The 121,896-nt window shown below is 36.9% G+C and overlaps 3 protein-coding genes, 2 long non-coding RNA genes, 1 other non-coding gene and 4 pseudogenes across 57 annotated transcripts; 9 read left to right on the forward strand and 1 right to left on the reverse strand.

The window, feature by feature from the left end:
- The first annotated feature begins 3,566 nt into the window (after positions 1-3,566).
- LOC125144542 lies at positions 3,567-3,675 on the forward strand (annotated as a pseudogene).
- Positions 3,676-3,872: 197 nt separating this feature from the next.
- LOC125144600 lies at positions 3,873-3,981 on the forward strand (annotated as a pseudogene).
- A 201-nt stretch (positions 3,982-4,182) lies between these two features.
- Positions 4,183-4,291, forward strand: LOC125144601 (annotated as a pseudogene).
- Positions 4,292-4,492: 201 nt separating this feature from the next.
- LOC125144397 lies at positions 4,493-4,601 on the forward strand (annotated as a pseudogene).
- Positions 4,602-4,781: 180 nt separating this feature from the next.
- Positions 4,782-4,900, forward strand: LOC125141567. The gene has a single exon (XR_007140992.1). It is a non-coding gene; the product is annotated as a 5S ribosomal RNA (ribosomal RNA).
- A 36,217-nt stretch (positions 4,901-41,117) lies between these two features.
- On the forward strand, positions 41,118-45,072 carry LOC113646239. Its single transcript, XR_003441387.2, has 4 exons — positions 41,118-41,340; positions 41,821-42,008; positions 42,817-42,944; positions 43,025-45,072. It is a non-coding gene; the product is annotated as an uncharacterized LOC113646239 (long non-coding RNA).
- Positions 45,073-51,677: 6,605 nt separating this feature from the next.
- Positions 51,678-75,918, forward strand: rpe (ribulose-5-phosphate-3-epimerase). 2 transcript variants are annotated; one of them, XM_027152368.2, is made up of 6 exons: positions 51,678-51,884; positions 54,412-54,491; positions 61,777-61,916; positions 72,874-73,008; positions 74,378-74,464; positions 75,454-75,918. In XM_027152368.2, the coding sequence occupies exons 1-6, from the start codon at positions 51,763-51,765 to the stop codon at positions 75,574-75,576; spliced, it is 687 nt and encodes a 228-aa protein (XP_027008169.1). In that variant the 5' UTR covers positions 51,678-51,762; the 3' UTR covers positions 75,577-75,918. The 2 variants fall into 2 exon arrangements, with proteins under 2 accessions (XP_027008169.1, XP_027008170.1); XM_027152369.2 differs by lacking the exon at positions 54,412-54,491 and having other exon boundaries at positions 51,747-51,884.
- Positions 66,726-68,216, forward strand: LOC113646226. Its single transcript, XM_027152367.2, has 2 exons — positions 66,726-67,443; positions 67,563-68,216. The coding sequence occupies exons 1-2, from the start codon at positions 67,258-67,260 to the stop codon at positions 68,109-68,111; spliced, it is 735 nt and encodes a 244-aa protein (XP_027008168.1). The 5' UTR covers positions 66,726-67,257; the 3' UTR covers positions 68,112-68,216.
- Positions 75,919-76,015: 97 nt separating the features above from the next.
- Positions 76,016-79,773, reverse strand: LOC125141397. 2 transcript variants are annotated; one of them, XR_007140759.1, is made up of 2 exons: positions 79,311-79,773; positions 76,016-76,223 (listed from the first exon to the last, which is right to left on the reverse strand). It is a non-coding gene; the product is annotated as an uncharacterized LOC125141397 (long non-coding RNA). The 2 variants fall into 2 exon arrangements; XR_007140760.1 differs by having other exon boundaries at positions 79,340-79,770.
- Positions 79,774-79,776: 3 nt separating this feature from the next.
- lrrfip1a (leucine rich repeat (in FLII) interacting protein 1a) lies at positions 79,777-121,526 on the forward strand. 50 transcript variants are annotated; one of them, XM_047814713.1, is made up of 25 exons: positions 79,777-80,299; positions 85,333-85,419; positions 91,872-91,889; positions 92,851-92,907; positions 93,697-93,741; positions 94,242-94,292; positions 95,756-95,788; positions 97,346-97,423; positions 97,547-97,588; positions 103,581-103,637; positions 105,022-105,099; positions 105,482-105,580; positions 107,315-107,350; positions 107,448-107,573; positions 109,256-109,327; positions 109,997-110,167; positions 111,194-111,286; positions 111,425-111,517; positions 111,761-111,853; positions 112,028-112,136; positions 117,177-117,226; positions 117,981-118,102; positions 118,618-118,696; positions 120,082-120,186; positions 120,347-121,526. In XM_047814713.1, exons 1-25 carry the CDS (start codon positions 80,210-80,212, stop codon positions 120,452-120,454), a joined length of 1,992 nt encoding a protein of 663 aa, XP_047670669.1. In that variant the 5' UTR covers positions 79,777-80,209; the 3' UTR covers positions 120,455-121,526. The 50 variants fall into 50 exon arrangements, with proteins under 50 accessions (XP_047670669.1, XP_047670649.1, XP_047670657.1 ...); XM_047814693.1 differs by lacking the exons at positions 117,177-117,226; positions 117,981-118,102; positions 118,618-118,696; positions 120,082-120,186; positions 120,347-121,526 and adding exons at positions 113,421-115,698; positions 115,762-116,546 and having other exon boundaries at positions 79,793-80,299; positions 92,851-92,943; XM_047814688.1 differs by lacking the exons at positions 117,177-117,226; positions 117,981-118,102; positions 118,618-118,696; positions 120,082-120,186; positions 120,347-121,526 and adding an exon at positions 113,421-116,546 and having other exon boundaries at positions 79,795-80,299; positions 92,851-92,943.
- Positions 121,527-121,896: the final 370 nt, after the last annotated feature.

Genomic DNA, 121,896 nt, shown 5'->3' on the forward strand with positions numbered 1-121,896 from the left:
TTATAGAAAATATTAAGTATGAGGACACAAGTTTTAGCGATCACAAGTTTTTATCTTTTACATTGGATTGGAGTAAAGTGCAAAGAGGGCCGGGAGTATGGATTTTAAATACACAGATTTTAAAGAATGAAGACTATGTTTTAAAGGTTAAGGAGATTATAGAAAATGAGAGGCAAAATGAAATGTATAAAGAGGATAAGAGAATATGGTGGGAGAACGTAAAGTTTTTAATCAAGAAATTCTCAATCGAGTATTGTAGTTTAATACAGAAATGGAAAAGATTCAATGAAAGAGAAATAAAAGAAAGCTTGGAAATGGAATTGAATAAAGAAAATAAAGACATACAAAAGATAAAGAAAATGGAAGACAAACTGAAAGAAATGGAAGAAAAAGAATATGAGGGCGCGAGGTTAAGGAGCAAAGCTAAATATGTGGTGGAGGGAGAAAAATGTACAAAGTTCTTTTTTGATTTGGAAAAAAAGAAAGGCAAAGCTGAAACGATAAAAGGAATAAGAGGGAAAGATGGGGAAATTGTAGAAGGGAATGAAAAGATTTTAGAAGAAGTAAAGAATTTTTATGAGGATCTGTTCAGTACAAGGGGTGTGGAAGAGGAGGAGAAAAATAAACTGTTGAATCTGATAAAAGCTAAAGTGAGGGAAGAAGATAAAAAAGAGTGTGACCAAGAAATCAGAGAAGAGGAGATTGAAAGAGCGATAAATCAACTGAATATAAGGAAAAGTCCAGGAATAGATGGTTTGGGAAGTGAGTTTTATGTGTGTTTTAAAGGAGTTTTAACAAAGATTTTAAATGGGGTTTTTAAAGAAACATTTGAAAAGGAAGAAATTAATGAAAGAACAAGGATGGGGTTAATGAAACTGATATATAAAAAGAAAGGAGAAAAAGTAGATTTAAAGAATTACAGACCAATTACAATGTTAAACACGGATCTTAAGATTTTAGCGAAAGTTTTAGCGAATAGGTTGACGGAGGTAATGCCAAGTATAATCGAAACAAACCAAGCGTACGGAGTTAAAGGAAGAGATATAGCGGATATAACAATGAGTATAAGAGACACGATATGGTACATGAAGGAGGAAAATGATGATGGATATGTAATTAGTTTGGATTTCGATAAAGCTTTTGATAGGGTCGAGCATGGGTATTTATTTCAGGTTTTAAGGAGTTTTGGTTTTGGGGAGAATTTTATTACATGGATTGAGATTTTATATAGAGGCGCGTTAACAAAGATAAAATGTAATGGGTTTTTAACAGATTGTTTTAAAATTACTAGGTCTCTAAGACGGGTGTCCGCTTTCAGCGTTATTGTACTCGCTTGTATCAGAACCATTAGGATTGGCTATAAAACAAAAGGAAGGAATAGTAGGGATAGAAATTGAGGAAAAGAAGGCAGAAGGGAAGGTGTTTCAATATGCAGATGATACAACAATAATTGTTAAAGGAAAGGAAAGTGTTATAGAAGTTATGAATGTTGTAAAAGTATATTGTAAAGGATCGGGTAGTAAAGTAAATGAAGATAAGACAGTATATATGAGATTTGGCAGAGCTATGGTTTTAAGGGATTGTTTTAAATTTAAAGAAGTGGAAGAAATGAGGATTTTAGGGATTTTAATGGGGAAGAATGAGAAGAAGGTAAGAGATGAAATGTGGGAGGATCTAGTAACAGAGATAGAGAGAAGGTTAAATTTTTGGAAACTGAGGACACTAAATTTGAAGGGGAAGGTTTTAATATTGAATGTTTTAATGGTTTCTAAGCTGTGGTATGTTTTATATGTGTGTGAGATGCCATTGTGGTCAGGAAAAAGGTTGAAAAAATGTTTTCTTGATTTTTTATGGAAGGGGAAACCAGCAAGGATAGCACACAACACGATTGTAGGGGCGGTAGAGAAGGGGGGCTTAGGGTTAATGGATGTGGAACAGAGGAAAAAAGCTTTGAGAGTAAAAGTAGTTAAGAAATATTTAGAAGAAGAGAACAAAAATGAGTGGCAAAAAACTATGAAATATTTTTTAAATAAATGTGGGGATTTTAACATGGGGGATGGAATTTTATGGATGAAAACGAAAATTTGGATGACTGACGGATTACCTGAATTCTATAGGGGACTTTTAAGTGCTTGGGGAAACTTTTTAAAGAAAATTGAGTATGATCCACATGGGAGAGAAAACATTTTAAATCAACCTCTGTTCTTAAATGGCAATATTTTAGAACAGGGGAGGGAAATATTTTTTAAGAAATGGATGGAAGTGGGGATAACAAGTGTGAGAGATGTTTTGTATGAGTTTAAAGACGGGTTTTTACCAACACAGTTTATTGTGGATGCAATGGAAGTGGCAAAAGAAGAATACAGTAAACAAGAAATAACAAACAAATATGAAATTATCAAGAACGCAATACCAAAAGAGTGGATTAAAAGAATAGAGTGTATGGAAGAGCGGAAAGAGAGAAATATGTATGTGAAACTGGGTGAGAAAATGTATGATTTTAAAGAATGTACTGTAAAAATGTATTATTGTGTTTTTAGGGATGGAGTTTTTAAAGAGCCGATTGTAAACAAGTACTGGGTGGAGAAATTTAAAGATTTAAAAGAAGAGTGTATATGGAGAAACATGAGGGGGAGATGTGTGGAAACAAAGTTGGAATGTTTGGAGTATTTTATAAAACATAAAGTGTTTTTTACGGAGTCTATTTTAGCCAAAATTGGTTTAGAACAAAGTGCGGTGTGTAAAGTGTGTCAGGAAAAGGAAGAGGGGATTTTACATATGTTTTTATATTGTAAAGAATTGGGGGAATTTTTAAGGAAATGTAAATGTGTGATTAAAGATTTGACAGTGGACTGGGATGAAAATGTATTGGAATGGAACAGAGTGGTGATATTTGGTTGGGAAAAGGAGTGTCGAAACAAAAGTTTATAAACCTGCGGTTAATGTTAATGAAAAGTGCAATATGGGAGAGAAGAATTGTGGCCAAAAAGGAAAAATTTGTGTTGGATGTTTGGACTGGGTTTAGGAGGAAAACAGAAGTGTATATGGAGAGACTGTATGTGTATTTTAAATATGAAAATAAGTTGGATGCTTTTTATAATGTCTTTACTTCACATGTTTGTTGTGTTTTAAAAGATTTAATGTGGAAGCTGCCAGGGAGTGAAGGAGAGGTGTGAACTAATGTTTTTGTAAATGTATATGATGTATGACATTTTTAAAATTTGATGTAAATGTGATTGTATAAGGAAAACTTACATTTTTATTGTATTAAAAAAAAAAAAAAAAGAATGCCCGATCTCGTCTGATCTCGGAAGCTAAGCAGAGGCGGGCCTGGTTAGTACTTGGGAAGGCGACTGCCTGAGAATACCAGGTGCTGTAAGCTTTTGACATAGGCATTCATTTACTTTACTATTTAAATTCTCCAACAACAACAACATCTGAATATTCATACCCTGTAGGTAAAGTTTTGATAGAAAACAACAATTACAATAAATAAAGAAATAAAGAAATAGGGAAAAAGAAAAAACAAACAACTTATAAATGGGTTCCATTCCAACTTTCCTCTGGCTTACGGCCATTCCACTCTGAGAATGCCCGATCTCGGAAGCTAAGCAGATTCGGGCCTGGTTAGTACTTGGATAGGCGACTGCCTGGGAATACCAGGTGCTGTAAGCTTTTGACATAGGCATTCATTTACTTTACTATTTGAATTCTCTAACAACAACATCTTAATATTCATACCCTGTAGCTAATGTTTTGATTGATTGATTGATTGATAGAAAACAATCAATCAATCAATCAATCAATAAATAAATAAATAAATAAGACAAAAAAAACAATTTTTAAATGGGTTCCATTCCACCTTTCCTCTAGCTTACGGCCATTCCACTCTGAGAATTTCTGATCTCGGAAGCTAAGCAGAGTCGGGCCTGGTTAGTACTTGGGTAGGCGACTGCCTGGGAATACCAGGTGCTGTAAGCTTTTGACATAGGCATTCATTTACTTTACTATTTGAATTCTCTAACAACAACATCTTAATATTCATACCCTGTAGCTAATGTTTTGATAGAAAACAACAATTACAATAAATAAAGAAATAGGGAAAAAGAAATAGGGAAAAAGAAATAGGGAAAAAGAAAAAACAAACAATTTTTAAATGGGTTCCATTCCACCTTTCCTCTAGCTTACGGCCATTCCACTCTGAGAATTTCTGATCTCGGAAGCTAAGCAGAGTCGGGCCTGGTTAGTACTTGGGTAGGCGACTGCCTGGGAATACCAGGTGCTGTAAGCTTTTGACATAGGCATTCATTTACTTTACTATTTGAATTCTCTAACAACAACATCTTAATATTCATACCCTGTAGCTAATGTTTTGATAGAAAACAACAATTACAATAAATAAAGAAATAGGGAAAAAGAAATAGGGAAAAAGAAATAGGGAAAAAGAAAAAACAAACAATTTTTAAATGGGTTCCATTCCAACTTTCCTCTAGCTTACGGCCATTCCACTCTGAGAATGCCCGATCTCGGAAGTTAAGCAGAGTCGGGCCTGGTTAGTACTTGGATAGGCGACTGCCGGGGAATTCCAGGTGCTGTAAGCTGTTGACATAGGCATTCATTTACTTTACTATTTGAATTCTCTAACAACAACATCTTAATATTCATACCCTGTAGGTAATGTTTGATAGAAAACAACAATTACAATAAATAAATAAAGAAAGAAATAGGGAAAAAGAAAAAACAAACAATTTATAAATGGGTTCCATTCCAACTTTCCTCTGGCTTATGGCCATTCCACTCTGAGAATGCCCGATCTCGTCTGATCTCGGCAGCTAAGCAGAGTCGGGCCTGGTTAGTACTTGGGTAGGCGACTGCCTGGGAATACCAGGTGCTGTAAGCTTTTGACATAGGCATTCATTTACTTTATTATTTGAATTCTCTAACAACATCAACATCTTAATATTCATACCCTGTAGCTAATGTTTTGATAGAAATCAATCAATCAATCAATAAAGAAATAAAGAAATAAATAAAAAGAAAAAACAAACAATTTTTAAATGGGATCCATTCCAACTTTACTCTAGCTTACGGCCATTCCACTCTGAGAATTTTTCCTGTCTTCCTTCCTTCAATTACTCCTTCCAATAGCAATGAAATGGGCCGGGACCTCTACAGCTGTTTAGCCAATAAGCAGACGATTCCAACGGTATGCGGCATGCCGTATGTTCTTTGCCTGTGTCTGCGTGAACTGGATGCGCAGAAGAATTCTTGCGTAATCCTTGACCTTTTGTCCCTCTCACAGCTCAGGGTGTCAAGTTACAGGCCTTTTTTCACACCAGAGTGATAGAGAGAGAGTCTAGGCTTGTTTTAGGCCTTTCAGACTGAGCATGCAGCCTTTTATTTCAAAGTTATATAGTAAACAAGTACACAAAAACGCTGCACCAGACGACCATGTCCGTAGAAACATATTTTTATTGAAGCCATTTTTGGGTCTTTTGACTTGTCTTGAAAGCCAAGACATGTGGCTATGACCCTCAGTTGTTATTTGGTCCCTAGCATGTTCCAGAAAAATGAGATTAATCAGTTTATCAGGTAAACAACCCAGGCGGAAATGAAAACCTTCCATTCTAGCCCCTGTAACTTTGTGCCAGTTTGTGCCTGGAATCAATCTGAAACTAGTTTCTGAAACGAGAGAATCTCTTCTTTCCAATGTGACCAGGCTCACCCCTGTTGGGTAGGTCATGTAGGCGAAAAACCTGCAAAAGGGGGGCGTGGCATAAAGGGGTTAGGGTTCTGTTTGTGGAAGCCGAATAAAAGCAAAACAGTTTTACGAACGTTAACGTTAATTGTAGCTTCACCTTCCTTCACCTTACTGTCTAGGGGCTTGCAAGTTAGACTGGCAAAGCCTAACGGTACATTAACGCAGGGACGTCGTTAGGCCTATTTTAGGGGGGCTGAAGCTAACTTATCCCAAATGTTCCTAAGCCCTCCGAAATGATAACAAGCACAACATTGTTTAATGTAGGAGTTATTTAGCTCAGACCTTTTTTTGAGTCCACTTAAGTTTGCTTTCATAAATTTGTCATTTTGTGGATAAAGCAACCAAATTTCAGAAGCTTTCCTAGCTCAAATTTTTGTTTTTGTTAAAAAAAAAATATTCTGAAGAAAGACACGTAAATGAAGAAGAAAGGCAAAATATTAGGCTACATGATGGATGTATATTTACTGAGGTTTTTTAAAATGGGTCAAAATGACAATTTTCACCTGAGATTTGAAGTCAGATTACAGGGGGGTTAAAATGACTTAAGAACTGCATCATTATATTACTTTTACACAGAGATTGTTAGGTCTATTTAGCTAAATCGTTTGACTTTAGCCATCTTTGTTTTACTGTAGCTACTGTATGCCAACGGCCGTGACGACATTAATAAAATGTGGGAAAAGCGCTACTTTTGTTTTGTTTTTTTTGCCCAAAGTTTGCATGCCTGCAACTCGTATTAAAAATATCTTAATGTCCTTCAATCCCATATATATAACTTGTTGAATTTTACCCATTTTCAATATACACCAACAGATATTACTGTATCATCAACCTCTATTCAAAACAATAAATGTAAAAGGTGTATTTTTGTGATTATTGGACAATTACTTTTTTCCAACATGCTTACAATTTATCTTTTTAATTCCTGCTTATTTTTATTTCTGTTGCAGGTTATTCTCATATCTGATTGTCTTAGTGTGATGTAGACCCCAAACCTAATTCTTTGGGGAGCTCATATTGTTTTAGTAAGTGCATTTAACATACATCTTAACAGCTATACAGAGCATAGCTTTATGTAATCAAAGTTGATGCGGATCACCATGCCCCGGATGGGACTGTTATGACCATCACTTATGTTTGATGTGGTTTGTCTAGTTTTTTTTAACCGAGATTTCTGACATAAATACTAACATGCCTAACATGTTTCATGGAAACAAGGTGAAAGAGCCCTTTTCAAGCTTGTCAGATGTGTGCTTACATAAGGTTTCTCGAAAAAACGGCGCACTGAGACTGCCGCAAACGAGTTTTCAGCTCCTTAGAAGCACTTTTGCACATGCATGCAGGGATTCACTCTAAACACATGCTGATACCTAAGATTGCATTACAGTGATCATACCACACACAAACCATCAGATTTTCGAATATAAATCATATTTTTATCAAGATATTGGCCTATAATATGAACTATTGTATTTTATATTATTTAGCATAAAATAATGTAAAAAAGCTTTTTCTCCGAGATTTCTGACATAAACACACTGTGTCCTACCATATTTCATAGAAACAAGCTGAAAGAACCATTTTCAAGCTTTTCAGATGTGTGCTTACATAAGGTTTCTCGAAAAAACATGAAAGGACGGCGCACTGAGACTGCCGCAAACGAGTTTTCAGCTCCTTTGAAGCACTTTTGCACATGCATGCAGGGATTCACACAAAACACATGCTGATACCTACACTGAAAAAAATGATTCTGACCCCTTGTAAATGTTACATGTTTTTATCTGGTTAATTTCACTGATTTTAATATGTTATTTAATCCAACTTATTTTTTATTAGTAATTTTCAAACTGACTGCACACGTTTAAAACAAGCTAATTTCATTCAGTTAAAAATAACTAGAAAAAATACGTTGGATTTAATTTCCATATACTGTCCTACACAAAAACAACACATTTTGTTCTGAAGGCGCCAAGGCGGGGGGATTGTACCTGACGCACTCTTTTGAATGCTCCAGCTCTGCATTTTCGGTAAGCAAGCAATTTATTGGTGTGTTATATTTGTTACTTAAACAGGGTTCTGTTTACACTTTAAAACATTTGATAGAAATGTGTTTAGCTTATGCTAAGTTTGTGGGTATTTAAAAAAAATTACAAGGTTAACGCGACTAGCTTAACGTGAGTTGTGTAAGGTTAGTAAGTTATTTTAGCTTAAGTGTAAATACGTGGTGAATTCAGTGTTTGTCTTGTTAGACTTATTTATTAGTTTGTGGAAGCCGACTAAAAGCAAAACAGTTTTACGAATGTTAACGTTAATTGTAGCTTCACCTTCCTGTTTAAAACAAGTTAATTTCATTCAATTAAAAGTGACTAGTTAAATATAACTAGAAAAAAATACGTTGAATTTAATTTACATATACTGTCCGGTCTGCGCATGTGCAGACACATTTTGTTCTGAAGGCGCCAAGGCGGGGGGGATTGTACCTGGTGCACTCTTTTGAATGCTGTATCCATCCATCCATCCATCCATCCATCCACCCACCCATCCATCCATCCATCTCTTCTACCGCTTGCATTTTCGGTAAGAAAGCAATTTATAATCATCGGTGTGTTGTATTTGTTACGGGTCGCCGTGCCGTGCAGTCAAAGTGGCCACTAGGGGATGACCCAGAAACAAGCTTCAATTCAACTTTAAAGCATCAAATCCTCCAAAAACACGAAAAAACCTATTTACCTATTAAAGTTTATACTCTCAATAATTTTTTAAGCCCACACACAAAGCACAATATGATTCACAGCCTTCATACAATTAAAAAAAAAATTTGGACAAAACTGACCTAGGTGGCGCTATACCGTTTTTTCCCTTACCTTTAGACGCGTCTCTTTCTTCCCTGGGGTAATATATTCCAACACAAATAATCCACAAAAATCCACACAGGTCCAAGGAATTGAAATATGTAAGCCTTTTAATCCAAAACGCTCTGGTCGCGCCGCAAATATTCCGTTAGTGTTCTGAAAACTGGAAACAGAAGTGCGCCATCATCTCGTTTTGCCGCTCTAACTTCTCATTGGGATATTCAAAGTCTACGTCATATTTATAGCCCAGGTCCTAACGAATCAAATAAGCCCTCATTTGAGCCAATCGGTGCTTGTATGGCAGAGATAGACGGCTGGGAAGCCAATGGTGGCATGACCTCATTTTTGGGAACCCGCCTTTGACTGACAATTACTCCCTCCAATAGCAATGAAATGGGCTGGGACCTATACAGCTGTTTAGCCAATAAGCAGACGATTCCAACGGTATGCGGCATGCCGTATGTTCTTTGCCTGTGTCTGCGTGAACTGGATGCGCAGAAGAATTCTTGCGTAATCCTTGACCTTTTGTCCCTCTCACAGCTCAGGGTGTCAAGTTACAGGCCTTTTTTCACACCAGAGTGATAGAGAGAGAGTCTAGGCTTATTTTAGGCCTTTCAGACAGCATGCAGCCTTTTATTTCAAAGTTATATAGTAAACAAGTACACAAAAACGCTGCACCAGACGACCATGTCCGTAGAAAAATATTTTTATTGAAGCCATTTTTGGGTCTTTTGACTTGAAATTTTTTTTTTGGGGAAAGCCAAGACATGTGGCGATGACCCTCAGTTGTTATTTGGTCCCTAGCATGTTCCAGAAAAATAAGATTAATCAGTTTATCAGGTAAACAACCCAGGCGGAAATGAAAACCTTCCATTCTAGCCCCTGTAACTTTGTGGCAGTTTGTGCCTAGAATCAATCTGAAACTAGTTTCTGAAACTAGAGATCAGGCTCACCCCTGTGTGTCAAAGTATGTGGGAGCTGTACCACTTTTTGTTGGGTAGGTCGTGTAGGCGAAAAACCTGCAAGGGGGGGGGCGTGGCATAAAGGGGTTAGGGTTCTGTTTGTGGAAGCCGAATAAAAGCAAAACAGTTTTACGAACGTTAACGTTAATTGTAGCTTCACCTTCCTTGCTGTCTAGGGGCTTGCAAGTTAGACTGGCAAAGCCTAACGGTACATTAACGCAGGGACGTCGTTAGGCCTATTTTAGGGGGGTCTGAAGCTAACTTATCCCAAATGTTCCTAAGCCCTCCGAAATGATAACAAGCACAACATTGTTTAATGTAGGAGTTATTTAGCTCAGCTTTTTTTGAGTCCACTTAAGTTTGCTTTGTAACTCGTATTAAAAATATCTTAATGTCCTTCAATCCCATATATATAACTTGTTGAATTTTACCCATTTTCAATATACACCAACAGATATTACTGTATATAAATACTAACATGCCTAACATGTTTCATGGAAACAAGCTGAAAGAGCCCTTTTCAAGCTTGTCAGATGTGTGCTTACATAAGGTTTCTCGAAAAAACATGAATGGAAGGCGCTAGAGCACTGAGACTGCCGCAAACGAGTTTTCAGCTCCTTAGAAGCACTTTTGCACATGCATGCAGGGATTCACTCTAAACACATGCTGATACCTAAGATTGCATTACAGTGATCATACCACACACACAAACCATCAGATTTTCGAGTATAAATCATATTTTTATCAACATATTGGCCTTTGATATGAACTATTATATTTTATATTATCTAGCATAAAATAATGTAAAAGAGCTTTTTACCGAGATTTCTGACATAAACACACTGTGTCCTACCATATTTCATAGAAACAAGCTGAAAGAACCATTTTCAAGCTTTTCAGATGTGTGCTTACATAAGGTTTCTCGAAAAAACATGAAAGGACGGCGCACTGAGAATGCCGCAAACGAGTTTTCAGCTCCTTTGAAGCACTTTTGCACATGCATGCAGGGATTCACTCTAAACACATGCTGATACCTAAGATTGCATTACAGTGATCATACCACACACACAAACCATCAGATTTTCGAGTATAAATCATATTTTTATCAAGATATTGACCTATAATATGAACTATTATATTTTATATTATTTAGCATAAAATAATGTATTAAAGCTTTTTCTCCGAAATTTCTGACATAAACACACTGTCCCATCATTTTTCATGGAAACAAGGTGAAAGAACCATTTTCAAGCTTGTCAGATGTGTGCTTACATAAGGTTTCTCGAAAAACCATGAAAGGACGGCGCACTGAGACTGCCGCAAACAAGTTTTCAGCGCCTTAGAAGCACTTTTGCACATGCATGCAGGGATTCACTCTAAACACATGCTGATACCTAAGATTGCATTACAGTGATCATACCACACACACAAACCATCAGATTTTCGAGTATAAATCATATTTTTATCAACATATTGGCCTATAATATGAACTATTGTAATTTATGTTATCTAGCATAAAATAATGTATTAAAGCTTTTTCTTCGAGATTTCTGACATAAACACACTGTCCTATCATTTTTCATGGAAACAAGGTGAAAGAACCATTTTCAAGCTTGTCAGATGTGTGCTTACATAAGGTTTCACGAAAAACCATGAAAGGACGGCGCACTGAGACTGCCGCAAACGAGTTTTCAGCACCTTAGAAGCACTTTTGCACATGCATGCAGGGATTCACTCTAAACACATGCTGATACCTAAGATTGCATTACAGTGATCATACCACACACACAAACCATCAGATTTTCGAGTATAAATCATATTTTTATCAACATATTGGCCTATAATATGAACTATTGTAATTTATGTTATCTAGCATAAAATAATGTATTAAAGCTTTTTCTTCGAGATTTCTGACATAAACACACTGTCCTATCATTTTTCATGGAAACAAGGTGAAAGAACCATTTTCAAGCTTGTCAGATGTGTGCTTACATAAGGTTTCACGAAAAACCATGAAAGGACGGCGCACTGAGACTGCCGCAAACGAGTTTTCAGCACCTTAGAAGCACTTTTGCACATGCATGCAGGGATTCACTCTAAACACATGCTGATACCTAAGATTACATTACAGTGATCATACCACACACACAAACCATCAGATTTTCGAGTATAAATCATATTTTTATCAACATATTGGCCTATAATATGAACTATTGTAATTTATGTTATCTAGCATAAAATAATGTAAAAAAAAGCTTTTTCTCCGAGATTTCTTTCAGAAACACACTGTGTCCTACCATATTTCATAGAAACAAGCTGAAAGAACCATTTTCAAGCTTGTCAGATGTGTGCTTACATAAGGTTTCTCGAAAAAACGGCGCACTGAGACTGCCGCAAACGAGTTTTCAGCTCCTTTGAAGCACTTTTGCACATGCATGCAGGGATTCACTCTAAACACATGCTGATACCGAAGATTGCATTACAGTGATCATACCACACACACAAACCATCAGATTTTCGAGTATAAATCATATTTTTATCAACATATTGGCCTTTGATATGAACTATTATATTTTATATTATCTAGCATAAAATAATGTATTAAAGCTTTTTCTGCGAGATTTCTGACATAAACACACTGTCCCATCATTTTTCATGGAAACAAGGTGAAAGAACCATTTTCAAGCTTGTCAGATGTGTGCTTACATAAGGTTTCTCGAAAAACCATGAAAGGACGGCGCACTGAGACTGCCGCAAACGAGTTTTCAGCACCTTAGAAGCACTTTTGCACATGCATGCAGGGATTCACTCTAAACACATGCTGATACCTAAGATTGCATTACAGTGATCATACCACACACACAAACCATCAGATTTTCGAGTATAAATCATATTTTTATCAACATATTGGCCTATAATATGAACTATTATATTTTATATTATCTAGCATAAAATAATGTAAAAGAGCTTTTTACCGAGATTTCTGACATAAACACACTGTGTCCTACCATATAACATAGAAACAAGCTGAAAGAACCATTTTCAAGCTTTTCAGATGTGTGCTTACATAAGGTTTCTCGAAAAAACATGAAAGGACGGCGCACTGAGACTGCCGCAAACGAGTTTTCAGCGCCTTAGAAGCACTTTTGCACATGCATGCAGGGATTCACTCTAAACACATGCTGATACCTAAGATTGCATTACAGTGATCATACCACACACACAAACCATCAGATTTTCGAGTATAAATCATATTTTTATCAACATATTGGCCTTTGATATGAACTATTATATTTTATATTATCTAGCATAAAATAATGTAAAAGAGCTTTTTACCGAGATTTCTGACATAAACACACTGTGTCCTACCATATTTCATAGAAACAAGCTGAAAGAACCATTTTCAAGCTTTTCAGATGTGTGCTTACATAAGGTTTCTCGAAAAAACATGAAAGGACGGCGCACTGAGACTGCCGCAAACGAGTTTTCAGCGCCTTAGAAGCACTTTTGCACATGCATGCAGGGATTCACTCTAAACACATGCTGATACCTAAGATTGCATTACAGTGATCATACCACACACACAAACCATCAGATTTTCGAGTATAAATCATATTTTTATCAACATATTGGCCTTTGATATGAACTATTATATTTTATATTATCTAGCATAAAATAATGTAAAAGAGCTTTTTACCGAGATTTCTGACATAAACACACTGTGTCCTACCATATTTCATAGAAACAAGCTGAAAGAACCATTTTCAAGCTTTTCAGATGTGTGCTTACATAAGGTTTCTCGAAAAAACATGAAAGGACGGCGCACTGAGACTGCCGCAAACGAGTTTTCAGCGCCTTAGAAACACTTTTGCACATGCATGCAGGGATTCACTCTAAACACATGCTGATACCTAAGATTGCATTACAGTGATCATACCACACACACAAACCATCAGATTTTCGAGTATAAATCATATTTTTATCAACATATTGGCCTATAATATGAACTATTGTAATTTATGTTATCTAGCATAAAATAATGTAAAAAAAAGCTTTTTCTCCGAGATTTCTTTCAGAAACACACTGTGTCCTACCATATTTCATAGAAACAAGCTGAAAGAACCATTTTCAAGCTTGTCAGATGTGTGCTTACATAAGGTTTCTCGAAAAAACGGCGCACTGAGACTGCCGCAAACGAGTTTTCAGCTCCTTTGAAGCACTTTTGCACATGCATGCAGGGATTCACTCTAAACACATGCTGATACCTAAGATTGCATTACAGTGATCATACCACACACACAACCCATCAGATTTTCGAGTATAAATCATATTTTTATCAACATATTGGCCTTTGATATGAACTATTATATTTTATATTATCTAGCATAAAATAATGTATTAAAGCTTTTTCTGCGAGATTTCTGACATAAACACACTGTCCCATCATTTTTCATGGAAACAAGGTGAAAGAACCATTTTCAAGCTTGTCAGATGTGTGCTTACATAAGGTTTCTCGAAAAACCATGAAAGGACGGCGCACTGAGACTGCCGCAAACGAGTTTTCAGCACCTTAGAAGCACTTTTGCACATGCATGCAGGGATTCACTCTAAACACATGCTGATACCTAAGATTGCATTACAGTGATCATACCACACACACAAACCATCAGATTTTCGAGTATAAATCATATTTTTATCAACATATTGGCCTTTGATATGAACTATTATATTTTATATTATTTAGCATAAAATAATGTATTAAAGCTTTTTCTTCGAGATTTCTGACATAAACACACTGTCCTATCATTTTTCATGGAAACAAGGTGAAAGAACCATTTTCAAGCTTGTCAGATGTGTGCTTACATAAGGTTTCTCGAAAAACCATGAAAGGACGGCGCACTGAGACTGCCCAAACGAGTTTTCAGCGCCTTAGAAGCACTTTTGCACATGCATGCAGGGATTCACTCTAAACACATGCTGATACCTAAGATTGCATTACAGTGATCATACCACACACACAAACCATCAGATTTTCGAGTATAAATCATATTTTTATCAACATATTGGCCTATAATATGAACTATTGTAATTTATGTTATCTAGCATAAAATAATGTAAAAAAAAGCTTTTTCTCCGAGATTTCTTTCAGAAACACACTGTGTCCTACCATATTTCATAGAAACAAGCTGAAAGAACCATTTTCAAGCTTGTCAGATGTGTGCTTACATAAGGTTTCTCGAAAAAACGGCGCACTGAGACTGCCGCAAACGAGTTTTCAGCTCCTTTGAAGCACTTTTGCACATGCATGCAGGGATTCACTCTAAACACATGCTGATACCTAAGATTGCATTACAGTGATCATACCACACACACAAACCATCAGATTTTCGAGTATAAATCATATTTTTATCAACATATTGGCCTTTGATATGAACTATTATATTTTATATTATTTAGCATAAAATAATGTATTAAAGCTTTTTCTTCGAGATTTCTGACATAAACACACTGTCCTATCATTTTTCATGGAAACAAGGTGAAAGAACCATTTTCAAGCTTGTCAGATGTGTGCTTACATAAGGTTTCTCGAAAAAACATGAAAGGACGGCGCACTGAGACTGCCGCAAACGAGTTTTCAGCGCCTTAGAAGCACTTTTGCACATGCATGCAGGGATTCACTCTAAACACATGCTGATACCTAAGATTGCATTACAGTGATCATACCACACACACAAACCATCAGATTTTCGAGTATAAATCATATTTTTATCAACATATTGGCCTTTGATATGAACTATTATATTTTATATTATCTAGCATAAAATAATGTAAAAGAGCTTTTTACCGAGATTTCTGACATAAACACACTGTGTCCTACCATATAACAGAAACAAGCTGAAAGAACCATTTTCAAGCTTTTCAGATGTGTGCTTACATAAGGTTTCTCGAAAAAACATGAAAGGACGGCGCACTGAGACTGCCGCAAACGAGTTTTCAGCGCCTTAGAAGCACTTTTGCACATGCATGCAGGGATTCACTCTAAACACATGCTGATACCTAAGATTGCATTACAGTGATCATACCACACACACAAACCATCAGATTTTCGAGTATAAATCATATTTTTATCAACATATTGGCCTATAATATGAACTATTGTAATTTATGTTATCTAGCAAAAATTAATGTAAAAAAAAGCTTTTTCTCCGAGATTTCTTTCAGAAACACACTGTGTCCTACCATATTTCATAGAAACAAGCTGAAAGAACCATTTTCAAGCTTGTCAGATGTGTGCTTACATAAGGTTTCTCGAAAAAACGGCGCACTGAGACTGCCGCAAACGAGTTTTCAGCTCCTTTGAAGCACTTTTGCACATGCATGCAGGGATTCACTCTAAACACATGCTGATACCTAAGATTGCATTACAGTGATCATACCACACACACAAACCATCAGATTTTCGAGTATAAATCATATTTTTATCAACATATTGGCCTATAATATGAACTATTATATTTTATATTATCTAGCATAAAATAATGTAAAAGAGCTTTTTACCGAGATTTCTGACATAAACACACTGTGTCCTACCATATAACATAGAAACAAGCTGAAAGAACCATTTTCAAGCTTTTCAGATGTGTGCTTACATAAGGTTTCTCGAAAAAACATGAAAGGACGGCGCACTGAGACTGCCGCAAACGAGTTTTCAGCGCCTTAGAAGCACTTTTGCACATGCATGCAGGGATTCACTCTAAACACATGCTGATACCTAAGATTGCATTACAGTGATCATACCACACACACAAACCATCAGATTTTCGAGTATAAATCATATTTTTATCAACATATTGGCCTTTGATATGAACTATTATATTTTATATTATCTAGCATAAAATAATGTAAAAGAGCTTTTTACCGAGATTTCTGACATAAACACACTGTGTCCTACCATATTTCATAGAAACAAGCTGAAAGAACCATTTTCAAGCTTTTCAGATGTGTGCTTACATAAGGTTTCTCGAAAAAACATGAAAGGACGGCGCACTGAGACTGCCGCAAACGAGTTTTCAGCGCCTTAGAAGCACTTTTGCACATGCATGCAGGGATTCACTCTAAACACATGCTGATACCTAAGATTGCATTACAGTGATCATACCACACACACAAACCATCAGATTTTCGAGTATAAATCATATTTTTATCAACATATTGGCCTTTGATATGAACTATTATATTTTATATTATCTAGCATAAAATAATGTAAAAGAGCTTTTTACCGAGATTTCTGACATAAACACACTGTGTCCTACCATATTTCATAGAAACAAGCTGAAAGAACCATTTTCAAGCTTTTCAGATGTGTGCTTACATAAGGTTTCTCGAAAAAACATGAAAGGACGGCGCACTGAGACTGCCGCAAACGAGTTTTCAGCGCCTTAGAAACACTTTTGCACATGCATGCAGGGATTCACTCTAAACACATGCTGATACCTAAGATTGCATTACAGTGATCATACCACACACACAAACCATCAGATTTTCGAGTATAAATCATATTTTTATCAACATATTGGCCTATAATATGAACTATTGTAATTTATGTTATCTAGCATAAAATAATGTAAAAAAAAGCTTTTTCTCCGAGATTTCTTTCAGAAACACACTGTGTCCTACCATATTTCATAGAAACAAGCTGAAAGAACCATTTTCAAGCTTGTCAGATGTGTGCTTACATAAGGTTTCTCGAAAAAACGGCGCACTGAGACTGCCGCAAACGAGTTTTCAGCTCCTTTGAAGCACTTTTGCACATGCATGCAGGGATTCACTCTAAACACATGCTGATACCTAAGATTGCATTACAGTGATCATACCACACACACAACCCATCAGATTTTCGAGTATAAATCATATTTTTATCAACATATTGGCCTTTGATATGAACTATTATATTTTATATTATCTAGCATAAAATAATGTATTAAAGCTTTTTCTGCGAGATTTCTGACATAAACACACTGTCCCATCATTTTTCATGGAAACAAGGTGAAAGAACCATTTTCAAGCTTGTCAGATGTGTGCTTACATAAGGTTTCTCGAAAAACCATGAAAGGACGGCGCACTGAGACTGCCGCAAACGAGTTTTCAGCACCTTAGAAGCACTTTTGCACATGCATGCAGGGATTCACTCTAAACACATGCTGATACCTAAGATTGCATTACAGTGATCATACCACACACACAAACCATCAGATTTTCGAGTATAAATCATATTTTTATCAACATATTGGCCTTTGATATGAACTATTATATTTTATATTATTTAGCATAAAATAATGTATTAAAGCTTTTTCTTCGAGATTTCTGACATAAACACACTGTCCTATCATTTTTCATGGAAACAAGGTGAAAGAACCATTTTCAAGCTTGTCAGATGTGTGCTTACATAAGGTTTCTCGAAAAACCATGAAAGGACGGCGCACTGAGACTGCCCAAACGAGTTTTCAGCGCCTTAGAAGCACTTTTGCACATGCATGCAGGGATTCACTCTAAACACATGCTGATACCTAAGATTGCATTACAGTGATCATACCACACACACAAACCATCAGATTTTCGAGTATAAATCATATTTTTATCAACATATTGGCCTATAATATGAACTATTGTAATTTATGTTATCTAGCATAAAATAATGTAAAAAAAAGCTTTTTCTCCGAGATTTCTTTCAGAAACACACTGTGTCCTACCATATTTCATAGAAACAAGCTGAAAGAACCATTTTCAAGCTTGTCAGATGTGTGCTTACATAAGGTTTCTCGAAAAAACGGCGCACTGAGACTGCCGCAAACGAGTTTTCAGCTCCTTTGAAGCACTTTTGCACATGCATGCAGGGATTCACTCTAAACACATGCTGATACCTAAGATTGCATTACAGTGATCATACCACACACACAAACCATCAGATTTTCGAGTATAAATCATATTTTTATCAACATATTGGCCTTTGATATGAACTATTATATTTTATATTATTTAGCATAAAATAATGTATTAAAGCTTTTTCTTCGAGATTTCTGACATAAACACACTGTCCTATCATTTTTCATGGAAACAAGGTGAAAGAACCATTTTCAAGCTTGTCAGATGTGTGCTTACATAAGGTTTCTCGAAAAAACATGAAAGGACGGCGCACTGAGACTGCCGCAAACGAGTTTTCAGCGCCTTAGAAGCACTTTTGCACATGCATGCAGGGATTCACTCTAAACACATGCTGATACCTAAGATTGCATTACAGTGATCATACCACACACACAAACCATCAGATTTTCGAGTATAAATCATATTTTTATCAACATATTGGCCTTTGATATGAACTATTATATTTTATATTATCTAGCATAAAATAATGTAAAAGAGCTTTTTACCGAGATTTCTGACATAAACACACTGTGTCCTACCATATAACAGAAACAAGCTGAAAGAACCATTTTCAAGCTTTTCAGATGTGTGCTTACATAAGGTTTCTCGAAAAAACATGAAAGGACGGCGCACTGAGACTGCCGCAAACGAGTTTTCAGCGCCTTAGAAGCACTTTTGCACATGCATGCAGGGATTCACTCTAAACACATGCTGATACCTAAGATTGCATTACAGTGATCATACCACACACACAAACCATCAGATTTTCGAGTATAAATCATATTTTTATCAACATATTGGCCTATAATATGAACTATTGTAATTTATGTTATCTAGCAAAAATTAATGTAAAAAAAAGCTTTTTCTCCGAGATTTCTTTCAGAAACACACTGTGTCCTACCATATTTCATAGAAACAAGCTGAAAGAACCATTTTCAAGCTTGTCAGATGTGTGCTTACATAAGGTTTCTCGAAAAAACGGCGCACTGAGACTGCCGCAAACGAGTTTTCAGCTCCTTTGAAGCACTTTTGCACATGCATGCAGGGATTCACTCTAAACACATGCTGATACCTAAGATTGCATTACAGTGATCATACCACACACACAAACCATCAGATTTTCGAGTATAAATCATATTTTTATCAACATATTGGCCTTTGATATGAACTATTATATTTTATATTATCTAGCATAAAATAATGTATTAAAGCTTTTTCTGCGAGATTTCTGACATAAACACACTGTCCCATCATTTTTCATGGAAACAAGGTGAAAGAACCATTTTCAAGCTTGTCAGATGTGTGCTTACATAAGGTTTCTCGAAAAACCATGAAAGGACGGCGCACTGAGACTGCCGCAAACGAGTTTTCAGCACCTTAGAAGCACTTTTGCACATGCATGCAGGGATTCACTCTAAACACATGCTGATACCTAAGATTGCATTACAGTGATCATACCACACACACAAACCATCAGATTTTCGAGTATAAATCATATTTTTATCAACATATTGGCCTATAATATGAACTATTGTAATTTATGTTATCTAGCAAAAATTAATGTAAAAAAAAGCTTTTTCTCCGAGATTTCTTTCAGAAACACACTGTGTCCTACCATATTTCATAGAAACAAGCTGAAAGAACCATTTTCAAGCTTGTCAGATGTGTGCTTACATAAGGTTTCTCGAAAAAACGGCGCACTGAGACTGCCGCAAACGAGTTTTCAGCTCCTTTGAAGCACTTTTGCACATGCATGCAGGGATTCACTCTAAACACATGCTGATACCTAAGATTGCATTACAGTGATCATACCACACACACAAACCATCAGATTTTCGAGTATAAATCATATTTTTATCAACATATTGGCCTATAATATGAACTATTGTATTTTATATTATCTAGCATAAAATAATGTAAAAAAAAAAGCTTTCTGCGAGATTTCTGACATAAACACACTGTCCCATCATTTTTCATGGAAACAAGGTGAAAGAACCATTTTCAAGCTTGTCAGATGTGTGCTTACATAAGGTTTCTCGAAAAAACGGCGCACTGAGACTGCCGCAAACGAGTTTTCAGCGCCTTAGAAGCACTTTTGCACATGCATGCAGGGATTCACTCTAAACACATGCTGATACCTAAGATTGCATTACAGTGATCATACCACACACACAAACCATCAGATTTTCGAGTATAAATCATATTTTTATCAACATATTGGCCTTTGATATGAACTATTATATTTTATATTATTTAGCATAAAATAATGTATTAAAGCTTTTTCTTCGAGATTTCTGACATAAACACACTCTCCTATCATTTTTCATGGAAACAAGGTGAAAGAACCATTTTCAAGCTTGTCAGATGTGTGCTTACATAAGGTTTCTCGAAAAACCATGAAAGGACGGCGCACTGAGACTGCCGCAAACGAGTTTTCAGCGCCTTAGAAGCACTTTTGCACATGCATGCAGGGATTCACTCTAAACACATGCTGATACCTAAGATTGCATTACAGTGATCATACCACACACACAAACCATCAGATTTTCGAGTATAAATCATATTTTTATCAACATATTGGCCTATAATATGAACTATTGTATTTTATATTATCTAGCATAAAATAATGTAAAAAAAAAAGCTTTTTCTGCGAGATTTCTGACATAAACACACTGTCCCATCATTTTTCATGGAAACAAGGTGAAAGAACCATTTTCAAGCTTGTCAGATGTGTGCTTACATAAGGTTTCTCGAAAAAACGGCGCACTGAGACTGCCGCAAACGAGTTTTCAGCGCCTTAGAAGCACTTTTGCACATGCATGCAGGGATTCACTCTAAACACATGCTGATACCTAAGATTGCATTACAGTGATCATACCACACACACAAACCATCAGATTTTCGAGTATAAATCATATTTTTATCAACATATTGGCCTATAATATGAACTATTGTAATTTATGTTATCTAGCAAAAATTAATGTAAAAAAAAGCTTTTTCTCCGAGATTTCTTTCAGAAACACACTGTGTCCTACCATATTTCATAGAAACAAGCTGAAAGAACCATTTTCAAGCTTGTCAGATGTGTGCTTACATAAGGTTTCTCGAAAAAACGGCGCACTGAGACTGCCGCAAACGAGTTTTCAGCTCCTTTGAAGCACTTTTGCACATGCATGCAGGGATTCACTCTAAACACATGCTGATACCTAAGATTGCATTACAGTGATCATACCACACACACAAACCATCAGATTTTCGAGTATAAATCATATTTTTATCAACATATTGGCCTTTGATATGAACTATTATATTTTATATTATTTAGCATAAAATAATGTATTAAAGCTTTTTCTTCGAGATTTCTGACATAAACACACTGTCCTATCATTTTTCATGGAAACAAGGTGAAAGAACCATTTTCAAGCTTGTCAGATGTGTGCTTACATAAGGTTTCTCGAAAAAACATGAAAGGACGGCGCACTGAGACTGCCGCAAACGAGTTTTCAGCGCCTTAGAAGCACTTTTGCACATGCATGCAGGGATTCACTCTAAACACATGCTGATACCTAAGATTGCATTACAGTGATCATACCACACACACAAACCATCAGATTTTCGAGTATAAATCATATTTTTATCAACATATTGGCCTTTGATATGAACTATTATATTTTATATTATCTAGCATAAAATAATGTAAAAGAGCTTTTTACCGAGATTTCTGACATAAACACACTGTGTCCTACCATATAACAGAAACAAGCTGAAAGAACCATTTTCAAGCTTTTCAGATGTGTGCTTACATAAGGTTTCTCGAAAAAACATGAAAGGACGGCGCACTGAGACTGCCGCAAACGAGTTTTCAGCGCCTTAGAAGCACTTTTGCACATGCATGCAGGGATTCACTCTAAACACATGCTGATACCTAAGATTGCATTACAGTGATCATACCACACACACAAACCATCAGATTTTCGAGTATAAATCATATTTTTATCAACATATTGGCCTATAATATGAACTATTGTAATTTATGTTATCTAGCAAAAATTAATGTAAAAAAAAGCTTTTTCTCCGAGATTTCTTTCAGAAACACACTGTGTCCTACCATATTTCATAGAAACAAGCTGAAAGAACCATTTTCAAGCTTGTCAGATGTGTGCTTACATAAGGTTTCTCGAAAAAACGGCGCACTGAGACTGCCGCAAACGAGTTTTCAGCTCCTTTGAAGCACTTTTGCACATGCATGCAGGGATTCACTCTAAACACATGCTGATACCTAAGATTGCATTACAGTGATCATACCACACACACAAACCATCAGATTTTCGAGTATAAATCATATTTTTATCAACATATTGGCCTTTGATATGAACTATTATATTTTATATTATCTAGCATAAAATAATGTATTAAAGCTTTTTCTGCGAGATTTCTGACATAAACACACTGTCCCATCATTTTTCATGGAAACAAGGTGAAAGAACCATTTTCAAGCTTGTCAGATGTGTGCTTACATAAGGTTTCTCGAAAAACCATGAAAGGACGGCGCACTGAGACTGCCGCAAACGAGTTTTCAGCACCTTAGAAGCACTTTTGCACATGCATGCAGGGATTCACTCTAAACACATGCTGATACCTAAGATTGCATTACAGTGATCATACCACACACACAAACCATCAGATTTTCGAGTATAAATCATATTTTTATCAACATATTGGCCTATAATATGAACTATTGTATTTTATATTATCTAGCATAAAATAATGTAAAAAAAAGCTTTTTCTCCGAGATTTCTTTCAGAAACACACTGTGTCCTACCATATTTCATAGAAACAAGCTGAAAGAACCATTTTCAAGCTTGTCAGATGTGTGCTTACATAAGGTTTCTCGAAAAAACGGCGCACTGAGACTGCCGCAAACGAGTTTTCAGCTCCTTTGAAGCACTTTTGCACATGCATGCAGGGATTCACTCTAAACACATGCTGATACCTAAGATTGCATTACAGTGATCATACCACACACACAAACCATCAGATTTTCGAGTATAAATCATATTTTTATCAACATATTGGCCTTTGATATGAACTATTATATTATCTAGCATAAAATAATGTAAAAGAGCTTTTTACCGAGATTTCTGACATAAACACACTGTGTCCTACCATATAACATAGAAACAAGCTGAAAGAACCATTTTCAAGCTTTTCAGATGTGTGCTTACATAAGGTTTCTCGAAAAAACATGAAAGGACGGCGCACTGAGACTGCCGCAAACGAGTTTTCAGCGCCTTAGAAGCACTTTTGCACATGCATGCAGGGATTCACTCTAAACACATGCTGATACCTAAGATTGCATTACAGTGATCATACCACACACACAAACCATCAGATTTTCGAGTATAAATCATATTTTTATCAACATATTGGCCTTTGATATGAACTATTATATTTTATATTATCTAGCATAAAATAATGTAAAAGAGCTTTTTACCGAGATTTCTGACATAAACACACTGTGTCCTACCATATAACATAGAAACAAGCTGAAAGAACCATTTTCAAGCTTTTCAGATGTGTGCTTACATAAGGTTTCTCGAAAAAACATGAAAGGACGGCGCACTGAGACTGCCGCAAACGAGTTTTCAGCGCCTTAGAAGCACTTTTGCACATGCATGCAGGGATTCACTCTAAACACATGCTGATACCTAAGATTGCATTACAGTGATCATACCACACACACAAACCATCAGATTTTCGAGTATAAATCATATTTTTATCAACATATTGGCCTATAATATGAACTATTGTAATTTATGTTATCTAGCAAAAATTAATGTAAAAAAAAGCTTTTTCTCCGAGATTTCTTTCAGAAACACACTGTGTCCTACCATATTTCATAGAAACAAGCTGAAAGAACCATTTTCAAGCTTGTCAGATGTGTGCTTACATAAGGTTTCTCGAAAAAACGGCGCACTGAGACTGCCGCAAACGAGTTTTCAGCTCCTTTGAAGCACTTTTGCACATGCATGCAGGGATTCACTCTAAACACATGCTGATACCTAAGATTGCATTACAGTGATCATACCACACACACAAACCATCAGATTTTCGAGTATAAATCATATTTTTATCAACATATTGGCCTATAATATGAACTATTGTAATTTATGTTATCTAGCAAAAATTAATGTAAAAAAAAGCTTTTTCTCCGAGATTTCTTTCAGAAACAGACTGTGTCCTACCATATTTCATAGAAACAAGCTGAAAGAACCATTTTCAAGCTTGTCAGATGTGTGCTTACATAAGGTTTCTCGAAAAAACGGCGCACTGAGACTGCCGCAAACGAGTTTTCAGCTCCTTTGAAGCACTTTTGCACATGCATGCAGGGATTCACTCTAAACACATGCTGATACCTAAGATTGCATTACAGTGATCATACCACACACACAAACCATCAGATTTTCGAGTATAAATCATATTTTTATCAACATATTGGCCTTTGATATGAACTATTATATTTTATATTATCTAGCATAAAATAATGTATTAAAGCTTTTTCTGCGAGATTTCTGACATAAACACACTGTCCCATCATTTTTCATGGAAACAAGGTGAAAGAACCATTTTCAAGCTTGTCAGATGTGTGCTTACATAAGGTTTCTCGAAAAACCATGAAAGGACGGCGCACTGAGACTGCCGCAAACGAGTTTTCAGCACCTTAGAAGCACTTTTGCACATGCATGCAGGGATTCACTCTAAACACATGCTGATACCTAAGATTGCATTACAGTGATCATACCACACACACAAACCATCAGATTTTCGAGTATAAATCATATTTTTATCAACATATTGGCCTATAATATGAACTATTGTAATTTATGTTATCTAGCAAAAATTAATGTAAAAAAAAGCTTTTTCTCCGAGATTTCTTTCAGAAACACACTGTGTCCTACCATATTTCATAGAAACAAGCTGAAAGAACCATTTTCAAGCTTGTCAGATGTGTGCTTACATAAGGTTTCTCGAAAAAACGGCGCACTGAGACTGCCGCAAACGAGTTTTCAGCTCCTTTGAAGCACTTTTGCACATGCATGCAGGGATTCACTCTAAACACATGCTGATACCTAAGATTGCATTACAGTGATCATACCACACACACAAACCATCAGATTTTCGAGTATAAATCATATTTTTATCAACATATTGGCCTATAATATGAACTATTGTATTTTATATTATCTAGCATAAAATAATGTAAAAAAAAAGCTTTTCCTGCGAGATTTCTGACATAAACACACTGTCCCATCATTTTTCATGGAAACAAGGTGAAAGAACCATTTTCAAGCTTGTCAGATGTGTGCTTACATAAGGTTTCTCGAAAAAACGGCGCACTGAGACTGCCGCAAACGAGTTTTCAGCGCCTTAGAAGCACTTTTGCACATGCATGCAGGGATTCACTCTAAACACATGCTGATACCTAAGATTGCATTACAGTGATCATACCACACACACAAACCATCAGATTTTCGAGTATAAATCATATTTTTATCAACATATTGGCCTTTGATATGAACTATTATATTTTATATTATCTAGCATAAAATAATGTAAAAGAGCTTTTTACCGAGATTTCTGACATAAACACACTGTGTCCTACCATATTTCATAGAAACAAGCTGAAAGAACCATTTTCAAGCTTTTCAGATGTGTGCTTACATAAGGTTTCTCGAAAAAACATGAAAGGACGGCGCACTGAGACTGCCGCAAACGAGTTTTCAGCGCCTTAGAAGCACTTTTGCACATGCATGCAGGGATTCACTCTAAACACATGCTGATACCTAAGATTGCATTACAGTGATCATACCACACACACAAACCATCAGATTTTCGAGTATAAATCATATTTTTATCAAGATATTGGCCTATAATATGAACTATTGTAATTTATGTTATCTAGCATAAAATAATGTAAAAAAAAGCTTTTTCTCCGAGATTTCTTTCAGAAACACACTGTGTCCTACCATATTTCATAGAAACAAGCTGAAAGAACCATTTTCAAGCTTGTCAGATGTGTGCTTACATAAGGTTTCTCGAAAAAACGGCGCACTGAGACTGCCGCAAACGAGTTTTCAGCTCCTTTGAAGCACTTTTGCACATGCATGCAGGGATTCACTCTAAACACATGCTGATACCTAAGATTGCATTACAGTGATCATACCACACACACAAACCATCAGATTTTCGAGTATAAATCATATTTTTATCAACATATTGGCCTTTGATATGAACTATTATATTTTATATTATCTAGCATAAAATAATGTAAAAGAGCTTTTTACCGAGATTTCTGACATAAACACACTGTGTCCTACCATATTTCATAGAAACAAGCTGAAAGAACCATTTTCAAGCTTTTCAGATGTGTGCTTACATAAGGTTTCTCGAAAAACCATGAAAGGACGGCGCACTGAGACTGCCGCAAACGAGTTTTCAGCGCCTTAGAAGCACTTTTGCACATGCATGCAGGGATTCACTCTAAACACATGCTGATACCTAAGATTGCATTACAGTGATCATACCACACACACAAACCATCAGATTTTCGAGTATAAATCATATTTTTATCAACATATTGGCCTTTGATATGAACTATTATATTTTATATTATTTAGCATAAAATAATGTATTAAAGCTTTTTCTTCGAGATTTCTGACATAAACACACTGTCCCATCATTTTTCATGGAAACAAGGTGAAAGAACCATTTTCAAGCTTGTCAGATGTGTGCTTACATAAGGTTTCTCGAAAAACCATGAAAGGACGGCGCACTGAGACTGCCGCAAACGAGTTTTCAGCACCTTAGAAGCACTTTTGCACATGCATGCAGGGATTCACTCTAAACACATGCTGATACCTAAGATTGCATTACAGTGATCATACCACACACACAAACCATCAGATTTTCGAGTATAAATCATATTTTTATCAACATATTGGCCTTTGATATGAACTATTATATTTTATATTATTTAGCATAAAATAATGTATTAAAGCTTTTTCTTCGAGATTTCTGACATAAACACACTCTCCTATCATTTTTCATGGAAACAAGGTGAAAGAACCATTTTCAAGCTTGTCAGATGTGTGCTTACATAAGGTTTCTCGAAAAACCATGAAAGGACGGCGCACTGAGACTGCCGCAAACGAGTTTTCAGCGCCTTAGAAGCACTTTTGCACATGCATGCAGGGATTCACTCTAAACACATGCTGATACCTAAGATTGCATTACAGTGATCATACCACACACACAAACCATCAGATTTTCGAGTATAAATCATATTTTTATCAACATATTGGCCTATAATATGAACTATTGTAATTTATGTTATCTAGCATAAAATAATGTAAAAAAAAGCTTTTTCTCCGAGATTTCTTTCAGAAACACACTGTGTCCTACCATATTTCATAGAAACAAGCTGAAAGAACCATTTTCAAGCTTGTCAGATGTGTGCTTACATAAGGTTTCTCGAAAAAAACGGCGCACTGAGACTGCCGCAAACGAGTTTTCAGCTCCTTTGAAGCACTTTTGCACATGCATGCAGGGATTCACTCTAAACACATGCTGATACCTAAGATTGCATTACAGTGATCATACCACACACACAAACCATCAGATTTTCGAGTATAAATCATATTTTTATCAACATATTGGCCTATAATATGAACTATTGTATTTTATATTATCTAGCATAAAATAATGTATAAAGAGCTTTTTCTTCGAGATTTCTGACATAAACACACTGTGTCCTACCATATTTCATAGAAACAAGCTGAAAGAACCATTTTCAAGCTTGTCAGATGTGTGCTTACATAAGGTTTCTCGAAAAAACATGAAAGGACGGCGCACTGAGACTGCCGCAAACGAGTTTTCAGCGCCTTAGAAGCACTTTTGCACATGCATGCAGGGATTCACTCTAAACACATGCTGATACCTAAGATTGCATTACAGTGATCATACCACACACACAAACCATCAGATTTTCGAGTATAAATCATATTTTTATCAACATATTGGCCTTTGATATGAACTATTATATTTTATATTATCTAGCATAAAATAATGTAAAAGAGCTTTTTACCGAGATTTCTGACATAAACACACTGTGTCCTACCATATTTCATAGAAACAAGCTGAAAGAACCATTTTCAAGCTTTTCAGATGTGTGCTTACATAAGGTTTCTCGAAAAAACATGAAAGGACGGCGCACTGAGACTGCCGCAAACGAGTTTTCAGCGCCTTAGAAGCACTTTTGCACATGCATGCAGGGATTCACTCTAAACACATGCTGATACCTAAGATTGCATTACAGTGATCATACCACACACACAAACCATCAGATTTTCGAGTATAAATCATATTTTTATCAACATATTGGCCTTTGATATGAACTATTATATTTTATATTATCTAGCATAAAATAATGTAAGAGCGCTTTTTACCGAGATTTCTGACATAAACACACTGTGTCCTACCATATTTCATAGAAACAAGCTGAAAGAACCATTTTCAAGCTTGTCAGATGTGTGCTTACATAAGGTTTCTCGAAAAAACGGCGCACTGAGACTGCCGCAAACGAGTTTTCAGCTCCTTTGAAGCACTTTTGCACATGCATGCAGGGATTCACTCTAAACACATGCTGATACCTAAGATTGCATTACAGTGATCATACCACACACACAAACCATCAGATTTTCGAGTATAAATCATATTTTTATCAACATATTGGCCTATAATATGAACTATTGTAATTTATGTTATCTAGCATAAAATAATGTAAAAAAAAGCTTTTTCTCCGAGATTTCTTTCAGAAACACACTGTGTCCTACCATATTTCATAGAAACAAGCTGAAAGAACCATTTTCAAGCTTGTCAGATGTGTGCTTACATAAGGTTTCTCGAAAAAAACGGCGCACTGAGACTGCCGCAAACGAGTTTTCAGCTCCTTTGAAGCACTTTTGCACATGCATGCAGGGATTCACTCTAAACACATGCTGATACCTAAGATTGCATTACAGTGATCATACCACACACACAAACCATCAGATTTTCGAGTATAAATCATATTTTTATCAACATATTGGCCTTTGATATGAACTATTATATTTTATATTATCTAGCATAAAATAATGTATTAAAGCTTTTTCTGCGAGATTTCTGACATAAACACACTGTCCCATCATTTTTCATGGAAACAAGGTGAAAGAACCATTTTCAAGCTTGTCAGATGTGTGCTTACATAAGGTTTCTCGAAAAACCATGAAAGGACGGCGCACTGAGACTGCCGCAAACGAGTTTTCAGCGCCTTAGAAGCACTTTTGCACATGCATGCAGGGATTCACTCTAAACACATGCTGATACCTAAGATTGCATTACAGTGATCATACCACACACACAAACCATCAGATTTTCGAGTATAAATCATATTTTTATCAACATATTGGCCTTTGATATGAACTATTATATTTTATATTATCTAGCATAAAATAATGTAAAAGAGCTTTTTACCGAGATTTCTGACATAAACACACTGTGTCCTACCATATTTCATAGAAACAAGCTGAAAGAACCATTTTCAAGCTTTTCAGATGTGTGCTTACATAAGGTTTCTCGAAAAAACATGAAAGGACGGCGCACTGAGACTGCCGCAAACGAGTTTTCAGCGCCTTAGAAGCACTTTTGCACATGCATGCAGGGATTCACTCTAAACACATGCTGATACCTAAGATTGCATTACAGTGATCATACCACACACACAAACCATCAGATTTTCGAGTATAAATCATATTTTTATCAACATATTGGCCTATAATATGAACTATTGTAATTTATGTTATCTAGCAAAAATTAATGTAAAAAAAAGCTTTTTCTCCGAGATTTCTTTCAGAAACACACTGTGTCCTACCATATTTCATAGAAACAAGCTGAAAGAACCATTTTCAAGCTTGTCAGATGTGTGCTTACATAAGGTTTCTCGAAAAAAACGGCGCACTGAGACTGCCGCAAACGAGTTTTCAGCTCCTTTGAAGCACTTTTGCACATGCATGCAGGGATTCACTCTAAACACATGCTGATACCTAAGATTGCATTACAGTGATCATACCACACACACAAACCATCAGATTTTCGAGTATAAATCATATTTTTATCAACATATTGGCCTATGATATGAACTATTGTGATTTATATTATCTAGCATAAAATAATGTATTAAAGCTTTTTCTTCGAGATTTCTGACATAAACACACTGTCCTATCATTTTTCATGGAAACAAGGTGAAAGAACCATTTTCAAGCTTGTCAGATGTGTGCTTACATAAGGTTTCTCGAAAAAACATGAAAGGACGGCGCACTGAGACTGCCGCAAACGAGTTTTCAGCGCCTTAGAAGCACTTTTGCACATGCATGCAGGGATTCACTCTAAACACATGCTGATACCTAAGATTGCATTACAGTGATCATACCACACACACAAACCATCAGATTTTCGAGTATAAATCATATTTTTATCAACATATTGGCCTTTGATATGAACTATTATATTTTATATTATCTAGCATAAAATAATGTAAAAGAGCTTTTTACCGAGATTTCTGACATAAACACACTGTGTCCTACCATATAACAGAAACAAGCTGAAAGAACCATTTTCAAGCTTTTCAGATGTGTGCTTACATAAGGTTTCTCGAAAAAACATGAAAGGACGGCGCACTGAGACTGCCGCAAACGAGTTTTCAGCGCCTTAGAAGCACTTTTGCACATGCATGCAGGGATTCACTCTAAACACATGCTGATACCTAAGATTGCATTACAGTGATCATACCACACACACAAACCATCAGATTTTCGAGTATAAATCATATTTTTATCAACATATTGGCCTATAATATGAACTATTGTAATTTATGTTATCTAGCAAAAATTAATGTAAAAAAAAGCTTTTTCTCCGAGATTTCTTTCAGAAACACACTGTGTCCTACCATATTTCATAGAAACAAGCTGAAAGAACCATTTTCAAGCTTGTCAGATGTGTGCTTACATAAGGTTTCTCGAAAAAAACGGCGCACTGAGACTGCCGCAAACGAGTTTTCAGCTCCTTTGAAGCACTTTTGCACATGCATGCAGGGATTCACTCTAAACACATGCTGATACCTAAGATTGCATTACAGTGATCATACCACACACACAAACCATCAGATTTTCGAGTATAAATCATATTTTTATCAACATATTGGCCTTTGATATGAACTATTATATTTTATATTATCTAGCATAAAATAATGTAATAAAGCTTTTTCTTCGAGATTTCTGACATAAACACACTGTCCTATCATTTTCATGGAAACAAGGTGAAAGAACCATTTTCAAGCTTGTCAGATGTGTGCTTACATAAGGTTTCTCGAAAAACCATGAAAGGACGGCGCACTGAGACTGCCGCAAACGAGTTTTCAGCGCCTTAGAAGCACTTTTGCACATGCATGCAGGGATTCACTCTAAACACATGCTGATACCTAAGATTGCATTACAGTGATCATACCACACACACAAACCATCAGATTTTCGAGTATAAATCATATTTTTATCAACATATTGGCCTATAATATGAACTATTGTAATTTTATATTATCTAGCATAAAATAATGTAAAAAAAGCTTTTTCTCCGAGACTTCTGACATAAACACCCAGTGTCCGACCATATTTCATAGAAACAAGCTGAAAGAACCATTTTCAAGCTTGTCAGATGTGTGCTTACATAAGGTTTCTCGAAAAAACGGCGCACTGAGACTGCCGCAAACGAGTTTTCAGCGCCTTAGAAGCACTTTTGCACATGCATGCAGGGATTCACTCTAAACACATGCTGATACCTAAGATTGCATTACAGTGATCATACCACACACACAAACCATCAGATTTTCGAGTATAAATCATATTTTTATCAACATATTGGCCTATAATATGAACTATTGTATTTTATATTATCTAGCATAAAATAATGTAAAAAAAAAGCTTTTCCTGCGAGATTTCTTTCAGAAACCCACTGTGTCCTACCATATTTCATAGAAACAAGCTGAAAGAACCATTTTCAAGCTTGTCAGATGTGTGCTTACATAAGGTTTCTCGAAAAAACGGCGCACTGAGACTGCCGCAAACGAGTTTTCAGCGCCTTAGAAGCACTTTTGCACATGCATGCAGGGATTCACTCTAAACACATGCTGATACCTAAGATTGCATTACAGTGATCATACCACACACACAAACCATCAGATTTTCGAGTATAAATCATATTTTTATCAACATATTGGCCTTTGATATGAACTATTATATTTTATATTATCTAGCATAAAATAATGTATAAAATCTTTTTCTCCGAGATTTCTGACATAAACACACTGTGTCCTACCATATTTCATAGAAACAAGCTGAAAGAACCATTTTCAAGCTTGTCAGATGTGTGCTTACATAAGGTTTCTCGAAAAACATGAAAGGACGGCGCACTGAGACTGCCGCAAACGAGTTTTCAGCGCCTTAGAAGCACTTTTGCACATGCATGCAGGGATTCACTCTAAACACATGCTGATACCTAAGATTGCATTACAGTGATCATACCACACACACAAACCATCAGATTTTCGAGTATAAATCATATTTTTATCAACATATTGGCCTTTGATATGAACTATTATATTTTATATTATCTAGCATAAAATAATGTATAAAGAGCTTTTTACCGAGATTTCTGACATAAACACACTGTGTCCTACCATATTTCATAGAAACAAGGCTGAAAGAACCATTTTCAAGCTTGTCAGATGTGTGCTTACATAAGGTTTCTCGAAAAAACATGAAAGGACGGCGCACTGAGACTGCCGCAAACGAGTTTTCAGCGCCTTAGAAGCACTTTTGCACATGCATGCAGGGATTCACTCTAAACACATGCTGATACCTAAGATTGCATTACAGTGATCATACCACACACACAAACCATCAGATTTTCGAGTATAAATCATATTTTTATCAACATATTGGCCTATAATATGAACTATTGTAATTTATGTTATCTAGCATAAAATAATGTAAAAAAAGCTTTTTCTCCGAGATTTCTTTCAGAAACACACTGTGTCCTACCATATTTCATAGAAACAAGCTGAAAGAACCATTTTCAAGCTTGTCAGATGTGTGCTTACATAAGGTTTCTCGAAAAAAACGGCGCACTGAGACTGCCGCAAACGAGTTTTCAGCTCCTTTGAAGCACTTTTGCACATGCATGCAGGGATTCACTCTAAACACATGCTGATACCTAAGATTGCATTACAGTGATCATACCACACACACAAACCATCAGATTTTCGAGTATAAATCATATTTTTATCAACATATTGGCCTTTGATATGAACTATTATATTTTATATTATCTAGCATAAAATAATGTATAAAGAGCTTTTTACTCGAGATTTCTGACATAAACACACTGTCCTATCCATATTTCATAGGAAACAAGCTGAAAGAACCATTTTCAAGCTTGTCAGATGTGTGCTTACATAAGGTTTCTCGAAAAAACATGAAAGGACGGCGCACTGAGACTGCCGCAAACGAGTTTTCAGCGCCTTAGAAGCACTTTTGCACATGCATGCAGGGATTCACTCTAAACACATGCTGATACCTAAGATTGCATTACAGTGATCATACCACACACACAAACCATCAGATTTTCGAGTATAAATCATATTTTTATCAACATATTGGCCTTTGATATGAACTATTATATTTTATATTATCTAGCATAAAATAATGTAAAAGAGCTTTTTACCGAGATTTCTGACATAAACACACTGTGTCCTACCATATTACATAGAAACAAGCTGAAAGAACCATTTTCAAGCTTTTCAGATGTGTGCTTACATAAGGTTTCTCGAAAAAACATGAAAGGACGGCGCACTGAGACTGCCGCAAACGAGTTTTCAGCGCCTTAGAAGCACTTTTGCACATGCATGCAGGGATTCACTCTAAACACATGCTGATACCTAAGATTGCATTACAGTGATCATACCACACACACAAACCATCAGATTTTCGAGTATAAATCATATTTTTATCAACATATTGGCCTATAATATGAACTATTGTAATTTATGTTATCTAGCATAAAATTAATGTAAAAAAAAGCTTTTTCTCCGAGATTTCTTTCAGAAACACACTGTGTCCTACCATATTTCATAGAAACAAGCTGAAAGAACCATTTTCAAGCTTGTCAGATGTGTGCTTACATAAGGTTTCTCGAAAAAACGGCGCACTGAGACTGCCGCAAACGAGTTTTCAGCTCCTTTGAAGCACTTTTGCACATGCATGCAGGGATTCACTCTAAACACATGCTGATACCTAAGATTGCATTACAGTGATCATACCACACACACAAACCATCAGATTTTCGAGTATAAATCATATTTTTATCAACATATTGGCCTTTGATATGAACTATTATATTTTATATTATTTAGCATAAAATAATGTATTAAAGCTTTTTCTTCGAGATTTCTGACATAAACACACTGTCCCATCATTTTTCATGGAAACAAGGTGAAAGAACCATTTTCAAGCTTGTCAGATGTGTGCTTACATAAGGTTTCTCGAAAAACCATGAAAGGACGGCGCACTGAGACTGCCGCAAACGAGTTTTCAGCGCCTTAGAAGCACTTTTGCACATGCATGCAGGGATTCACTCTAAACACATGCTGATACCTAAGATTGCATTACAGTGATCATACCACACACACAAACCATCAGATTTTCGAGTATAAATCATATTTTTATCAACATATTGGCCTATAATATGAACTATTGTAATTTATGTTATCTAGCATAAAATAATGTAAAAAAAAGCTTTTTCTCCGAGATTTCTTTCAGAAACACACTGTGTCCTACCATATTTCATAGAAACAAGCTGAAAGAACCATTTTCAAGCTTGTCAGATGTGTGCTTACATAAGGTTTCTCGAAAAACCATGAAAGGACGGCGCACTGAGACTGCCGCAAACGAGTTTTCAGCGCCTTAGAAGCACTTTTGCACATGCATGCAAGGATTCACTCTAAACACATGCTGATACCTAAGATTGCATTACAGTGATCATACCACACACAAACCATTAGATTTTCGAGTATAAATCATATTTTTATCAAGATATTGGCCTATAATATGAACTATTGTATTTATATTATCTAGCATAAAATAATGTATTAAAGCTTTTTCTCCGAGATTTCTTTCAGAAACACACTGTGTCCTACCATATTTCATAGAAACAAGCTGAAAGAACCATTTTCAAGCTTGTCAGATGTGTGCTTACATAAGGTTTCTCGAAAAACCATGAAAGGACGGCGCACTGAGACTGCCGCAAACGAGTTTTCAGCGCCTTAGAAGCACTTTTGCACATGCATGCAAGGATTCACTCTAAACACATGCTGATACCTAAGATTGCATTACAGTGATCATACCACACACAAACCATTAGATTTTCGAGTATAAATCATATTTTTATCAACATATTGGCCTATAATATGAACTATTGTGATTTATATTATCTAGCATAAAATAGTGTATTAAAGCTTTTTCTGCGAGATTTCTGACATAAACACACTGTCCTATCATTTTTCATGGAAACAAGGTAAAAGAGCCCTTTTCAAGCTTGTCAGATGTGTGCTTACATAAGGTTTCACGAAAAACCATGAAAGGACGGCGCACTGAGACTGCCGCAAACGAGTTTTCAGCACCTTAGAAGCACTTTTGCACATGCATGCAAGGATTCACTCTAAACACATGCTGATACCTAAGATTGCATTACAGTGATCATACCACACACAAACCATCAGATTTTCGAGTATAAATCATATTTTTATCAACATATTGGCCTATAATATGAACTATTGTATTTTATATTATCTAGCATAAAATAATGTATTAAAGCTTTTTCTCCGAGATTTCTGACATAAACACACTGTCCTATCATTTTTCATGGAAACAAGGTGAAAGAACCATTTTCAAGCTTGTCAGATGTGTGCTTACATAAGGTTCCTCGAAAAACCATGAAAGGACGGCGCACTGAGACTGCCGCAAACGAGTTTTCAGCGCCTTTGAAGCACTTTTGCACATGCATGCAAGGATTCACTCTAAACACATGGTGATACCTAAGATTGCATTACAGTGATCATACCACACACACAAACCATCAGATTTTCGAGTATAAATCATATTTTTATCAACATATTGGCCTATAATATGAACTATTGTATTTTATATTATCTAGCATAAAATAATGTAAAAAAAAAGCTTTTTCTCCGAGATTTCTGACAAAAACACACTGTGTCCTATCATTTTTCATGGAAACAAGGTGAAAGAACCATTTTCAAGCTTGTCAGATGTGTGCTTACATAAGGTTTCTCGAAAAAACGGCGCACTGAGACTGCCGCAAACGAGTTTTCAGCGCCTTAGAAGCACTTTTGCACATGCATGCAGGGATTCACTCTAAACACATGCTGATACCTAAGATTGCATTACAGTGATCATACCACACACACAAACCATCAGATTTTCGAGTATAAATCATATTTTTATCAACATATTGGCCTATAATATGAACTATTGTATTTTATATTATCTAGCATAAAATAATGTAAAAAAAAAGCTTTTTCTCCGAGATTTCTGACAAAAACACACTGTGTCCTATCATTTTTCATGGAAACAAGGTGAAAGAACCATTTTCAAGCTTGTCAGATGTGTGCTTACATAAGGTTTCTCGAAAAAACGGCGCACTGAGACTGCCGCAAACGAGTTTTCAGCGCCTTAGAAGCACTTTTGCACATGCATGCAGGGATTCACTCTAAACACATGCTGATACCTAAGATTGCATTACAGTGATCATACCACACACACAAACCATCAGATTTTCGAGTATAAATCAAATTATCAACATATTGGCCTATAATATGAACTATTGTAATTTATGTTATCTAGCATAAAATAATGTAAAAAAAAGCTTTTTCTCCGAGATTTCTTTCAGAAACACACTGTGTCCTACCATATTTCATAGAAACAAGCTGAAAGAACCATTTTCAAGCTTGTCAGATGTGTGCTTACATAAGGTTTCTCGAAAAAACGGCGCACTGAGACTGCCGCAAACGAGTTTTCAGCTCCTTTGAAGCACTTTTGCACATGCATGCAGGGATTCACACAAAACACACTGACCCCTTGTAAATGTTACATGTTTTTATCTGGTTAATTTCACTGATTTTAATGTGTTATTTAATCCAACTTATTTTTTATTAGTAATTTTCAAACTGACTGCACTCGTTTAAAACAAGCTAATTTATTCAGTTAAAAATAACTAGAAAAAAATACGTTGGATTTAATTTCCATATACTGTCCTACACAAAAACACAAAAAGAACACATTTTGTTCTGAAGGCGCCAAGGCGGGGGGATTGTACCTGACGCACTCTTTTGAATGCTCCAGCTCTGCATTTTCGGTAAGCAAGCAATTTATTGGCGTGTTATATTTGTTACTTAAACAGGGTTCTGTTTACACTTTAAAACATTTGATAGAAATGTGTTTAGCTAATGCTAAGTTTGTGGGTATTTAAAAAAAATTACAAGGTTACAGCGACTAGCTTAACGTGAGTTGTGTAAGGTTAGTAAGTTATTTTAGCTTAAGTTGTACCTGGTGCACTCTTTTGAATGCTGTATCCATCCATCCATCCATCCACCCATCCATCCATCCATCCATCTCTTCTACCGCTTGCATTTTCGGTAAGAAAGCAATTTATAATCATTGGTGTGTTGTATTTGTTACGGGTCGCCGTGCCGTGCAGTCAAAGTGGCCACTAGGGGATGACCCAGAAACAAGCTTCAATTCAACTTTAAAGCATCAAATCCTCCAAAAACACGAAAAAACCTATTTACCTATTAAAGTTTATACTCTCAATAATTTTTAAGCCCACACACAAAGCACAATATGATTCACAGCCTTCATACAATTAGAAAAAAATTTGGACAAAACTGACCTAGGTGGCGCTATACCGGTTTTTCCCTTACCTTTAGACGCGTCTCTTTCTTCACTGGGGTAATATATTCCAACACAAATAATCCACAAAAATCCACACAGGTCCGAGGAATTGAGTGCGCCATCATCTGGTTTTGCCGCTCTAACTTCTCATTGGGATATTCAAAAATTCAAAGTCTACGTCATATTTATAGCCCAGGTCCTAACGAATCAAATAAGCCCTCATTTGAGCCAATCGGTGCTTGTATGGCAGAGATAGACGGCTGGGAAGCCAATGGTGGCATGACCTAATTTTTGGGAACCCGCGTTTGACTGACAATTACTCCCTCCAATAGCAATGAAATGGGCTGGGACCTATACAGCTGTTTAGCCAATAAGCAGACGATTCCAACGGTATGCGGCATGCCGTATGTTCTTTGCCTGTGTCTGCGTGAACTGGATGCGCAGAAGAATTCTTGCGTAATCCTTGACCTTTTGTCCCTCTCACAGCTCAGGGTGTCAAGTTACAGGCCTTTTTTCACACCAGAGTGATAGAGAGAGAGTCTAGGCTTATTTATGGCCTTTCAGACAGCATGCAGCCTTTTATTTCAAAGTTATATAGTAAACAAGTACACAAAAACGCTGCACCAGACGACCATGTCCGTAGAAAAATATTTTTATTGAAGCCATTTTTGGGTCTTTTGACTTGAATTTTTTTTTTGGTGAAAGCCAAGACATGTGGCTATGACCCTGCATGGTCCCTAGCATGTTCCAGAAAAATAAGATTAATCAGTTTATCAGGTAAACAACCCAGGCGGAAATGAAAACCTTCCATTCTAGCCCCTGTAACCTTGTGGCAGTTTGTGCCTAGAATCAATCTGAAACTAGTTTCTGAAACTAGAGAATCTCTTCTTTCCAATGAGATCAGACTCACCCCTGTGTGTCAAAGTATGTGGGAGCTGTACCACTTTTTGTTGGGTAGGTCATGTAGGCGAAAAACCTGCAGGGGGGGGGGGGGGGCGTGGCATAAAGGGGTTAGGGTTCTGTTTGTGGAAGCCGAATAAAAGCAAAACAGTTTTACGAACGTTAACGTCAATTGTAGCTTCACCTTCCTTGCTGTCTGGGGGCTTGCAAGTTAGACTGGCAAAGCCTAACGGTACATTAACGCAGGGACGTCGTTAGGCCTATTTTAGGGGGGTCTGAAGCTAACTTATCCCAAATGTTCCTAAGCCCTCCGAAATGATAACAAGCACAACATTGTTTAATGTAGGAGTTATTTAGCTCAGCTTTTTTTGAGTCCACTTAAGTTTGCTTTTATAAATTTGTCATTTTGTGGATAAAGCAACCAAATTTCAGAAGCTTTCCTGGCTCAAATTTTTGTTTTTGTTAAAAAAAATAGTATTTTTGTGATTATTGGACAATTACTTTTTTCCAACATGCTTACAATTTATCTTTTTAATTCCTGCTTATTTTTATTTCTGTTGCAGGTTATTCTCATATCTGATTGTCTTAGTGTGATGTAGACCCCAAACCTAATTCTTTGGGGAGCTCATATTGTTTTGGTAAGTGCATTTAACATACATCTTAACAGCTATACAGAGCATAGCTTTATGTAATCAAAGTTCATGCGGATCACCATGCCCCTGATGGGACTGTTATGACCATCACTTATGTTTGATTTTTGTCCCTCTTTCTCTCTTTGTGGTTTGTCTAGTTTTTTTTAACCAAGATTTCTGACATAAATACACTGTCCTATCATGTTTCATGGAAACAAGGTGAAAGAGCCCTTTTCAAGCTTGTCAGATGTGTGCTTACATAAGGTTTCACGAAAAACCATGAAAGGAAGGCGCTAGAGCGCGCTGCAAACGAGTTTTCAGCTCCTTAGAAGCACTTTTGCACATGCATGCAGGGATTCACTCAAAACACATGCTGATACCCAAGATTGCATTACAGTGATCATACCACACACAAACCATCAGATTTTCGAGTATAAATCATATTTTTATCAACATATTAGACAATAATATGAACTATTATATTTTATATTATCTAGCATAAAATAATGTAAAAGAGCTTTTTACCGAGATTTCTGACATAAATACACTGTCCTATCATGTTTCATGGAAACAAGGTGAAAGAGCCCTTTTCAAGCTTCACAGATGTTTGCCTACATAAGGTTTCACAAAAAACCATGAAAGAAAGGCGCTAGAGCGCTGAGACTGCGGCAAACGAGTTTTCAGCTCCTTAGAAGCACTTTTGCACATGCATGCAGGGATTCACTCAAAACACATGCTGATACCTAAGATTGCATTACAGTGATCATACCACACACAAGTCATCAGATTTTCGAGTATAAATCATATTTTTATCAACATATTGGCCTTTGATATGAACTATTGTATTTTATATTATTTAGCATAAAATAATGCAATAAAGCTTTTTCTCCGAGATTTCTGACATAAACACACTGTGTCCTACCATATTTCATGGAAACAAGGTGAAAGAGCCCTTTTCAAGCTTCACAGATGTGTGCTTACGTAAGGTTTCACGAAAAACCATGAAAGGAAGGCGATAGAGCGCTGAGACTGCGGCAAACAAGTTTTCAGCTCCGTAGTAGCACTTTTGCACATGAATGCATTGATTCAACAAGGTGAAAGAGATAAGCGTTAAGCTCGGCCCCTCAATCTACCCCTGCAACGATTCTGAACAGGACAGGAGTTTTCTGGTCGCCATTTTCTTTCAACTCTAACCCACAGGTAAGGTCTTTTATGTAACATACTAAAACACAATTTTAATATTTTATGTGAATAAATGTGCTAATAATACTGCATGGATTGTATTTTGATGCAATTTGTGTGGTTTTGTATATTTAATTTCGGAAATTCCGAATAGGTAACTTCGTGGCAAGTTAACTATGGGCTTAGAGATTGTTCAACGCTGCTCAAAGCTAATTTTTTATTATTTTATTTTTCTTAGTGTTTTCGGTATTATAGTTTTATGTTATTCCTGTTATACACACAATTAGCTGACATGAGCAGAGCGGTATATATTAGTGCTAGTATAAGTAGGTGTGAACTTCAAGCTGTTTGCAAGGAGTGATTGTGTTTAAACAAATTAACAATATAATAAAATGTACTTATGTCTAAATGTAACTTTATTTAATGCCTACATGGGTAATGATGATTGTCTGGCACTTAGAAATAATATATTGGGTCATTTTTTGTGTCTCTTCTTAGATTGAGCAAGACTTTGTTCTGATGTTTGGAGAAGGAGTGTCAGGCAAGCTACTGGAGAAGTGAACCACTGCATTCAAGAGAAAAGTGATTTCAGCTGTGCAAAAAGCTTCCAAGCACCAGTGATTTGGAAGAACTACTGCTAGCAGCTGAATCTCCTACTGGTGACTCAGAAGAGGGTGTTAATTTTGGTAAGATGTTTAAGATTAATTTTATACTTTAAATATTAATTAGAAATATTATCGAACAAATTATCTAATGATCACTTCCAGAACAAAAATTTACAGATAATGTACTCACCCCCTTGTCATCGAAGATGTTCATGTTTTTCTTCTTCGGTTGTAACGAAATAGTTTTTTGAGGATTTCAGAATTTCTGTCCATATAGTGGACTTCTTTGGTGCCCGTGACTTTGAACTTCCAAAATGTAGATTCAAAGGGCTCTAAATGATCCCAGCCAAGGAAGAAGGGTCCTTTACCTAGTGAAAGGATCGGTTATTTTTTTTAAAATGGACAATTTTATACTTTAAACCTCAAATGCTCGTCTTGTCTAGCTCTCCGTGTATTACAGTTCAGGACAGTTAGGGTATTTCGAAAAACTCCCATCTCATTTTCTTTTTTGATCTTCTTTGCATGTTCCCTTTGATGATTTTGAAGTTAAAGGAGAAAATGAGTTGGGAGTTTTTCGACATACCCTAACTGTCTTGAACTGGAATACACATAGTTGATCCAGAGCTAGACAAGATGAGCATTTGAGGTTAAATATTGAGTTCTATGAGTTCTAACTCAGGGCACCATAGAAGTCCACTATATGGACAGAAATCCTGAAAAGTTTTCCTTAAACATTTTCTTTACGACTGAAGAAAGAAAGACATGAAGATCTTGGATGACAAAGGGGGAGTAAATTATCAGTAAAACTTTGTTCTGGATGTGAACTTCTAATTTAAAGGTGAAATATTTAGTCCCCATACATTTTGTTATGTTCTTTGTGTTTATACAGGTTGGGATAGTGACCTCTCTTCTATAATACTTCTGCTGCATCTGATCCCACCTTCTGCCTAAGGCCAGAAAAGACCAGGAAAGGTGTCTGTGTCTCAAGCACAGAAGCACCTTGTTGTCTTCAAGAAGGTTTGTTTGTTGTTTGAATTTTTCTGTTTTACATTTAAGATATTGGTGATGGTTTTCTTCAATTTGCTTGGTTTTCTTAGAGTGGAACAAACATTGAGGAGCATTTTCGAGAAATCACAGCTATTGCTCAGCCCTATCTCCTGGCCGTGGGACCTCAGAAGAATTCCGTTCACCAGTACTTCAACGTTCTTGATCAGCATGCCATTCCATGCAAGTCAACCTCTTCTCTTGGTGCCTTTGATGAGTTGTTTAAGGCACACTTTGTTTTTGGCACCTGTTACAACATTATGCTACACAACATGTACACTTTCATTCAGACCACTGTGTACAACATAGATGTTGGCAAAGTGAAAGAGAGTCCTTGTGTTGCTGAGGTTAGAGCAAGGCTGCTTAGCTAGGTGCCTTCTGTCCTTATGGTGTTTTGTTTGTCAGGCTGAGTTACTTGGTTCAAAATTGCTTATTAGGCACTTCAGATTAGTTCATGGTTTTGTTCCTGGAAAGAATCTTTGCCTTAATTGTGTAGAGACAGGGTGTAGTTCTGTGTTTGGTACTTTTTCAGGTTTTAGAAAACATTTGAATACAAAATATGCCAAGTAAATTGACCAGAATTTTGACACCACTGACAACCATGAGACTGCTGAGGCAGAAGGACAAATTAGTGCTCAATCATTTGATCAGGCAGTGTTGGAGAGGTGGCCACAACGTCTGTATTATTAAAGTCAAATAAGAGCACTTTGGATATGTGTGCGTCTGCTGTTGCACAACTAAAAGTTGCTGGGTTAAGTCAGTCTGCTATAAGTGGTTTTGTTTCATCTATGGAGGAAGTTGTTTTTGAAGGATGCAGCTTTGCTCTGTCTGTCTCCAAATGACATTGCTACTAAAAGGAAAATAGAAAGTTCAATTGAACATTTGAAAAATCTGTTTACTTTGTTAAATTTGGAAGCCAAACGAAAGAGACATTTTTCAGAGAAATGGCTAACTGTTGAACCAACTCAAATTGTGCTCGGCACAAGGTTTGATAGCAGGAGCAATAAAACCTTGTGCTCGGCACAAGATTTGATAGCAGGAGCAATAAAACCACAGGAACATTCGATCAGGTTGTTGTAACAGATAAATTTGCTTATATTCCCATATTAGAAACACTAAAGTCAATTACAAAATCCGCATCTTATTGATTTGTTTAAACCCAGGCATGTTCCAAAGGAAGGTGTTTATGTTGACTTAAGTGATGCGGCACATTTTAAAAGTAAACCTTTATTTTACACAGAAAAAGATGCCTTACAAATTCAGTTATTTTATGACGATTTTGAGACCGCTAAGCCTTTGAGTTCAAAAAAAGCTTTACACAAATTGGGTGCTATATATTTTACATTAAGGAATTTCACCCCTATGTTTAACTCTTCATTGGATAATAAAAAGTCAACATAAACGCCTTCCTTTGGAACATTATGTGCCCTCTTTCATGCACAGGATATTAGACGGTATGGATTTAAATCTATAATTGAGCCTCTAGTAAATTATCTAAAAGTGCTTGAGATTGAGAGGGTTAAGAATCCAGTGTCTGGAAGTTGTGTTAGGGGTATGTTGTTCAAGTAACAGGGGATAACCTTGGCTTACATGGTTTATTAGGGTTTGTGGAGTCATTTGGGGCTCAATATTGCTGTTGTTTCTGTGTCCTTGAGAAAGATCACTTTCAGTTTGTGTGGTGCATGTGCTATGAAGCTAAACACAATTAAAGAGCTTCAAAAACATCACCAAAATGCTAGCCAAAAAGCACCAGAGTTGTATGGCAATGCACTGGGAGTATTTTAGCCAGTACAGATTGACTCTTGGTCCAGGGAAGATGGTGGAACTCAGTGGACTTAAAGGTGGCAGTGACATGGCTTCCAAACTAGGAGTGGAAATATCAGAACTTGTCTATTCTGTAACGTGGATCAAACATCATGGTACAGAGTATCGCCCTAGTTTTATTATCTGTACAGAAGTAGCATGTGAGATGCCAGTGCTTTGTAAGATAAAGACTATTGCTGTGAAGGATGATTATTATTATTATTATTAGACAAAAATTTATTTAAAAAAACACAGCCTAGGGCGTTCGAGCCACATGCACCAAATTCAGATATGTTGTAGACCCTGGTCTGAAGTTTGTTGCTTCTATTTTTCTAAGAGATCAGAATTCCGGCATTCCCGGTACGGAAGCTCAAATTGGCCTTTTTTCCCATAGACTTCCGTTATAAACTTTTGAGGTTTATAACTCGGCAAGTTTTCGAGCGATTTACACCGAACTCGGACAGGTTCTTTAGGACCTTACTCTGGACAAAGTTTTTATTTCGGACTTCCGACGATCGAACATCCCATAGACTTGAATGGGGAATTCCGAAAATTCCTCTAAGCTCTCACACAGGGCACGCAGAGCTCAGGCACGGCTTCTCTCTCTGTGATCCACGCAGTATAATAATAAGTAGAATCCCATAATGATAAGTTAACTCACAAGGGTTATTCCCATCCTAAAGAAACCTGCTCTGGATCCATCAGACATCAGTAACTACAGACCGGTATCACTTCTTTCAAAAATTCTTGAACGCATTGTCTATAATCAACTGTCTGTCTATCTCTCACAGAACAACCTCCAAGATCCCAAACAGTCTGGCTTTAAAGCAGCTCACTCTACAGAGACAGCCCTTTTGGATGTCTCTGAGAAGCTACATACTGCTAGATCAGCCAAACTATCAACCGTCCTTATCCTCCTTGACCTTTCAGCAGCGTTTGATACGGTCAACCACAAGACTCTCTTATCCTCCCTCAAGAGTCTTGGGATTTGCGGATCAGCTTGGGAATGGTTTGCCTCCTACCTGGAAGGACGCTCATATCAAGTAACATGGAGGGGAGTGACATCTGCTCCACGCAGACTCTCCACTGGCGTCCCACAGGGCTCAGTACTTGGTCCTCTTCTTTTCTCCTTGTATACTCACTCTCTTGGTGAAGTTATTTCATCACATGGGTTCTCTTACCACTGCTATGCTGATGATACACAACTCATCTTCTCTTTCCCACCCTCAGATGCCACAGCTTCTGACCAGATCTCAGCATGTCTGGCAGAAATTTCATCATGGATGGCTGCTCATCAGTTAAAGCTCAATCCTAGCAAAACTGAACTGCTGTTCATCCCAGGTGATTCATCCCCAGGTCATGATCTTGCTATATCCTTGCACAACGATCTGATCTCCCCTTCAGCCACTGCTCGCAACCTTGGGGTAACGATCGCTGCTGCGATCCCTCCACTGGCTTCCGGTAGCTGCACGCATCCGATTCAAAACACTGATGCTGGCCTACAAAGCCAAAAATGGACCAGCTCCCTCTTACCTCAAAGCCCTCATCATTCCTCGCACTGCACCCCGCAACCTCCGATCTACCAGCACTGCTCGACTGGTTCCACCATCTCTCAGGGTAAGAGGCAAGTATACTACAAGACTCTTCTCTGTACTGGCACCAAGGTGGTGGAATGAACTTCCCATAGAGGTCCGGACAGCTGAGCCACTGGCTATTTTCAAGCGGCGGTTGAAGACCTACTTATTCAGGAAGCATTTCAACTAGCACTTCTTTCCTTATCTTTTGCATTAAAAAAAAAACCTTTGACACTTTTTCATTGTAACTTTGAACAAATGTTTTAAACTCATGGTATCTTAAGTATGTAACCTAGTGAACCAGCATTAATGTATTCAGTGTTAGAGATTTAAGCACTTATGTACGTCGCTCTGGATAAGTAAACTGCCCCATGGGTATTCTGGTCACGTCACGTGTAGCCCCTCCCCCAAAACAAGCGAAATAAAAAATTTGCACAACATGGACATGTGACATATTAAAACACAGCACAATAAGGGGAACTACCTCACGGGTATTCGGATCACGTCACATGCTCATGTCTGCTCCCCTCCAAAAGTATTGGCACCCTAGCGGTCCAGTAGCTTTCACAATCTTTCTGTCCACTCGCCTCCAAAATGCACCGGCCTTTGCGACTACTTGCACCGTCAAAGCCAACATCAAAGTTTGTCGCGACGATCTTTACAAACCTAGTTTGCAACTCTTATTTGTCTGCCTTTCAATAGTTTACATTTACAAAAACAGGACAAAACTGATTTATTCAACTGATTTATTCATAAATTAATTTGTTCCCTCCCTCCCTCCCTCCCTCACTCACTCACTCACTCACTCACTCACGGAAAATAAAAAATAATAAAAACTGCCCTCAAAAGGGTCATGTGTGATGAATTCTCTGAGGCAAAGGATGACTTTATGTTTATTTTTCAATGTCAAGAGGACATGGAAACATTTTTGTCTACTGCATTGATAAAAAAGGCTTAAAGGTCAATGCCATGTTCAGTGAGTGAGTGAGTGAGTGGGAGGGAGGGAGGGAGGGAGGGAACAAATTAATTTATGAATAAATCAGTTGAATAAATCAGTTTAGTCCTGTGTTTTTGTAAATGTAAACACACACATCTGTATTTCCCAAATTATGTGTAACATATGTAAACTATAGTTAAATTTTACTACATTTCCTCATATGTTTTATTTTGTGTCACATATAACCTTAAAAATTTGATACATTATTTTAGTGATTGCTTAGGACAACAATACCATAAAAACAAGTTAGAGTAAGCAAACTTGCACACAAAACAGACATTAAACGAGCAATACAAATAAAGTGCTATGACAACGGTAAGGATAGCGTTAATTTCCGAAACTGCGGTCGGCGATGACAGTGACGTCATTTCGCACATGAGCCAATCGGTGCTTGTATTGCAGAGATAGACGGCTGAGAAGCCAATGAGGTCATGACATAATTTTTGGGAACCCTCCTTTGACTGACAATTACTCCTTCCAATAGCAATAAAATGGGCCGGGACCTCTACAGCTCTTTAGCCAATAAGGAGACGATTCCAACGGTATGCAACATGCCACGTCTCCGAGGCCTGATGCTGCGTGAAAAAGGTGCGCACTGGGTTTATTGCGCAATCCTCGACTTTCTCACACTCTCACAGCTCAGGGTGTCAGGTTACAGGCCTTTTTTCACAGCAGACTTGTAGACAGAGAGACTCTGTGTGTTTTAGGCCTTTTAAACTGAGCATGCAGTCTTTTAATTCAAAGTTATACAGTAAACAAGTAAACAAGAACACATGACCGGACGGACATGTCTGTAGAAAAATATTTTTATTGAAGCCATTTTTGTGTCTTTTGACTTGAATTTATTCTTGGTGAAAGCCAAGACATGTAGCTATGACCCTCAGTTGTTATTTGGTCCCTAACATGTTCCAGAGAAATAAGATTAATCAGTTTATCAGGTAAACAACTCAGGCGGAAATCAAAACCTTCCATTCTAGCCTCTGTAACTTTGTGCCAGTAAGGCCTAGAATCAAACTTGTATCTGAAACTAGAGAATCTCTTCTTTCCAATGAGACCAGGCTCACCCCTGTGTGTTAAAGGAGCTGAACCACTTTTTGTTGGGTAGGTCATGTAGGCGAAAAACCTGCAAAAAGGGGGCGAGGTCCTGAACAGGTGCTCTCCAGTTTATTGCCAGTTAATTATGGAGTCCCTCAAGGATCAGTCCTTGGACCCCTGCTCTTCTCGATATACTGTACATGCTTCCATAAAGCAAGAGTCTGGTTCCTCTCAAGCTTCTTCACCATTTAATTCTACAAAATGGTATCGATCAGACAGGTAGGATCTAAACCAACTTAAAGCCTGTCCATGAATACCTGTATAATTTTGTAAGCGATATAGAAGAATGTTGTGATCTGTAGTGTTGAATGCACTACAGTCTTGGTCCGAAGCTAAGAACAAATCATTTGTAACTTTAACAAGTGCAATTTCTGTGCTATCATGGGGCCTGAAACCTGACTGAAGCTCTTCAAAGATATTGTTCTCCTGTAAGAAAGGAGCTCATTTGAACAGACACAACCTTTTCTAGTGTTTTAGACATAAAAAGAAGATGTGAAATATGTCTGTAATTTGATAGTTCATTAGAATCTAGATTAATTTTCTTAATGAGTGGCTTACAAACTGCCAACTTGAAAGATTTAGGGACGTAACCTAAAGATAACGAAGAGTTAATAATATTAAGAAGAGGCTCACCAGCTTTATGTAACATAGCCTTTGTTTTGTTTCTTTTCCCACAGCAAGGTTTTTTGGTCTTCCTTATTTGGCAATATATACTGGGATTAAAACATGGAAAATACTGAATTAGTTTTGTGTCAACAATAAAATTAAGGAGGTGTCTTACAAAATTCTACATAGAATTTATCCTGTTAAACAGCTTAATATTTCATATTGCTTGCGAATATTGCCAGGAAAAAGAAACAATTTTGCATCTGTTTTATCATTGTATCTACTCAAGACTTTTTTGGAAAAATGTGGAAAATTATATTAGTAGAAAATTGGGTTGTGTGGTAGAAATTGGTGTATATGATGTGTTGTTTTTTTTTATTTTGAGAGAAATAATTTGGAAAGGAATGAACAATGTATTATACAGCTATTTATTGTATTAGGAAAGTACCATATACACAAAACAAAGTGGGCCCTTTATAAAAAAGATCTGTCCCATTTTATGAAGGATTTCAAGTTATACAGTACTCTTAGTAAAAGTAAAAAACAAAAAAGATCAGAAAACATGTAATATTTTAAAATAATTCAATTTTTTGTGATTTATTTATTTATCTTTTCCTTACTTCTCTGGTAACCTATGTGACTGATACCTTTTGTTCATGTGGCATTGAAAAAATGTGTATTATGTGTTTGATGTCGTTATGCAATGTCAGAAAAAAAAAGAGAGAGAGCCCTGACTGTGCATTGTGGCTGGTTACAGAAAGGCTTTTATTATAATTATAAGTGATAATAAATCGGTTTTATAAAAAGAAATTTAACCAATTTGTCAAAAAAGATGTTTTGGGACAGAACAGAAAATAAATTAAGTATAAATTGAGAAAATTGACAGCTGACGTAGACTTAACAACAGTCCTTTGTGTTCTGGACATTGCAGGAAGTGTGGACTGCAGTGAGCCTCACTGATTACTGATATCAACCTAAATGATCCACTTTTCTTGAGTGAGGTTGGAGTTTTGACCAAACGCCAAAAATGTAGATATGCATTAAAGATTGGTGGTAAAACTAAAATGTACAGTTTTGAATATAGATTTGTCCAGTGGTGTAGTCTAATTTTTTTGTAGTGAGTATACTGTGATCCCCTCCCCCAGCCTCATACGCACCCATCCTAGAGCGACACCCCATAGGCACTACCACACTCACTAATGCATAAAATATGCATCTACATGTAATTGAGAACATTATTAAAGACTGCTTATGTGTTATCAACATTCCAATTTATTATAAGCAACAAAAGACAGTCAGCTGATAAAACCTGTGCTCCAGGTCCCATATTCATAACACATTTAAGGCTAAATGTAATCAGACAGTTGGCAGCACCCATTGACTTTCACAGTAGGAAAATATATAGACTATGAAAGTCAGAGTGTGCTGCCAACTATCTGATTACCAACATTTTTCAAAATATTATCTTTTGTGTTAAACAGAAGAAAGAAACTCATACAGTTTTGGAACAAATTGAGGGTGAGGAAATAACACAATTTTCATTTTTGGGTGAACTTTATACCTTTAAAAGCTACATTTAGCCTTAAATGTTATATGAATAAGGACCCGGAGCACAGGTTTTACCAGCTGTCAGTTTCCAAAGTGTTCCAAAGTGTAAACAGTTTCCAGAGTGAACAATAAACATTTGTTCAGTTTTATCACCAACACTCTTTCATTGCAGAATATTATGAACTGAATGAACTGGTAGTTTACAAAGCTTTCCAAATACATTTCTACTCGGGCTGTGGGTGAAATGTCACCCGAAGCTGCTGTAGCTTTAGGCGCAGGCTTCCGAAAACACTCTGAGTGTAGTTTGGGACTGCTTTCGTTTCAGATCTTCTCTTACATTAATTAGTTAATTTCAAATTTGCGCCACAAAACACCGCCAAGCAACTGATTTTCCTCCTTGGTAGGTGACGTCAGATCAGGTCACAGGCCACGGAAGCCCCAATGGCCCAAAAACTTTAGTGATTCGCAATCGCAACCACAGTTTGTGTTCGCAACACAGACGGGGTGAATTTATGAATGAAAGTTCTGTCACAAAACGATATTGTTACGTATCCTCACGCTTTCTAAGTGGGTATACGGAAATCCTTGGCATTTCCTAGTGGGTATACGGCGTATACCTGCGTATCACGTAGACTACACCACTGGATTTGTCCCATTTATTAAATATGGCTTTTTCCAAACATTATAGAGGGCTCTTATGTACTATATTCTAGTAAAACTAATAATTATTACTGCTTAGAATTTGCATACGATATATTTTTGCATTTTACCTGAATAATAAGTAGTAAGAAGTCTAATTTTACTAGTCACAACTCATATTAAAGACACCTATTTGTATAATTTATGTATAATTAAATTCGAATTTTCTATTTTAATCGATTTTAAACAGATAGTTGGTATATTCTTTTGGTTGTATATGAAGGCTCATCTTTATAGTTATGCTTACTGTCGCCTTTTGGACATTGTCTGCATATTTGAGTTATTATTCTTAGAAGGAAAGAAAAAAGTATAAAGACTTTTAACGTATCAATAGAACAGCGCTATTTCCAAACGGAAACGCATCATAGCATTGAGTGCAGGTTACCGCTGCTGTTCACAACGCGCATGCGCAAATCGCAGACCTAGCAGCGCGGTGTGTTACTTGTAACTTGCTGGTCGTGTGTGAGAGATGGCATACACAGCTAAAATTGGGCCCTCGATTTTGAGTAGCGATCTTTCCCAGCTGGGGAGAGAATGTGAACGGATGATGGAGTGCGGCGCTGACTATTTACACCTGGACGTCATGGACGGGTGAGCTGTAATAGTTTGTCATCTTTCATAACAGTGCTTTTTAACCCCGTGATGATTTTTCAGCTGGGTGTAGTTCAGTTCAGCTGGGTGTAGTTCAATTCAGCTGGGTGTAGTTCAGTTCAGCTCGGTGTAGTTCAGTTCAGCTCGGTGTAGTTCAGCTCAGTGTAGTGTAGTGTAGCTCAGCTGGGTGTAGTGTGTAGTTCAGCTCAGCTGGGTGTAGTGTGTAGTTCAGCTCAGCTGGGTGTAGTGTGTAGTTCAGCTCAGCTGGGTGTAGTGTGTAGTTCAGCTCAGCTGGGTGTAGTGTGTAGTTCAGCTCAGCTCAGCTCAGCTCAGCTGGGTGTAGTGTGTAGTTCAGCTCAGCTCAGCTCAGCTCAGCTGGGTGTAGTGTGTAGTTCAGCTCAGCTCAGCTCAGCTCAGCTGGGTGTAGTGTGTAGTTCAGCTCAGCTCAGCTCAGCTGGGTGTAGTGTGTAGTTCAGCTCAGCTCAGCTCAGCTGGGTGTAGTGTGTAGTTCAGCTCAGCTGGGTGTAGTGTGTAGTTCAGCTCAGCTGGGTGTAGTGTGTAGTTCAGCTCAGCTGGGTGTAGTGTGTAGTTCAGCTCAGCTCAGCTGGGTGTAGTGTGTAGTTCAGCTCAGCTCAGCTGGGTGTAGTGTGTAGTTCAGCTCAGCTCAGCTGGGTGTAGTGTGTAGTTCAGCTCAGCTCAGCTGGGTGTAGTGTGTAGTTCAGCTCAGCTCAGCTGGGTGTAGTGTGGTGTAGCTCAGCTCAGCTGGGTGTAGTGTGGTGTGGTGTAGCTCAGCTCAGCTGGGTGTAGTGTGGTGTGGTGTAGCTCAGCTCAGCTGGGTGTAGTGTGGTGTGGTGTAGCTCAGCTCAGCTGGGTGTAGTGTGGTGTGGTGTAGCTCAGCTCAGCTGGGTGTAGTGTGGTGTAGTTCAGCTCAGCTCAGCTGGGTGTAGTGTGGTGTAGTTCAGCTCAGCTCAGCTGGGTGTAGTGTGGTGTAGTTCAGCTCAGCTCAGCTGGGTGTAGTGTGGTGTAGTTCAGCTCAGCTCAGCTGGGTGTAGTGTGGTGTAGTTCAGCTCAGCTCAGCTGGGTGTAGTGTGGTGTAGTTCAGCTCAGCTCAGCTGGGTGTAGTGTGGTGTAGTTCAGCTCAGCTCAGCTGGGTGTAGTGTGGTGTAGTTCAGCTCAGCTCAGCTGGGTGTAGTGTGGTGTAGTTCAGCTCAGCTCAGCTGGGTGTAGTGTGGTGTAGTTCAGCTCAGCTCAGCTGGGTGTAGTGTGGTGTAGTTCAGCTCAGCTCAGCTGGGTGTAGTTCAGCTCAGCTCAGCTGGGTGTAGTTCAGCTCAGCTCAGCTGGGTGTAGTTCAGCTCAGCTCAGCTGGGTGTAGTTCAGCTCAGCTCAGCTGGGTGTAGTTCAGCTCAGCTCAGCTGGGTGTAGTTCAGCTCAGCTCAGCTGGGTGTAGTTCAGCTCAGCTCAGCTGGGTGTAGTTCAGCTCAGCTCAGCTGGGTGTAGTGTGGTGTAGTTCAGCTCAGCTCAGCTGGGTGTAGTGTAGTGTGGTGTAGTTCAGCTCAGCTCGGTGCTGTTCAGCTCGGTGTGGTTCAGTTCAGCTCGGTTCAGCTCAGTGTAGTTCAGCTCAGTTCATACATAACGCGAGCAAGTTAAAAGCTTGGTGTGGTTCAGCTCAGCTGGTGAGGTTCAGCTCAGTTCATACATAATGCAAGCAAGTTATAAGCTTGGTGTGGTTCATCTCGGTGAGGTTCAGCTCATATATGTATATGTATATATGTATGTGTGTGTGTGTGTGTGAAGAGTGTAAAGACACCAATAACAGGGTTATTGACCAATATATTCAAAATTCAACTTTTGTAAAACTCAGTTAAGGACAAATGAAGTAAAATGGCATTACAAAAAGGTTCGAGATGATCCCAATATCTTAAAATAACTATGAGTTAAATCAACACCAAAATACATGTAAATATAAAATAAAAAATACAATAAACAGATTAAGTTTCTGCAAAAATCTCTTATCTACATACTAGATAGGCTCTGTGATTCACTTATTCCTCTTCTCCTTGACATATATTATCAGGTGGAAAAAACCTTTTAATCTACATAAAACCCTTTGGTATATCATTTAAACATTGTTGTGTGTTTTTATTAGTCCATTATTTAATTTTATTTATTGCCATTTAAGAATGTGCTATTTAACCCAAACCACAATTGTTTGATAAAATATTTCATAATTTTGAAAATAATTTCTTTCTGAAGATACTGTATCTACTGCATGATTTAAGCCATTTTAATGCCTGTTTTGTTGTAAATCTTATCTATATATGCATTGCAAATAATATATTGTACAGTATTTTATGGTGGTATATTGTAATATACTACTGCATAGTATATCAATTATGAAAATGATATACAGTAAACTTACCAAATACCCTTAGATCGCTTTTTCTGAGATTTATTTGGGCTCAAAATAAATTAGGACTTCAGCAAAGAAGTAAATAATCTAACAAGCAATTCTCCAACCTATCTGAAGGCATTTTGTTCCGAACATCACGTTTGGCCATCCGATGGTAGAATGCCTCCGGAAAGCTGTGGGTCCAAATCCTTTCTTTGGTAAGTTGTAGTTTGAGCATTAATCATTCAATTCTGTTGTGAAGTGTTGCAGTCAGTGTTAGTCAGATGTTGCAAATAGAGACCTCACTGATATTGACACATCCACCTTCCTGCAAACAAAATGTATGCTTTTGGTATTCTCTTGTTTTGTCCAGTGCTGTTAAAAGTGTTATTTCAATAAATGTGATAAAGCAACTGAAGTATGAAATGCATACAATAGCCATTATAATCAGGTAAACTAATCATATACAGTGGATATAAAATGTTTGTTAAAATGACAGGTTTTTGTAATGTGAAAAATGTATAATAGCCTGATGGCAAAAATGTGCACACCCTAAAAATACCACCTAGTTGAAGCACCTTTGGGACATTCTTGGCTTAGCAATATTTTGCGATTATATTTTCCCAGTTGTTTGGAGAAGAAGCCTGAGCCGTGTTGCTGCCGCTACCTATGAGCTGAATTTAGCCACTGAAACCACTTTTGAATAGCAAAGCTCTTCGAAATTTACTGAGATTACCAGGGAGTATTTATACAAAAGAAAGATTATAGGTAATATTCAGTGTTCTATATTGGTAAACAAAAGGGGTCAGCAGAAAAAGATGTGGTGATTTACACTGCTACTGATGATTTGATAAGTTCAGTACAAAGTGTATGTGCTTTGTGCAGAACAAAACATAAAGAAGGTCTAAGCCAAAGTAAAGGATATTGGTCATAAACAAATGTTATCCCGCAGTCAGCGCTGGGCAGAGTGTGCCATGATATATTCAGAATACATCATTACCATTATTCCTTTCAAAAGAGTTCTAACTCTGTGAGATCAGTTGGCCACCTTACAACTGGGCCCTCCTATAAATTTCCGATTGCAATTAGATATGAACCATTTCCAAATCCTTGATCTTGTTTTAGTGAAGCCATTCTTTTGTTTATGAGGAGGTTTGCGTCGGGTCATCAGGGTTTCAGTATGAGCACTGCATCTGCCATAGATGCACAGATTTCAAATCAACTAGTTTTACTAACCAAATCAACTAGTTTTACTAGCTTTATTGCCAAGTATGATTGTGCATACAAGGAATTTGTTTTAGAATCATACGCTTCCAGTACACAGAGACAACGAGAATACAAAAAAATACACATGTAAAAAATGTAAAAATAACTAAATAAATTGTATGTACAATTTATTTATTTATTTACAAGTTGTGCTATAGATGGTAAAATAGAATGAGATGTAGGATGGAGATGGTGGTAAATAAATGTAAGGTTATTGTACATTGTTATTGCATAATGGTGGGAACATTTAACTGTTAATAAGGTAGATTGCCTGCGAAAGAAACTGTTCTTCTGTCTGGTTGTGCTGGTATTTGGAGCTCTGTATCGCTGGCTAGATAGTAAAAGTTCAAAAAGTGGATGACTTGTATCATCTCCACTGTTTTGAGCGTATTAAACTCCAAGTTGTTGTGACTGCACCATACAGCCAGCTCTGTTGATGAAAATAAAAAATTATGAAAAGATGAAAATGTTCTTACATTGTTTAATATTGCTGAAGTCTGTTTTTACACAACACAAAAACTGACATTTTTAAAAGGGTGCATGAACTTTCCATATTTATTGTAAATGTGTGCACACCATTTTATAATGGGGCAAGTGACTGTGCTCAGAATTAATCTTGTTCAAAATTAATCATCTTGGACATTATCAATGAAGTGATTTTGATAAGCATAAAAACAGTCAGCTGCTTTTGTAGGATTTTTTTGAAAATCTGACCGCTGAAACCATGAACTGCCAAGAGCTTAGGAAGCATGAATCGGATCTCGGTGTTGAAAGATATCAGAAGAGGGGCGCACAATTTTTTCCAAAATATTAGATGTACCATGGAAGGCTGTGAAGGCCATCAACAAGTGGAGAAAATAGGATACCACCCTGAAAGACCAGAACAACACTCCAAATTAATGAAGGGACAACAAGAAAATTTACCAGAGAGACTGCCAAGAGACCTAAAACAACATTAAAGAAGGTGCAGTAATATCTGGAAAGTACTGGTCATTCCCTGCATGTGATGACAATTTTTCCTCCTTTTTGCATTTTACACAAACTGAAGTCCACTCCTAATCAGCTTTCGTTTCAAAGTACTCACACCTACGTACTTGACACATACCAACCAAAAAGTTTCTTTCATTATTGCAGAGTTTAAGCTCGATTTGTCTGCAGGCTAAATCTCCAGTAATGAAGGCCAGTCAGCAATCAGTGGCTATAAGGATCAGGATACATGATGGATCTACTGGAATTGTTCTTATCTTTGACTGTATAGAGAAGTCAAAAATAGAGGATCTCTATGCCTTTTGTAAAGTTTTAAAAAAACAAACAATAAAAATTCTACCCTTGTTGGGTAAATTTTATCAAAGGTACTAATATTTTTGCACTGATTTTCCAGGTTCTTACTTCAGTCTTTACAGTGTTGCATAAAAAGATTATTCGTATCAAATGTCATGTGGCACACAATCTTATTATGACAGATCTGTATTTGCAGCAGCCTGCATATTCATTATGCATGATTATTTCCCTTTAGAAGACACACAATACTGAATAAATTGACCATTACTTGAAGCCTGAGTATTACTCTGCTCTACTTTACTGAGTATTACTTCATTTATTCACAAATTCTTAATCTGAAAAGAAGAAACCAACAGTGTATCATGTATACAAAACTGTTAATTTATTATCTTGGAGTGCATCAGGTATCAACAGTGTGTAAATGAAAACTGGTAAATTGAGGAAAAAAATTATTTGGTCCCTTGCTAATTTCATATGTTTTCCCACTGATAAAGTTACGTATCCTAAAATAAGGAAATAATCCCTGTTCAAAAGAGACTTTCAGAAAAACACATTTCAAAAAAGTTATAAATTGATTCGCATTTTAATAAGTGAAATAAGTATTAGATCCCTATCAATTGGCAACATTTCATTATATAGGTACTGAGATTAGTGGCATTGCTAGTGCTCCTAATCTAAACTTGTTACTTTATATATGTATATATGACACCTATCCAAAGAAGCTATCATTCAATCAGATTCCAAACTCTCCACCATGGCAAAGACCAAAGAGCTGTCCAAGGACATCAGGGACATGATTGTAGACCTACACAAGGCTGGAATGGGCTACAAGCCCATCCCCAATCAACTTGGTAAGAAGGTGACAACAGATTGTGCAATTATTCACAAATGGAAGAAAAAACAATATGTCAGTCTGGGGCTCCATGCAACATCTAACCTCGTGGAGTTTCAATGACCATGAGCATGGTAAGGAATCAACACAGAACTATACAGAAGGATCTTGTCAATGATCTCAAGGCAGCTGGGACCATAGTCATCAAGAAAACAATTGGTAACACACCTGAAACCCTGCAGCACCTGCAATGTCACCCTGCTTAAGAAAGCACATGTACATGCACTTGTGACGTTTTCCAATGAACATCTAAATGATTCAGAGGAGAACTGGGTTAAAGTGTTGAGGTCAGATGAGACCAAAATAGAGCTCTTTGGCATCAAATCAAGTTGCCGTGCTTGGAGAAGATGGAACTGTCAGACATGGAGGTGCAAACATGCTTTGGGGATGTTTTTCTGCTAAGGGGACAGGACAACTTTGGCACATTTAAAGGGATGATGGATGGGGCTAAGTCTGTGGAGGGAGCTGAAGGTTTGAGTTGCCAATGTTAGATTACTTGGAGAGGATCTGCAAAGAGGTGTGTTACAAAATCCCTCCTGATATGTGTGCAAACCTGATGACCAACTACAAGAAATGTCTGACCTCTGTGATTGCGAACAAGGGTCTTGCCTCGTACTAAGTATTAAGTCATGACCAAGTACTAAGTAATGTTTTGCAAGGGGGCCAAATACTTATTTCACTCAGTAATCAGTTTGTATATATATTTTAAATATGTTTTCTGGATTTATTTTGTTATTCTGTCTCTTACTGTTAAAATAGTGATCAGTTCTTTGTCAGTGGGAAAACAAACAAAATCAGGGGATCAGATGTTTTTTCCCTAACTGTATATATTCTGCAAGATGATAAGTAAAAATACAACTGTGAACATTAATTTTAAGTGTACTTGATTTTTCAATATAATGTAAGAGAGCGCCTAAGCTGAGACAGACAGACCTGCCAACCATTCTCAGGTTTGCATATGAGTGTCACGTTTAAAAATTGTAGTATTATGTACGAGTTATTGCTCTAATATAAGAGCAGTCCCTGTTAACTCTAACAAATTAGACAAAGGTTAAATTAATACACTATGTGAATTGTAAGAGATTGGGGCATATTTAAAAAGAATAATCTGAGTGTGGGGAGAATTTTTGACTTTTAAACTGGGTCATTGTATTTGTAGTAGCAGTATTTGTCATATAGGGCCTTTTTACACCTGGTCACTTCATGTGTTTTCTCTGATCCGATAGCTATCTGATTTGTTAAAACGGTTCCATTTACATTAGGCCACATAAATGCGTCTTGGCGAATCGGATAATGATCCGATCCTTCTGCTCCTGCCCAAAATGCAATTATATTTTACCTCATTTCCGGGGTAATTGAAATGGAACACGCTTTGGTTTTCAGAATGCAATCAAAAAGAAGACGAAAAAACTTATGGTTATGCTACAAAAAACAGCATTCACTGTTTGCTGCATTTTCACTGGCGGCAGCAGTGCATTTTAAGACCCAGCAAGACACCTGAAATTAGAATTTAGACCTGGTCTTTTTACGATCGCATAGCTATCTGATCTCAGAAAACGCATGAAGTGACCAGGTGTTAGCCCCATAAACACTATGTAACCAATTGCTCTTATGTGCCCTTCCTGCTCAACAAAGAGTTAAAGCCGATTTTTTTTTATTTTATTTGTTTACTGCGGAACCATTTAAATTCAACTATCTAGTGAATATTTGTCCTGTTGGAGACTGGTTTAAATTTCTACCAGTCTTTTTTCAAGGGAAAGATTGAATGATTTATGCAGTATTTTAAAATGGGGGACTGAGAAACAGGACAAATAGATTAATCAAAGTAGAAGAAAACCAAAAACCATCAGCTGAATCAGATTTGAACTCAAGCTAACCTGAGAATGGTTGTTTACCAACATTATCTCTGTTCAGTCTGATAGCGCTTGAGCGAAATTGCTGAGAATAATGGACAAAAATATCAGCTTCTGGAAAAGCAAAGCTGACACATTCTGTCAATTGGAGTTTAGCATCTGATAAATTCCAGCGAACTGATATGACAGTTGTAAGGGTCACTCACAACAATGTTTTTTAGTATTGCTTTCTTTCTAAATGTACAGTGTTAATTATGTCTGTACTTTTGAGAGTCACAAACAGCTGGAACCAAATTCCTTGTGTGTGTAAACACACTTGGCCAATAAACCTGATTCTGATTCTTTTTTTCCCTTCATTTCCCTCTTGCTAATCCTGATGCAGTATATTAATCAGACAACAAAACATGTATGTAAAGTTTGTAAAATTGTGTGTAAAATTAAAGCGTAAATGTGGCTTGAAGACATATGATGAGGTAACTGCTTTTCTTGGTGCAAACTGTGCATCATGCGTATACAGTGGATTCAGAAAGTATTCAGACCCCTGCCTGATACTGAAATTTATTTTCTTCTCTTTAATGTACACTCAGTACCCCATAATGACTAAGTGAAAACAGAATTCTAGAAATGTATTTAAATTTATTAAAAAGGAAAAAATGAAATATCACATGTATATAAGTATTCAGTACTTAGATGAAGCACCTTTGGCATCAATTACAGCCTCGAGTCTTTTGGGTATGATGCTACAAGCTTTGCACACTTGGATTGGGGGATTTTCTGCCATTGTTCGTTGCAAATCCTCTCAAGCTCGGTCGGGTTGGATGATGACCATCAGTGGACAGCCATTTTTTTAGCTCTCTCCAGAGATGTTCAAAAGGGTTCAAATCAAGCAATGGCTGAGCCACTCTAGGGCATTCAAAGAGTTGTCCCTGGGCTACTCCTGTGTTGTCTTGGCTGTGTGCTTAGGGTCATTGCCATGTTGGAATTGAAACCTTCGTGCCAGAGGTCCTGAGGATTTTATTGAGGATATCTCTTTACCTTGCTCCCTTCAGCTTTCCCTCAACCCTGACCAATATCCCAGACCCAATCCCAATACTTTCCAAGTCCATGGTATGTGGTGCAGTGCATCTTCTGGCCATCAGGTGAATGCTGATTGGTTGCCACAAAAGTTTTTGATTTGCATACGTGAAAATGTTGTGATGGAATACTGACCTGTCTTTTGCAGGATTTATTACATTTTTTTTCAAATGCAGCCTGAGTTTTGTCAACACATTTTTAAATATAATCAGTAAAATATTCCCTTATAACATCCAGTACTTTTATTCTATGTGTTAGGAATGTGCTCCCCTTTTAATGTAGGTGCTACCTGCATAAAAGATCACACAAAAAAATCAATTGCAGTAGATTTGCATAAAGGAAATGGGGAGTTTACACTTGTCTGCTCACTCATTTTACTCGTGCTTTTATGCTTCCCAATGTACATTTTACTGTGCACCCTCTTGGATTTCTTGGACAAATAAGTAGTAGTTGTACCCTTCTCATTTCTTTTGCAAATATACAATTTAAATATAAAATTCTGTGATAGCTTATCACAGAACTATACACTGCTTTGTTCACGACATAAGATTGCAAGTAATAAAATTCATCTAGTGCGGGCATCACCAAATGCATCACCGAATTAAAATTCTAATATCATATTAAGCATCTCCTTATTATAATCTAATATTATAAGATTATATAAGCTCTTTGATATTAATAAAAAGATAAATATTAGCACTTTTATTCAAAAGATTCTGAATGTTTTACATTACTTGAAATATAGGCCCTAAGTTCAGGCTGCACAAAGCTGTGTTTGCACTTTTTATTTATTTTATTCAGAAGAAATTCAGTGTCTGTTGTCTGTTACTTGATATGTAGTAAAGACAACTACAGTATTGTTTTCCATACCATACAAGTTCAGACTTTAAACACTTGAAATTTAACAATAAATTATATGGAAATGTATCTGCGTTATTGATCTTATTAACATGAGGGTACACTATTTTAAGTGACAATATAAGATTCGGACCTATGGTGGGAGGAAATTTTAGTAACTGGACCTCTTTAAATTTTAATTGAATACCCCTGATCTAGTGTGTACTATTAGTTTAATCATTTGAAAGACATTATAATGTCCACATTTGCATAAAATGAAATATCTTTTTTTCCCCCCAGACATGCATATGATGGTTTCCAGACCAGAACAATGGGTGAAACCAATGGCAGCAGCAGGAGCCAACCAGTACACATTTCATTTGGAGGCCTCTACGAATCCTGGAAACCTCATCAAGGAAATACGTGAGAGTGGCATGAAGGTTTGGTCGTTTTTTAATATATATTTATATATAAAGTACTGAAATGGAACTAGATACCAGTGAGCAAAGCGCTTTTGTGCTTATCTGGCCCAAAGTTTTCATCACTTTTTTTAATACATACAGAGACATGTATAAAATGCCCTGTGAAAGTGGGAACTCTATTTAATGGCCAAGGGCCCCAGTTTCTACTGCTGCTTTAATTGAATGCTTTCCATGGGTTGGTATCAGGGTGAACTGTGTAACATTTTGGTTGAACTCTTCTAAATATACTTTTGTTAACCACTGACCTGCTGACCATGCAGAATTTCACAGAAGGGAATCTGCTAAGCAATCCTTTCTAAGCCCAATAGTACAGTACAGTTTGGATCAGACTTTGCTCTGATATGCCATTCCATTAGGAGCTTCTCCTCCTTATTTTAGGTAGGTTGATTTGCTTGATCCTTGACTTACAGTTGAGTAAAAGTTGGATTTTTTTTTGTTCTAAGTGATAACATTGGTGATTGCTGGCAATCATTTTGTAAGAATTTATAGTCAAAAAGCTAATCAGACAAGTGTCACCGGCTGCTAAACAAAAATGCAGTCTTGCATCATCTTAGTGAATTATTAGCAGAGTAGCAAATCATGGAAGTAATCAGTTGTTTAGGGAGCTTGTTGTGCAGAGTCAACAAATATAAATTAAGTATTTATATTTGCTATATATTTAATTTCCAGGGTTCTTGAATTATAAATATAATGCTTAAATATCAAAATGTATTGCATTAAGCTATAAACATGATAAGGTGGTCTGCTCAGTATGCACATTTGCACAGTATGCACAAGGTGTGGACCCATTTTCTTCACTGATTTTTTCTGTCTCACTGATTACAAGTGAGACACTGATAATCATGGGGGCATGTGTTAGCTTAGTGGTTAAGGCATTGGACTACTGATCGGAAGGTAATGAGTTCAAATCCCAGGTTTAGCAAGCTGCCACTGCTGGGCCCCTGAGCAAGGCCCATATCCCTCCATTGCTCAGTTGTATATATTCAAATAAAATGTAAGTCACTCTGGATAAGGGTGTCTGCTAAATGCCAGAAATGTAAGTGCACTTGGTCTGCAGTATACAATATCAAAATTTTGTTTTAAATTCTATTAAAAAAACAACTCTCTTTCTTCCAGTGGTTGTTATATATTACCAAGGGTGCAGTAATCACCAATGCAACAAAGTCTAACCATAACTGTAGTTCTTTACTACTGGTTTTGCCTGCCAGTCACAAATCTCTAAAATGGCTTCGTGGTATTAACCCTTATAATATATGTACATACAGTTGTGCTCAAAAGTCTGCATACCTTGGAAGAATTTGCAAGATGTGTACCTTTTTTCTTTTTTTTAAGAAAATGAGTGAGAAGGCAAAACAAGTTTATTTTATTTCTTATACGACTCAAGTTAATATGTAAGCCATGACAAAATGGCACAGTCATCAAACAAAACAAAACAAAAAAGAAAATAAGGAAATAATCCCTGTTCAAAAGTTTGCATACTTTTAGTTCTTAAAATTATGTATTGACCTCTTTAGCATCAATGATGGCATGCAGTCTTTTGAAATAAATGTGCACGAGGTCTTTAATTCTCAGGTGGTATGCCTCCAGTTGCAGTAAATACTTAGCCAATAGTGCACACACTGCATGTCTGAGATCTCCCCAAAGAGGGTCAATGATATTGAGGTCCAGGAGACTGTTATGGTTGCTCCAGAACCTTTAACTTTTTCTGTTGTAGCCATTGGAGGGTCAACCTTGCCTTGCACTTTGGATCATTGATGGAAATTTGATAACATGCTGCATTCATCTTGCCATCAATGTTTGCTAACTTCCCTGTGCCACTGTAGCTCACACAGCCCCAAAACAAACAACTATGTGATAATTAATAACGTCACATGACCTTAAATAAGAGAGAAATCTTTTGCATGATCAGTCACATTTTCCAAATAAATGGCAATGTTTAACAATTTCTTTCAGGGTATGCAACCTTTTGAGAACAACTGTATACCTGTGCCCATGTTAGCCACAGATTATTGTTCATGACTGACAGGAGTGTGGTCTTCTGTTCTTGTATTTCATCCACCCAAATGTTGAATGTAATTGCTCTAACATTGCTCTAATATTACATACAGTTTTAAAGAGTTCTTATATGACTCACAGTAGCCTTCCTTGCTTCTTATGTCTGTCACTATAATATATATATATATATATATATATATATATATATATATATATATATATATATATATATATATATATATATATATATATATATATGCACAAACACACATACAAATGTGTGAGATTAATGCATTACCAAATAGGGAATGTAGAAATAGGAAATTGCCTAAGAAACCATAAGTTCCCTTTTCATGTTCTGTGCTTATTTGTGATAATTGCAGACATAATAAATACATAATCCTTCCATTGTCCTGAAATACAGAGCAACCTCAATTATGTCATATTTGGTTTGCATTTTCCCCAATTGTAGGTACAGCTAAAACTAAAAATACGGGAAAACACCCTGTGACCATTAAACAGGGTCCTAAAGGACATTGGTTGTTTAATGTTCACATATACTGTATAGCCAGAATCAGATTTGAACATGAGAGTATAATATAGAGCAGATTAAAGCAGGGTGGAAAATACTCCATGTAATGAGGGAATATTCTACTGTTTACACAATGATGGTAATAATTATATATAATGTATTAACTTGTGCTTCATTTTTCCATTAAGGAAATCGAAAAAACGATGTGGAATTGTTTATACCACTGATTTAGTACTAAAGGTGAGGTAAATTTCCTACAAAGAGACTAAAAATGTCTTATTGCAACAGTTCAAAGATAGAATCACAAGACACACTGTTACATAAACTGCAACAGTATGACAAAAATGGCCATTTTAAAAACATGTTTACAGATCTTTCACTTATAGTCTGTTGTTTAGCATAGTATACATACAAACAATGATTTGTACATACCGTACATACCTTTAAATGTGCTTCTCGGGAAATTGGTTTCCTTTTCATGCTACAGTCTTTCTCAATAGATGATGCAAACGAATGCATTAGAAATTTCTGAGGATATCCACATCTAAATTTTGTATAGCTGACTTCCACTGTCTGACTGCCAGACTAAAAGTTACTGATCGAAGGCTCTGGCTATGCATGAAAAATATAGTATTTCTTTTTAAAAACTGTAGACAGAACGCTGGAGTTGATGATACAAGTAGAAGGTAAACATAGTTATGTATGTGAAGCACTAGCTTAATAATTTAAGGAAGCCTGTTTCATTTAGCCTAATTATGGTATTGTGTATACCACTTATTTAGTACAGGCTACTGATTTGGCAACAGGTCGTTACAAACATTGTCAGGTTACAAAAAAATGTAAATTCCCTAGTTTAAAAAAAGTGCACTATTATTAATACCTCCTTGCTCAGATAAAGGTCAAGGTTGAGAGTGTTAAGTGGTTTTAAAGGTCTAGGTCTTATTATCAGACTCATTACATCTGAATTAGGGCTGCATGATTTGGGGAAAATGTCATATTGCGATTATTGAGGTCAATATTGCGATTGCGATATGCGATTGTGATATAATAAACAAATGGTATCATGAGTCAACTTGCTTGGTTCTCAAGGAAAATGCACACACAGATTACTGATAATGCTGAAATTTGTATTTCTAGACTGAAACTAGCAACAACAACAAACAAATGCAAAACATTTTCAAATTAAAATATAAAATAACATTAATGCTGATTAATGAAAAGCCTAAGATCAAAATGTGTGTGTGTGTGTGTGTGTGTGTGTGTATGTGTGTGTATATATATATAATATATATATATATATATATATTACATACACACAAAGTAAATTACCAACTTAAATGCAAGTTATACATGGTATTGCACACACCTTTATTGATCATATTTGGAGCAATATTACATGTAATTATTAAACTTGATTCCCTTGCATATACATTTGCTTTTAAGCCTAATTATTAATTTTGATTATGATGTGATTGTGATAGGGGAGTTTTTTCTGTCACCACTTTTGAATAAGAAACAATATCAAGGCTATAAAACTTGTCAAAACTCCGCGAATCACAAAAGTATCAATGAGAAGTTGAGAACACTCGTTTAAACAGTGCATACACCCGAACTTACCGCACATCACATGTTTTAATTTATTGATGCTGCTTTTAATCGTAATGTAAAGACCGGTCATCGGGACATAAACTGTCATGTACAATAAAAGCACCTGCGCAGCGACAGGAAATATCATTTAACACAAAAAGCCGCCTAGACGGTGGACTTGCGCTCAGGACTTTTTTTTTTGAGCGGCGTGTGGACGAATTTTTTCTACGCACACACTAGATAACAGACCGCTGGCAACTATAACACACCGTTGAAATGTAAAATGGAGCGTTGCCATGGACACACATGGTTATAACTGTAGAGACGGAGCGCACTATGTTCTTTAGCGGAAGCAATACAATTAGGTGTATACAAACAGGCGTATGAGACCTGTAACGAGCAACAGCGCGAACTCGTTCTGAATATTTTAAAGGCGTAACAGCTGATGAAAAACCTGAGACAATTGTAGACGAAAATGACTTTTTATTTTATACAAAACATTTTCGTCTCGTCTTTTTTCGTCAACAATAATCCATGTTAATTTAGTCTTAGGCAGCATTTTGGACAGTGATGCAGTCTTGTCATCGTCTCGTCTTATGAAAAAAGGTTGTTGAACATATTTCGTCTCGTCTGACGAAATTAACACTACATATAGTAGTACACAGAGGTAGCATTTTTTCTGGCCACCAGTTTAGTGTCCGTCTGCTCGGCATCCATCTTCACCCGTTCCGCGCTGCACACCGGAAAAAGTCACATGACCATACGTGCCACTGCCTAACACTAGAAGGCCCAGAGATTTGTAACCCTCCTTTAGCCAAGTGGATGCTAACTGGCTAATCTTTTGGCTATCATTAGCATCAATTCATGTGTAAATATGGTCATTACCTGAGCAATCTGCAGGGGGGTTGGGTGTGTGTGTGTGAATGGTTGCTGGTGGCCTGTTTGTATGTGTGTGGGAGGGAGGGCTGCTAATTCCTTTTGTGCTGAGGTCCTGGTCTACATATCACCGTTGATGAACAGCTTTTCCCGTCAAAGACTTGCTGCTGTTTCCTGTAGTATATTGCAACTAAACCTGACAAGTTTGGGATCAAGTTTTGGGTGGCTTGCAACCTAAAATCCAAGTACATTTGTAATGTCCTCCCATATCTTGGTCCCAGTGGAGAGAGACTGTCTGAAAATGTAGTGATGAGGCTGATGGAACCATTCCTAGACAAGGGCAGAAATGTTACCACAGACAATTTCTTCACATCGCTGTCACCTGCGCATAAACTTCTTAGCCGGAAAACCACCATCCTCGGCACAGTCAACAAGATTCTCCGGGAAATCCCTCAATCCGCTAGACACACAGATCGCAATGAATTCACCACTCAGGTTTGTTGCAGGTCTTTTGTGGTTCTATGTTTGTGTTTCTAATTTTTAGAATCAACACTGCCTAGTGTGTCATTGTGTGTAAAAGTGCTATGAAAATAACAATTTATCTTATTTATTAGGTGTTTTCAACCACTGCTGCTACGCTGACGGCGTATGCGCCCAAACGGAAGAAGACCGTCTACATTCTTAGCAGCATGCACAGCGTGATTCAGACTGATAATACCACCAAAAGGAAGCCAAACACTGTCACCCTTTACAACACCTCAAAGTGCGGCGTGGATGTGATGGACCAGATGGTGCGGGAGTACACTGTCCGCACAGGGACACGGCGCTGGCCAGTTGCCGTGTTCTATAACATGATTGACATGGCAGCACTGAATGCACATGTGCTGTATCAAGCATGCACCAGAAGGCAGGAAAGACGGGTGGACTTCCTGGTGGAGCTTGCAAGAGAGTTGGCTAACTCTCATATGTGTGCGAAGAAGGCAAGAAAAGAACAATTGCTTCGGACACAACCCTCCACACCTAGCCCTGGAAAAAGAGCCATGTGTCAGGTCAAACACCAATGCAAGAACAATCATGCCACTGTGCGATGTGTTCACTGCTACAGATACACATGTGGTAAATGCAGACGGGAGATACCATGGCAGTGCCAGGATTGTGAGTGATTGCTGGAATGTACTCACTCACTTTTTAATATTATTTGTAAATATGTATACAAATGGTTGGTTTCTTTATTTTATTTTGTACTATTTTTATCAATAAATCTCAGCAACAAAGGAAAAAAAAACGTGTGTTGATTTCTCCCTAAGAAAAGTTTCCTTGAAGTGGCTCAGCATGGCCCCACATTGTTTACATAACAAAAGCAACTGTTCACAGCTGATTAAGGATATTAGCCTAAAGCCTTCCAGCCCATCGGCTGTCCTGCGGGTTTTATAGGTAGAAAAGCCAAATGGCTGCTCTCTGGGACTTCTAGTGCTAAACTGAAACTCACTAGTTTAGCGGATAGCGGATAGCGGTGTAGTGGATGAAATCGGCAAACAGCTTTCAGAGAGAATGGGTTGTCATGTCCACACGACAATCCATTTACAGTTTTTTCTGATTGCTTAAGCACATTTTTTATAACTATTGGCTAATTTTGCAAAACTCTACACACAAATAAGAAAACCTTTCATCCAATTATCAAAACATTGTAGTTCTCTTGCAAAAGCGAACACAGCTAGATAAACTCTTCACACCTTCATAAAAATTGTGTTTTTATATCAAACATTAAACACAAGCCATCATCTACTAAGCACACTGTGCCAACTACACACTGATGGTATGAATACAAAACACATCTGGCTTTTGCTTTCTCTGTGTACAGATGTCAAATTGAGGTCATACTTTTGTCATAGTGTCCTGTAAACATACAAGGATCCAAACTTCAAGTATTGTTGTTTATTCACACTCATCAAAACCAAGACAAAGTCAGAACACAAAATAGTAATTTCACCAAAAAAAACAACAATCATCAGCCTACATCATGTCGTCTTTCTGGGTCCGGCCACAAAATTTCGTCCACATCGCATGTGATATCCTCCAGTCCAAGGCACCAGGGAAAATATCTCCTTGAATGCCATATCCAGGCCTCACATGATGCCTGATCAATATCTCCACATGCCTCCTCCATTGCCTGTAAAAGGGCTACCTGTTGATGAGGATGACGGTCGTACACTTTCCAGCGGCAGGCAGAGAAGAACTCCTCGATGGGATTTATGAATGGAGAGTATGGAGGGAGGTTGAGTGCCATGAAGAATGGGTGGTCTGTAAACCAGTTGCGGACCAAAGCAGCCCTATGGAAACTAACATTGTCCCATATGATGACATAGTGGGTATGCTCTGGTCTCTGAACAGTGAGCATGTCATGTAAGGTGTCCAGGAATGCAATAATGTGTGCAGTGTTGTATGGGCCTATGGTTGCATGATGGTGAACAACACCATTGTGGCTTAAAGCTGCACACATGGTTATGTTACCACCACGTTGTCCTGGGACATCGATGATGGCACGGTGTCCAATAATGTTCCTGCCACGTCTCCTGGTTTTACTGAGGTTAAAAAAGGCCTCATCTACAAAAAGTAACTCATGTCCCATGGCATCTGCTTCTAGTTCCATCACTCTCTGGACAAGACAAAACAAATGCAACACATCAGGCCCACTACAGTATGCACTTCCAAATTCAGAACCAATGACACTATAGCTTACATGCACATAGTCATATCGCAGTTGCTTTACACGTTCTGTGTTTCTCTCAAAAGGAACTCTGTAAATTTGCGTCTTTCTTATTCTGTGGCGCGCAAGTACACGACTTAGTGCAGAAATGCTTACACCGTGTATATTTTGAAAGATGGTGTCATTATCAATTATGCGCTGCTGTATTTCACGCAGTCTTATTGCATTATTGGCAATCACCATGTTCACTATATGGGTCTCTTGCTCTGGAGTGAACATTCTTCCTCTGCCCCCAGCATCTGGATGTCTAGCAATTCTGTAAAGTAACAGTTTCAGTATTTTTGCATGTATGGTACTGTTGTGTTTCTCATTAGAGTATGACAGGGCCACAAAGCCGATTCTCATTTCGAAATGTCCTAATGATGCTTGCCACAGTGTAGTGGCTCAAATTAGGCTGAACACGTTGGCCAGCTTCCCTCCGGGTCATCCCATGGTTGATGACATGGTCCACTATTGTAGCTCTGATGTCATCAGTTATTCCATTTCTTACTCTTCTACCCTTCCTCTTTCCCCTCGTCCTCTTCTTGCTCCTCCTTGTCCTCTTCCTCTAACTTCCTCTAACCTTCTTTCTTCTTCAACTCCATGTCCTCTTCCTCCTACTTCTACACCTCCACGTCCTCTTCCTCCTCCTCTTCCTCCTACTTCTTCACCTCCGCCTCCTCTTCCTCATCTTCCTCCTCTTTCTTTACCTCCACGTCCTCTTCCTCCTCTTTCTTCACCTCCATGTCCTCTCCCTCGGCCTCCTCTGATTCTCACTCTTACTGCTCCTTTCATCGTACTCCACACAGACAGCTTACCTGTGGCTTATTTACAGTGAGGAAAATAAGTATTTGAACACCCTGCTATTTTGCAAGTTCTCCCACTTGGAAATCATGGAGGGGTCCGAAATTGTCATTGTAGGCGCATGTCCACTGTGAGAGGCATAATCTAAAAAAAAAAAATCCAGAAATCACAATATATGATTTTTTAACTATTTATTTGTATGATACAGCTGCAAATAAGTATTTGAACACCTGTCTATCAGCTAGAATTCTGACCCTCAAAGACCTGTTAGTCTGCCTTTAAAATGTCCACCTCCACTCCATTTATTATCCTAAAGTAGAAGCCCCTGTTTGAGGTCATTAGCTGCATAAAAACACCTGTCCACCCCATACAATCGGTAAGAATCCAACTACTAACATGGCCAAGACCAAAGAGCTGTCCAAAGACACTAGAGACACAATTGTACACCTCCACAAGGCTGGAAAGGGCTATGGGGAAATTGCCAAGCAGCTTGGTCCACTGTTGGAGCAATCATTAGAAAATGGAAGAAGCTAAACATGACTGTCAATCTCCCTCGGACTGTGGCTCCATGCAAGATCTCACCTCGTGGGGTCTCAATGATCCTAAGAAAGATGAGAAATCAGCCCAGAACTACACGGGAGGAGCTGGTCAATGACCTGAAAAGAGCTGGGACCACCGTTTCCAAGGTTACTGTTGGTTATACACTAAGATGTCATGGTTTGAAATCGTGCATGGCACAGAAGGTTCCCCCGCTTAAACCAGCACATGTCCAGGCCCGTCTTAAGTTTGCCAATGACCATTTGAATGATCCAGAGGAGTCATGGGAGAAAGTCATGTGGTCAGATGAGACCAAAATAGAAGTTTTTGGTCATAATTCGAATAAAAGTGTGTGGAGGAAGAAGAATGATGAGTACCATCCCAAGAACACCATCCCTACTGTGAAGCATGGGGGTGGTAGCATCATGCTTTGGGGGTGTTTTTCTGCACATGGGACAGGGCGTCTGCACTGTATTAAGGAGACGATGACCGGAGCCATGTATTGCGAGATTTTGGGGAACAACATCCTTCCCTCAGTTAGAGCATTGAAGATGGGTCGAAGCTGGGTCTTCCAACATGACAATGACACGAAGCACACAGCCAGGATAACCAAGGAGTGGCTCTGTAAGAAGCATATCAAGGTTCTGCCGTAACCTAGCCAGTCTCCAGACCTAAACCCAATAGAGAATCTTTGGAGGGAGCTCAAACTCTGTGTTTCTCAGCAACAGGCCAGAAATCTGACTGATCTAGAGAAGATCTGTGTAGAGGAGTGGGCCAAAATCCCTCCTGCAGTGTGTGCAACCCTGGTGAAAAACTACAGGAAACGTTTGACCTCTGTAATTGCAAACAAAGGCTACTGTACCAAATATTAACATTGATTTTCTCAGGTGTTCAAATACTTATTTGCAGCTGTATCATACAAATAAATAGTTAAAAAAAAATCATACATTGTGATTTCTGGATTTTTTTTTTTAGATTATGTCTCTCACAGTGGACATGCACCTACCATGACAATTTCAGACTCCTCCATGATTTCTAAGTGGGAGAACTTGCAAAATGGCAGGGTGTTCAAATACTTATTTTCCTCACTGTATAGTGCTTAGGCTGATTGCAAAGTGAACTAATTATCGTTTTAGATAATTAGTTCACTTTGCAATCAGCCTAAGCACTATACAGTGAGGAAAATAAGTTTTCACATGTGAAAGTGTGCCAGACAGTTGGCAAAATAGTGTTAATGATAGCCATACATGTGTATAATTTTGCTAGGAGTGTGTTGGAAATTTGGTAATTGAGTGTAAGCAGTGAGTTGTGTTTAAAGTTCTGCAAAAAGAGTGTTGTGCAGTGAATTGTGCCTACAGTTTCGCAAAGTGTGTGTTACAAAATTGCAAACTGACTGCAAAGCAGTGTTTGTGTTTTTAGTTATATGATTAATCGTGCAGCACTAATCTGAATTTATCTTTCTTGCCAAATGTAACAAGTCTGTAGTCTTTGAGTCTCTCATGCCAACAACCCTACCGTGCTTAAAGTTACAGAGATCACACTTTTTATGATGTTTGATGTGAAGAACAACTGAAGCCAATGCTCTGTGATTGCATTTTTTATTTATTTTTTGCTGTGACCACATGATTAGATTATTGAATATGTGTACAGGTGAGCAGGTGTACAGCTGTTCCTATTAATGTGGATGGTGAGTGTACATATGAGCGAGAGAAAGAGGGAAAGACTTGTTTTTTTGTTTGTTTTTTTCTTCTACAAACTCTGGCCTTCCTTGTTTTAAGCATTTAAGTTTTTATGGCTGTAGCATTCCTATGTGGCAATAAATAAAACACCTTTTGCAGGTTGGTCTGGCTATTAAACCTGGAACCACAGTTGACGAATTAGCACCATGGGCAGGGCAAATTGACATGGCCCTTGTTATGACTGTGGAGCCGGGATTTGGAGGGCAGAAGTTTATGGAGGACATGATGCCAAAGGTGTGTGCACACTTTTTTCTATCAATTACAATTACACTGAATACAGGGCATATAGGGCATTTCTTTCTTTCTTTTACAAGCACATTGGGTTGGAATGCTCTATATAAAAAGCTATAGATATTTGATTGAATTATTCGTGGACTGAAGGATTCTGCAGTGATTGTGAGCTATATTTGATTTCATTGTTCCATACCTTGCTCTTCCAAATTCATAAAAAACGAAGTGTAAATTAAGTAAACCATTCTTATTTTACGTATGGTCCAACAAAAAAAAATCTTTTGACAAATTCTCACAGAACACTTTCCATTCCATATATATTCCCCCTTTATTGTTATAATCTCCACTGTTCTGGGAAGGATTTCCACTAGATCAGCAGTGTCCAATCTTATCCACAAAGGGCTGGTGTGGGTGCAGGTTTTCGTTCCAACCAAGCAGAAGCCACATCTGATTCCACCTGTTTAATCAGTTGTTCTTGGCTTTTAGCAGACTCTGTTGTGGCTTCTGCTTGGTTGGAATGAAAACCTGCACCCACACCAGCCCTTTCCGGATAAGATTGGACACCGCTGCACTAGATGTTTGAGCATTAAATTTCAGCAAGCTCTGAAATTAAATTGAAACTATATGAAGATAAGAACTGGTGTCAGCTAAATCACAGTACTCTGGAATGAACACTGGCAAACTGAGTAAAAATAAAGTAATTAAAAATGTTGAACATCTTTAACATACATGTTCATCCTCAACAGAAATACTGGAATGTCAAGATCAATTCTTTAGTTTTTGTTATATACTGAAAATAATGATTTTCTGTTAATTCATGTCTAGATATATTAAACAAATTAACAGAAAAGTCTTAAAGTGATCTTAAACTAATGAATGTTATATACTGTATCCCTTGCTTTCTTGAAATAACTGTGTCAAGCCAGAGATCCATTTACAACAGACTGTCACATCCATTTCTGATTGTTTTCACGGCTTGTAGTAGCCTAACTTCTTTAAGTTGTTGTGTGTTTCAAGGGGTTTCTTGCTTTAGTCTCCTCTTCAGGAGTTTACTTGCTGCTCAGTCCAAAATGCTGTTCAGTCCATTTCGCATGTTATTCCTAACGCTTGTGCAAAGGCTCTGGCTTTTTCAACCTGTAAATTGTTTAAACTGTCTAAGAGGGCACATTTGGGCAACAAACAAGAAAGGCATCATGTTCTTGGTTGTTAAACTTGAGATGTAATGATCATGAAACAAAAGCTGAATTTTTAGCAATCTATTGTTTCGTGTCATATGTCAGCAAAAAAGAAAAAGAAAAACAATTGGCCTTGTAATTCCAATCAATTCCAAGAGGGCTGTCTATTCTATATAATATTATTCCATTCCCCTCAGGTGAGTTGGCTAAGAAGTCAGTTCCCTTCCCTAGATATTGAGGTAGATGGAGGAGTTGGACCAGACACTATTCATCGATGTGCTGAGGTAAATTATGATGAATATTTTGCCATAATATGAATCTCACACAAGAAAATTATCTAATGAAATACCTATAAGTTTTGCTTAGCATTTGGAAGTAGCAACTTTACTTGTTAACTTTACTGTTAGTGTGACTTCTCACCATAGACCTGTTGCCACTGAGGATAACTTTTGCAACATACTGTACCTCTAATTTCACAGCTGACATGTGTGATGTGTATGTTTCGGTCAAAAACCAATACGCTTGCTATGTTTCTCTTTATTATCGGCTGTAAGTTATATACTGCTGAACTTAACAGAATCTTAACCCTGTATGTTCTGAAAATGTCTCCATTGACCACTTGTTTCTAAATAAGTTATAAATTATGATTTAATTTTAAATGGACTATTATTTCCTGATTGTAATTGCAGTTCACTTTTTAATTGAGTGATACTTCTAAAAGTAGTTTTAAATATCTGCCAGTAGACATATGGTTTATATTTGCACATTATATACCAGTGAAAGAAAATTAAAACTAAGATCACAGGCCTGGGCTGATATAATTTCTCGCTGTGCTAGACACTAGTAGGTCTTGTTGACATGCTCTATGGAAGTGGCAGGCTAACTAATTATTCATAATTTTTTTGTTTTGGTTAACTGTCATTAGTCAGAATTTTATTGTTTAGATGTAAAACAGTAATGTGTTAAACGCACTATATGAGAATGTTTTAGATAGAATAAATACAAACAATAATAATAATAAAAACATAAATAGAAAACACAAATATCTTGAGACCACTGATCGAGCAGGAGCCACATCAGAATGCTAAAGTTATACAGGCAATCTATCACATGACTAGATCATCTTTGATGACCACCAGTTATTATTGAACACTCAACCTTGTATTCTTTTGTTATTCTGAAACTTGGTCAGAAAGTGCAATATTGAGATACGATTTGGCTGAAGTTCTGTTGTTCTAGCTTTAACCTTTGATCCCTGCTTTTTCTTTTTCAGGCAGGTGCTAACATGATTGTGTCAGGCAGTGCTGTAGTGAGCAGTGTGGACCCTCGATCTGTAATTGCCCTTCTCAAAGATGTTGTACTGGAAGCCATTCAGAAACGATCTCTAGACCGCTAATAATGCCAGCTGGGTTTTTTCCCTAGCTTTCTTTGAATGAGTGTAAGCGAATTGAGCTTGTTGATTGCCTTGGATGTCAAGAGATTTGTCTTTTGAAAAAACCAACAGAGCCTTTATGAACTTATAGTTAATGCTTGCCTCACTAGCAATATTGTTCTTTAAGTCTTTGTTTTATAATGGTAGATGAGCACCCCTAGAACAAACTGCTCTACTGTTATACCACTAAATATAAATTTTTAAATATTTAGGAATACAATAGCCATTAATTAGCTTGCACATTCCATTTATTTTTCCTTTAAGAAAATGTGAAACCAAATTAATGTAAATAAAAGCTAAGGTACACGATTGTGTATATAAGTGCTTTTTTTAAAACCGGATAGTTCATCAGTTGCCTTGTTCTAACCATATCAGATAAAATTACATCAGTGAAAAAGTAATCTTGCAGTCAATAATTTAATATTGCATTCAGAATAAAGAATGTTGATACAATATCAAATGTGGCTTTGAAAACTGGCCATGTGTTACAGTTCTTGCAGACCATGGAAGTCCAACACACAGAGGAGAATAACGATAGATTCAGGAGGTAGACTAATCTCTCTTCATATTTTGTTCTCGCCAATCTTCACAAGGCAATGTTTGATGCTGCGCTGAAGAATCAAAAATAACAAGAAGAAAACATTAGGATACAGATGGTTCTCTGGGTGTTTTTCGTATCCTGCCCAAAAAATCAGGGAATCTAAAACTAAACTATAAACATCTATAGAAAATACCAATTTATTATCTTTTTCTTTATTTATTTAAGACCAAATTATTAAATTTGTAATGTACTTGAATTCATGGTGGAAGCAGAATGTAAGGGAAAAAAGCACTGATTATTAAAAGTTACTACTTATGTTTACTACTTATGTTTTCATAGGTTTACTTATATAATCCAGTTGAGTGCTGTGCGTTAAAAAGTACCCTCAATCTGAATAAACTGAAGCAATGGTGTAATGAGTAGTGGGACAAATTTTCTGTAAAACAATGTAAAAGATTACATGCTGAATAAATCTTTAGAGGAACCAAACATACACACTGTACTATATTGTCAAAAAGTGCAATTGTGTAACTAAGAACTAACATATGAGCAACTTATGTGTGAGCAATTGATGATGAGACTCCAACCAAAAGTTGATCAGGGTAGAAGGTTTCAGGAACACTCACATAATACCTAAGCCAGGAGAAGTCCATTCCCTTATCTCCAACACTTTCAAGTCTTTTTTAATTATGATCTATGGTGTCAAACACTGCACTAAAATCAAGCACAAGCAAGACCGTCCCATCAAACATCAGAATCAAGAAAATGAAGTCTGATCTCTGTGACTATAAACATCAGAACCAAAAAAAAAAAAAGCGTGACAACTCTGTGTGGAAACACCTTATTGATAAATGAGGTCAGAGGCAAATGGCCAGATTAGTTTGAGCTGACATGAAGCATACTGTCATACTGTGTTGAGCAGAAAAGCATCTCCGCATGCACAAAACAATTAACCTTGAGGTGACTGAGCTACAAGAGCAGGAGAGTTCTGTTCCATACATGTCAGCCTAGAACAGAAATCTGAGGCTCACCCAAACTGGACAGTTTCTAGTCTTTTTCCACTCTTTAAATGTGCAAGTTGTGAATTTAACTCTGCCCAATTATAATTTTATCTAATTCGCAAAATATATGAACTATACCTATATAACTTGTCATAGTTTTTGTCCTTTCTTTACTGTTTTGGTGTCAAACTATTAGTTTATTTCTCAAACCCCCAATTATCAAAAACATGATGCATGTAAACAACATGGACAGCAAATATCAATCACTTCTAATGAGGTGGACCTGAATTCTTTAACTCTAAATTCTCCAACTGAACATAACATGACATTTTGCATGGATTTGCACAAAACTTGAACCCTATATGCTGCACCTGGAATCTGATTAAAGAACAATAAAAGGAAGGCTGTTATATAACTAGGTTGCTTTGTAAGAGACAGCTCTCTCCCCTGCCCTTTAATTATTTCAGGTCCCAAAAACAATTTTGTCAAATTTAAACATTTACAGGATTTGTGTTCTATCTCATTTTGACAGACAGCCAGAAAAGTGAATGAATTGTGTGAACTACTTGAGGAAATTCGAGATCTTCTACCAGTCCATGGTGGCAAGCACCATATAATGTTTTTGGTCTGCTGGGGGCAGCATCAGTACCAGGGATGGCAGAAAGATTAACAAGCTAATTCACAAAGCTGGATCTCACAAAAACTGGAGATGTTTTGAGTCAGTGAGGAACAGGTCGTCACTGAACAAACTTCTCTCCATCATGGGGAATCCTTCTCACCTACTCTACAGCACAATAGAGTCAGCTGAGCTTATTCTCCGAAAGACTCATTCAGATATGTTGTCACAGAGAATGTTACAGGAGGTCATTCTTACCATTCGCAGTAACAGTACAACAGCTCACCTGTGTGTGACAGGGCATAACACTTTCACATTGCACTACTACAATGAACATAATTATATTCTAGGCTCTTAAGGTTCTCAATATTCATTATCTACTGCCAGTTTGCACATGTGCACGTTGATGTAAATACTGATGTAAATGTAAAGGTTCTACAACTGTGTTTCATATCTGCTCTACCACATTTAATTTTACTTATTGTATTCTACATTGAAGGTTTTTTTTTAGTTCTTAGTCTTATATTGTGTGCATGTTGTATTTTGTGTGTATATATATATCTATATATATGTGTGTGTGTGTGTGTGTATGCACACAATATAAGACTAAGAACTAAAAAAAATACATTTTATATATATATATATATATATATATATATATATATATATATATATATATATATATATATATATATATATATATATATATATATATATATATACAGCTTTTCCCCAATATTAAAAAGCCACAGTTGTTAGATAGAGTTTCAACCAGAGCCGATCGGCAAATTACGCAAGGCCCCGCCTCCCCCTGCCTCGCTGTAAAGTGAACAATCGCGTGAATAAACGCCCAAGGGCAACGGTGTTTATAAACGGCAGCTCGATAACCGCGCCGCGCGTGAACATGCGTTCATATGCGCATGCAATCGTGCACAAAATGACACGCGTGCTTTCCAGCAGCAACATCTGTGTGGGGACCATTACAAAAAGTAGCCTGATTGCACTCCTAAATGACAATGTTTATATTTCAATCAAGGTTACAACAACGTTAATGCAATATGGAAACCATTGGATTTACATTGGAATGGGCATAATGCTAGGTATTTTTGATATCAAGAATTCAGTTTTAATACTAAAAATGTAAATATTAAGAGTGATTTCTAGTAGTAACCATATTTTTGATATCAGGAATTACATTTTACACTAGAAAAAATAATTTCTGATATCTGCTATTGCATATTCACCAGAGCCAAGTCATATTATAAATAATATTTTATATTTGAAAATGGATAAAGAGAAATCTGAGAGAGGCAGTTTAAGTGGGGCCTAATGCAGCTTAGTAGAGGAGATGCTGTCAAGTGTGAATGTGTGGCAAATGGTTTACATGGCTCACGGTCAGGTAGGCGGGCCCCTTAGCAGAATTTTGCTTAGGGCCCCAGGTCTGGATCGGCTCTGGTTTCAACTAATAAGAAAGTACCATTCCATACAAATCCAAAGCTTCATCCATGTTGAGTCACAAAGTCTAGTAGCAGATACCTACCGAAAGCTGCAAGAAATATCCAGGCTTACCAGCAGACTTGCTTGAACGTTTCTGCTCAGCATTAGGTGATCGATTTGATGATTCAGTTTTGTCCTAAACGTTTTCTCATGGTTGCATTTTAGTGCACGTTTCACTTTCCCACTAGATGTCAGGAGGCACCGGGGTGAGGGAGTCATTTTAGTGACTTTAAGTCATTTTAGTGACTTAATTCAATATCATTCTAACATTTAAAAAACAAAAACGTGAACGTACACAACCTGCACCAACCTGATATGGGAAATGTTGGCTGGTTAAACTTGTAAAGAACATTTAAAAATAACCTTTAACATTAATGCTCGCCATGTTTTTGCCATGTTTTAATGTTATATAAGCGACGGGCATGTGACCATGAGAAGAGTCATGATAAGGTGGTTGTTTTAAGCCCTCAACTCTCGCCATCAAAAGTTTTGTGTGTGTGTGTGTGTGTGAGTGAGTGAGTGGGGGAGGGAGTGTTAATGGAGGGGATTCTGGGATACAACTTGCTTTGCTGTTATAGTGGAAGGAAACTGACGTAACTGAATGTCGCAAACTAATGTAGCTTCATAGTTAGACTCCAAGTTACATTAACGAATGAAACTGGTTGACACGTTGACCTGGTAGCGCTACTGTTCGTTTTAAACTTATTTTGTGCTTAATTATTTGTCGGTGTTCATTTTTGACAAATAGCACAGAAAAGGAAGCGCGAGTAAAGCGGATACACGCGCGACTCTTCCGCACCGGAAACTCTCGAAAACTTCTACATTTTTGGAGATTTGTCTTACACGAGAAGTATCTGCGGTTTGGAGATGCTGCAGTTCTCATGAAGGAACAACCGCTTTTCACTGTTAAACTGAGTATAAAATAAAAAGAACCGCCGTCCAATGGCTTCTCAGGGGCCGGGACGCAGAAGAACTCCGAACAGAACCGCAGTGACTCCAGAGCAAGATGCGCTGAATGTAATCGCACGAGAGGTGAATATTTATGTATTTATGGATGTAATTAGAGTTTTTATATAAGACACATACAGCTGCTTGTATCTTGACTGTTTCTGTGGCCACACGGTATAACGTTAGGACACCTACATTTACACGTGTTGGTCATTTGAATAGCTGTAAGTGTAAAGTTAAAAGTAGATTTTCTGTCTTATTTTATTTCTCACGTCGCTAATACTCAAGTCTGACCCCTAATCACAGTTGGTTTAGTAGCAAACCTTGCATTAGGTCATTTACAAGCCAGCTGTATTTTGTAATACATTTATTGTGTTGGATGTATTGAACATAAGAGATGAGAAAGTTGTTATTTTTAATGCGAACTGTGAGGATCCTAATAGAGCCACAGGTCAGCACAAAGTTGACATACAGTCACAGGTGCAGTGTAACGCACTGTAACACACAATCTGGGCTTAAACAATTTAACATTAAATACTCCTTTCACTAAGGTGTAGAAAATTCATTGCATAAAATATATTACAAGATCTTAAAGAGCATAGTTGATTTTCATTCTAGTAATTTATTTTTGTAAAGGCTACTGTATAAATTCTTAGTTTTATTCTTAAAAAAATCATATTATTGATAAACTTATTTGTTATTGATATAATGTCTATTGACTGAACTAACTGACTGAATCCACTGTAAATTTCTATTTTATGGAATGTTATTTACTGTTATTTTGTTTCAGCAGATATTAAACAGATATAATGTATTAATTGTTTACAAAAATACAGTATTTTTAAGTACGCCATTTGGAAGTAAAGAGTTTTAGTCCTTTTATAATGGAATGTATAAAATCTATTATAGATATTGAATACCCAGATGAATGTCCAGATGATAATCATGCCATATAAAAGTAAACATTGTATATACATCTTACTCTTTGAGCTATGAACTGAACATGTGCTCATGAAGAGATGGTCACAATACTAATTAGAAATAGCATATTAATCATTACTACATAATACATTATGGTGGTAATATATTATCAGTTTTATATAGCATTTCTTGGTTCTAATGTTAGTTAACCTCTTTTAAGTGCATACCATATGATGAAATCTATATTTGCATGTTTACACAAAGCTGTCTACTTTAAAATAGGTTTGCTGTATGAAGTTTTATATTTCAGTCTTGACAGTAGGATAGTATATAAAGTTTTACTTTTCTAAAAGATTCTACATAATTTAAATGTGACTAAAATGTGTTTGGGGGATAGGTTGAGATCAAGGCTGCCATTAAGTGCTTGGAGTCCTGCACTGATTCTCTATAACAAGAGTTGTAAAAATAGAAGGCCCTTACCGTGTCAGCTGTCAGCACTGGCAGCTGTGATATGAGGCTCAGCACAAGGCCTAGAATTTCAGCATAACATTTACATTCTTAGGGTCATATGTATATCTCCTTTTGACCATTTTCCAAAGATTTTGTGTTAAAATTTAGTCTGATTTCAGAATCAAGCGATAAACATCTAAAAGGTACACTTTTAGGGAACCCCAGCTGAAAGGCTGCACAGTGAGTTGTGAAAGGACTCCAGGATTAAGAAAAAAATTGAGAATCCACCTTAACCGAAGTGGTGATAAAAGATTATTTTAGGTTCTACTGTTTCATCTAAGATGGAAGGTTTTTATAGTGCATAGAGCTGAGAAAGGTTTAAATGTCATACGAAGTCAAAGTAATTTGTTTGGATCTCAGTGAAAATGTCCAAATAAGGATAATCAGCAGCAGCTAGTTTTCCAGCCAAAGAAGAAACTGACTAAAAACAAAGCACCATCGAAAAACACGTTTAGTTAAATTCTTCAGCAATTTTGTTCACCCAACTGTTTCAGATAATCTGCTTTGCATTTGTGAGGTTTCCTTGTCTTGATGTTTGCTTCCCTGATTTTAGGAGAACACTGATAATATATTTTCATAATGTTTAACTGTGTGGAGCATTCACATGGTGTCTTTGATTTGTCATTGTAATCATTTGCCCAATAATCATAGATGGACTAAATTATCTAAATTAATACAAATGATCTTTTGAATGGAAATAAATTACTGAAGCTGTAATGATGGGGGGAAATATTTATAAGATTGTGTAATACAAAGCTAAAGAAGATTTATAGATTTATATAGCAGTTTTTTTAAACTTTCTTTTTTCATCTCAGGAGGAAAACCTTAAATGGATGAGATTAATTCTCATTTGTCTTAGTGGTAAATTTTTATTTCCTGGCTATTTTTGCATCTCTCTCTCTCACTCTAAGTGTACATTTTAAAGGTAGGGTCTCCGATGTTTGAAAGCCAATGTTGCATTTGAAATCACCACAACAAACACGCCCCTAACCCAAATGGGTTCCACCCCTGTATTGATAGCTCCGCCCACACATGCATACGTAACCCAGGCAACTAATGGAAAGAAATGTTTCTTTATCATAGCTGAAGGGAAGCATAATATGATTGCAGATAAACAAACAAGCAAAAATGACAAAAGCATAATCATGCAAAGGACGGCATATATTAGTTCTGTGAAACAAAGCAAAACCTGAGATTCCCGAGTCAATAACTCCTGAGCTAAATGCTGTTACTAGCAAAACGTGGCGGCCAACTTCCTGCTCCTTCAGTTCTCTCCAGCGCTGGAAAGCTGATCCTATATTAACACGTCCTACTTCTTGCCTTATCCTAAGCCTTTCTTCGCTTTCTTTCTATGTTTTTATCCTCCATGTCAATGTTAAAACCGCTTTCTGCTAATGTCACACATGCGCACTGAACACTCTCTCCGCCCATATTGACAAGACTCGCCCCTTTCTGCTCATTGGCTACACGTTTGTTTTGATTTTTGTTTAGTTTGTTGGCCCAACGCAGTTTTCTGAAGCATTTATCAAACATCGGAGACCCCACCTTTAATTTTTAATTTTGTAGTTTCATTTACTACATATATAGCAGAGGCCAAACGTGTATATAGATATAGGCATTCAATTCACAGCTTCACAGTTTTCATGTAGTTAGGTTAATTAGACATCTGCTATATTTCCATTTTAAAACTTTTAAATGCAATTAAAAGTTAATAGATGAATAAAAGATGTTTAGTGGGTCAAAGGTTTACATACTTTTTGTTAGTGTTTTGTGGTGTTGCCTTTGTATTTATTAAAATGTAATGTTGGATATAATATTTGATTCTCATCCTAAATGTGTGTAAATTTCCACATTAAAAGACTAACCAGTGTACACAATTTAATTGATTGATTTGGTTTTAAATCATAATTTGCAATGGTTCTGAAATTTTATTTACTGATTCTGGTGTCATGGTGTCTGGTGTCTACTTATTTATTCATTTCCATTTGCAGGATTTAGCAAATGCTCTTACTGATAGTTAATAGAGTTACGTGAATGCTCTTAGTACTTATAATATTTGCAATATCATTAAAGTATTAATAATACAAGTAATATTATTAATTAAAGAACATAAAAAAGAAAGACAACACAAACACATAAATTAAGACCAACATAACTAGTCATTTATTTATGACAAAAGAATTTTGCTCTATAAACAGAGGACAGTCCAGTATTTATAATACTGATTATATTATTAAAAATATATTCACTTGCTTTTATGAGTCAAATGGGGTTCATTGCCGCATACTATGTTTTGTGTATATGTATTGAGTGTATATGTGTGTTTTAATGGTAATTCTATATGAAACAGAGTAGTGATTGGGGTCTTGTTACAACTCATTTTCTATGAATAGTACAGGAAGGGTGTGATAAATGACTCAGCTATCTAACTTCCTGTTATGGTAAAATGAGTTCACTAATTTGTTGTGTGTAGTTCCTTGTTTTTTCCCACAATATAAAAAAATCTAGAAAGGAAAAAGCATTATCAGTTTTTCATGATTTTTCAATGTTTTTTATGGCTCCAGCTTTTTATGGAGGGAGATGGAAGCATTATATTATCAGGTTGTCCTTCTGTCTGTCCATCCACCTTTCTGGGATTCTCATGAGCATGATCTCTCTAAAACAAGTGTTTTTATTTATTTTTATATTTTGAATGTTATTTTCATTAAACTGGCAAACTAACTGATACGATTATGGACTCAACCCTCCCATTTTATCGAGGCTTGGGACTGGCACTGAAAGTTAACTGAGTTAACCTCTCAGTGGCTGAGTCAATGTGAGAGCACAGGATCTTGCAACTGGGCCACTCTTTTCATCATACATGGTTTTATTTTTTAACCTCAAAATGGCAGTCAGTGACAAACAACACCCTCCACAGGGTAGAGTGTAGGTCTTACAGTCCACTGTTCAATTAAGACTTTAAGAGACTTTAAAATAGAAGCTATACCACATAAGGCAAACCTCTCATCAGCAGTCAGAATCAGAATTGGAATTCACTAAAAAATAAAGACATGAACAACAAATTCTCTGATAGAAAGTCCAAAGTGTAGAGAGGAAAAAAGGATATGATCAATATCCAGAACTCATGGGTCAAGCATGGTGGTGGTAGTGCATTGGCTTGAGCTTTCATGGCTGCCACATTCTCTAATTTGTATTGATGATGGAGCTCTTGATGATATCAACAGAATGAATTTGTAAAAAGAAAAAAATTTACAAAAAAATTCCTCATCCTCAAAATTATCATCTTGCTGCATGATGAAGTTCCTTCCAATTAGATGCAAGGAACTTCATCATGCAGCAAGATGATAATCCAAAACACACTGCCAACTCACTGCCAAGGACTTCAGCAGGGCAAAAAAGTTTTAGACTTGACAAAACCCTACCCAGAACTTAACCCAACTGTGCCACATTTCACTTCCTGATCTGAACTTTTTGTCTTTATTTACATGCCAGCCCTATTCCTCTGAGGTCAGTCTTTTTGGTTGTGGTATTTTGTAGTTTTCTATAGATTGTATTTTCACAGAATTGTGTATGTAAATATGAAATATATTTACTGAGATATGTCAATATTTTTGTTTTGTTTTAAGGTGGGAATAGAACACAAGTGTTAACAAGTTCTAATAAAACTATAAAACTTTCTCCTTCAGGCAGAGGCCCGACTTGCAGCTAAGAGGGCTGCAAGGGCAGAGGCTCGTGAAATCCGCATGAAGGAGCTGGAGAGACAACAAAAAGAGGTAAAAACTGGTTTCTAATTAAAACTCATACAATCAGCAGTATAATATCCAGTTACTGTTAATTTTCACTTACAAATCATAATAACGTTTTAATGTGGATTTTGCACTTCTGAGGATGAGAGATGCAGCTTTGACATCTGGTATCTCTGAAAAAAAAACTCAGCACAGCACTATAGTATATGTGTATAACAGCTTTGTTGGATCAGTTTAATAAATGGCAACATTTTTTGTACAGGAAATTAAATTCCCCTCTCATGTTAATCCCACTATATTTTGTATCAAGTATCAGATTAGAAGTACTAATCTAAGTTAATTTTCAGTTTTAAATATTAGCCTTAGCCTAGAATAAGTTTCAAGTAATTCGAAGACCTTGATGCAGCCAACCATTTGGAATTTGGTGGATTTTACATTGGCTGACTGTATGGCCAACCTCTTATTCTAATTTATTTTAGTTTATTTCTAGAGCACACTGCTGTGAATTGGAATTGGCACATCAACATTACAGCAAAGGACAGGGTGACCAGACACACTAAAATATAATAAAAGCTACAAAGTATGACATGAACATATGGACAAATGGACATATGGTGTAAAATATTAAGGATTAAACACAGTCAAATGCCAAGGAGAAAAAAAAGTCGTAAGGCAATATTTTAATTTGTCAGTAGTTAATGTATTCCACAGGTAACATATTCCACAGTTTGCAGGCAGCAACAAAGCATGCATGCTCACACTTTGTTTTATTCATGAAATGGAATGGTTGGCAGTAAAGTATTAGTAGATTAAGGTGTGTTGTCTGAAGTATAAGGACTAGACATTTTAAAATTGATTCTATACTTGACTGGGCCAGTATATAGATGTCTATACTATACAGTATATAACTGTTAATGACTTTAGGTTTTCTGGTTCTCAGTGGAGCTATGGATTTAAGGATATCTGTGCAAGTGTAATTGCATATGTTAACTTCTTCAGATTCTTGCAAGTCAAGTTAAGTATGCAGTGAAATGCTTTAAGTTTTCGCATATCCAGGTTTTTATGAGCCTGGGGTCAGAGCCCAGGGTCAGCCATAGGAGCAGGTGAGGTTAAGGGCCTTGCTCAAGGACCCAACGTTGATGTCTCCATGTGGGTTTGAACCCCGACCTTCTGATCAGTAACCCAAAGCCAAGAAGCAGCAATAATAACTACATTTCAAAGGAAAAAATTATCTTACAGTTCACTAAGGTAAACTCACAGTCCAATGAGGGCTGAAACCCATAATCCCCCCCATTGCAGATGTGCAATCTCACCATAGTATGCTGGGTCCTGGCCATTTCCCAGGTTGTGATTAGAAAATGCACTTTTAAATGTGGACACAACTCAGAACCTAATTATTGTCTCCTTGTTTACTGTGTATCCCGTGGTGTTTCTATGTGTGAATGGTGCATTGGCAAAGCCTTAAAACACCAGCAAGTAATGGCAGAAAGAACCAGGGATGGCTAAGACCCTGTCGTCCAAATTTCAGGATGTAAATCTGCAATGGAGGTCTGTACATCAAGGGGAGTTTGGTTGTCATAAGTTAGTATACTGTAGATAATTTGGTAGGTGAAGAAAGCAGGTGCCTGCTGAGAAGCGCATCCAGCTTCCCACAAATGAAGATTTTCATCATACTGTTGAATTCTGCAAACAAAGTATTCCATTTAGCACAATACAAGAATATTTAGTAACATTCAACAGCATACAGGAATAAATTATATAAAAGTGAAAGAACAACTGATTCTTCCAATCAGCTACATGGTAGTGTAACAAATGAGTTATTAAGCTGCAGGTCTTCTGGTATAAGTCAACTTTGAACATCTGGATTCCTCCCATTCCAGATTGCATGGAGACTGAACAGGAATTTTAAGTCATTTTGCCCTCAATCCTGACCAGGTTCCTCAGCCATGCTTTACTTTGAGGATGTTGTTGTGAGGGTTATTAGAAGTGTTGGGTTTTCATCAAACATTTCATGACAAGGCCAAAAGTTATATTTTTGATTCATTAGACCAGGAATTCTCTTCCACTTTTGCTGAGATGTCTAAGAATATAGATTTTATTCAGTATTAGTTTTCTTCTTCCCGGTGTTCCATAATCCCTTCTTTGTTGGACTGTGTGGCCTGTTGTTTTCCTGTGAGTAGCTGTGGATTTCACTGGCTCCTCAAGATATAAGCAAAATACTAGGTGGTGGAGGCATTATGTCTCTGTCTTGTCTGTCCAAAAATCCATCCCTCCAAATGTCTATTTAAGGTCCAGGAGTTATTGGGGTTGACAGTTTAGGTCTGTTTAAATACTCTGCATGTTCCAAGATCTTGTTTTATAGCAAATTTAATTAATCTACTGTGGGTAAAATAAGTATTGAACACATCAACATTTTTCTCAGTAATTTTATTTCTAAAGGTGCTATTGACATGAAATTTTCACCAGATGTTGGTAACCACCAGTGTTGTATAATGTATTAGAAAGCAATACTTGAGTAAAAGTACAAGTGTCGTACTAGAAAAAGACTTTGGTAGAAGTGAAAGTCACCTTTTAGAATATTACTCAAGTAAAAGTCTTAAAGTACCTGATATATACTGTACTTAAGTATCAAAAGTAATTTTCTGATATTAAAGGATTTAATCTTTAGGGGGTTTTAGCCCTCAGTGAGAATTAAAAGCAAGAAGAGTTTATTATATATTATATGACTACAAAGTTATGGTATTTTTAAATGGCAAAAGTGGACACCAACATTTTATGCATGATGTAATGATGCCAGTCTTGAATCAAATCAGTTCATGTATGTGTGCATTCTCTACAAACAGTGTGTCCAATGAATGCAGTCATTAATAAAAAAAAATATTCACAAGACAAAGACCAAATCAATAAACGTTATTTTTATTTAGTATTGTATGGATTGTTTGCATTAATATTTTGTTTGTGCTACAACTCTGGTAATAAGAATAGTGAAATGTCACTGCTTTTGGTTGCCGTCTTTGCAGCTTTCAGCCAATTAACATTATAGATAGATGCCTCCAGCTCTCCATAGAGCGTGTGGACATGCAGTGATTCGTGCGGACGTGCGTAATGCAATCTAGGAGCAGTGATTCGCCAAACCTCCCTTATTCGCACACATTTTCTTCTGATTTTATTTTGTAGTAATGAGTAACGAAGATGCTTAGTGGAAATATAACTGAGTAAAAGTATACATTTTATCTAGGAAATGTAGTGGAGTAAAAGTGAAAGTTGACATAAATTTAAATAGCGAAGTTAAGTACAGATACGTGAAGTTTCTACTTACAGTAAGTACAGTAAGGAAGTATTTGTACTTCGATACATTACAACACTGGTAACAACCCATTCAATCCACACATGCAAAGAAATCAAACCATAGATGTCCATAAATTAAGTTATAAATTAAGTTTATAATGTTGAATAAAACAGGGGAAAAAGTATTGAACACATGAAGAAAGGGAGGTGCAAAAAGGCATGGAAAGCCAAGACAATCAGTAATTAGAAAGCAATCCTGCCCCTTGTCAATGCAAATGAATATAAACTGGTTCTGTCCACACTGATGGCCTATAAAAAGGTCTCGTTACCAAGGTATCACACAAGAAACATCTCATGATGGGTAAAAGCAAATAACTCTCTCAAGACCTTCGCAACCTTATTGTTGCAAAACATTCTGATGGCATTGGTTACAGAAGGATTTCAAAACTTCTGAATGTTCCAGTGAGCACTGTTGGGGCCATAATCCGTAAGTGGAAAAAACATCATTTCACCATAAACAGGCCAAGACCAGGTGCTCCTTGCAAGATTTCTGACAGAGGACTGAAAAGAATTATCATAAGTGTTGTCCAAGAGCCAAGGATCACTTGTGGACAGCTTCAGAAAGACCTGGAATCAGCAGGTACAGTTGTTTCAAAGAAAACAATACTGTAAGTAATGCATTCAACCGCCATGGCCTGTATGCACTCTCACCACGCAAGACTCCACTGCTGAAGAAAAGCCATGTTGAAGCTCGTTTAAAGTTTGCTGCACAACATTTGGACAAGCCTGTGCATATAGTCTGGTCAAATGAGACCAAAATTGAACTCTGGATGCCATAATACACATGTTTGGAGGAGAAATGGCACTGCACATCACCCCAAAAACACCATACTAACAGTAAAGTTTGGAGGTGGGAACATCATGGTGTGGGGCTGTTTTTCAGCATATGGTACTGGCAAACTTCATTTAATTGAAGGAAAGATGAATGGGAAAATGTACAGAGTAGGGTTGGGAATCGAGAACTGGTTCTGTTTTTTTAACAGGAACCGGAACCGTGTGGAATGTTTAAGTTTCGGTTCTGATGCGATGACGGGCAAAGCGCTGGGAGCGGTCACTTTATATATCATCAAATGTGTTACCTCATGAATATTAACTGTTTACACTGTTTACAGTCATGCAACCAAATTAACGCAGCTTACCACATAAATCAGTCACTCGTGCTGCTGTGCTGAGGTACGCTTTGTGGTAAACATGTCTAAAAAGAAAGTCTAATGCGTGGATTAATTTCCAAAGCTACAACAATGAAGCAAATCTACCCCCTTGGGTTTTCTCCACAGCTGGAGATACAATAAGCCAGGAAAGGTCTCGGGTTCTCCCAGAGAAAGCAGACGTTAATTTTTCTTCAGAAAAATTGCTGTTTTGCTCAGTTGTAATTCTGGATGTTAAATTTGATGTTGGATTTAGGCCATCCTTATATATGGATGTCTCTGTGTGTGTGTGTGTGTGTGTGTGTGTGTGTGTGTGTGTGTGTGTGTGTGTGTGTGTGTGTGTGTGTGTGTATGTTTATATATATATATATATATATATATATATATATATATATATATATATATATATATTAGGTAGGTCTATATTTTTTTTTCCTTCAAGTTTCAATGTTACAATTTTGGTGATGGTGTTTATGTAGGTATGACATTAAACAAATTAGCATATCGTCATATGGGTCTTCAACCCGTGCCTTCGGGCGCATCATTGCAAACCTTATTTTGATGCTGGGCACAGTTTTTCCAGACCTTTGTGCCAAGTTAAAGTGATGTCAAGCTGTTTTAATGAATTTTTTTAGATGTATTATGGTGGATGTATTAACTTGGCAGAGTGATTAATTAATTAAATTAATTAAAGAGTGATTAATAAAAACAAATGGAATTGTTTAAGTACTGTGCATAATTTTTCTCATTTCTTTAATTATGGAATTGGAATCAGAACCGGCAATCATAAGGCAGAACTGGAACCGTAATCGGAACCGGAAAATTTCTTTTGATACCCAACCCTAGTACAGAGACATTCTTGATAAAATTCTGTTGCCATCGACCAGGATGATGATGATGAAACGAGGGTGGACATTTCAGCAAGACAGTGATCCCAAACATACAGCCAAGGAAACTCTCAATTGGTTTCAGAGAAAGAAAATAAAGCTGCTAGAATGGCCCAGCCAATCACCTGACTTGAATCCAAATGAAAATCTATGGAAATAACTAAAGATCAGAGTTCATAGAAGAGGCCCACGGAACCTTCAAGATTTGAAGACTGTTTGTGTGGAAGAATTTGCCAAAATCACATTTCAGCAATGCATGCAACTCGTTTCTCCATACAGGAGGCGTCTTGAAGCTGTCATTATCAACAAAGGCTTTTGTACAAAGTATTAAATATGTTACAGTTTCTTCAGTTTCATGTTTGTTTCAGACATCCATGGTTTGATTTCTTTGCATGTGTGGATGGTGTACTGTAAATTTCATGTCAATAGCACCTTTAGAAATAAATTTACTGAGAAAAATGGTGACGTGTTCAATACTTATTTTACCCGCTGTAAATGTGACTTCCCTTTCTTGTCCCCGATTATTTGAGTAGGTATCAGGTCTTGGGTTTGGTTTTGAAATTTATTTGGGCTGGAAATGTAGAATTGAACATTGTATCTTACATGGTTTGTGATATTAGCTCTTCTGTGTGTGTCTCACTGGTGATGGGTAACACATTTGCTATGTTGAAGACAGTAGAACAAAGGTAATTATAAACCCACTCAAATGGTCTGCTAGACTCTACACTGGATGGTCTTGATTACCAACTGAATATTACATTACTCATAATGTTGCAATTGGTCAGAAGGTTATCTCCTTTAAATTATGCAATAGGTTACTATATAGCAAATTTTACATCTGCCACATAAAATTTTGTGGTCACTGCTACAGACTGATCAGGTCAACTGAAGTCATCCTATTAAGGTTTGCATTATTTTGAAAATAACTTGTTTTTAGACTTAATTTCAAAATTTTGTTTGATATTTACATTTCTGTTTAAACAAAATGCCTCTTGTAAAAAAAAATTTGTTTTCTTCTCTGTCTCATTGATTTGGCTTTCCTGCTCACCTTCCATTCGTGCTTTTCTGATGTTCCTTCTGTCCATCTGTCCTGTAGATATTTCAGGTCCAGAAGGTAGGACCCTTGCTTGTCCATATGGGCCAACTCTAGATATATTGGCACCCTTTATGGAAATGAATACAAATTTTAAACATTTAGTGTCATAAATTATTCTAATAGAAGATTTGGATTTTTGTGTGTTTTATATAATTTGTTGTTTATACTCTTGCAAGGTGCCAATAAATCAGAAGTTGACTGTAGATCTGCATCTGTAACAACATGATTTTTTATATATCGCCAGTATTATCTGTGCACACTTTATAAATATCACAGATAGTCATTGGAAAAAAATTGTACACGGCTCTGAAATCTGTCAAGGCCTAAATAACAATTGCGTGGTCCTCACAAACTTCTACTAACAGACAAATGAATTAATTGTATGAATTTTTCCCCAAAAAGTAAACTACCATTAAAAAATGATGTATTATATAATGATATATTTATTTATGATGTAATGTCATTAACATTACAAAATCCAGAGGGAAAAATAAATGCACCTTATAATTCAGTACCATGTAGAACTACATGTAGCAGATTCTTTCTTTCAGTTTAGCAGTCTCTCACATACTTTTGTAAAAACTTTGGCCCACTCTTCTTTACAACATTGCATCAAGTCAAGTGGCTTTATTATTATTTCAATCCTGTACATCTGGTACGGTACACAGTGAGACAAAACAACATCCCTCCTGACCATGAAGCTGCAAAAAAAAACAAAAAACGTATCACCTTCATATGTCATCTGAGGTTATTTTCATGTTTAAAGAAGTTGACGAGGACTAGACAAATGTCATTTTAGCCCTGATAAATAGAAAGATTGAACTGAAGGAGGGTGTATCTTTTTTTTCTCATGAATGTAAAAAACAACATTTAAAAGCCTTCACTTTGCATTAGAAACAAGGGTTTTTTTCTATCTTAATGTTCCCCCCCCTTTTTTGTTTTGTTCTGCCCTTTGTTTCCATGTGCAATCCTTCCTCAGAAGTACTATGGTCTGGAAAACCTGGAAAACAAATGGGGGGACATTGAGCAGTGGATGGTATTGCTAGATATTTTTTTGTGGAGAACATCTCTGGTAGCTAATTTCTCTCTCTCTCTTTCTTTCTTTCTCTCTCTCTCTCTCTCTCTCTCTCTCTCTCTCTCTCTCTCTCTCTCTCTCTCTCTATATATATATATATATATATATCTATATATATATATATATATCTATATATATATATATATCTATAATATCTTTGTGTATGTGTTTCAAAAAATTAGGTTTCAATTTGACTGAATTGCAGTACTTTCATCAAAATGCTGTAGTGTATGGCATTATAAGATCCATTAGCAAGAGTGAGCACTTTTTATACCTTTATTGATTTATATTGATACAATATTGTATTGCAATATTGTTTTAATGACTGATCAGAGTAAGAATAGAAAGTTTGTATAGGAGGGTATTTATATCATGTGTTAATGGTTAACTGTTTCTGTGCTACATTTTAAATGAAGTGAAATCACATCAGCTAATTTTTAAAAAATATTGAGCAAATGGTATAGGACACATCATTGTTAGCGGATATTGTTAGGATATATAATTGACATTTATGCTGAACAGTAGAGTTTATTCAACCCACTACTCCATTTAAGGAATTAAAGGCACAGTGCCCCATTGGTTTTTTTTTCTTCAAATCTCTTCTTTATTGATATTGAAATATTTATGGACCTGACAGTATGCATGTACAAAAAAAAAAAATTCTGTGAATCGGGTTATATTCTCTTTGTATTTCCTTTACTTTTTGCTTTTCTCCCTCTATTTTTTTCTTCCTTTTTTTGGTCCTAACAGGAGGACAGTGAGCGGTATACACGCCACTCAGAGAGACATGTTTCGGTTTGTATATCCTTCTCTTCTTTTCCTTCACCTGCTGATTCTTAATTGTGCTTTCTGTCTTTTTTTTTATCTTACCCTGGCTCATTGCAGGTTGTTGAATCCTTTAGCATACGTGCATAAAAATATGCAACCCTTACTGCAGCAGCACAAACTAATATCTGTTTTAATAAATCTGTTGTGTAAAGATGTCATGTAGCTTTCAATCATTATGAATAATAATAGGCTCCTGTGCTCATGCCACATAATGCAGATTTTTTTTAGCATCATTAACATTTTACATGAGCATGAGTTCATGAACTCAGAGTAGTTCTGGCAGTACCATGCAGTGTATCTTGATGTTATAAAAAATACTAAAACTCGTAAAAAAACTAATAAGTTGTGATTCAGCTTGTTCGGCTCAGCTATATAACATGCGAAAAAACCTCAAAATGTTGGAAACGGCTTGTCTAAATTTATAATCTGATCTTTTTTGTTTTTTTTTGATCTACGTGTCTTTACAGGTGTCAGATGATGAAGATTGTATGTCATTGGGGAGCAGGACCAGTGTGCGGGTGAGTGGACAGTAATTTATATTTATTTCTTTATTTCTCAGTAACACAAGAGAAACACACACTGTATAGATGGTTGAGCTTCCACTGCAAGTGTTAAATTCACCTGTATCAATTTATACACCGATTATAAGTGTGTGCATTGCCATTCTGTCCTGCCAGATTAGAAATACCATCATATGAATGGAATAACACCTATTTTTGCATGAGCAAATTGTTTAAAAATATGATCATATGATTAAAAGTAATTTTCTTCATGTTATGGACCTGTCGTTTTTATGAGGAATTTGAGTTATCATTAGGGATGCACCGATACCACTTTTTCTCTTACGATCTGATTTCGATACCAGAGTTTGCCAGTCTCGGCCGATACAGATCCAATCCGATATCTATGTTCTTTTATACCTTTAAAACTAATAGAATGTATACAACTCGCTTAGTTATTAAGATTTATTTGTTTCAAAGAAATACAAAAATGCCCATTACTGGATGAAAAATGAAAACACAAGAAACCTTAAAATGCAGTAGCAAACAGTACTTTTAACAGTTAGTGGTATAACAATCTAAACCACATATAATGCAATTATTAAATTAAATTCTTTTCTGAAGAAAAGGCAACATTTTAAAGTGAATCTTAAATTAGAACTCTTGAAACATAATGCAAAATGTATTAAACAGTAAACCTTGCTCTCATCAAAAAAAAAAGTGCAATGCAACATTGCAACAACAAATGGAACAACCATGTCTACGTATGTAGACGTCACGACATAAACCTGTTTCAGGATTCGCCCCGACTTCTCCGCTTACCTTCCGGGGCCACGGGCGACACTCACCTCCACGCCCTCTCCCCTGTCCCCCTTTGTCCTGCACCCGGTTCTCCCCCTCTCGGGGGGGTTTTCCGGTGGGGACGGGGCATCCGTTAGGGTCATCTGCTTTGACGGATCATCCTTTTTCCGCTTAACTTGTGCGACCTCCGTGTTTTCTTGCATGATGCTTCTGAAGATGCTTGATTAAATTTGTCGTATTGTAAATCTTGAAACTTTGGCTTTACAGACATTACAGTTTGCAGTGCTACACTCTGCAGAATCAAGTATAAAATACTTCCTAATGAGCGGCATGTTTAATGCGCTGAGGTAAATGGAAAGGGTGCCTGCTAAACGTGCCTGTCTGTCGCAGGCAGTTGTGCAACATATTTCCTATAAAATGTATTATATATTAAATTGCATTAATGAAAATAAATGTGTATTTTTCTTATAAGTTTAAGCAATAGTCTATGATGTTTGAAGTTCATTAATTAAGCACCATGGGTATCGGATTTGGATCGGTCACGCACCACCGATACCCGATTCACTCAAAATGCTTGGATCGGCGTCGATGCCGACCCAAAATATCGGATCAGTGCATCCCTAGTTATTGTTTGACGTTTTTAAGTTTAGCCATAAACTTGGTCCTGTTTCTTTGTATAGTTGGATTTGGAGTCAGTTGATTCACAGATTGGGGTAAGAATTATGCAAATGCTTTTTGAGAATGAGGATTTTATCAGTAACTGAATGACTGCCTGATGTAAATCAGTGGTTCTCAACTGTAGCCCTTCCTATTTTTCCTTACTCTAACTCTAACACACCTATTATAACTAAAAAGCTCAATTCCAGGTCGTTCTTACATTAATTTTGGTGTTTTTAGGGATAACACAAAAAAATATGTTCACAGCTACTCTGTGATCAGGGCTCCTGTGTTACAGTCTGATGGTGACTTTAGCTACATGTTTTAAAATTGAACATTTTGTAGAATGGGGAATTGGTTTCTTTTGCGTTTCTTCTTTGTTTTTTGTGCTTTGTTTTTTTGTTCTTTTTTTAGTAAACTATTATACAAGGTTCTTATTCTGGTACTATGAAGAATACTAAACTGTTGTAACTTCAGAGCATAAGCATTGATCTGGTCTGGCAAACAACCATCTTGTATAAACACAAATACCTGAGCTGTGGACTTTATTTGTAGCTCTAATTATAAACAGCCTGAGAAAATGGGAAAAGAGAGTCACACTTTCTTCAGTTCATAACACTGGTGTGGTCCTCAATAACTTGTATAAACAAACAACCAACAATCAAAAAAAAAAAAAGAAATTACAGGTGTAGTAATTTTTCCAGAAAAATAAAACCACATTCAGAAACCAGGTGGGAAATATAAAATTCACCCTATTTAATAATTTATGACTTTTAAGAACAATAACTTGAAATAAATGTTTTTTTTTGTAAGAGTTTATCAGTCTTTCCTGTGGAGAGAAATGTTGATGCACTTTTTTTTTTTTTTTTTTTTTTTTACACAACATTGCTTCAGTACACTGTTTGATTTATTGTTTGTATACAGCTTTCTGAAGATCCCATCGCAGCATCTCACTGGGGTTGAGCTCTGGATTTTTCTTGGCTTACATTTGTCTTAAGAAAATTCTGGTATACAATTATATAAACTTTCCCAGGTCCTGTGGCTACAAAACAAGGCCATATCTCCACACCTCCAGCACAGTGCGTGACATGAGTTGCTTTGCATTATACAGTCAGACCTTGGGATTAATCTGCCAGGACATTGAGTTTCCACTTGTCTTGAAGGCTCCTCATTTGTACACAATCTTTCTTGTTGTTCATTGGTGACAACTGACAGTCACACTTCTTGAAGATTAACTAATCCTGTGCATTTATTTAGTAATACATTGCTGCTATTTCCTCTCTTTAAAAAAATAACATGTACTTATTTTTACCACCTTTTTGAAAGTTGTTTTTTAGGGACAATAGCTACGTATCAAAATCTTAAATGTTGCATTACCAAAAATGGTGAGGACCATACAATCTTTGATTATTCTTCTACTTCTCTAACTCATTATTGTATTTCTATACAATGATGAGAATACTGCATGACTTCCTAGCATTTTACTGTTTGGCTTTTAGTGAATTTGGCATATTAAACCAGGTCTTCAACACAGTTGTAACCTGGATTGAACAACAGTTTGCCTTATTCTAATATATTTCTATGTTTTCCCCCCCACAATCCATCAAACATAGCTATCCCATACATCTTTATTTAATTCTCACCAGAGCACAAAGAAGAAGAAAAAGAAGATGAAGATCTCTTCTGATATTGTATGTCAACCACATTGAAGAGACAGTGTCTCAAAGTTTTTTAAGCACATATTTGCCTATTTCACTGGTGGAAAAAGCATTAATGTCGCATGTCCCTTTGTACCATTATTTTTCCCCCAACAGAGTAACGGCTACGACAATGATTACAGAACAAATTCCAGTCGGGTTAGTATCACCACTAACCATGTGCCGAAAGGTCTTTTGTATGCTTTAGAAAATCACACTGTTATTTAAGTAATTTTCAGCATGACTTTTATTTGATGAATATATTTCATGAAGCATGAACTCACATTCAGCAATTTCTTCACTAGAAGATGTTCTGTTGCAAAACTGGAGTGAAATACATAGGTTGTCTCAGAAGGAGGCTAATAATCATGTACGTTGTATTATAGATGACACTGCGAGTGTTGGGTTCTAACTGTGGACACATTGTCATGGGAATCACTTAGCTCATGTATTCTGAAAAGGGTAGATGGTGTCTCCTCCAAGCTTCAGCTTCTCAGTTATGTTGCATTAGCAAGGGGGGGAGGGTGTGTCGGTTGAGACTTAGGTAGTATCAGTTTGTCAGAGTCAGTTATCCAATGCAGTTGGATTTGAAATAATTAATTATAGATTAATTATGCACCAAAGCTTAACCTTTATCATCTTTTGACAACCTAAACACTGAAATGAAGTCAAATTTTCAAACATGTGCCTTTAATGAGTTTGAAGAGATGCTTGTATAGCAGCATCTTGGTTGACAGCTCCATGCAGAACAATTTTTTTTTTCTTAGGTTTGTGCATGTTGATTTTCCTCCTCTGGACACTTAAGACCACATACAGTGAGGGAATAAATGATTAGATCCCCTGATGATTTTGTATGTTTGCTCAGTGAAAAAGAAATGATCAGTCTATAATTTTAATGCTTTTAATGGTATACTCAGTGAGAGACAGAATAAATCCAGAACAACACATTTCAAAAAAGTTATAAATTGATTTGGATTTTATTGAGTGTGAAAAATATTTGACCCCATTGCAAAACATGACTTAGTACTTAGTACAAAACCCTTTTTGGCAATCACAGAGGTCACAGACATTTTTTGTATTTGGCACCAGGTTTGCACACATTTTTGTCCCACAAAATTTTGGATTTTGTCCCACTCCTTGAAGGTAGAGTCTCCGATATTTGAGAAATGCTTCTGAAAACTTAGGCCACCAAACAAAACAAAAATCAAAACAATCGTGTATCCAATGAGCAGTAAGGGGCGGGTCTTGTCAATATGGGCGGAGAGAGTGTTCAGTGCGCATGTGCGCACATATTCACAGATTCGAAATTTCGAATTTCCCGAGTCAATAGCTCCTGTTACTAGCAAAACGTGGTTGTAGCTGCCTCTACATTACTACGATAGAAAAGAGGTGTTACTTGTGTAGTAACAGCGTTTAGCTCAGGAGTTATTGACTCGGGAAACTGTGAATACGCGGCCAACTTCTTGCTCCTTCAGTTCTCTCCAGCGCTGGAAAGCTGCTCCTATATTAACACGGTCCTACTTCTTGCCTTATCGTAAGCCTTTCTTCGCTTTCTTTCTTTGTTTTTATCCTCCATGTCAATGTTAAAATCGATTTCTGCTAATGTCACACATGTGCACTGAACGCCCATATTGACAAGACACGCTCCTTTCTGCTCATTGGCTACAAGTTTGTTTTGATTTTTGTTTAGTTTGTCGTCTCGACTCCGTTTTCTGAAGCATTTCTCAAATATCGGAGATTTTCTCAAATTAAAGGTTTAAGGTTTTGAAGCTGATGTTTGGCAGCTCGAACCTTCAGCTCCCTCCACAGATTTTCGATGGGATTAAGGTCTGGAGACTGTCTAAGCCACTCCGGACCTTAATGTGCTTCTTCTTGAGCTACTCCTTTGTTGCCTTGGTTGTGTTTTTTGGCTCATTTAGATTTAGATTTAAAACATGTATTGTCATATGCACAGTAAGGAAACAAGTTTCCCAAGAAAATCTTTGTTTTCCGTTCACAGTGAATGCCCAACAAGTAAAAAAAAACTATGTAAAAAAAGTAAAATTAAGTAAAAATCAAACACGCACACAAATACAAACACAAACATAATCTTTTTAAAAAGAAACTATGCAGAAGATAGACTATGTAAACATGTACAGACAGATGCCAGTCTATATATTTCTAAGTGTACAATTTTTCCTTGTGAGATGCGACGCAGTCATGCGTGAACAATATATAGAGGATGGGACTGAAAACACATACCTATGGGGTGCCAATGATTGTTGTGATGGTGGCTGAGGTTCTTTTTCCAATTCTGCTAGTCAGGAAGTTCAGAAGCCATTTGCAGAGTTAGGGGTGTAGTCCTAGTGCAGACAGTTTGTGGGTGAGTTTTTGGAGGATGACCGTGTTGAGGGCGGAACTGTAGTCAGTAAAGAGCATCCTGATGTAGGTGTTCTTGTCTTCCAGTTATGAGTGGCATTTGAGGAGGGCCTGTTCTCTCTCAAAATACTTCATGATGATTGGAGTGAGTGCTACTGGTCTGTAATCATTCAGACAGGTGAAGGGGCATTTCTTGGGAAGGGGGAAGATGTTTGTGGTCTTGTAGCAGGTGAGTACAGTTCTCTGACTGAAGGAGAAGTTGAAGATAAAGGTGAGTACATCAGCCAGCTCCGTAGCACAAGCTCTGAGGGCCCCCCCAGGGATATCGTCTGGCCCCCTCTGCCTTATTGGGGTCGATCTTCCACACAGTGTTTTGTGTACCATAGCTGATGATACAGTAGGAGGGGAGAATGGGGGTTGTTGAGAGGTCTTGAAGCAAGCGCAGACGTTGTTGAGGTCATCTGACAGGCTGTCTTAGGGGCTGATAGTATGGCTTGCGCTGGATCTGTAGTCTGTGATGTGCTACAGGAATCAGCATTAGAATAGAAACTAAACAGCTTCTCTCTGTCTCTTGGCCACTGTAACAGCATTTTCAGTCCTTACACAGAAGTGAATGCAAATGATTGAGCACGTAGCATGAGCCCGTAGCACGAGGAGTACCTGACTGTTAATCCAGGGCCTTTGATTCGGGAACCTCCTGACTTGTATGGTGGGTACGATGTTATCAACACAAGCATTAATGTACCCAGTCACATACATAGAAAAGTCCTTCTGAGTTGCTGCAGCTTAAAACACATCCCAGTCAGAGCAAATCAGTCCTGCAAGATGCCTGTCGGTTCCAGATCTTAATCTGTTTGGTGACAGGGTTTGTTCTTTGAGTCTTTGGCTGTAAGCTGGGTCCTGTATTCACCAGGAGTGTTACTGTAAACATTGTCCAGCATGTTCTTATTGCAGGTGGGAATGTCCACATGTTGGTCATACTTGGAAAGCACAGTTCGTAAATTGCACTGATTAAAGTCACCAGCGACGATAAAAACAGCATTAGGATAACCAATCTCTGAAGTGCTAAAAACATTGTGTTTACATCATTGCCTGTGGAGTTGGCTCGTGAAGGAATGTAAACAGTAAATTTACTTGGTAGATAGTAGGGTATGGCATTTCAGCAATAAAAACTCCAGATCTGGTGAACAGTGCTTTTAAACAGTCTGTATCTCCCCACCATGAGTTGTTGATAAACACACACACTTACCCCTTTAGTGTTACCCGGAAGCTGCAGTTTTGTAACCATGGTGTATTGAGTGAGTCTGCAACTAAACAGAGAAAACACGTCTACCTCGGGGATTCCATGAAGAGATGCTGGAATACCCATCCAAAACCCATTTTCAATGCCATGGCTGAGGGAAGGTGGTGTTCTCACAAAATTTGAGGGTACATGGCCCTGCCCTTTGATGTGGTGAAGTTGTCTTTTCCCCTTATCAGGAAAACACCTCAAATCATAATGTTTCCACCTCAATGTTTGACAGTGGGGATGGTGTTCTTGGGGACATAGGCAGCATTCCTTGTCCTCCAAACACAACAAGCTGAGTTGATGCCAAAGAGCTCGAATTTGGTCTCACCTGAACACAACACTTTCACCCAGTTCTCCCCTAAATCATTCAGATGTTCATTGGCAAACTTCAAATGGGCCTGTACATGTGCTTTCTTGAGCAGAGGGACCTTGTGGGTGTTGCAGGATTTCAATCCTTTACGGCAAAGTGGGTTACCAATTGTTTTCTTCGTGACTATGGTCTCAGCTGCCATGAGATCATTGACAAGATCCTCCTGTGCAGTTCTGGGCTGATTTCTCACCATTCTCATGATCATTCAAACTCCATGAGGTGAGATGTTGCATGGACCCCAGAACGAGGGAGATTGACAGATTTAGTTTTTCTATCATTTGCAAATAATTGCACCAACTGTTGTCACCTTCTTACCAGGTTGCTTGACGATGGGCTTTGTAGCCAATTCAGGCCTTGTGTAGTCTAAATTTGTGTCCCTGATATCCTTGGACAGCTCTTTGGTCTTGGCCATGGTGGAGCATTTGGAATCTGATTGATTGATTGCTTCTGTTACCTGTAAAAAAGACATCTTGGAGCCAGAAATCATGCCAATTGATACCGGATCAAATACTTCTTTCACTGATTAAGGTGCAAATAATTTTTTTGAAATGTGTTTTCTGGATTTTTTTTTGTTATACTGTCTCTCACTGTTAAAATAAACCTACCATTAAAATTATAGACTGGTCATTTCTTTGTCAGCAGGCAAACATACAAAATCAGCAGAGTATCAAATACTTTTTTCCCCTCACTGTATTTTTAGTAAGGTTCAATTCCAGAGACTAGAATTAGAGAAGATGGATATAATGTGGAGTAAAGATTCTTACATGTGCATATAACTGTTTGTACAGATCCATGTACACAGACCAGTAGTTGTTCAAAAGCAGTAGTTTGTGGTGGACCTGCGGTACCAATCTGTGACTTTCTGGCAGTCCAGCTTTTAAACTCACCACCTTATTATCATCAGCTCAGAAACTTAACCACTGAGTCTCCACAGCCCGATAGTTAAATACATTTATTTTATATATTAAACTATGTACTTCTACACTGGTATATATGTTTACTGTCAACTTTAAGTGGATACCAGTACACATACTTATTTATGCAGTTATCCAATTAGCGAATCATGTAGCAGCAGGACCATGTGTACTGGCATGTAGATACAGCTTTAGAGCTCTACAGCTCAGACTATTATGGACGTAGGCTCACCCAGACTGGACAGTGTTTACTACAGACTTCCTGTCAGCTCAGACCAGTCTGTTCATTCTTTTCTGATCTTCTCATCAACAATGTGCTTTAGCATGCAGATCCTCCACACAGTGAGCTTTTTGTTTTTTGCACCAATCTGTGTAAACTTTTTTTGTAAAAGTCTATTGTGTATGAAAATGTCAGGAGATCAGCGGCTTCTGAAATACTCAAACCAGCTCATTTGCTACTAACAACCATGACAAAAGTAGAAGAAATCAGATTTTTTCTTCATTCTGGAGTTTGATGTGAATATTAACTGAAGCTGTTGAGCTGCATCTCCATGGTTTTATGCATTGTGCTGCTGTCTTGTGGTTGGCTGATTGAATAACTGAATAAATAGATGGTGAGTGTACATAAAGCCTTTACGCTTCACCAGTTTTCAAACACAGCGTTTGAGTAAATGCTATGAAAATCCAGTGGAATCATGCAGGTGGCATTGCACTTGACATTTATAGCTGTCCTGTTGTAAAATTAAATGGAAACACAATGATCTTTTGAAAGCAGCAGTAGGTGTCCTTAATGAAAGTTAAAAAGACGGTTAGAAATATATATGCAGCTCACAGGAACATTTTGTGATGTGTCTGCTGTGTACATAACTATAATGATGATTTATATTAGTATTAGTTCTCTACCAAAAATACTTTCAAATCTGGTTAATGTTAACTAACAATTATTTATGATGACTTACCTGGGCAGTATGGTGTCACAGTGTGTGTGTTGCTACAGTACCTTGCAGTTCCCTGGTCCCTGATTCAATGATTTAGTAGAATATTGCAGGTTCTCACTGTGTTCATGTGGATTTCCTTTCCTTCTACCTCCCAGAAACATGCCTAAATGTGAATGAGGGTACATAAATTGGGAATAACTTTGAATATGTTAACGAACCAAAGAGTATGTTTGTGTATGTTCTCTCTCTGTTCACTCTGTCTTGTTTCTTTCATGCTTATTAGGGATCTTTATATGAAAACAGTCTCAGCGGTACATCTCTGCGCTCCAGTAGTCATACTGTAAGAAAGATGTCTGACGTTTTCTTACGTGGAAACTAACTGTGCTTGCTTTGCAAAAACATCATTTTTGCATCCATTAACATATAGGAAATAAAACACTTGGGGGCAGGCTTTTATAGGTAATTATCCACAATTGGGTATGGTGATATGACCTCAATTTGGTCTGACCTCCCTGAAGTGGATTATTTCCTGTTACATCGCATTTCATCACCTTATTCCTCTTAGACCCTGGTGATTTGTCACTGAATACAATTTTAATTTTAATGCTATTGCATGTCCACAGTTTGTATCATCACTTATGGCTATAAACAGCCATTCATAGCTATTCTCACACTCTGCATCTCTTTCAAAGGTGGTAAAACAAAACAGAAATGTGTAGCCACAAAATTCTGTCATGAAGAATCTCAAATGGCAGAAAACGTACTGGTACAAGTTGCTGACATTTGAGATTCCTTGATTATGATTATATGTTTTTGCTCTTTGAATTACGAATTGTTCTTTTATAGGCACCATCTGATTTGAGAATTCAACAGTATGTTATGAATAAAAATCAGGAATTCAACACAACATATTCGACATAAAATAATTCTGTGTTCAACACTATATGGCCAAAGGTTTGTGGACTCCTGACACCAATACATGGTTTTCCCTGAATGGTTAGATGCACACAAGATTCTTGTGTGTTCCATTTGCACTTTTCCCATGTGATCCTTCACTGGAACTGACAGTCAACAGTGTCTAACTAATGCTCCTGTAGCTGAATAAACACAAATCACCACATACATGCTCCAACATCTAGTGGAAATAAGGGTGGACCTCATTATACCAGTGAAGGGAATAAATGTGGAATGAGATGTTCAACATGGACATGTGAGTGTGATGGTCATGGGTGTCAAACTTTTGGCATGTGTGCATTTTTGCAACTGCAATTTTGCACAAATAATGTCAGCATGTGCAACAGTCAATGTGCTGTCAATTTTGTTACTATTGTAGACTTGCATTTTGCACCTTTTTATTCTCCAATGCTGAGAGTAAGAATCAGCTGTTTGGCTGATATATGATATTGTCTGACAGCTTCTATCCATGATCTGGCAATATGACAATATAGCAGCAATATTAGAATATGCTCTCGGAGATATCACTGGTATAGTGATATCTTTTGTGAATGTCTTCTGACTTACAATTTTTAACACTGATTGGACTTATTTTAACACTGGACTTATTGTATGGATTGTTGGGAGAATTCCCTATTTGCCAGAATGCCATCCCAAATAACCCCAGCCCCATTTTTTGTTTTAGTAAAAGAAGTGTGTGTGTGTGTGTGTGTGTGTGTGTGTGTGTGTGTGTGTGTGTGTGTGTTTGCTCGTTCATCACATTTCCCTAGTTGTCAGAGTATAGTGGCCTTTTGGGCTCAAGCACCAGAGCATCATCCAGAGCGAGTTCCAGATGTGCTAGCCCAGTGGTGAGCCTCCCTTTCAGCACCATTTCGCATAAGGGTTTATGGTGAAACTTAATCTAGTGTTTATTGTGATGTCACATTGTACAGCTTCTGCCATGTTGAGAGCTGAATAGGATAGTATTAATTAAATGCTGTCTATTTGTTATGATACTGGTAGCAATAAGAACTAAGTGATTACATTTTTTTAATCATTACAAGTAGATTGGTGCCACACAGATGCACCACTGGACCACAACAGAACACTACTGAGTGTAGTGCTTCACTTTAGATAAGCCCTCAAGTTAATGTTGTCCTGCATTAGCTGTAGTTATTACTTTAAGAAGTGCACTGACATTAGCTGTGTGTGTTTCTGTATATATTTTTGGTGTCTCCTGGTGGTTTCCAGGAAAATAGCAGCAGTTCAGTGGCCAGTTTTTTACGAAAGGCAGGTAGCAGCAGTGGCCTCAGAGACTTGGATCATGTGACCGTTCCTGATCTGCCAAATGTGAGTGGCAAACAGCACAGCGTGTGATTAGAATGTTTTTAATGGTGTGAAATAAACAAAAATGTTTGGTATGGCATGATCTTGCTGAAACAAGACCTGCATGGTATTGTTGTGTTTGTGTCTTTGATGCTGCATGAAACACTTGTGATTTGTCTGTTTAAATGCTTAACAGCCATTGTGAAAGACTTCATCTCTCTGCAATTATTGATGAAACGGTCATTTATCTGTCAAATATCATGGTGTCTGCAGCTTAAATATTTACGTGAAATTCTGTTGTATATTGTAGCATTTGCTTCCCATTAGCCATATTTAAATCTTGTTGTCCAGCTTGATAACAGGGCAACTAAACACTGTTCTCTGATGCATTTTGGTGTCCACTTGTGCATGCTGAAGATGCCATGCTGGCTTTCCATGCATGCTTCTCACACAACATATATTGGGATTTAATTTAGAAAATTAAACATGATTATCAGTTTACTACTGTATCTTCTGCTGTCAGTTGGCGAGAGTTTGAGGGCATGATAGATAGAATAGTGGTACAATGGGTATAGAAAAGAAAGACCCGCTTTCAAAATGATCAGCCTGAAATTTAAAAAAAAATAATTTTTTAAGCATTTATGAAATATATATTAATAATAATAATTAAAAATTCATCTTCATTGCGCACTACGGTTACAGGCTTCCACCACACGTTTAATTATTTTGTTTATTTCAGAATAAAAGGAGATATTCCTTGTGCAATGAAGCACTTGGTTGTGTTGTTTAAAGCCTTTTTCCATCCCTGGTATAGCACAGTCCATAATTCTGATGTGCAAGTTTGCTAACACCAAGTCTCACTTAATTAGATGGCAGTGCAAGGTGGAAACTGCTGAGAGAGGCTACCTCTGAAGAAGTTACAAGACTTTAGATTAGTCATTGTTACATGTGACAATATTACAAATGCTCCGAGAAAATGATTTATAAGTGAAGGTTCCAAAAAACAAGCCACTACTTAATATAAGCAAGATTAAGTCTCATTTGAGCTTTGCAAAAAGCAACTCGATTTTGAGGTCACGTGGGAGATAGTATAATGGTCAGATAAGAATAAATATAAAATTTTGGCAATGATACTAAACATCTGGCAGAAAGTCCATGCAGTTTACCGTGCCTACTGTAAAGTGTGGCAGTATAGTGTCCTGTTGTGGGAGTGTTTCTCTTCAGTAGGAAGAATGTTTGGATAGATGGGAAAATGGATGGAGTATATCCTGCTGGACTCTGCAAAAATGGTGAGGGTGTGAAGATTCACATTTCAACATCACCTGAAGTGCACCATTAAACTGACCATACGGTGACTAAAAGAGGAACAGGGAAATACAGTATGCTGCCATGCTTTATTCAGAGCACAGACTTTACTCTACTGAAAATCTATGGAATGACTTGATAAATTATAAATCCTGTTTTGTTGTGGTTTCATTTGAGGCTGTAATACAACAAAATGTAAATAATTTGAAAGTAAATAATTTTATAATTCTTTTCGTTAACTGTAATTCTTTTCTATACCCACAGTATAGTGCACACATCTCATAAGCCTAGAGTTTAGATGTTTTTTATACCTTTATTGTCATTCACTTATGTTAGCAAGCTGTTTTATGTGCGTACTTCTGTGTGCATTTGTTGTGTGAAATGCAATAAAACGTAAAATAGAAAAAAAAGCACAACTGCAGTTTCTCTCTTTTTCAAATCTTTTGCTTACAGTTGGATGATGGATTGGACAGAGATTTTTTTGAAAAGGTTAGCAACAATACTTTTTCTTCTATTAAACTTTCTGTTGAAAGGGTGGTAATAACATCTGTTATTGACAGATGTAATCCATTCATTTTCTTTTGAGGGCTCCTCTCGAGCATCTACTCTATCCACTGCTACTCTGACTTCACTGGGCGGGGCTTCCTCACGCAAAGGAAGTGGCAGTTCATCTGTCACTGCAGATACTGAGACATCCTTGCAGGATATTAAGGTACCTTCTGTGTTACTAGTTTATCCACCACTGCCCTCAACCTCTTTTATTAAGTCTTTCAAGACTTTAGTTATATAGTCACTTCCAAAAGTATTGGTGGATGAGTACACATGTGTTAAACATTTTCCAAGGATCACATTTGTGTTGCTTGTATATCATACTTTATTTTACCAGACTTTTCAATTCATAGTTTCAGTGGAGTATAGAATTGCAAAGTACTGCCTCTATTCTTGATTGAGGATAAGAATCACTCAAAATTCAAATGATGTATTTTCAGCAGCATTCAGACTGTAAATGTGATGTGAATGTTATGATGGTGTGGGAACATTGTCACCTGCAAGAGGAGATCAGATGATGAGTTTATTAACATAGTGTGGTGAACAATATCCGTAACAGACAAATTTACCACTTTATCTTGCTGTACATAGTTCTGGCCAGTAACAATCTCCCTCTCTTTCTTTATATTTGTGTTTTTATTGGTTCATGTGGCAATTTGTAAAAATCATTTAACTGGTAAATCAATGTTTTTTTGTGGATGTTTTTGTGTTATTTATGTACTTCAGACTGTCAATCTATACCTTGCTTCTGTGCTTCTGTGCAGACTTATAACCTAGAGATGATTGTAGTCAACTCCAAACATCAAGACAGTGCTCATGGCTTATCCTCAGTGTTTTACATAAACAGAGAACATGCATCTTCACTCACCTATTAAAACATACATACTACTGTGCTGTAGTTCAGCTCCATGATGTCAAAATGATGGTCTGCTGTACCACAGTTTATCTCGGCAAGCTAATCCAGTGGGTCTTTGGGTTGCAGCCATCAAACACATGACAGTGTAATAAGGGCTTTTCTGTAGGTAGTTCAACTCCCTTTCTCTTCCACACCTTGAGGCTCAGGAATGCTGTGAGACAGGGCTGCATGTACTGCTCAGTTAAATTTGCCTGATAGTTAGGCAGTTTTTAAGGTAATTATTTCATTGTATACCACCTTAGAGTTCGATAACAACAATTAAGGTTGTCAAAAATATGGCAGCACTAACGGCACAGACTTTTCTGAAACTTGTTTTCCTCCATTCATTTACCTAAGTTTTTTCTACAGTGGGTTAGACTTTGATAATAAGATAAACTGAGATGCTCAGCCTTGTCTTGTCTGTGGCCCACATGCTTTGAACATGCAGAGAATGGATTTTAATTTCTCTACACAAAAAATTATTTGAAATATTCATTGACGCTGTATGATTTCAAAAGGATCTCGTTAATCCAATGAGATTTTGAAGCTTATATAGCTTATATACTCAGTGGTATGAATTTGTAGTTATCAGATTGTTAACCCATTGCTATACAAATACATTTATGTGGGAGTAAATAAAACCAATCAAGCTTTCACGACAGCTAACACATGCACTCCTATCTCCTTGTAATGATTGTGCTGTGCACGTGTCATGATTGATGTCTCCCTTTTTCCTGTAGAGAATGTATTGTAGAAGCAGAACACTGGAACATAATCATTTGTAGTTCACAGTAAATTCTGCAATGAGTTAATCTGTTTTGCAGTACTTGTGTAAAAAAAAATGTATTACATTTTTTACAAATGATTGTTTGCTACTTGTCTCATCACTGCTGTCTCATGTCAAACTCATTTCTTCATTCTCTTTTTGCTCTTCCATGGTGTTTATTTAGGAGATTCATGAACTTAAGGATCAGATCCAGGATGTTGAGGCCAAGTACATGCAGAGCCTCAAGGAACTCAAGGTACAACACACAGTCAAAGCATTGTGGAAACTCTGATGTCAAAAAAAAATCTAAAAATAATTATTAGTTTATGGTTTTCCAGTTTTTATGCTTCAGGCTTTTACAAGACGCACCACTACAAAATCTGTTTGCTTAGATAGAAAACAAATTAATACAACCAGAACCAAAAATATTTGGACACTTACAAGGTTATAGTCCCTATCCCAAACAATAACTTTATAGATCAAGGTCCCATGTGATGTCTAATGTTGAGGTCATGTAATTAAATTAAATAACTTTTTTCTTGTCAATTCAATGTTCTAATTATATGATGCCAATGTCTGTGGGATTCACTGTTATGCTAGCAGCAATTTATAAATATGTTTATTTACCATGTTTGAGCAACAGGATATGGTAAACTGTTGCTCAAACATGGTAAATACTTTGAAAACAATTAATATCATTTTTTAAATGATTTTTTCCTACAAAAAATTGTTCAGGCTTTTTAGCAGGTTTTACACTGACTTGTTTTTTGCTGTCATATTTATGGCCTTAAACACACACTGCAGATCTCCGCTCACGCCTTCCACTACACCAGTGTGTATTTGAATTTTGTTCGAATATTTGTGTATTCGAATGCGTGTGCTTGTGCCTACACGGTGCTCATGTGTTTTTTTTTATCACTTTTAGGATTCTCTGGCAGAGATGGAGGAGAAATATCGCAAGGCCATGGTGTCCAATGCGCAGTTCGATAATGAGAAATCTAATCTGATGTATGAGGTGGACACTTTGAAAGACTCGCTGATAGAGCTGGAAGAGCTTCTGGCTGAGACCAGGCGAGAGTGTGAGGAGAAGAGCAAGGTATGCTTAATTGAGAGTTAGGCCTGAAAGATGAATGCCATTTTTATGTTGAATGTTCTGTGGAAAAAAAACTGTGATTTAATTATTGTTCAGAATAAACATTGGATCAGTCTTTTACTAGGCTATAATTAGGGCTGTAATGTGCACACAGCCCTATGACCGCATGCTGTGATGGTGTCTGGGCATGTACTGTAAAGTTCAGGGTTTCAAACACAAATGCTAGCAAATAAAAAATTATACTCATACAAAGTGTTTATTTTTATTCTGTCAGAAATTGTAGGGTGCTTATATTAGCTAAAACCTTTGTAATCTTATAATTGTTAAAAGTGCTATACAAATAAATGTAATTGAATTTGTTAATATGAAGGCTGAAATTGTCCTTAAAAGGGTGTGTGTATAAGCAGACAGCACTCTTGTACTGCTTGTATCCCAATTTGGAGTGCAAAGAAGTAAAATGAAAGTCACTTGTTGAACCAAACAAGAAATCTCAATATTATTTATATAAAAAACTTCTTAGTCTTAATTCGGTTACTCATCATATGGACATTCAATCATTCATTTTCTACCGCTTATCCAAACTTCTCGGGTCATGGGGAGCCTGTGCCTATCTCAGGCGTCATCGGGCATCGAGGCAGGATACACCCTGGACGGAGTGCCAACCCATCACAGGGCACACACACACTCATATTCACTCACGCAATCACACATTACAGACAATTTTTCCAGAGAAGCCAATCAACCTACCATGCATGTCTTTGGACCGGGGAGGAAACCGGAGGAAACCCCCGGGGCACGGGGAGAACATGCAAACTCCACACACAAAAGGCGGAGGAGGGAATCGAACCCCCAACCCTGGAGGTGTGAGGCGAATATGCTAACCACTAATCCACCGATCATATGGACAGTGTCACCCTAATAAGAGTACTGCCAATAGCATTCAATATATAAATTAGAAGAAATAAGCCACAGCTACGCTAGCCATAGCTTTTTAATGCACCTCTTTTCAACTGTTGATCATCCTTTCAGGATTTGGAGCGAGAGAAGCATGCCCACAGTATATTGCAGTTTCAGTTCAACGAGCAAAAGGAAACACTGAAGCAAAGTGAAGAGCTTCTGACTGTGAGTACTGTTTATGCTTGTCCTGAAACCGTTCTTTTAAACTCATTGCCTTTATTATCTTTTGCATCCTTACATCTTTTTCTTTGCTTCTTTCTCTCCTTACCCCTTGGGTTCTGTATTGCTTCATACTGCTGCCAGGAAATCCGTCAATTACACTTCAAACAAGACAGCTTTGTTAGGGAGATTTCTGACCTACAGGAAACTATTGAATGGAAGGATAAAAAAATTGGGGTATGCTGCATGAAGCTGTTCAGAATTCTCACAGAGCACAGTATAGTTTGAACAGGCTGTAGTAAATAACTGTGTGTGTGTGTGTGTGTGTGTGTGTGTGTGTGTGTGTCTGTGTGTGTGTGTGTGTGTCTGTGTGTGTGTCTGTGTGTGTCTGTGTGTGTCTGTGTGTGTGTGTGTGTGTGTGTGTCTGTGTGTGTCTGTGTGTGTGTGTGTGTGTGTGCATTCAACTATTGGGTTCCTCAGGCCTTAGAGAAACAGAAAGTGTATTCTGATGCTATTCGAAATGAGCGGGATGAGCTCAGGGAGGAGGTGGTTCAACTCAAAGACATTTTAAAGGTAAATGTAAATGCAAACCTACCCCTCTCAAGCTCCTCACATACCCCTTTCATATTCCTTGTACACCGCTCACTCTATCACCTACCTTCATGTACCTTACCATAACTCTATCATGAGCATTAAGCTAAACATGTGGACTAGAACACTCATTTAACCCTAAAACCTTCTGTACAGAAACATGGCATTGTCCTTGGACCAGACCTGTGCACCAGTGGGGAAGTAGATGGAAATGTGAGTGGTGGATCTGCTAGCAGTGAACTGCAACATGGGAGCGGTGTATTAGGTAAGCTTTAGTTGACCAAATACAAGTAGATAGTTATATTTTTGCTCTTGCATTGTGCTAGCTTAAAAGCTAACAGATGCTTTTGGCATTATGCACATTCTGGGCTTTTGGCATGTTGACAGTGATTTCTAAATATTAAGTCTAACAGCTTGATTTCCCTTTTGTTATTCTAAAATGCACTTTAATTTCCATACTGCATTTTGAGTGTTAATGTTGAAAATATGATACTTGAAATGCTGCATCCTGTTCCTGATGGCAAAAGCAGTTTTTTTAATGAACTTTGGATTCTTCAATATCTTTCCTGACAAGTTTATAAGCTTACAGTATGTTCCATCACCATTCCCATGGTGATTTATGACCAGTTTTTATACATGCAGATGCATCTCAAATATTAGAATGTTGGGGAAAAGTTAATTTATTTCAGTATTTAACTTAAAAAGTGAAACTTGTGTATTATATAAATCAAGTACACACAGTCTGAAGTAGTTTAAATCTTTTGGTTCTTTTAATTGTGATTATTTTGGCTCACATTTTGCTTGACAAGCTTCTTAAGGCTGCGTTTCTCTCGGTCGGTTGTAAAAATATTTTCTTCCACACTTAACATGCTTGGATACAGCAATGTGTGAACAGCCAGATTCTTTGGCAATGAAAGTTTGTGGCTTATCTTCCTTGTGAATTGTGTCATTGATTGTCTTCTGGACAACTGTCAGATCACAGTCTTCCCCATGATTGTTTAGCCTAGTGAACCGAATTGAGAAACCATTTTAATAGATCAGGAAACCTTTGCAGGTGTTTTGAGTTGATTAGCTGATTGACATGTCACCATATTCAAATTGTTTGAGACAGTAAATTGGTGGGTTTTTGTTAAATGTGAGACAAAATCATCACAATTAAAAGTAGCAAAGACTTAAACTACTTCGGTCTGTGTGTACTGAATGTATATAATACACAAGTTTCACTATTTGAGTTAAATTACTGAACTAATTGAACTTTTCCATGACATTATAATTTATTGAGATGCACCTGTACATTCCCATTTGGTCAAAGGCAACAGCCCTTATGTGGAGCCCTAAAATCACTGTGAAGCTGATTTTAGATTAGACAGATTAGACATGTTGGTGCTCTTAATTATTCATGTTTGGTCAGTAGCTGTGCATTGGAGTAGCTATGCTTTGAAGCCTATCCTCTCTTATTCTTCTTTTTTCATTTTAATTATAAAATTGTGTATTTTAAAGAACAGACATTTTTCTTATTTCCTTTACCACTGATTCCTGAATCTGCCAGGCACTCAGGAGTTGCAGCTGTTTAGAGATGAAAATATAGGGAGCCCCAGAGGTGGCCAGTTCCAACACCCACAGGATTTTGACTATGAAGTTCAAGAGAATCACCTGCCTCCATCTTCCTCTGCCAGTTCTTCTGAATCTCCTGTAGTAGCACAATACATGGATGGGGGTCTTGTAAATGATATAAATGACAGCATAGAGAAAATTCAAAAAAACATTGAAAAACCCCAGACTGTGTTTGAGGCTGAAGCAGGGGAACAAGTTGGGGGGTGTATTATGGAAGATATGAGGACAGATCAGCAAGAGATCCCACTGTATAATAAAATAAATGAGACTATAAAAGAGGGAAATCATGATTCCACAGAAAAATACCCAACTGAGACATCAGAAAAAGATATAGGCCACCTAGATGAAACCATGATTGGAGATTCTCAGATTAAAACAGTTCCTGACAGTTCATCATCAGCAAAAATAGATACAAATAATAGTTCCAAAAGTGCCAGTGTTTCAGGAAAAAGAAAGAAGAAGAAAAAGAAAAATAAACAGAAACAAAAGCAGATCTCTGATGAAAAAGCAGTACACTCAGAAATGGGGGATGAGATTGACAATCAGCTCACAGAGAGTAGTTACGTTCAGACAGTAGAGGAAAACACTGTCTATTCAGAGGAAGCAACAATAAATGAGAAAGTACCAGATAGTGTGAATGTTGATGAAAAGATAGGCCTTATGTGCAAAGGAGCAGAGTCTGAAGAACTACAAAGCCCTAATACTGGCCCTGGAAACATTTTAGGACCAATCATTAATCAGACTGATGGCACTGATTCCATCCGAACTGTAGACTCCAAAACAGAAATTAAGATTGATGTCCCTACTTATGATGGTCCATTGGACATAACTACTGGAGAGTTTAATGCTTCTGTTGGCAAATACAAAATCTTAAGCAACACTGATGACACTGAGCTGAAAGACATTGTTGCCGTCTGTGCTGATTTCCCTAAATCTGGTTGGGAGTTTAAAAATGAGAAAGAGGAAATTGAACCTATTTCAGATGTAATAAAAATGGAAGCAGATGAAGAGATTATTCCTTTTGAAGAAACAAGCACCCTTGCAGAAACATCGACAGACACACAGCTGGGTGATGCTGTAGTTACAGTTGATGCACCTGAAAAGAAGGAGGAAACATGTTCAGACATGCAACTGGATGATGCTGTAGTTACAGATAAAGTACCTGAAAACAAGGAGGAAGAAACATTTTCAGACACACAGCTGGATGGCTCTGTAATTACAGCTGATGTACACGAAAAGAAGAAAGAAACCTCTACAGACACACAACTAGATGATGCTGTAGTTATACCTGAAGTACTCAAAAAGGAACAAGTAACATATAAAGACACACACCAGGATGATGCTTTAGTTACAGAAGTAGTATCTGAAAAGGAGCAAGAAACATCCACAGACACACAGCTGAATAATGCTGTAGCTACAGATGAAGCAGCTGAAGAGACACAAAAATCATCCAAAGAAACACAGCTGGGTGGTGCTTTAGTTACAGAAGAAGTAGCTGAAAAGGAGCAAAAATCATCCAAAGAAACACAGCTGGATGGTGCTTTAGTTACAGTAGAAGTAGCTGAAAAGGAGCAAGAAACATCCACAGACACACAGCTGAATAATGCTTTAGCTACAGATGAAGTAGTTGAAGAGACGCAGAAATCATCCACAGATACACAGCTGGGTGGTGCTTTAGTTAAAGTAGAAGTAGCTGAAAAGGAGCAAGAAACATCCACAGACACACAGCTGGGCGGTGCTTTAGTTACAGTAGAAGTAGCTGAAAAGGAGCATGAATCACAGGAGCCAACACACTTGGGTCAGGAATTCAAAGTAGAACCGGATGAAGCTGAGGTTAAGTATTTAGAATCTTTTGAGTTAAACATAGATATTATGAGGTCCGAAGAAAATTTGCTTAGAGATCCTGAGTGTCATCAAGAACACAACATTATTCCTGGGTGTGCAGCCCAGAATCGTACAACCAGTAAACCACAAGCGCTTTCAGAAGATGGACATGAAGACTGCAAGCTACAGACAGATGAACAGAATATCTCAACAGAGAGAGACGAGCGTGTGACTGTGGAGCATACTGCCCCAACAGGGGGCAATCATAACAAAAGTCAGCAACAGTCTTTAACAGGATATGAAGAACAAGGATTTGAAGGTCATGAAGAAATGGTACCTTTTGACCACAGTGAACGAGACAAGCAGGAAACAAGTCCAGCAATTGTTGGGCAGGTCCTTGATGATCAGCTTCTTAAGACAGCAGTGTTAGATCTGGTGGCTGACAGTGTTGTTCTTCAAGAAACAGGTCAGAATATGAGAGAGCAGGAAATCAGAGAAGTCAAAGAAGGTGCATGTGAAAGAAACAAGGAGGATGCAAAAAATGGCTCCAAAAAGGAAAGCAAGAAAGGAAAAGGAAAGAGTAAAGAAGACTGCAAAATGTCCTAGTAGCCATAGAAAAAGTGCTCCATAAATGTAGAAAATGTCTTAGAACTAAATCACACTTCAATGAAAATTTGTTTGAAAAGCTTCTTATCGTGAATAATGACATGAATGCAGAAAAATCATAAAGTGCATATTATATTTATTAAATTTAGACCAAAATTATATTTAAGAAAGTAATAATCCTGTCTTTGAAGCACTTATCTTACCACCCGTTAAATGTTCTGCTGTATGATCGGTATGTAAGCCAGGAGTGTGTGAGATGTAGACATTTCTAAAAATATCAGACAGCAGATTTGTTAAGGCTTGTTTATTTTGCACTAAAGTTCACACAATGTTTTATCTATAAAGATTTTGCATTTGCTTTTCACCTTTTTACACATAATGCAATAATTATAATAAAAAATGTATTTTTTTTCTAAGATTTTTCAGGGACTTTTGGCTTTTCACATTATACTGATTTGTTTTTTTTTATTAAATGTCCCATAGAGAACAAAAGTTTTACAGTTGTTTAACATTCCATTCACTGATGACACTTTTCAGTCCGAAACTTTCTGTAAGCAATGTCTAAAGTCCCGGGAGATTGTATCGCAATGATGGAAGACCTTTAAAATAAAGTATCATTAATTTAATGTCAGCTCCTGTATGGTTGTTTTTGTGTGTTCATGTAGAGTGATTTTGTTATTTTAAATAAATGTGCACAAATCTGACAGAATTCAGTAAACAGGATCCTGCTGCATGAAGCGGTTTTTGTTGGTCCATGTTTACTCCTGAGTTTTCTGCATGTGCTCCATCCTCACCCTCCACATATATATCATTTGCATGCGCCGAATACTTCTGCCCATAAACCTGGCTCCTCCTAATCCTGTAAGTCTGATTTCTTTTTCTTTTTAACCATAGAATAACACTTTGTATTGTATTGGATGGTGTTCAGTTCTGAGTCATGTTTACTTTAACTTAAACACATTTACTTCAACATAAATTTTTTTTTTTTTAAAAAGCTGTGTTTTTAAACCCTATTTTACGACCAGTGACAGCATGTCTATATCTAATTATATATATATATATATATACAAGTTATTATAATTATATGGCATTTTATTTATATATATATATATATATATATATATATATATATATATATATATATATATATATATATATATATATATATATATATATATATATAAATAAAATGCCATATAATTATAATAACTTGTATATACTATCTTATATTCTGTGTATAAATGTGTTGTCTGCTTTTCAGAAATCCGTCTAAGAAAATTGGTGGATGAACGAGAGAATTTAATAGAACAGGTAAGTATCACACATTTATTAAATGTTCATTTCATTAGTGCATTAAGAATGTGGGTTAATTAATTTTTACATGCTGCAATATCTATCTATCTATGATTTTTTAGTTTTTATTTTTGTAGTTTAGTTTTAGCTATTTTTTATTATTATTATTTTAATTCAATACAGAAGTAAAAGTATTACAATATAGACAAGTATGAACTTAAAATTATGGTTGATACAAGCGATTTTAGCATGTAATTAATTGGTTTGAATATTTGTATGGTTTTATGCCATTATCAGTGAAACCAGCAAATCTACTAGATATACCAATTTTCATTTATTTGTATAGCTCTTATAACAATTAACATAGCAGTTAAAGCAGATTTTTAGGGATATTCTGTCACACTCTCATACTTGGTGACAGGAATTTCTGTCTGTGTGAACTTTTTTGAAATAAAATACAAATATGACATGTATTTATGTGGAAAGGTTTTATTTTATGTTTAAATTCATGGGATTGTAAATATTGTAGTAGTCAGTATGGAGGGCCCTTATCCACACAAATAAAAGTGAGACTTACATAGTTACAGTTTGTTATTGCAAAATAAATCTGTCTTTATTTACACTGGACATCAGTAATCCTGAGTGGATCATTAGTAATATGTAACGCATGAAACCTGGCTGTCCTGCTTGTCTGTAGTGTAGACCATAATAGAAGTTAATGCGTACCAAAATGGTACATTTATTCCTGAAAAATGACACCCTTTATATTCAGGTGAAGAGTTTAAAAGAGCAACTTGAGCAGAAGAAAAACAGTCATAAAAGAAACGAGAGCTGCAGTCCTCAGGGACAGGTCCAGGAGAACAGCACTAACCCGGATGTCATGGAGATGCAGAGTATGACAAGCACACACTTTTGTTTGTTTGTTTGTTTTTTTGTTTGTACAAGTAGAGACAGTAGAGTAGATGGTGCTGAGCCAATACCAATATAATGTAAACTTAATTAAGCGACTTGATTGTATTTTTTTTCTTGGGATTTATTATGTGCAAACTTTAGACCACATTATATTTATTTGATGCACAACGTACACTTTTTGTGTTAAGGAGTTTAATTAGATGGATAAAGCTGAATGAAGTCATGTTTGTAGTTATGCTCTTTTTTGTGATGTGCTTCAGTTAATAACAAAATATTTAGTATCAAATTTGGACAGGAAACCACCTCTATTTACAAAGAATGCTAAAAACTACCACAGTCCAAATCCCCTTAACCTCTGAACACTAAAGAAGGAATACAAACACTTTTTATTTTTGAGATAGGGTCAATATTTTTCTTATATTTGTATTAATATGAGGGCCTCATATGGGTACCATATTTAATGAACTTGTATAAAATGTAGATTTTTGTTTTGTTTTAGATGCTAACAAGCAAGTCAGTGATCTCAAATTTAAGCTGGTCAAGTCAGAGCAGGAAGTCACAGCTTTGGAACAGAATGTGAGTGACCTTTGATCTTTTTCTGTCTGCTTGAATGCATTGTTATAAGTCAACTTCTTTCACCTTGGGCCAGTTGTGCTTTACCTCCCGATCATAAACTAATCCATTTTTATTCACTTTATGGCTTGAAGTGTCAAAGCATTATACCAATGTGCATTTTCACTTTTGCTGAAATACTGTATACATACTGTATATTGTTCTTAGCCAGGAGAAAACATAAGTCAAGTTGTAGTCTTTATATTCAGTACAGTGGATATGAAAATACTTGAATATTTTGTGTAACATCAATCTTCATTGCTTAAAATTTGAAGGACATTTAGCTGAAGGTACTAGCACTGTTGTACTAGCATGTTTTACAAAATAACTAAGGCGCTTCATCAAAAACATTTATTGTGGAAAAATGTATCCAAATTAGAGAACAGTAACCACTTTGGACAAAAAAGATTACAACAGTTATTTTCAGGGGTACAGTTGACAAAAATGAGTGAGAACTGTAGAGGTTCTTTCTCTGAATGACTCATCTGCAGTCACAGGAAGTCACTAGTTTTTTTGGTCCTTTCTTCTTCTAGATTCTTCCACAGGCTGGTAACTGTAGTGTGTTTCTTGACAGTAAATTTGTGGCCAGTGATTTTCTAGATATTTTCAGATAATGTTAGCCAAATATTGTTAATTAAACAATTTGAATGACTTGTAAATAGCTCAGTTGTCTTGGTAAATAGAAATATACTGAACTTATGTTGAACATGTTTGACTGCTTAATTTGCACCATGTGGATGTTTGCATAACTGCAAGATCATTTTTTTTGCATGTCAACATGACAGAGTTTGACCAGAATTTACACGCTCACCTTTCTGTATCTTTGGGTAAGCATAAGAGGTACAAAGACTCTTTCATTCTAACATAAGAAAACATTTCTCGCAAATTTGGCCACAAGTGTTCATCTTCGTCACGAGTATTAGGTGCTGCTGCTATTTCTCCTTCTATCATGAAATCCACAAGCGACATGATAGACATGACAGGGCTTGAGTAGAATTGAAATCAACCACGGTTGTGCAAGCAATTGTTTGTACATGTACAAGGAGTTTAACAAATCATCTAACTTGCAAACACCAGACCACTGATTCTTAAAACCTAATTGCTTGCATTTGATTCTTCCTTTATAGTAAGTAATAAATATGCTTTCTGGAAATATATTGAAGTAAAAGTATATTTTATTCAGGAAATGTCGTGGAGTACAAGTGACAAACAATGTACAGTATTACGAATTACGACTTTGTTGGATTGATATAATGTCCTCTTAAGTGGCACACAGAATGTGTGTATTATATATTTCTTATTGGACTGGGGTAAACTTTCATCAATATATATTCCATGTCTTATGGCAGGTCACAAGACTTGAAGGCCAAGTGACTAGGTACAAATCAGCAGCAGAGAATGCGGAGAAAGTGGAGGATGAGCTAAAAGCTGAGAAACGCAAACTGCAGAGAGAGGTCTGATTTATTATCATTTTTTCCCCCATCTGTTGATAACAAATATCACAAATACAGCAGCTAGTATAATGATTTTAAATTTTGTGTATATAAATTACTTTATTATTATTATTATTATTATTATTATTATTATTATTGTTGTTGTTGTTGCTGTTGCCAGCTCCGATCTGCATTGGACAAGATTGAGGAGCTGGAGGAAAGTAACAGCCACCTGAACAAACGGCTGGAGAAGATAAAGGCATATCGAGGCACAGCTGCATCACCCTAGTAGCATCTAACCCACAGCTGAACCAACACTGTGCCATTTACTGACTTCTCTGAAGCATGTTGCCACTTCACTGTACAGCTTCCCATGATTTTATGACAAGTTCAATACACAAAAAATGCACTGACACAATATGATATTGTGCGATTTGTTATTTATTAATTTTTATTTAATGATTAATTTCTAGGGTTAAAAAAATAAACAAGGATTTCATAGCAAGTGTAGTGAAACCTTAGTGAAACTTGTGATACGTGAAGAAGACATGACTGGGTTTGTTTTGTGTAGTTCAGACAGGTGATAAATTAAAGGAAAAATACAAAATAAGGTGTGTAGGTAAAGGGTTAGACAACCACAAACTGTCAGAACAAATTCAGTCCTCCTTAGCATAAACACTGCAAGTGTCTGAAACTTTACAGGTGAAATGAACAGCCAAGGTTTTTTTTTTTTTTGATTATGAATGTGGTGAAGTTGTGACTAACATTCTAAAATCTCCCTTAAAGAGAGTCCTTTCCTGTGAGTGGGAGATTTGCCATCCCGTTAAAGAAAACTCTCAACTGGATAGAAAAATGATCGTTCAGACAAGCTGAACCAAACTCTAACAGAAGAAGAAGCCTTTATTATTATCACATATCCATTACAGCACAGTGAAATTCTTTCTTCACATAACCCGTCTTTGGGTTAGAGCACAAAACCAGGCATGATACACCACTCTTGGAGCAGACGTGGTTAAGCACAGGGGCCAAGCAGAATCCCGATCAACAGCGCAGAGGTTATACCACTTGAGCTACCGCTGAAGAAAAGAATAGACAGTATCACAGAGCCCCTGTGTTTTAATTCATTCATCTCCAGTCTGTATATGAGTAATTATTTTCCCTCTGTCAAAATACAAGCCTGTCCTCAAACTGCATCTGAAGCTTCTGGTCAAGGTCACACACTGAAAGATCCCTGAAAACGTGCCACATATAATGACATTTAATGATGCCATATCCATGGCAAGAAACTTCATTCTTGGATGATGATTTGATCACTGGAAATTTTAATATATGCTGTGCAATAAAATGTTTAATAACGAACAGTCAAGATTCTTTGTTCCACATCATCTTTACATATTCCATCTCAGATCTGGAAAGATATAGAACCAAAAACCAATAAACACAAGCTAACTTCAGCTACAATATCCACAGGAATCCACTACTACAATTAATGCAAACTGAATTTTTCACCCTACGTACAGTGCATTTCATGATCCTTATTCTTACCCATGAAAAACATTATTCATTCATTTTCTACCGCTTATCCGAACTTCTCGGGTCATGGGGAGCCTGTGCAGGGAGCCTGTCTCACGCATCACCGGGCATCAAGGCAGGATACACCCTGGACTGAGTGCCAACCAATCGCAGGGCACACACACACTATCATTCACTCACGCAATCACACTGGACAAT

This window comes from Tachysurus fulvidraco, chromosome 6, assembly GCF_022655615.1.
Source record: "Tachysurus fulvidraco isolate hzauxx_2018 chromosome 6, HZAU_PFXX_2.0, whole genome shotgun sequence".
Classification (NCBI taxonomy): domain Eukaryota; kingdom Metazoa; phylum Chordata; class Actinopteri; order Siluriformes; family Bagridae; genus Tachysurus; species Tachysurus fulvidraco.

What these genes read in the sequence shown, in the direction of transcription:
- rpe (XM_027152368.2), top strand. Translation starts at nt 51,763, where the DNA reads ATGGCATACACAGCTAAAATTGGGCCCTCGATTTTGAGTAGCGATCTT. An exon ending in CACCTGGACGTCATGGACGG is followed by an intron (nt 51,885 to 54,411) that starts GTGAGCTGTAAT and finishes ACCTATCTGAAG; the next exon opens with GCATTTTGTTCCGAACATCA. An exon ending in CTATTCATCGATGTGCTGAG is followed by an intron (nt 74,465 to 75,453) that starts GTAAATTATGAT and finishes TTTCTTTTTCAG; the next exon opens with GCAGGTGCTAACATGATTGT.
- LOC113646226 (XM_027152367.2), top strand. Translation starts at nt 67,258, where the DNA reads ATGAGGCTGATGGAACCATTCCTAGACAAGGGCAGAAATGTTACCACA. An exon ending in GCAATGAATTCACCACTCAG is followed by an intron (nt 67,444 to 67,562) that starts GTTTGTTGCAGG and finishes CTTATTTATTAG; the next exon opens with GTGTTTTCAACCACTGCTGC.
- lrrfip1a (XM_047814688.1), top strand. Translation starts at nt 80,210, where the DNA reads ATGGCTTCTCAGGGGCCGGGACGCAGAAGAACTCCGAACAGAACCGCA. An exon ending in TGCGCTCCAGTAGTCATACT is followed by an intron (nt 103,638 to 105,021) that starts GTAAGAAAGATG and finishes ACATTTCCCTAG; the next exon opens with TTGTCAGAGTATAGTGGCCT. An exon ending in CATCCTTGCAGGATATTAAG is followed by an intron (nt 107,574 to 109,255) that starts GTACCTTCTGTG and finishes GTGTTTATTTAG; the next exon opens with GAGATTCATGAACTTAAGGA.